Here is a 144179-nt window from a genome sequence, read left to right as displayed (position 1 = left end):
GCAATGTGAGAGAATGAGGTGCAATTAACAGGCGTTTTTTTTTTTTTTTAAGTAAAGTCAATTAATTGAATGCAGTGACATTTTCAATTATAGATTAAACTCACACATCATATTTTCTAAATGTTATGACCTGTATTGTTATTAATGAAATCTGTGGGTGCAATCTTGCTATCTGGAAAGTGATTTTTTTTTAATAATCTACCATGGAGTTTATATCCTGTAGTGGTGAATACAATCCATCAAAATGGAAAGTATGCGGAGAATCTGATAGATGCAAAACTTCCCTCAACTATGGAAACGTTGATCAACCCGTGCTGCACGACCAGCTACCCTAAACAGCAGGGGATTCCCCTCATGCTTCATATGTTGTATATTAAAGTAATCATCCTTGTGGACATTATTTGGAGCTTCTGTCAGGATGTATGTGAATAATTTTTTTACATTTTATTCATAAAGCTTATAGGGCTTAGTTTTGTAGAAAAACATTTAACGGAAGCACTTTTCACCTCAATGGCAGAAAGCCCACACATATGCATACGCACTAATATCAATGCCTGGAAAAACCTCAATATGAATGTGACGCACTCTGTTTCCATAGACAAACATTCACGTTTGAACTCGTCAGCCCAGTTGATGCGCTCCATGATGGTCTCACTGTCCTATTTTACTGTACATACAACCAAAGCTCATGCATATTGCCTGCTATCAGGGTCAGGGTGTGTGTTAATACTCTACACACTGTTGATGCAAACAAGTTTTGCTGTGGTTCTGTGGCAAGCTGTTGCTTCTATTGGTTAGTCGATCAGTCTCCTTCCTCTAAATGTTTTTTTTTTTCACTCATATTCGTCCTGGCTATTTACTCATAAGAGGTTTTAGGTTGGCTAGGTTGGTGTATAATTCATTCCATTTCCGTATGGGAACATTTAAAGAATGAATGAATCATCTATTTCTCCATCAGAAGTCACAAAGTGGAAAATAAACATCTAATTCCGGTTATCGCTAGTTTGTTTACCGAACATTGATCCCACCCATCCTTTAATACTAACATCGATCCCCCTCGTCCTTTAATATGAACTAATTTGTAGATGTTTGTTCTAATTGCTAAACTCAACATCACATTTTCAGATACTAAGCCTAAGTCTCATTTTCTGCACTAACAGGTGATTTTTCTAGTATGACAATGCATCATGCTGTGAGAACTAATGAACACTAAACTTGAGAAACAGTGTGAATCAGTCTATAACTGATGGTTTCAGAATGACTGTATGATGACATACAAATAGTTTATATCCATGCATTAATGAACTGATAAGTAAAGTGATTCTGATAAGCTTTTGTTTGTGAGAACAGCAGCTGCATCACATAATCTAAGAATATATCAAATCCAAAGTTTGAATAAAAAAAAAAGTTACCTATAAAATATTACATTTCTTCATGTTGATGTGGTGAAGAATTCTGTGAATTTCTAAAATATTTATGTAAGGAGTCTTCAGTGTTAGTATTTTGTAAGCCACTAAGGGACAGACAGCTTATGCTTATTAGTGTCTTGGTAACCTGACAAGCTGCGCACTGTATTAATTAATAACTTAAATAAAGAGAGGTAAAGGAAAAAAGAAACTGGTAAAACAATGAATGACTGTAGCTACTATAACAAAGTGATAACAGGAAATGATGTTCCACATCAAGTGTAACATGATTGTTTTTAAAGTATTAATGCATTTTAAAGCATGCAAACTGCTACCACAAATACTCTTAAAAAGAGATTCACACTGATGGAAAACTCAAATAGAGAACTTCTTTTTTGTTTCGGTCGTTTTTTTTTGGTTTGACAAACAAAAGTTTACAATGACTGTTCATTTCAAGCCCTAAAATATAAACCTTTGGGATTATTTCTCTGAAATCAGCACAAATCAGATCACACAACACCACAAGTACCAAATTATATTTATAAAAAAATTTAGGAGAATTACAGATCATGTGTATAACAGTGTCTAACTCATCATTAAGGAAATACTTGAATGTTTTAATGATAAGATTTCTATGTATTATAGCAATCTTATAATAAAAAAAGCATTTAAAAAAATCGTCATTTAAAACATTACATTTAAGATACATGAAACAATAACATCATAAACAGATGAAGGATGGCATTAAAAATATTTCTTATTATTATTTATGTGTCTATCTTCTTCCCAGGATAGATCAGGTCATGCTTTTAGACCCTATTCTTACACATCAGCTTGTTCCTTCTTCTTTGAAGATTTCTTTTTCTGAATAAAAAAAAAAGAGAACATAGTGTTGATTATTACTGAGGTGTTCTCATTATTGAAGCCCAAATCAGGATAAAACATGCAAAAAAAAATGTGCATAATTGCATATTTAAAAAAAAGGCTTATTATACATAACTGTCATCATCCAAAGTGGGTTTTTTATTCTAGTGCCTAATGCGAACGCAATAAAGATCATCCACCTTTAAATTTAATTACATTCCAAATGCCTGCCTACAGTCTGCCTGATGTAAAACATGTATAGTTTGCCATTGAGTGACAGAAAATAATAGTAACTCTGTGTTTAAAATCCATGCATGTTATGATCAACATTTCACCTTGAGCAACACAAACTGCAGCACCGCACACATTCAACCATCAAACCGCTCATGCACACTTATACTGTACTTGTATAATACATTATAACTGGGTCATCACTTCTCATCACCGGCTGACCTCCAGATAAATGTCTACTTTTACTGCTAGAGTTATATAACCACGGATTTAAACACACACACACACACACACACACACACACACACACACACACACACACACACACACACACACACAAATATTTTAACACTTACTGGGATGTTTTGAAAACATGGAAAATTTAAAAGAATCACGCCGCTTCATGAGATTGTTCACTCATGTATGTCTTACCTTTTTTGGAGAGTCTTCTTCAGAGGCAGGAGTGAGCATGGCTGGCGTTTCCTCGTCTCTGTGTTTATGTTTTTTCTTCTCTGCACATCATGAAGCATACCCAGAGGTATTTAATAAAGGACAATTGTCCAATTATGAAGTCATTTGCAACAAACAAATTTTTAGTGAGTAACTTGAAAATAAGTCTTACTATGTTTCTTCTGAATGCTCGGCAGGGGATCTGGAAAATCCTCCGCTGGTGGTGTTGGTGGAACATCTTCAGCGTTTTCATCACTCTCAGTTTTCTGCTTCTCCTTATCTTTTTTCTTTTTCTTTTTCTTCCTTGGCTCTGGATTTTCATTCTCCTCCACTGCTGAAACACTTTCTTCGCATTGACCTTCAGAACTTTTTCCGAGATTATTGGCCACTTCTGAATTGTCCCATTCTGAAGTCTCTTTTTCTCCAGAGCTGTCAGTTCTCTTTCTTTTACTCTTTTTTGAAAGGTTTTCGATATGATCTGGTTTTGAAGAGCTGTTTCTTGAGCCCTCGACTTCCGTTACATCTGCAACATCCTTTTTGGATTGAGAATCAAGATGATTAGCTTCCAAACCTTTCTTGGTTTTAGACTTTTTGGATGGCGTCTCTGAACTGAGAGGTTCTAAGATGCTGGTAGCAACTTCAATTTCTATTTTCTTAGATGGCTTTTCAGTCCCAATTTCCTCAAATAAGATTTTCTTCGCTTTCTTAGATGATTTCTGAAATGTTTCATTGTTACCCTTGATCTGGCCTTCTTCAGAAGGCATGGCCATATCTCCAGGTTCTTTAGATTTCTTGGATTTCTTAGATTTAGATTTCTGAGTGGGGGTTTCAGCTGGGTCAGAAAGTGAGACACATTCCGAACTGTTTGATTCAGACAGTTCAACTGAATCTAGACCACACTGAGATTTTTGCATAGAAACCCCCAGATATGTAGAACTAGAAGTTGTTTCTAAACTTTCAGGTTTTGTAACTTTAACATCTGCCTTTGATTTTTTTTTCTTACGTAGACCATCAGTTGGTTTAGGTTCTAAGAAATCTTCTGTTTTCTCACTTTTAGCTGTTTTACTTGGAGTTTTGTTGCTATCCGATTCAGAGAGACTATGCGATTTCTTGCGTTTAATCTTAATTTTGTTAAACTCTGAAAGTGCATCACTTACATCTGTCTTAGGGATTGCAACCTGATCAGAAAGACTGGTAACCATTTTACTTTGAGGACTCGACACATTATGTTCTGCAACGATGGCTTTATTAGGAGGAGTTTTAACTTTGTCAGATTCACAAATGCTTGAAGCTGGTGGCTTTAAAGGAGTTTTAATCTTGTCAGATTTTTTGGAGGAGCTTTTAGCTTTTGATTTGTTGGGTGAAGGTTTGCCATTTTCTATTGTTTGGTCTTGTTTTTTTTTAGGTTGTGCTGGCGTTCGCTTCTTCTGAGCCTTGGCAGTAGATGTACTGACCTTTGTAATAATATCCATCTTTGCAATATCAGAATCTGGCAACAAAAAAGAAAATCTACAATAAAAAAAAAATTTAAAAAAAGAGCATATGCAAGTATACATCTGTCCATTAAAGTGATAGAATTGCTCAGTTGACTAACCAAATCTTCTGTAATATAGTGTAGGCATTACTATATTACCTCTCATCACAGACGATGAAAAATAATTAAGAAATGAAAAATAATTTTACTATCATGGTGCTGCACAAAGGATAAGCAGCAAGGAGACAGACAATATGACAATATTTATAGGCTTTGTTCTGCAGCTATTGTATTTAGCACAAAGTAAATCTACCATATAGTTGCACATAAAAAGTAATTGCTGACTGTTGTATTTTGTTCACCTCTCCTCTACTTCATCTATCAATAAAAAAGACCATCACTGCACTGCCTCGATTATTTGGTGTACATTCGAAATGAATGAAACCGTAGCAACAGTACATACATGATCCTGTTACACTTGTACTGGCCCCACACATGTCCTACTACACTACTAGTGTAATTTCTGGGCTGAGGATGGATCTAATACAGTGGTACCTTGACCTACGATTGCATTAATGTACGAGTTTTCCGAGGTACGAGCGGTCACTCGGTTGATTTTTTGCTTTGTTATGCAAGCAACGAGCTCGAGACGCTGCTGCTAGATGGTGAAGCAAACCAAGAGGCGAAGATTGTGACAAAAATTAAGATAAGCAAAGAAGAAAAAGTAAAAAAAATTAAGTTTAGGGATACATAGTGTACAGGAGTGATGGTAAAAAACGAGTTTTCCCTCCACCTCCTCTTATCGCCTCTACCACCCCCCGGCGTTTTCGTTAGCTCAAGTCGTATCATTTCCAAGTAAAAAATACACTGAATTAAACCTTATTATATCTTCACATACTCTTTCTATTGTGTTTTTAAACAAGATTTGTTATTTAGAAATGTATTTTCCTAATTTAATAACATGAAACATAAAACAGGGTGTCATTTTGAAGGCTGGAATGGAATAATGCCATTTTAAGTATTTTCAATGGGGACAACTGATTTGATGTGCGAGCAAATCGAGATATGAGCTCGTCCACGGAAGGAATTAAACTCGTAGGTCAAGGTACCACTGTACTGGTATTGCTCTCAGCTGTAGTGGTCCCTGTCCAGGTGTGCTAGCACAACGCATGGCAACAAAGGGCACTACATATTATATACTTGCCAGGTGTGCTTGATAAAATGATGACAGCATGGACCGAATCATAAAACTTAGTGCTAGTGTTGCAACCGTGTGCAACACTAGCACTATGTTACTCATGCTTCTGCATCCCATTTTTTCCCCCGGTTTGATGTCTGACGTGAACTGCTGGCTAATGATAGGTGGTTTGAATTATTGCATGAATAAGTGTTCCTTATTAAGTGTCTAGAAAGTGTACATTCAAAAGAACACAAAACTACACTACCAAGCAAACACTAAGTCTATAATATGGCTTCTTTTCTCTTTCTAACCTGATAGCTGTAAAGCCAGTCTCTTCCATTTCTCAACATCCAAACTGGAGTCTGAGTCAGAATCTTCTTCTGTTCTTGAACCTGTAGAGATTTGTTCTGTTGTTCTTGCTGCAGTTTGTGTCTAAAATGAAGTCAGAGTAAAGTTGTGCAATTCTGTATCAATGTACAAAACTGGGCATCCCATAATTATTGGTGTAGCTGACATACCTGGGATTTCACCTTCTTATCAGAGCTGGTGTGATGTGTTGCATTTGCAGCTGGTTTAGGCACTGCATAAAAAATATAAAAAAAAGGGAAAAAAAAAACAGAAATAAGGAGGGATACATTTCTTGTTATGACAGTAAAAGTACAAATAATAAAAGAAAGGTCACTGGGAAATGGGATCTTATTATGATTAATTGTCTTTTGTTGGTTTCAGTTCAGCACAATATCAAACAAACAATGATAATAAATCTTACACAGTGGTACTTTCCTACTTGATGGAAACAAAAACAAGAGATACAATACAAACAAGGAGGTGATGGTAAAATTAAAAAAGGAAAACCAAAAGTAAAAAAAAAAAAACACATCAAAAAGAAATTAAAGGTCATGCTGAGCAGATTAAAACACCACTAATAATTTCAGTTTGTATTATCTGAGCCTTCTATTTTTTCCATTTAATGAAGGTTTATTCTTACTCGCCAATGTGGTTTGCCAGGCTGAATAAACTATAAGATTACCTAATTCTGATAATAAACTTAATTACACCCAACCTACAAATTAACTTTACGGTACGTCAAATTACTAAAAACAATCCGCTGACTTGGGTTGTGCATGCAAGCACTATACAATATATGACAACATTTGGCACCAGTAGAGCAGGTTTATGGTACTTATGGTACTTTTATATATATATATATATATATATATATATATATATATATATATATATATATATATATGCAGACAATGTGCCAGAAAACCCGAAATAGACACACATACACACACACACACACAATATATAACCTGGTTTGTTGAAAGCAACATTTAATTTCTTGTCTTTAAAAAGAACTCAACATTAATTTCTTAAGACTAGCACTTTCTATGGCTTTCTGAACATCTGGAAAGCAGATTTACACACTCATTTTTTAACATGCTGGTGATTTCTTTCCTTTTGTCAGTCTTTAATGTAAATCAGATCAAAATGCTATAATTTCATTGCACTGATATTTCCTCTAATAGACATTATTTTCTACAAAAGCTTAATATATTTTAAAAGGAGATTTTATCTGAAATTTTTTTGCAGGTTCCAATAAAAAAAAATTTCTTTCTTATGAAAACAAGAATTTCCTTAAATTTGTCATTGATATGGTGCCAAAAATTGCTTTGAAAGTGCTTTAGAGCAACTCTACAATTCCAAATGCAGTCGACTTACACAGCCTATAACAAAGCAAATCATTTTAATAAAGAATATGAAATAAAATGACTTGAATCAAGTTCTCCGTTTTCATATTCCTTCTAGTAGTACCGATAAACTGATTTTTAACATCTACAGCTTTAAAACATTGTGATATTTATTAGGACAAATAAACCTATTTTAATCACATTTTTAGCACTGCTATAGTTTTCAGCAAACGCTTATGCATTTGTGTAAACATGCTAATATTTCCTTCTTTTTTTATTAAGCCTGTTAGTTTGCTGTTCCTTTTTTTTACAGCATTAGTCCACTACAACAGTAACATATGTTTTCAAATGTGATGTACTGTGGCTTTACTACATTAAAATGCTTGTTTTCAATGTTTGTATATTTAATTTATTCATACATCATTTAATTATTAAACTTAATTATATATTCTAGATGTTTATATTTTCACAAAGGAATAAAATGTCTTTTTGTTTTCCAAAAAACTGTCAAAACAATGTTGTATTTTATTTTATATTTGCTTCACCTTGCAAATGCTGCTTGCAAATACCCAGCACTCTTCAACAAGCAGCCACTATAAGCTTTAAAATGTCAAGATTAGAAATAGTTGAACTGAATATGTGGCCTTTGCATTTTTAAACTACACTTTTATACATAAATTCTTTAAATTAGTGTTTTATATAGTTATAATAAGCAAAATATGAAATGTAAAATATTTTGTGAAATCATGAAGGGATCTGAAATTGTCATCGTAGGTGCATGTCCACTGTGAGAGACATAATCTAAAAAAAAAATAAATCCAGAAATCACAATGTATGATTTTTAATCTATTTATTTGTATGATACAGCTGCAAATAAGTATTTGAACACCTAATAAAGTCAATGTTAATATTTGGTACAGTAGCCTTTGTTTGCAATTACAGAGGTCAAACGTTTCCTGTAGTTTTTCACCAGGTTTGCACACACTGCAGGAGGGATTTTGGCCCACTCCTCCACACAGATCTTCTCTAGATCAGTCAGGTTTCTGGCCTGTCGCTGAGAAACACGGAGTTTGAGCTCCCTCCAAATATTCTCTATTGGGTTTAGGTCTGGAGACGGGCTAGGCCACACCAGAACCTTGATATGCTTCTTACAGAGCCACTCCTTGGTTATCCTGGCTGTGTGCTTCGGGTCATTGTCATGTTGGAAGACCCAGCTTCGACCCATCTTCAATGCTCTAACTGAGGGAAGGAGGTTGTTCCCCAAAATCTCGCAATACATGGCCCCGGTCATCCTCTCCTTAATACAGTGCAGCCCCCTGTCCCATGTGCAGAAAAACACCCCAAAGATGATGCTACCACCCCATGCTTCACAGTAGGGATGGTGTTCTTGGATGGTACTCATCATTCTTCTTCCTCCAAACACGCTTAGTGGAATTATGACCCAAAAGTTCTATTTTGGTCTTATCTGACCACGACTTTCTCCCATGACTCCTCTGGATCATTCAAATGGTCATTGGCAAACTTAAGACGTGCCTGGACATGTGCTGGTTTAAGCAGGGGAACCTTCCGTGCCATGCATGATTTCAAACATGACGCCTTAGTGTATTACCAACAGTAACCTTGGAAACGGTGGTCCCAGCTCTTTTCAGGTCATTGATCAGCTCCTCCCGTGTAGTTCTGGGCTGATTTCTCACCTTCCTCAGGATCATTGAGACCCCACGAGGTGAGATCTTGCATGGAGCCCCAGTCCGAGGGAGATTGACATATGTTTAGCTTCTTCCATTTTCTAAGGATTGCTCCAACAGTGGACCTTTTTTCACCAAGCTGCTTGGCAATTTCCTCGTAGCCCTTTCCAGCCTTGTGGAGGTGTACAATTTTGTCTCTAGTGTCTTTGGACAGCTCTTTGGTCTTGGCCATGTTAGTAGTTGGATTCTTACTGATTGTATGGGGTGGACAGGTGTCTTTATGCAGCTAACGACCTCAAACAGGTGCATCTAATTTAGGATAATAAATGTAGTGGAGGTGGACATTTTAAAGGCAGACTAACAGCTCTTTGAGGGTCAGAATTCTATCTGATAGACAGGTGTTCAAATACTTTTTGCAGCTGTATCATACAAATAAATAGTTTAAAAATCATACATTGTGATTTCTGGATTTTTTTTTTTTTTAGAAAAAAAAAACAGTAGACATGCACCTACGATGACAATTTCAGACCCCTCCATGATTTCTAAGTGGGAGAACTTGCAAAATAGCAGAATAAGCCATTTGACATTGTTACACTGTGTTAATTTTATCTCTCTATCCATAAGCAGCATCTATATCCTGACGCAAAGATGCTGGTCTTCAGGCCTGCCTTTGTGAAGGGCTGTGTATTTCAGGAAAAAATAAGGCCGTAAAGAAAGGTGCTTCGAGCCTGTTCCTGCTTTTGAGTTCATGAACAGTTTGACAGTGCTACTGAACCTCAACCCAGGTGGAAGGGATTTGCTTTAAATATTTTATTGTTGTCCTCCAAAAATTCCAAAGACGATTTGATGATGTTTGTAGCATTACATTTTCAGGTTCCAGATGTTTCTTCTGGCTAGGTTTACATTACCAGGATGAAATGGTACAAAACTAATTGTATGCTTTATTTCTACACAGATCTTTTTACATGATTATATGGACACAAATATCCACCTTTTTCAAAGCAGGCCTGAGCCATATAGTCCTATATGGTAAATGGCCACTGTGGTCAGACTGGAATCTCTTAAATATTAGAGGCAAGAGGAGGATTAAAGAGGTTAAAGAAGAAACTACTTGATAGAATAGCCTAATGTGTTATACAGTTGAGAACAATATGCTTTATCATTATACCTGTCAAATACAGAGTGTTCCTTAATATATAGAGCTTAGTGTGGAGAACTACATAGATGAGGTGAAGATCTCTCTGTTCATCCTACAGCTGCTTTTTGTTGAACTCCATCTCTTTAGCTAGTAGCTTATGATTAAACGGTGTGTTAAATAAATCCATTTAAATGTTAATGTTTCATACCTGAACTTGTACACAAATAATTGTGTTTGTCACTCTTCCTTTTCTCACTGCAAAAGATAAAAATGTTATTCATTTCATAACATAAGCACTGCACTGGGTTTCAATACCCATTCATATTCACTGTGTCAAGACTGACTGTATTCAAACAGTCTCTTACCTCGTCCATTTCTCGAATATATCACCGAGTGACACTTTCACGGTCGTAGTTTTTACCTACAATGTTAGGAAAAAGAGACAAAGGTACCAAAATCAGTTTTATTTATTAAATCAGTTAGCATTTTTTTTAAGCAGATCAAAATGTGTTGGTTTTTCCAAACAGTTTTCCTCAAAATATTGTGTAACAAATGGAAAGAGTCATATTTGCCTATATCAACAATTAGGACAAGCTGAATATGTCACATACACAATGTACATAAACATGATACAGTGGCAGGGAAAATGGTTAGAGTGTAAGGAATACATGTAAATGTATTTTAAGTACAAAATTAAGTATAAAGGTATACTTAAGTACAAGTTTACTTTTATCATTTAAAATATAAAATACTCCCATTTACCCCTACATTTTTAAACACCTTGCATTTTCCATATTCACTTCTATCCCTAATTACAATGATGTTACAAACAAACTGATTATTTTTGGGTTTTTTTAGTAGACTTTATACTGAAACCCTAATTAGATTCCAACAGTATAAACAGGGACGTCTCCATCCACAAGTCAAGCACTTTTTTTTCCCCCATTTATTCATGCAAAAAATTAACCCAGCCATTAGGGTTGCACAAGCCAGTGCACTCTTAGTGCTGGTCCCAAGCCCAGATAAATGGGGAGAGTTGTGTTAGGAAGGCCATCCAGCGTATAACATGTGCCAAATCAATTATGCGGATCACGAATCTGAATGGGTTAAAAGAGGCAGATGTAGAGAACAGAGGGGTATGGAGAAGGATGATCCGCTGTGGCGACCCCTAATGGGAGCAGCCGAAAGAAGAAGAAGAAGAAAAAGATTCCGAATAGGCTTTATCTTTGAAGAAAAGTACTAAAATAATTTTCAGATAATTGACCTTGATGCAACTGTGACTATTTATGGATCGATTACAAATATAATATCATCATCCGATGGTTGCTTTCATCACTCCCTACAAGACCTACATACATTTAACCAATCAATGTTAAGATTTTGCACTAATGATTGACTTGGATGGGCAGCTGTACAGACAACACAAAAACACAATGCCTCAACTACTTGGTGGCAGGGCATAACACATATTTTGGTTAAACATGAACCTTTTATTTATAACACACTGCTCTGTTTTAGTGGACAGAGTGTCATCAAAGTGAAATAAACTTTTTCGAGCAGATGGGTGGCAGGTGAGCAGCAATGGGCATCATCTGGGCAGCAGTGGGCAGCAGCGCTTCAGTGGTTATAGCTCTGAATTACTCTAAACATCATGCAAAGACTAGAGTTTTGGTTTTAACAAGTATGTAAATGCACACATTCACTTAAAGCCTTGCTGATGAAATAATATACCTTTCTACTTTACTTTTGCACCTGCTCATTTATTTGCCAAAGAGTGTGCAGTATCAAGTGTACTGTAAATAAGCCAGAGCCCTAATTTTCATCTGGCCAGATGTTGGCAAGCACAATATTAAAGTTTACATTGTATTAGAACACACCATACAACTAGTCTACAACATACAAAGTACATATCATCATTACAGCAACAAAAATTAAGTCTACCTACTTAAGTGCTCTGTCTGTACTTTATAATAAATTAGTAGAACGTCAAGTTGTAATCTATGACAGTAAATAAAGTTGGAGTTAGCTTAGTTATAGCTATATGTACATAACACTAACTTAAAACACAAGTTACACCACAGGGGCCCAACCCTGACCCGGGCCCAACCCTGAACCGGACCAGGACCCAGCCCTGAACCGGACCAGAACCCAGCCCTGAACCGGACCAGGACCCAGCCCTGACTCGGGCCCAACCCGGAAGAGGACCTAGCCCTGACCCCGGCCCAACCCGGAAGAGGACCCAGCCCTGACCCGGACACAACACACCCACTCAACATCAGGACAGGGTTTATTCATTAACTGAGTAGTTAAAGTAGATGCATTAGAGCAGGGAACAACAATTTAGATTTTCAGGACGAGGTGGGCCACATGTCTAATAAACTGTAAACTACATGATGAGACCTGACAAACAGGGAGATCCGTCTGAGCGGATACACGGATACACACACACACGAGCGCGCGCGTAAATGTGTGTAAGGTCTCCTGTCGCCTGTTAAGTTTAATGCAACACTATGCCCAAGTGTGATGCACAGACGCCTGCAACATCCGAAGCAATACGAACATTAAAGCGTTTCTTACATTTACTGACATAAAGAGACACAGAACGTAAACTTGAGTGACCTGAGGATCATGTTTTTTGAGCGCGCTGGCAGCTTTCTTGTATCCATTCTCCTTTAAATGCCGATAAATCAAATTGATTAGCGCATGCTCCGAAGAGCTGTTGTCTTTTGACGTCATGTTTCCCAAAAGAACCAAACAAAAATACAAATTTCATTAACTTTGACGCATTCGCATGCTTCTGTTAGCTTTCCCCTAGCATCACCATGCTGGATTTCACCTTCGACCTAGTGACGTCATTTGTCGGCGTACGTGGAGCGCTGATCTTGCATTGTGGGAAATGTAGTTTCTTGAGTGAGAGTGTGTGTGTGTGTGTGTGTGTGTGTGTGTGTGTGTGTGTGTGTGTGAGAGAGAGAAAAAGAGAGAGAGAGTGGATCAAAAGAGAAACTAAAACCTTGATTATATGAATGAAAAGCATCACATCACGTGAATAAAGATTGAAATCTACAATAGCGATAAAAATCTGGGGGAAATGTTTTTAGATGCACACTTTAGTTAAAACACTATTCAGAATATCAAAAACATGCTTCAATGACAATAAGACAGAACAAACTGTGGGTAACATTTTCCCTTTTCCACCCATGAATTAAAATTACTGAATTTTTTCAAGCTAAAGCGAGCCCATGGTCATCATTGACTTGACCTGCCATGCCATATATGAGAAGAAGAAAATATTTATTTATTTATTTATTTTAGATTACAAAATCATAAATGAGAGGAACCACTGCAACTGTCATTTTTACTACAAAGTTTGGTATAATAGTTATAAATAGATATAAAGTTTGGTATAATGCAACATTTATAAGCAAGTTTGATTTTTGGCCCTTTATAGGAAAAGGTTTGCACTGGTTTCTTTTGGGGTTTTATGGTTTTACTGTAATAGATGCATGGTTTTATATTTAACCCATTTTTTCTAAGAATATATCCCTATTAAAGTACACTTAATTACATGTCGAGCTGACACACACACACACACACACACACACACACACACACACACATAAAAGCCACATAAAACCTCATTAGAGAGTCTAAGAAAAAAGTGTGTTCTATAGTACTGTACCACCTGTTAGTAGACTGTTCGATAGATTTATGAGTGAAGATAAACTGTAAGTAACATTTCCTTTGTTCCACACATGATTTGAAGTTGCTGAATGTTCCACCTGCTAATCTTTCTACATCTTTGTCCCCCAAGCATCAGACCCCATTCAAAATATATATCTTCCCGGTTAGTGTCCCTGGGGACAGACACCACAGCTCTGACTACAATAAAGCAAATACTAAAAAGGAATTCATATTTTATGGTCATTTTGATACATTTCTATCTTAGGCATCCGGCCCAGCCATAATACTGATTATAAATCAGTTTAATTTCTGTGTTTTTATTGTTCAGATTGCATATTTGGGTGCTCTGCAGCGTGCGCATGGCTAATATGTCCTATTTTGCAATCACTTGGATCATGTTACTTCAGCTTTCTCGCCATTCCAAGTAAAAGTGTTAAAGTTTGTTTTGTGTGTGTGTTAGGGGACAGGGAATATGTTTATGTACATTATGCAGACTTCTGTAAAATTATGTGTAATTTTAGGTTTCTGTAGGTTCTATAGCTGTTAAATATCTTTAAGCTCACAAGAGCATAAACTTCGTACAGTTGGTATTTATATAAGCTCAAATATACATTTGTGTAAAATGTTTTACAGTCACAGATGCGATATACTTGAATGGTTTTTGGTTAGATGCTGGTGTGTGTACTTGCTGGTGTGGTATGGTAATGGTGTACGTGATTGCTCTCAGCAGTGTGTGTTTCAGGTGGTTGTGTGTGGTCTTGATAGGTGGTGTTGGCCCAGTTGGGTTGTGTTTGGCATTAGTAAGTAATGGTATTGGTATAGTGTTTGAGGAGAGGTGGTAATAGGTGGTGTTTAAAGTACTGGAGTGTGTGTGTGTGTGTGTGTGTGTGTGTGTGTGTGTGTGTGTGTGTGTGTGTGTACACATATGTGTGGGGGGTTGGGGAGTGTGATGCAGTGATTGCTCAGATGGATCACCTAAGGGGTGGTGCTGTATGGCCATGGAGGTCAGAGCAGTAAAAGAGCTCTATTCAGGGTTTTGGAAAGAAAATAGGCCTTTTTCCAAACAAAACACCAGGAAATGTTCAGATGAGGCAAAACAAGTTCAGTCTCGCCTCATTAATATAGCGCAGATATAAATTCACACGTTAGGCACATAATCTCAAACTGTTTTTAATGTTTTCTTTAATTATTTTTATGCAGCTTGGTTTGTGTGTGTGTGTGTGTGTGTGTGTGTGTGTGTGTGTGTGTGTGTGTGTGTGTGCATAATTCATACCTGTCTATAAAGTTCATACCTGTCCATCTTCAGCAATATTCACTCATTTACACTTAAAGAATGATAGGATGTTTACATGCTGTTTTGCACCTTTTATACTACAGTATAATGTTTACATGCTGTCTTTGCACCTCCTTGCTGCTGTCTTTTTTGCACTACATTGCTCTGTTCTGTTTATACTTTCTCCTGGGTATAGTTTTTACATTCACCTCACACAGTACTGTATATGTAAGTATACAGTAGGTTTACTAGTCGGCGCTATACTTGGTTTTTGTCTTTTGTCTTGTCTTGTGTTGTCTGTCTGCACTCTGTCTGTCTGTACTGTTCTTTTGTTTGCACTGTTTGCACCAGGCTGCACTCGATGCACTTTATGTTGTTTTGTTGTTTAGTGTAGCACCAGGGTTCCGGAGGAACGTTGTTTCGTTTTTACTGTGTACTGTGTACCACTGTGTATAGTAAAAATGACAATAAAAGCCACTTGACTTGACTTGACTTGGATTCGCCTGGGTATTGAATCAGGCGTTTCACTGCTGCCTGGCCTGTAGTGTTTGCACTGAGTATGCCTGAATAGATCATGTTACACTGGTAAATGTGTTTTTGTTTCCCCATGGATTAAACGCTGAGGCTCAATGCTCAAAACTTTACTGCTCTAAATGTCATAACAGCCAAAATCACCTTTTGATTGCACACTTTCTGCACAGCCACCCATATATACACATACACGAACCAGATTCCAAAAAAGTTGGGACACTGTACAAATTGTGAATAAAAACAGAATGCCAATATTTTATTCAGAATACAACATAGATGACATATCAAATGTTTAAACTGAGAAAATGTATAGTTTTAAGGGAAAAATAAGTTGATTTTAAATTTAATGGCATCAACACGTCTCAAAAAAGTTGGGACAAGGCCATGTTTACCACTGTGTGGCATCCCCTCTTCTTTTTATTACCGTCTGCAAACATCTGGGGACTGAGGAGACAAGTTGCTGAAGTTTAGGAATAGGAATGTTGTCCCATTTTTGTCTAATACAGGCTTCTAGTTGCTCAACTGTCTTAGGTCTTCTTTGTCGCATCTTCCTCTTCATGATGCACCAAATGTTTTCTATGGGTGAAAGATCTGGACTGCAGGCTGGCCATTTCAGTACCCGAATCCTTCTTCTAGTCAAGTCAAGTCAAGTCAAGTTTATTTGTATAGCGCTTTTCACAACAGACATTGTCTCAAAGCAGCTTTACACAAATCAACAGTGATGGTGAATGGTGTGCATTTGTCCCTGATGAGCAAGCCGTGGCGACTGTGGCAAGGAAAAACTCCCTTAGATGTTATGAGGAAGAAACCTTGAGAGGAACCAGACTCAAAAGGGGAACCCATCCTCATCTGGGTGACATCAAGAGTTTGATCATAAATCTTTCAACAATACAGAACACTGGAGAGTGAGAACTAACATGATTACTGGAGTATAAGATTATAAGTAATGTTCTTTCTGCAGTCTTAAACAGTCTATATGGTTAGTAGCTCCGAGTTTTATAAGCTCAGCATTTGTGATCACCACAGATCCAGCATCAGCTTCTCCATGCCAGAGCCTTTAAACACTCCAGGAGGTCCAATGTCAAAACTCCACACATGTAGCGGGATCCAAATGGCACTGGTACGTCTCTAGATGGTTCAGGATGTTTGTGAGTTCGGCATCTACTTCTTTAAAGGTCCGTAATCATCACGAGGTGGGAGGTGACTGGAGCTGGAGCAACCTCAGGATGCCTCGGGATGGGGAGAGAAAGAGAAGCAGTGGAGAGGAATTAGCGTAGCTGCTGTTCATGATATTAACAGCACAAGTTGATAATGTGCATGTGATCAGATGTTCTGGAGCACAAGGTTATGATGTGATGTGTGTTATGTGTAGGCTTTGCTAAAAGATACGTTTTAATCTACACTTAAATTGGGTGAGTGTGTCTGAGCCCCGAACACCGTCAGGAAGACTATTCCAGAGTTTAGGAGCTAAATGTGAAAATGCTCTACCACCTTTAGTGGACTTTGCTATTCTAGGAACTACTAGAAGCCCAGAGTTTTGAGATCTCAGGGGCGTGGCGGATTGTAGCGTGTTAAAAGACTGGATAGATACACGGAGCCAAACCATTTAGTGCTTTATAAGTGAGAAGTAATAGTTTGTAGTCTATTCAAACTTAACAGGAAGCCAATGTAGGGACGATAAGATCGGGGTTATGTGATCATATTTTTTTGACCTTGTAAGAACTCTGGCTGCTGCATTCTGGACTAACTGAAGCTTGTTTATTAATGAAGCAGGACATCCACCTAGTAACGCATTACAGTAGTCTATTCTGGAGGTCATAAACGCATGGACGAGCTTCTCTGCATCGGATATAGACAACATATTTCTTAGCTTAGAAATATTTCTAAGGTGAAAGAAGGCTGTTTTGTAACCTGATTGATGTGATTTTTGAAAGACAAGTCGCTGTCTAAAATAACACCCAGGTCTTTTACCGTTGAACTAGTGGTTACAGAACATCCGTCTAAATGCAGGTTGAGATGCTGGAGCGTCTGTATACCAGTTTTTGGGCCGATGAGCAAAATCTCAGTCTTATCAGAATTTAAAAGTAGAAAGTTATGGGTCATCCAATCTCTTAGTTCCTTAACACACTCAGTCATCCGGGTTAATTGAGCTGTATCGCCTGGTTTAGATGAAATATATAGCTGAGTATCATCAGCATAACAATGGAAGCTAATTCCATGCCTTCTAATAATATTTCCTAACGGAAGCATGTATATTGTGAAGAGCAGGGGTCCTAGAACTGAACCTTGCGGCACGCCATAATTTACTTGCATTAGCCTGGATAGCTCTCCATTCAAATCTACGCAGCTATGATGTTGTAATTGATGCAGTATGTGGTCTGGCATTGTCATGTTGGAAAATGCAATGTCTTCCCTGAAAGAGACGACATCTGGATGGGAGCTTATGTTGTTCTAGAACTTGGATATACCTTTCAGCATTGATGTTGCCTTTCTAGATGTATAAGCTGCCCATGCCACACGCACTCATGCAACCCCATACCATCGGAAATGCAGGTTTCTGAACTGAGTGCTGATAACAACTTGGGTTGTCCTTATCCTCTTTAGTCCGGATGACATGGCGTCCCAGTTTTCCAAAAAGAACTTCAAATTTTGATTCATCTGACCACAGAACAGTTTTCCACTTTGCCACAGTCCATTTTAAATGAGCCTTGGCCCAGAGAAAACTCTGCTTCTGGATCATGTTTAGATATGGCTTCTTTTTTTTACCTATAGAGTTTTAGCCGGCAACGGCTAAATGCTTTCTGGAAGTATTCCTGAGCCCATGTTGTGATTTCCATTACAGTAGCATTCCTGTATGTGATGCAGTGCCGTCTAAGGGCCTGAAGATCATTGGTATCCAGTATGGTTTTCCAGCCTTGACCCTTATGCACAGAGATTGTTTCAGATTCCCTGAATCTTTGGATGTTATTATGCACTGTAGATGATGACAACTTTAAACTCTTTGCAATTTTTTTCTGAGAAACTCCTTTCTGATATTGCTCCACTATTTTTCGACCAGAGGATTGGTGGTCCTCTGCCCATCTTGACTTCTGAGAGACATTGTCACTCTGAGAGGTTTTTTTTATACCCAGTCATGTTGCCAACTGTCCTCCTGCTGTTCCTTATATGTACATTTAACTTTTCCGGCCTCTTATTGCTACCTGTCCTAACTTTTTTGGAATATGTAGCTCTCATGAAATCCAAAATGAGCCAATATTTGGCATGACATTTAAAAAATTTTTTTTTGTTTATTTGTTTGTTTTTATGAAGCTTTCTTTATCTACAGACATATAGATACATCCTTCATAAAAATAAGCAATAAGAACATAAACTGCTTTGTGACGGTAAGGGTCACAGTGGATGCCAGGAACACTGGGCATGAGGTGGGAATACAGTCTGTATGCCAGTTTATCACAGGGCACTATGTGCAAACACCTGGGGACAACTTAGAGTTGCCAATCCACCTACCAGCATGATTTTGGGAGGTCAGGGAACTTGTTAAACCAAAAAAAAAAAACATTATGAACACAGGAAGAAATCCATACTGAAAGTAACCTGAGCTCAGGGTTAAACCAGTCAACCCTGGAGCTGTACCACTGTACCACTGTGCCAGCCCTGTCAAAATGAACACGATAATAACGCGTTAACGCGAATTTATTTTAACTGCAATAATTTTATTAGTGAGCGATTATTGCAGCTTTCATTTCTGTTTGATAATTTTTATTAAACATAAATAAATAAATATAAAAGAGCTGAAATTAAACCTTCAACTCAACACATTTATTTACAATGTCCTTTCTTTACTCAGACATAAAAATAAACCTCCAGCAAAAAAAAAAAAAAAAATGATTTGTAATCACTAAACATCTTTTTAATGATGTTTTAATGAGTCTCAAATCAAGCACTAAATTTCACCATGATGCACACATCTGGCAATTAAACCATTTGGTGAAAACATAGCAAAAGTTCTGTTTGGTGTCCTGATGATTTAAGTAATTCAAAAACTATAATTACTTTAAAAGATTTACAAAAAATATTTAGTCTTCATGCTCTATGTTCAGTACTGTTTCACTAATAATAAACATACATTTACATAAAGCATCCATTTTTGTTCATGCACATGTTGATTGGACTCTGGATCAGAAGGTCATACATTCAAATCCCAACACCACCAAGCTGCTACTGTTGGGCCCCTGAGAAAGGCCCTTATTCCTCAACTGCTCAGTTGTAAGTCGCTCTGGATACGCGCGTCTGTTAAATGCAGTAAAAAAATAAAATAAAATATTAAAAACTTGAAAAGTATTAATTTAAGATTTAAGATCATATGAAAATTTGGTTGCAAATAATCACCAGTTAATTAATGACCACATGGCAGAGGCAACCTATCCACCCAAACTGTCCCTCTCCTCTCTCATGTCTATTTATTTGCTCCCCTAAACAGACCCCATGCTTCAACCCTGTTTTCTTTTGCTCAACTGCTGCCTTCACTGGTTCCACTTCCTGTGGTTACCTAGCAAAACCTACTTTCACTCTGGTCTTTGATGTGTCATGTGCTAAAATGGCGCACACATACAGCAAAACACATTGCAAATGAATGTATAAATAAGGATGCGTATACACATAGAGACACATTTAGACTGAGGGAATGTAGGTCATAAAATCAAGGAGGTAAAATATTTTTTCTCTCTTTTTTTTCTAAATAAAAAATCTTTCATACTCCTGCTTTCATCTACTGATGCTCACAGAGAGTGCAAATTGTCCATTCTGTGAAATATAACCCTTTCTCTAAACACTGTTGCTGATTAGACATATAAGATGGAAACATTTTAATAATTTGAGACAGAGTGAGAGGTGTGGCAGTTTATACGCTGTGCTGGCGTTGATAAAAGAATGTACATTAGTAGAAGCATGCAGTGAGCAGTGAGTAACATAGTTCGGCTTTTGCCAAGTCCAACATCTGCCCCACACTATGCTTCCAACTTTACAGGCCCCTCGTCTAATTATCTCTTTTCATGTGCCCTCTGTTTCTGTAACTGTAGGCACTGCTAACTCAGGAAATTGGATTTAAGACACAAAAGACCATGTGTTATGCAACTGTGGTAATGAGCCATTGCATTGAAATGAGTTACTTCAACAAGTTTTATGTACCCAACCTGTAAATGATGACATTTGCCTAATCCTTTTTTATACCACATTTCTAAGAATGAAACACAATATTACCCATGCTAGAGGGTTTTATTTAATAATTATAAGCATCTGCATTGGCAATTATCCCTTGATGGCCACATGATACAGTGATACAGTGTATTGAATTATACTGAATGCTTTTTAATTCTAACTGCTATTCATTACAAAAGTTGATCTCATAAAAAAGTGCATGCATATATATATATATATATATATATATATATATATATATATATATATATATATATATATATATATATATATATACACAGAAACACCACACCCATAAACGGCTGCTTTGAAAGAATTTATAAACCGTGAATTTCCTTGATTACAAACCAAACTGGAATTTTCTCAAAACCCATGCAAGTCTCCAAGCAAATAAATGGTTTCCTTATATAAGAGAAATGTCTCGGGTTCTTTACATTTTGTTAAAGCATTTTAGGATGAAGGTTAGCTCTGTGCTACATTTTCACTCTCACCTATTAAAAATTGGCAGAGGCTCTAATGCCTCCAGGGAAAAGGCACTCCACCAAAAGGTAATCACTCTTATTGAAGACATGTGAGTGTAATCTGAATTGATTTACTTTGTACCATGTTTCAACTTCAGTTTATGTAAGATAGAGCTTTATTGATTAGTTTTGTAAGTCTTAAGTCTTAAAAAACAATAACATTTTACATTATTTACTGTAATTAAATAATCATATTGTGATTTGTTAGAATGTCTTTTCAATAATCAAGCTATATTCAGATTTAAATTAATACACTAACCAGTCATTTAAAAGATGTATTACTAGTGCACATCTCAGATGTAATGCTTTAAGCTTATAGTTCTGCATTCTTTACTTGTGAAGACTAGGTGTTCTAAGTGTTCACACTTAGATAGTGTGAGAGAAAGAATGTAACACAGAAATTCAAAACAACCAAAAATAAATGACTATCACAACCGTTTTTGTGAAAGGCCTATTATGGCAACATTTGCCTCCTTAAATTCTGCAAAATACATATTTAAATTACTTAATTTAGATACACATAATAAAGCTATCTTAAGTATGGTTAGTTTTTGTGTGAAATTATAACACATTTTGTGGATTCAGGTCTCATTAGTAAACATGCTGTTCTGGGCTCTGGGTTATAGTTGTTGACTCATGATTTTTTTCAAGCCCATCTTAACCTGTTTTCATGACCGTCTTAACCTGCAGAAACAGTGACTAAAAAGGAACATGGAATTAATGTGCTAATGCCTTATGTGTCTCATAATCAAGTTGACTGAGCACATTTCTGGTCATTTAGGTCTGGACTGTTTAGAGACAAGGACTCACACATATACACAAACTATTACACACATATACACAATGTATTATGTTTAATCTCTGACACACAATGAGTTGTATCCCTTTTTCTGTTAATGTAATGATAGTTTATAATTTGTCATGCATTCCTGAAGGTTGCTGAATTATTCATGAAATACTGTTTATGCTTCCAAAAAGCCATGTGGCCATTTACTGGCCTCTTCCAGTCATGCACCTTAATAGAACATGCTTTTATTAAGTCTGGCAGCTTCATTTATATACACAATTATTCATTCAATGTGAACTGCTATCCAGAGTGAAACAGAATCCATTACAAGCATAGTGCTGGTAAATGAGCTGTACAGTAATACATGACTTAACCATAAATATTTCCTTCTTTGTCAGTCACTTTGTATATCAAATGTGTCTTTTAGGTCAAGTCATGCTTAAATGTCCTTTAGGGACAGCTGCACTTGATATGTAGGTTTGATACATTACAGCACACTTTTACGCTCTTTTGCACTTGAGATCTTATCTGGCAAATTTGTGATGGAACCTGTGTGCATTTCAAGATAGTGTGACTACTTGCACTGGACTTTTCAGTTCTTACTTCACTCACATACAATACAAACAGTCACAAGCCAAGAAAGAGGACTCTTGTGTGCCAGAACACGGCATCTGTTGAGGCTCAGTGAGGGCCCATGCCCCTCCAAACCCCGAAGGCCCAAAACACAAGCTTTTAGGATAAGGCCTCCTGTTTGTGTTTATTGAATCATGAAGAGCGTTTTGTGATGAACTCCATAAGTTCTGACTGCTGTTTTCAATTTAAAGCTGTCACAAAGACCTCATAGAGAAGCTGTATGCACTCCTACGTCGTTTATGTTTATGAGAAATCTTGAAACAAGAGTTTAATTTGGCTCCATAGGCTGTAAAACAAGCTAAATAGCTAACGCATTTGCAACCAAAAGAATGAAACATAAATGAAGGTTGAATTTCTTCCGAACCCCAGACTTATTTGCAGAATCTCTGAAACATTATAAGCTGCAAAACCACTGGTGTGGCCTCACACCTGCAGAATTCTAACATGTTTTATTCATTCAATCTTCAGTAGTCACTAATCCAAGCACAAAATTGCCAGTTTACCAAGAATGAGATATCACTCTGTTACAGGACACCATGTACACCCAAACTTTCACACTTAGCTCCCACAGAGAAATAGAGGGAATGTTTTAAATCTCCACAGACAGTAACATATACATCTCGTACATCCATTCATGTTCTCTGTATGTCTGCATGAAATTCCTCCCATCTTTTAAAAACATGCTAGAAGTTGGATTGGTGAAGATAAATTGCCCCCAAGGTGTGAATAATTTAGTTAGTGGCAATTGTTTTGTTTTTGCCAGATACTGTAAATATTTGTGTCCAAATTATAAAAATAAAAAAGAGATTCTGGACCTTATAAAGACTTCTAAACAACTTGACACCTTTGGTGGTAAACTACCCTAATTTTATGTAAGCAAAAGTATCAGGTTGTCTAACACTTAATATTGGGTTGCGTAACCTTCCTCTTTTGGATATGAAATACTGTTCAATTGGGTTAAAGTAATTTGTTTGGGTCATGTTTTTTTGCATTATGAAGCTGTATGTTTTGGATCATGGGCAGAGCTTTGCTTTCTCCACACATTGCTGTTTCCTTTAGTTTGATAAAGGTTGATCTTTAATCTTGATTACAGAACTTTTGTGACTTATCTTTGTGATTTTTGTGAATTTTATTCTGAAATGACAATTCTCACCACTGTTGATGACTGGTTTACATCTTAGTATGGCCCAGAAGCGGACTGGTTGTCTGGCAGACAGGGAATTTTCCCACATGCTTTTTAGGCCGATACGTCTCATACTGTTTTTGTCTGATCAGCCCATAAAACTCTTATCAGCCTATTATTTTTCTGTTGAATTAATTGATAGTACTGGATCTTTTTGGCGGTGTATTGTATTTGTTAAAAATGTCATCGCAGGTTTTTTTTTTTAGACAGACCGGTCCATGAGCCAATTAATCAGCAGCCAATTGTTCTTTTGTAAATCGACATTGGGCTGACCCAATCACATCTTTAAACAATTCTCCTTTTGAGCTCTGTGCGAGTGTGCAGCGTCAGTGTGCGTCTGTCAAAATAGTCAGAGGGCACAAGGGAGGAAAAAAGTAACAGGCCCTCCACACAGATACTGCAAAATGTGTCAAAATAACAAACATTTATTTTTAAATAACATTTAACAGATTTAAAATAATATTTATAATAACATACATACATTTATCATCTCTCTCACACACACACACACACACACACACACACACACACACACACACACACACACACAGGCACACAGGCACACACAAGATTGATTTCATAACTAGTTTTAGGATTAATCAGTGTGGATTGTAGCTTTATTGTATTAAAAAATTACACTTTTTAGAGGTTTTTAATGTGCCAACTCACACTCTTTCCTACATATTATTATATGGCTTTACTGCTTTTATGGAATAGGAATTGTTACACATATACAAGGGTGTGCAAAGATGGGTAGTATTTTTTGATTATATGTAGTGGGCAGCTCTGGGCCAAAATGCCAGAGACGATATTTTTGTTCCAGATCAACCCTGGTAGTGCCTCTATATTTCTGCTCTCAAATTCTTCTTCAAACGATGGACTGATACATTCACCCCTATTGATACTGTCTTCAGCTGCTGTTGTTTTTCTTAGAAAACTTGTCAAACTTGGACGAATTTCTTTTTTTTTTTTTCAGGAACAAACCAAATTGTTGTCTTGCCCAATACTTGTGCATTGGTCAACATTGCCTCTTTTATCAGCTTCAAAATTGCTTGCTTTTCTCTGAAGGCCAGCTCTTTGAGATTTTCTTTTGGTGTATCCCTTTTAACAACAAACACAGTCATAGACAAAGACCCATTTTTTAACCAAGAGTATTTTAAGCTACTAATTTTGTTTTAGTTAAGAGACACAAGAAACACCTGTCACTCCCATATTCCTGTTTGTTAGACGGTAGTTGCCATATTCTAAGTTGCTTCACACATCATGGTGTACTGTAAATATCAGGAAATTAAAGTTGAAATTCTCGTATTCATCGTTTGGTCTCCAACTCGATTGTCTTCATTGTTGCAAAAGCAAACACAGCTTTGCCATTCCAATACTTCAGGAGGGGATTGAGGTATGCAGTCAATGCTCTAATGTCATTATGTGCTCATTTTGCAAATGCACTCTTTTTTCCAACCCCTTAGTTCACTCTTGCCTTGCCTCATCTACCCCTTGTCTGAAAACCCCACTGGAGAGAATAAGTGCCAGCTGGCGGTACCTGTTGGAAATCGATTTCATTTCAAACTGGTTTTACCCAGAAAATGTTAGCAGTCCAGCTGAGCTTATTATACCTATGTACTGTATGTAAGTCTGCCGGGCGGAGTTAAAGCGACCACTGAACCACTGGAAAGGAGACGCGAGAGGTTTTTAAGGACTTAAGGATCCTGGTGGACGAGTCATGCGCACGCAAGCCTTTCTGCTCCAGATGTGAAGTTGAAGCGTATACCTCAATTCGTGTGAGAGATGGAAATCGCAATGGCAGCTTGTTTTTAACCTTGCCTTTGTTACCCAGGCTGTGATGAACGAGTGAATGGTCTCTCGAGCTTGTGCACTTCGAGGCTGACAGCGCGCACTGCAGAGGTGCCATGGCGGGGGCGGCCCTGGCGGGGCTCTCCATGATGCTCGGTGCTGGTTTCCTCGCTTGGGACTGGTCGAACCAGAACCAGGTGGAAAATGATCCCGGGGCACCGAACCCCCGCAGACCACCGCACATCATTTTCATCATGACAGACGACCTGGGTTTCAACGATATCGGCTACCACAACCCTGACATGCGCACACCCACGCTGGATAAACTGGCGGCGGATGGAGTGAAACTGGAGAATTACTACGTGCAGCCGATCTGCACACCGTCTCGTAGCCAGTTCCTCACCGGCAGGTAAAGCTAACGATGAAGATCTGGAGATTATCTACAGCAGAATGCAAAAGTTTGCACACCCTTGGGAAAAATTATATATCTGATCAAGACAAAGAATCAGCATTTGGTGTGTTGGGTTTTTCACATATACTAAACATTTTTTTTTTAAATGCTTTGTCTTCTTTTTCTTGGGTTTTTCTTGTGAATCAATTTAGCATTTTCCCTATGGGGTATGCAAACTTCTGCATTCTGCAACCCAAACTGCTACGTCACCTCTCACCTGCTTGTATAAAAAGGGTAGCAAACACACCATACCTTCCATTTTTGCTGAAGTGGAAAATTTTTTTGTATCGTATTTGTAATTTGTGTCTTTCATTTGGAAACGTGGATATAATGTACTGGTAAAAAAAAAGATTTAAGATGTTGGCTGAACCAAATACCTTTCACTTGAAAGGAAATCCATAAAGGTACACTATAGCATATTTACATTAAAGGTCCAAATACCTGTGAGGATACCAGTGACCAGGAACACAGTTCAGCACGCTTGAGAGTGTAGGCGTTATCAAGTGTATTTTGTTTGCCACCTGCACAGGTTGTCATGGCAAATAGGGCTTCAGACTTTTTTGTGTCCTTATAATGATTTAATTAAAAGGCATCAGTAGCAGCCCAAGTCAAAACAGCCAGATGTGTGGTTTAGTCATGAAGGCATTTCACAAAACTTCTAAACTAATGTAGTCTTTTGTCATTACTTCTAGAAATGTTCAAATGTCCAAGATTAAAGAAAACTCCGAAATTCTGTTGAATAGTGTGAATATGATTATTCTGATGATCCTGAAGATTTTTACAAAACGAATCAAAGCCAAAGTCAAGAATGCATATTGTTCAATTAGCACATACAGTGTTCAATCACCACATCGGGATTTTCTTGGCTATTATATCATAATTGCACTGAGCGCCATGGTGTCTTGCCAGGTAGAGGGGTCCTTGGTTCCTGAGCTCAGGTTACTGCCTGTGTCATTCCTGCATTCATGTGGGTTTTGTTTGGGTTCTGTGAGATCATTTCACCATCCAAAAAACATGCTGGGGCATATTAGCTTTGCAAAATTGGCAGATAGATGATCCAGAGTTCCCAGGATAAGCGACAGGTCCTCTGCCACCCAGACCTGGATAACGCAGCTACTCAAGATGATTGAATTAGTAATTGCCCTGATAGATTCATGCATAACCTGACAACTATCCCTAGTATTGTTGAACATCTACAGTGTTTATAGAAGTCCTGATGGAGACAAGACACACAATAAAGCACAAGTTGTACCAGTTGGTGTTATGATTTGTAAATAATTTGATTGATCAATTAGACAATGAAGATGGTCAGACATTTCCCCAACGATTCTCAATACAATTTATATAAGGCTTTTAACAATGGACAGGATTTTGGAAATCGAAACTTGATGACCATGGATGGCAGGCGAAAGTTTGCATAGCTAAATCTACTCCTACATACTCAAATTCAACTCACTTTCAAAACATCTCATTCTTTCTCTCATCAGGTATCAGATCCACACAGGTCTTCAGCATTCAATCATCAGGTCACGACAACCCAACTGTCTGCCTTTTGACATGGTCACCCTGCCACAACGTCTTCAGGAAGCTGGCTACTCCACACACATGGTGGGAAAATGGCATCTGGGCTTCTACAAGCGTGACTGTCTTCCCACTCGTCGGGGCTTTCACACCTACTTTGGCTCACTGACAGGCAGTGTGGACTACTACACGTACGACTCCTGTGATGGTCCAGGGAGGTGTGGCTTTGATCTCCATGAAGGCGAAACTGTGGCATGGGGATATCGGGGAAAATACTCAACACATCTATACACACGCAGAGTGCGTAAGATTTTGGCATCGCACGATCCATTAGGAAAGCCTCTGTTTATTTTCTTGTCCTTCCAAGCTGTTCATACTCCCTTACAGTGTCCTAAGGAGTATATCTATCCCTATCGTGGAATGGGAAATGTTCATCGGCGCAAATATGCAGCCATGGTTTCTTCCGTGGACGAGGCAGTACACAATGTGACATATGCGCTCCGGAAATATGGGTATTACCGCAACAGTGTGATTATTTTTTCTACAGATAATGGGGGCCAGCCTTTATTTGGAGGAAGTAACTGGCCACTTAGGGGCCGGAAAGGGACATATTGGGAAGGTGGCTTACGTGCTGTGGGATTTGTCCACAGCCCACTTCTCCGGCGGCGGAGGAAAGTCAGTAAGGCACTGGTTCACATCACTGATTGGTACCCAACACTTATGCACCTGGCAGGGGGGAATGTATCCCAGATGCATGGGCTAGATGGGTATGACATGTGGGAAACAATCAGCGAGGGAAAGGAATCCCCACGCTTTGAAATCCTCCACAACATTGACCCACTGTATGTGACTTCACGCCATGGCTCACTCCGGGCCGGGTACGGAATCTGGAATACTGCTGTACAGGCAGCAGTACGAATGGGAGACTGGAAGCTGCTGACAGGAGAGCCGGGTTATGGAGACTGGACACCACCACAGGTGCTAGGAAACTTCCCGGGAGGGTGGTGGGATCTTGAGCGTCATGCCGAAGCCCGCAAATCACTATGGCTGTTCAACATCACAGCAGATCCATACGAGCGCTACGACATGACTGAACAGAGGCCTGATGTGGTAAAGCAGCTGCTGGCCAGGATAGCGTTTTATAATCGCACAGCTGTGCCAGTGCGCTACCCTGCTGAGGATCCAAGGGCAGATCCGAGTCTGAATGGAGGGGCGTGGAGGCCTTGGGCTGGGGACAAGGAAGCTGACAGCTGGCACCAGGTTTATCACAGAAGGAGGAATGACAAGAATAAGAAGTTGGACAAAATGAGGTCATTTTTCAAGAAACTGAACACAAAGATTATGTCCAATCGGATATGAAAGTTATACATGTAAAGAATGTGATTTCCTTTATATCCTTCTGAAAATTTTTTGGAATCTTTGGTATCATTATTACATTCTCTACCTCTCAATTTTATTTTCTCTAGTAAGGTATTTGTAAGGCCCTACACTCTTAGAAAACGTTTCTTCTGCTGTCCATTTACAGAACCCTAAATGTTCTGTGTGGAAACCTACAACAATGCTTCCCTTTTAAAAATGGTTTGAGGCATGGCCTGTTTAGGATAAGAATTATCCTTTAAACTCTTAAAAGACTCAGAGGAACCTTTTTTCTAAGCCTGTAATGCATTCCCAGTACAACTTAAAAATGACTGAGGAATTATTAATATTAATGTAATGAATGAAGTAAGGCATTTGTTGTGGTTTACTCAAGACAATCACTCAATACTCCTGGATGCCTTTTAAAACGTAGCACTGTGGATAAAAAAAAAAACACTTTGCTTGGACCAGCTGCTTTTCAGTTGTTGATTAATTTCTTGAAATGTTTACTCTTATCAGAATGATCAAATACGATCAACCATACATCATAGTATTTGCCATAGTATGTGTTGTGAGTATTCTGCATGCATTGTTGAGAGATATTTGTAATAATAAAAAAACGTCGCCTGTGCTTTCACAGACAATTTAGTGTTATGTGCATGTGGACTGAAGTAATTCATCTCCACAGAGAGACTGCCTTCTAGTGGTCATATGGTGTTATGAACAAACGTGGGTCTGTGAGAACTGTAAGAAAATGTTCCTTTTTTTATATTTTAAAAAGTGATGTTTTATGCAAGTCCATACCTGAAAAAAAAGAAATAAAACAAATACAAACTAAAGAAGTTTTAAAAGATAAGTAAAGAAAGCTTGGAAAATTGTTTTTCTTACTACTTTTTTTTTTTCTCATTTCTACTTATTGGTAGTTATAGTTATATATATAATTTATTTGTTGATTTATATACTTTATATAATCTCTGTATTTATTTATTTTCTATTTCATTCATTAATCTTAATTTTAAAGTAATTTTATTTTAATTCAATTTAACTTATTAATTATTTTCTGTATTTTTTTTTTGTTTGTTTTCCTTTATTTTGTATACTTTTGTTCATATGCGCACAGCAGCATGCAACAGATGAGACGTTGATGAGGCGTTTATTTAACGTGCGTGCCCTCCAGTGGACTTTGGTGGTACTGACGCTGGTCTTTAATTAAGGCTTTTATCTAACAGTTGAAAATATTAGTAGCTAAAATGTGTTCAGTTTTTCTCCAAAATATGTGACTTGGTATTTGATTCTGATATATTTATTGTCCAATTTAGACGATCTGTAATTGTTTCAAATGATATTTAAGTCAAGCCTTTGTTTGATATTGAGTTGATCCATAATCAGTGTGAGGTCTTTAAGAAGTTATAGTAGTTATGGAGAGCATGTATGTAGTTATGTTTGTATGTAGTTAAGTTATGTAGTTATTTTAGAGTGTCGTAGTCAGGACCCAGTTTCACATCTTAACTGGTAGAGAGTGGGGGTGCACTGAGATCATCTATGTATTACGGCACTTTTGGGAACTCTTCAGTGTGATAATCAGGTTAGGGAGATTTTGACCTATTTCAATGTATTTTTCACTTTAAATGTTTTGTCAAAAGACAGCACATAATCAAGAGCTTAAATGTTTTGATATCAAACCCTCAGTGTAATTGATTAATACAGCAGTTTTCATCTACAGAATATAAATAATCAGTGTTAATACTTATTCACTGTCACTTATTCACTAATATTTGACAATTAACAAATGAATACGTTAGAACACTGTGTATATCACCAAATAAAATAACCCATTATACATAATTAAAAAAATTTTTTATTGATTCATGTATTGGAGTAAATCATCCATTTAGCATATCTAATCCTACACACTGTCAGTAAATACATGCATGCATTATTTTCTTTTACAAGAGAAGCTAAATAAAAGCTTTGAGCTCACGAGGCATTTACAAAGCATAATGTTTTAAGATTAAACTCTGAAGCAAATCTTAGGAACAGTATAATAAAAAAAAAGCAGCAAGGTGTAATCACAACTATGCAAATCCTGGTTCCCCATACAGTATGCTTACATGTGATACCATTAAAAAAATACTAAATAGCTCTCTATGCATTGAATATAGGAAAGAAATACAATACAGCCATATTTGACCTTGTGGCCTGAAGGAGAACAAATAGGAAATAAAGTAGTTTTCATGTTGCCTCACTAAGTCACTGGAATGGAATGGAGACAAATGACTTAAGGTTTAACTGCATAACATGTAGCATAAAGCTGCTGAATAATTATGGCTAAAAAAATAAGGCTGTTATAACCAATATAAGGAGAATAAACAACAACAATAACAACAATACTCAATTGTAATAAACTGGACAGATGAATGTTTGCTCTGATGCAGTAAGAGACACCGTGTTTCTCTTTAGGTTTGGTTCAGAAACTTGACTTTGAGCATGCGCATAGACAGGAGTGATGATAATAATAATCATAATCATAATCATAACCATAATAATAAAATCACGTGATCAGATTGAGAGTTCATGAAGGTGAGTTTGGCTCTCAGCCCGCTATGCACGTGCAGCCCACGGCGATGCTCTCCACCACGGTGCGGTAACGTGGCACGCACTTCTTCTTCTTCTTGCTGGGACACTGCAGCCGCCGCACCGGGATCTTGGCGTAGATGAGCACGCTGGTCATTGAACGGTCCTCCTGCATGGTGAACGGGTTTATGCACCCCGCGCATGCGCACTTGGCCTCCGGGATGTCGACGGGCCTGCGGTTCTCGTCATGGTTGATCCTGTTGCAGTAGAGGGCAGGGTGGGGTGTACAAATAACCACACTTATTACATTGTTCACTGATGCTGATACAGTGTAATACAGGATGTGGGATAGTTTGACACTGCCGAATAAAAAATAAACTACATTTACATATCCTATGCTGCATCACTTTTCATGTACCCGGATTTTACATTTCCCAACCACTAGGGGGCGCTAAATATGTTCGGGGGGTCGCCTATAGGGCGCTCTTGAGTTCTTTAATTAGTTTATATTAGATTTTAAGTGAAATTGTTAGATTTGTTTGATATTTATAAAATAATGAATTAAAATGTGCAGTGTTATTTGTTCATCAGGTTTAGGAAATAAGTGGAAGCTGTTTGGGAATTTTCCTTTATGAATTACAACTGACTGTAACATTAAATAAAATGTGTCTGCTAGTGTTTTCTTATTATTTTTTTTTTCCGTTGTTAAGATAGGGGTCTCCTAAAAAAAAAAAAAAAAGGTTGTGAACCATTGCTACACCACAACCTAAAAAAAAAAGGGGGGGGGGGGGGGTTAAGTGAAGTACCTTTCATTGTCGGTAGCTGATACACCTTTATCCTTTTTTTTCTTTTGTATGCATCTTGCACGTGGGGTCGTAAATGTAATGTACACAAAAGGTACATCATTGAACATTTAAAGTCAGGTTTTAAAGCCACGCTACACGTGCAACTTTTCTATGTAAAAATATAAACTAAATGTACACACTAGAAAAAAAAAGAAAAAAAGAAAGTAAAAAAATTTAGTCAAAGTTTAAAGTATCATGGAATCCAAAACAGGGCAAAAGAGTTGTAGCATCACAGATAGATAGATAGATAGATAGATAGATAGATAGATAGATAGATAGATAGATAGATAGATAGATAGATAGATAGATAGATAGATAGATCAAATAGGTCAAATCGTTTCACGCATCTGTACATTTTACTAAAAAGAGTTCAAGACAGAAATATCTCTATTCCCAAATATCCCTGTGTTGCAGTGTGAAACGTTTGATCCTGGAATGCAAAGGGGAAAAAAGAAACTGGAAAGAAAAGACGCAGATGCTCCACTCACCTGTAAGACCACGGGGAGAGGCTTCGGCTGTTGGACATCCACAGGTGGCGGTCCACCACGCACTTGCTTTTGGACAGAGCCGGATTGTTCCTCACCTGAGACACCATGTCATCTATAGCCTTGTCGAAGTCCATCTCGCGTTCTCCGGCTCCGGCTGTGTGGTCTCCGGTGAGTATGGGGTCGATGGGAATCTGGAAAGACGTGGAATTGCTGCGCTGCGGCTGCGTGTCCTGCCCACCCTCCACTTTGCGCCTCCGCGCTTTGCCTTCTTTGCGCGCCAACGCGACGATCAAAATATCCGTCAGCATCAGCACCATCAACAGCTGTTTGTGTGGGAGAGACAGAGGATCACATCCAGTTAGATCGTGTTATAGGTTTTTTTTTTTCTTCACATGAGTAGAAAATAATCCATATCAGAGATGTTCAAAGATTGAAGCGACTCACCTCGTTCCAAAATCGACTCATGGTTTCCTCTCAGGTTGCTGCGATCACATTTGACGCACGTGTTCAACCTTGTATTAAACACCTTTTGGCGCAATCAGCATGCGTGTCACTACATACCAGTTGTTGTTTTTGTCACAGATGAGGACACACCTGTCCAGGGCAGCTGAAGGTGGAGCCAAAGGAGTGTCATTGCGGTCAGTTGCGTGTACACAACACTACTGCTGTAAAAATGAGGAAATGAACACAATACAGAACAAGACAGATGTTTAAACAGATTTTAGACTATATGATCTTTATGCCTAAATTGATCAATATGCTGCTCCACTAACTACAAGCTGACAATTGTGGGACGAATATCAACACTGCATGAAAACACACTACTAGCAATATTCCCACTACAGTACAATAAAATAATCATTAGCCTAAATATGCTCTGAACTGTACGTGTTCATACAAGTTGGCAAGATGTTTACTTATTGCCAAGTTTTTGGACTAAATATATCAAACCAAGGCCATTATTTACAGTCTAAGTGGGCAAGATATGTTGAATCATCACTACTTTGTGCCTTATTGTGCTCTTCTTGTCTGCTTTGCCCCTTTTTTACTCAAATACGCCTTTTATTTCTTTTTCAGGAAGTTCTTAAGCCCTGTTGCCACAAAGCAAACAAACAGTACTTTGAAGGTCTATAGATGCACTCTGGGAACTCTCTCTCATAGAACATTGCCTGCCGCTATGGACATGAGCCATCCATGGTTTTGTCTTTGATCTTCTTTTATTGGCATGTGCTTCTTTTCAATAGATCCTATTCAGATGACCAAAGAAAGAACACCTGTTTTTGAGGCAGGTTAGGGCAATTCATTAGTGAAGCTTCCGCTTCAAAAGAGCTGAGTTTTAAGTGTGTTAAACACTCAGCTGTAAAAAAAAAAAAAAAAAAAAAAAGAAACTGACCCACACAATATATAATATAGCCTACTTACTCTTGTAAATAACAAAATGAAACAGTCTACATATGAATCATAATGTTCATAGTATTCATTACAATGGATCTGTGGTAGATCTTATGAAAAAAAAAATATATAGAATTGTACGCTGGCATTTAATGCAACACAAAGGAGCTTCAAAACATAAAAGCAGCAGCTTAAGAAGCTGCAAAAATATTTGCCCTTTGAATGAACAGGAAATAACAAGACATTCTATTCAATTTTTTAAACAGTAAACAATAAAATAATGATTTAAATCAAGTTATAAATTTCACCTTCTCTTTCACTCAGTGTGGTTTTACAATGCATTCAGCTGGGTATTGTCAAACCTACAGAATGATAATATACCACAAAAATTCTTCAACATAAATTACATTGTCAAAAATTACATTGTTAAAGTGAAAGAACTGAAATGTAATGCCTCATTACACAGAGGAAATCGAGCATGCAAACCTCTACATTCTTCTTTTTTTTTCTTTTCTTTTTTTTTTTTTTTTGCTGACTGGATCATCATATGTACATACTTTAAACATTACATATACACTGGTTTTCCAGCTTACCCTGTAATTTATGTACAACCATTTCTGTACACCATCTGCGTAGTTTTCTATATTATGCCACTCTTCTTTACAACATTTGCAAAACTCACAGGCAACTGTGTGAAGGCTCTTTACTGTAAAAAAAAAAATCCTCCACACTGTAAAATTATGAATTCACATCTTTAAGATTATAGTCTTATTACCACACTGTTTTCTAAATGTTGGTTAACATTTGTTGGTTAAACAAATGCCTACAATCTTATTTTTTTATTGGGATATTTAGTATATTTCGTGAATTTATTATAAACATTTGTGAAGACCATATAATTGTTATTTTGGTCATAATTATATTTAAAAAAAAACCCATAGAATTAAAAAAGGGTGTGCTTTCTTTCCCCCAAATCACATAGCCAATTTTAGAAGAAGAAAAAAAACGCTGTCTGTAAATTTACAGCCAAATGCATCCAATCTAATTTTTCACTCCAAAAATCACACTGACTATACAAAGGACTTTATTGTCATAAAAAAAATAAATAAAATAAAAAAAAACACGTGGAAGGTTTTAGACTTTAGAAGTCACTCACCAAACCCAGTTGAGTATACCTTTCACTTCCTGAAGTATAACTTCCACCTCCTTTGACCTCCAGAAGATAAGAATAAAGAAAAACAAAGAATGACTAAAAGAAGCAACAGTACAAGCATTAAGAAATCACAAATTAAAAATGCAGCAGTTTGGTTATCTTGGTTGGTTGCCAGCTTGATGCAATTATTGCAGGCAAGGAAAAACAACCTAATATTAAGTGTTATTTACTTTTAGATTATATATAACCAATACTTTTACTCACCTAAAAATTGGGTGGTTTGCCACCAAAGGTATTCTGTTTTAAGTTGTTTATCACATCTAGAAGTAAATGTCAGGCAAATTTTAATCAATTGTCAGTTTCAAGAAAAATAAAGAGGGGACTGCATATATATATATATATATATATATATATATATATATATATATATATATATATATATATATATAGTATAACTAATAGTTAAAATTTTTTACTTTGTTTCTGTATTTAAAATTTCTGTGATTAACCCCAGTGAAAAATAGTCCTTTTAGTTCAGTAGGGCAAGTTTTTAACTACAAGTATTTTTGTCATCAAAGACAAAGTCACAATAGTCTGTACACCTTTTTTTTGCATGTACAAACATGGAACCCACCTGGAAAACCAATAGGTTTATTTATTTCTCATAAAACAAAAGAATCAGTTTCTAATCTATTCTTCATTGAGTTTGAACATTATGTTTGAGGTTTGTTCTGTCTGTGGTTTGAGAGCAAAGTGTCTTTTGACAGGTTTTTCAAAAACATTAGGAAGAGACATCTTATATCTTCTCACCACCTGAATCTCTTTTTTTATTGACTTAGAACTAAGTACACACATCCGTTCCCTTCACGTGTTCAATTGTTTTAAGTGTCTCATATTTCTACAATAATAGTAGAAGTGGATTCCTAAATTTAGATTTATGAAAGGCAACATTATTTCATTCACCGGTCTGATTTGTGAAAGGCAACCTTTTTGTATTTCACATGATTTATGAGGGCAGGCAAAAGAAAAGGATGCACTTAGAAGAAGAAAAACTTTAAAAATTCATCAAAAGCTGTATTGTCTGCTCAAGTAAATGTAAATTTTAAGACCGGAATACTTTTTACTACTGAAATAGCTATCACATTAGCCTCGATTTAGTCAATAATAACCCCTCTATGCTGTATTTTTAAGAGCAATTTCTTGCACATCTTGCATCTTGTATATTTCGTGTATTACAAAATATACACCAGCTTAGTATATTTTCTCTTTAAATGTTTATCCTTGGAGAAAGTGTCTTTATCTAATGCTATATAATAATAATAATATTATATCTAGTATTATGATTTTGATAGGTAATGTCATTTCATTATTATTTTTTTCTTTATTGTCCAGGTTGTATTTCTGATTCTGCTATATACGAAACTGTGTTCTAGTTGGATTTACTGAAATACCTAAATGAAAAAAAAAAAAATTTTTTTACAGTAACATTCTAAAAGAAGCCATGAGTAGATTGTGCCCATGAAGCAATGCTTATGGTCAGCAACAACTGTCAAATAGGCTGTGCCATTCCAGCATGACCGAAGTGGAGTTGACAAAAGACAGGTTGGGTCCATGAAATCATGCTGTTTTATTTATTTATTTATTTATTTATTTATTTATTTATTTATTTATTTTAATCCAAATTATGACTCTTTCCTCCATGTGTTTTAGCAGTTCGTAAAGAATCATCAGACCAGGTGATATTTTCCAACTGTTCAGCCCATCTGTCACCACAATCACTGATATCAGTATTTGTCTTTATTTTGGACCGTGTCTATATAGCTTTATGGACTGTACTGCAGCTGCATGATTATCTGATTAGATATTTTTAAATGAATAGTTTACAGGTGTCAGGATTTAATTAAAATACATTAAATCACATAAAATTACATAATCTGTAATATAATGCTTCAAATGATGTTTTACTTAACACAATTATAAAATTTTAAAACAATTTTAATATTTAATATAAATTAATTCCATTAATATTAAATCCACACTAGTCCTATTCACAGCCACCACGAAGGAGCGCGCACTTTCAAATCCCGTTAGTTCTCGCGAGATTTGCGGTACGACTAATTCGGGCGGAAGTAGTTTTGCAGCCTCTTTTCCGGCGGCCATAGCGGAATACTCGGTAGGGTAAGCGATGTTGGCAAATCTCTATAAGTTAAATCTTCGTCCATCCGCGATACTCTAGTGTAAATAAGGTCCTAATCCCCATTCGGTAATATACAAGGTTATAAATATCCGGATGACGGTGATATTTGTGAATAAAGTCACTACAAACCCCCAGTTTATACACCGAAAGGCCGAGCTAGCATACTGCTATCTAGCGTTCACACACCGCTCTGTGTGTTCAAGAAATGTCTGGACTCTGTGATTTTTAAGAGAACACAGTGGTTATATTTATAGTGTGAAGGTTAGAGGGGGGAAATAAACTTTAATAATTTGTTTTGCTTTGCTTTTGTGGCGCTTCGTTCAGCTGGCGACTTCACGTTTTCATGGTCTGGCAGTTGAATGTGCTTGTATGGGAAGGTAGTCAGGGGGTCTCTGGTACAGTAAGACACTTTGATTTTGTCGGTGCTGCCGCCATTCCTGTGTTTATTTCAGATTTAAGAGCTGTGGCTATTGAGAGTCTGTTTAATGTACCAACTCAAGTGGTTATAAAGTTTGTATGTGCTTCAGTGTGTGTGGTGTTACCTTTCAAACCCTGGTCCATAAATACCTGTTACAGTTTGATCACTGGTTAGTGTGTAATATGTATGTTATACTGTATGTTATCAAACAGCCTCTTTTTTTTTTTTTTTTGCTCCTGTTGTACTCCCTGTTTGGTGGCTGACTTGTCATCTTTTTCTCCTGTCCACAGCCATCATGAAGATCAATCCGTTCGTGACCTCCTCCCGGCGTAAGAACCGCAAGAGGCACTTCAATGCCCCGTCGCACATTCGCAGGAAGATAATGTCCTCTCCTCTGTCCAAAGAGCTCCGCCAGAAATACAACGTAAGGTCCATGCCCATCCGGAAGGACGATGAGGTCCAGGTAAGGCCATCAACATGATCAGAATGTCACTGTCTAAAGTTTTGTCTATTGAATAATATATGTATGTTTGCACACACATCTTTCTTGTTGGCATTTAATTTAGAGTTTATTGAGCTAGTTGAAATAAAAAAAAAGTAAAGTGCGTTATAACTACATTTCAGTTGTTTGTATGCAAATAGTTGTAAGCATTAGGTGTTATAGATTGTCTTATTTTTTGACAGTCCAAATACCAAGGTTTTGGTTAATTCTCGATTATCACTAGTTTCTGTTTCTCTGATTGCTGTAAGCAACTGAAATTGTGTAGATTTTGTTCTGACCATCTTGTGCAACAAACTCCAGCCTACAGTCTAAAATCAGGTTAAAGTCAGGTCCATCACCCAGGCCATTAAATGCACGTCACATGCCGAACTTCTTTTAGTGATTTTCTGTCTAACCTAATGTTTTTGATATAGTACAGTGTCGGGCAGCACTTGTGTAACTGATGTATTAAACATTGATATGGACACTGAATGTTACTGTTTGTACGATGTAAGTGTTGTTCTCATGCAAAGCAAAGGTTTTATATTTTTGGCTATTGAGTTTTTCATTCATCTAAAAACTTGTGGTCTGCATCTATTTGGCACAACATGGTAATGTACAAACAAATACAATGTGCTGAAGTGGGTATTGTCTAACAGACAGATGTGTATGTTTAACCTACCTGGGTTTTTTTTTATTTTGTTTTTAAATGAACAGGTGGTCCGGGGACACTACAAAGGCCAGCAGATTGGCAAAGTTGTCCAGGTGTACAGAAAGAAATACGTCATCTACATTGAACGTGTGCAGCGCGAGAAGGCCAACGGAACCACTGTCCACGTGGGCATCCACCCAAGCAAAGTAGGGGACCCAAGCATTCTCATTCACCGTAGAGTTTTATCTTTATAGACCTAAAGGATGTTTGCACTTCACTCTTTTATGCACATTGAATGTTATATTTGATATGTGGATAGTTTTTGTGCACATAAATGTATTCCAGAAGTATATATAATCTCTCTGGCATTCAACAGTGTTAACACATTTCAGTCCAAGTCCTGGTTATTAAACAAAACTGCCTTTTATTGTCTCTGCACTTGTACTCTGGAAGTAACAGAACAGATCATGTTTTAAGATCAAATTTAGGAAAATGTGATGCTGTGGAAAGGCGGCAGTTATTTTGCGTAGATGCGGTACAACAGAACAGGACAAGTTGATGTTATGAGTTAATTTTCATATTGCGTGTGTTGGAACAATCAGATTATTTTTTTTATATAAACAGAGACTCATTTAACTACAAACTTTGTTATTAAAAGATACAACCAAAATACAATGTGCACAAAGCAGCTTGGAGTAAAAGATGCCTTGACCATGTCTATGTAGTCCAGTAGGTAATGTAAATACCAGTAGGTATTTTTGCTTTAGGTAAGGAGGCCAGGTGAGCTCTTGACACCGCATCAGACTAATTTATTTATTTATTTTTTTATTTTAGTGTTTGTGTAATAGTAAATGAATTTTTTTGTGATCTGGAAGTGTTTTGTGAGAATACAGATTTATTCTGAATCCCAACCTTTAATGTCAGATACTGATTTTTAAGAACTGGTAGGTTGGAGGTCAAGACAGTTTAAAAATCGTTCGAAAAGCCCAGGACCACTAAACTGACACTGCTGGGTGGATGAGCAAAGCCTTTTAAATGCAAAATTATGTAAATGTGATAATTTTGGACAAAAGCATCTGCCAAATGCCATAAATGTAACTCCAAGCTGACTCATTGTTTTAAATTGTACAATTGAATCAAAATTGTTACAAAAATGCTTTACAGAAAAGTTGGATTAAAATCTATTTGAAGATTGCCCTTTCCTTATCCAAAGTGACTTACGTTTCTCATATATACAACTAAGTAGTTGCAGAGAGAAGGGCCTTGCTCAAGGGCTTAGCAGTGGCAGTTTGGCTGTGCTGGGATTTGAAATAGCAACCTTCTGATCAGATGTCCAATGGCAAATACTGAGAACACATTAATTCTGTTACACGATTGTTAAATATCTAATGCAGCAATTTGTGTACCTCTCTGCTTAATTCATTTTACTTTTGGAATTTTCAATTTTTTGGAAAATTTTAAAGGTATTATAATTGCAACCTGTTGCAAGTTTTCAACAAAAGAGAGGATGGGCTGCATGTGTGTGCTTAAAATGCACAATGTTCAGTGCTTTATAACGTGCTTATTTCTGATGTGTGGTGAATAATATGGGGTTGATAAATTGTATGATTGTCTAGCAACTTAACTAAAACTATGAAGTGAAGCTCTAGATATTATGTTGTATATAGAATTATATAATAAAGTACAACCAAAGCTGTTAGTCACACATGTTAGCTGTTTTCATGTACTACAGCAGTTAATTTACAGACAGCAGAGTTGCATTTATTTTTAATTCTAAAGGTTGTGGGAAACATTTACCTGTTGAATTGCTGTCAATCCTGTAGTGTTCTATAGAAACCTTGTTTCCCCTATTACAATGGGGTGTACACTGTCATGCATTATAATATGCCTGAATATATGTACTTTTGTATGTATATGTACTGGATTTACTAATTTGGTTAAACATTTATCTCTAATCTTGGATTGATTGCTTGTTTCTTTATTTAGTGAAAGTCTCAATTTTATTTATTTTTTGATCAGGTTGTGATTACCCGGCTAAAGCTCGACAAGGATCGCAAGAAGATCCTGGAGCGCAAAGCCAAGTCACGGCAAGAAGGCAAGGAGAAGGGCAAATACAAGGAGGAGACCATTGAGAAAATGCAAGAGTGAACATTACCTTTTTGCTAACAATAAAATTCTGAGGGAAAAAAATGATTACATTGTGTTGGGTCTTTTGTTATTTTTTTGTTTTTGTTTTTTGGTGGGTGGTCCATATTCACTCTAATGGGCCACTCAAGCGTTAAGTGGTTTCAGTAGTCATATTTTAATTCAGTTACCAGTGGAAGCTGAAGTGCACAAACCATGTAGTTGAGTTAAAGTAGAGATGCACTCAGTAAAATTTTACTCAAGTAAAAGTGTGCTCCCTTTAAACTTTCACTTGAAAGTACAAATGTATTTGCCTTAAACAAATTTGAGTATTCAAAGTATACTATGATTTATTGTGGCTATAATGTTTCATTCAAATGTTATCATTTTTGTCTAGAGACTCTTGTGTAATCAACTCTCTTAATCTGAAAAGACTATTATCCTTAAAACACCAAACTATAATTAGTATGATATTAAACAGTTAAGAGTTTTCATTGTTTATTACTTAAGATGTTCTGTTTGCTGTTAAACTGATCCTGAACTGTATGTTTGTGATAAGTAAATATCATTAAGCGCCATTTAAATGTTCTGAACATGCTCTACCCTATTTGGTGGTTCGCTCCGTGCTTGACAGGTTACGTTTTTAATCCACTTATAAAAAGGAATGACTGATTTTGCAAAATGTATTTGAGTAAAAAGTGAGGTTTTTGACTGAAATGTAGTGAAGAAAAGTTCTCAAATGGAAATACTTTAAAGTACAGATGCACGAAAAAGCTATTTAAGTACAGTGACTAATTACATGTACTTTGTTACCGTCCACCACTGTCAATTGCAGAAAACCTAAAAAAACCATAAATGGCTCACTAACATACTAGGAGAGTCGACTCCTTGCTAACAACACATCATTCAGAGTCGAATGTTCGGAACGACACATCACTCAGAGTCGAATCAAAATGACGCATCACTCAAAAAGCTAACTCCATAAAATGACATCTCTTAAAGAGTCGACTCCACAAAATGACACATCTCTTAAAGAGTCGACTCCTCAAAACGCCACATCACTCAGAGTCGACTTCCCGGAACGAATCGTCATTCAAGAGTTGACACCTATGAGTGACGTTTTTCCCCAAAGAGTCGAATAGTCGGAAGAACACAACATAAAGAGCCGACTCCTAAGAATGACACATCCCTCAAAAAGCCGACCCCTCCTCTAACAACTTATCACTAGTGGAAAACATAAATGTAGGATATAGTTTTTTTTGGTTACTTATGTTGAGGTAACCATAAAACAGTGCGATTAAATATAAAGTGGATTTTTAAAAAGAGCCGTGCAGTTAATGCAGTGTGAAACTAGCTCCGCCTACCACAGTCACGTGATCGTCAGTCCTTCAGCGCTGGAGTGAAGCTTGTAGAAGTTGGTGAAATCTTCTCCAGCTTCTTACTTGCATTAAAACTACTGTATTATAGCTGTGTTTTAAAAGGAGACGTCGCTGGAAATGAGTTTCGTAATCTCAATCAGCGTAATGACGGTGTTTTGGGGAATTATTGGAGGAGTTCTGCCGTTTTTTATTCCTAAAGGACCGAATCGGGGGTGAGAACTGGCCTGGAACAAGAACAGGAAGTTATACATAAGTGACTATTTTATTTAACATGTGTCACGTATGTCGAATTATAGGCACTTAATAATATCTGAACGTGTATAAAATATTTGACACTTTGTTTACTCGCTTAACTTGAACTCTTAACAGTAAAGTTAGCTCTAGGATGTGTCAGTCACGTGACGCTTTTTACTCATTCCGCCTGCTTGGGTCATAATTAAGAGGGATAGCAAATCAATAATGTGTAATTATGGCAGGAAATTCGGTTTGTGCTCATTATAATAAACTAATCCTTTTACATTATTAATGCATGCTGAGGGCCAATGTTAAAAGAAAAGTGGAAATTGACTGTAGGGAAAGATTAATCATCAAGTTTACTTCCTTATAAAGCACCAGTCATGCACCAGGAGTCACGTGACAGTCAAATGACCTGAGAAGTCAGCTTCAGTATAATTTTCTAGTAAAGTAATCTATTTCTTACATATATGCTGGTTTAATGACATTTCCATTTTTTTGCACCACAGGGTTATTGTGGTCATGCTGGTGCTAACTGCAGTGTGCTGCTACCTCTTGTGAGTATCAATAATACTAACAACAGTGAGTCTTCAGTAAGATCTGTGTGGGATGTGAACATCAAGGGAAAATAATTCTGTGATAACTACATAATTTTCACCACTTTCACTTTTCACTTTAGGAAACGTTGCTGTTTTTTTTAACATTATTATTCCAGTCCTTATACTTTAGGTTCATGCTTGGCTTAAAGTCAGACATAGCCTTTGGGTAATGTCCTTTCCATTAGTATTGATTACACAGAAAAACAAAGGCAGGTCAATACCGCTTTTTACAGAGAACTGACTCTTCACCACCAAAGGATGATGATGATGATGATGATAAGAACTGCACAAATCATCAAGCACATCATTGAAATAATCTGCAACAAACAAGGAAATATTTCCGATGATATAAAACGTATTGTTAATACCAATAATTATTTTGAATAGCAGTTTTTTTTTAAGTGGACGTGATAATTTATGATCGGACACGTTTTAAAATAATAATAATTTAAAAAATGCCATTTGACATTTTTGAGTAGAAATAAAGACTCACCAGCTACCAATAGTACATTTTAATAGGGATTTAAGGTTTAAAGTATCATCAGTGAAATCTTATATAGTTAGTGTGTGGTGTCACTTTGCCTGAGCTTAGATGCTTAGAAATGCGTTAAGCGATCAGTGTAATGCGTTGAGACAAACAATTTAGAGCTTCTGTTTTTCTAATAAATAATACTTAGTTAGCTGAAGAGAAATGTATATAATTATAGTAACCACTCTGGAGCAATACATACACTCATACACCCCGGTTTCTCATCAGTGGGTTTTTTCCAGATTAACACAATTCATCAGCAGACACGTTTACACGCACTTCTCGGAGGTGTGTGCTTTGTGCGAGTCTAATAGCACACAGGATGCTTGCAATATTAACTGATGTATTTGTTGGAATCTTATGCTTGCTCATTGTTTAGCTGGCTGATTGCTATTCTGGCCCAGCTGAACCCGCTGCTTGGGCCGATGCTCAAGAATGACACCATATGGTACCTCTATAATCACTGGGGATAATTTTTCATTCCAGTGCCCATCAGGTAAGCATGCAATCTCATCGCTTACTTTAGGCTAATAATAATACCCGGTTTGAAATGGCAGTTAATCATGTCCTCGTATATCTCTCTGCAGATGTGTGTGTGGCCAAAGGCTGACTTCACTTTCTCATGAAGGGAAGAGGGAGACCATATGGTACCTGTGTATGAACATGATGTATAGATTTGCTTGGTCGTCTTTTGAAAAAGATAACGAACTAACTGAGCATTATGTGTATTTTTTGTATTTCTGTCTATATGCTTGTATTTGGTGTATTTTTACGCTGACTCTGTTAATCAATTCTCTTGTCCTTTTGTATTAATGTCATTAACAACATGCAATAAAGATGTCTGGATGATGTCTATTTATTTATTTTCCATCAGAGCTCATTTAAAATGTCATTTGTAGTATAAATGTTTTAAAAGTCAAGCAAAAATTACAGTAAGCAGATCTATAAAATAAATCCATATCGTCAACTCGAGATTTTTAGACGACCAGAACTTTTAAACTCACTCTAGAGACGGGGCGAAATGTTAAAGAAATCGCATTCGAATCTTGAGATTACAGTTTATAGGTTTGATAAACATATAATAGGTGTGTTAGAAGTCTTTTAAAATCTTCATTTCAATTTTGCCTTGATTCTTAATTTGTAAAATTCTGCAGTTGAAAAGATTCCCTACAAAATTTATCCAATTGGTTGCTTCCAAAGTAACTGCTAAAAAAAATGTAAAAGAAATGGGTTGTGATGTTGCACTGTCTTGGAACATTTGTGACAAAATCTATCATTATATTGATATATATATTCATCATCATGCCCAGACCTTTATAATACTGTATTTCTACAACTTTGTCCTTAGTCACAGAAGTCTTCCTCTAAATACAGTATATTGTAAGGAGGTCTCCGAAAGCTGCTCATTATAAAGTGTCTTTAGGGATTCTGGGCCGGGACTGTGTACATTCACACTCTTCTTTATGCATCTGTCCACTCGAGGGGCTGCCGCCTGGTGTCGGCTCTTTGGCTTGGCACACGGGGCAGCAGGCTGTAAGGCTTTTCTGCCTGCAAGAAGTACAGGATAGGACAAGCTGGTAGCAGAAATCAGTAGAGCAGAGCTGATACTGGTCCCATGGAATCCCACAGTACCTACAATCTGTTGAAAAAAGTAGATTTGAACAGGCAGTAACAGTAGAACTAAAACAGCTGTGATTGTGGGTATTACAATTTTCTTGCGTGTAAAGACGAGACAGTTTACACACATTTATACAGTACCTGAGATGATATCATCGTTGAAGGAGATTGCATAACGCTCATCAAAAACAAAAAGTTTGCCCCTGTAGAAACCATTAGGAAACTGCTCCAGATACTTGTGAATGCCGCCCTTCAGCTGGTACACCTCTTTACACACGTTCTGCACAATCAGACCTCAATGACTAACTGACAATGAGAACTTATACGGATTTAATACTGCATAATTGAATCGAAACTCACTTTTGAACGGAGATATGCTGACCCTCGTTCGCACCGTATCCCCCCAGTGCAGTACATCAGCACCTTCTTATTGCGGAACAGGTCCAGGTTCTTGTCCACGTAGTCAGGGAAGTAGCTGAATTTGCGGATATCTGGCGCCAAACAATTTTTAAACTGGCCCTAAAAAATATTTCATGTTTAACTCATGACTTTTCTGACACCATTCAACATTTTTTCTCATAGTGATGGAAATGAATTAAGTAAAAAGGCTTACTATTTTACTCTCATAAAAGTTTCTACAGTCCAGCAGAATTGTATCGCTGTTCAATGAAACGTCTTTGAGCAGAGATTGCACCTTCTTGTGGAATTCCTCCGGCTCCAAATGTGTTCCTATTTCAAACACGCCACCACTGAGCATCAGCTTTTACACAGTATAAGGTGCCTTGTGTAAGTAATTGCTTCTTTAAAATCTTCCACATATGGTAATGTTAGATATTCAAAATATAGATATTCAAATACAGTATGTTGCCAAAGGTTTGCGGACACCTGGTTGTGAGTATGATATGTGCTTTTAGAGCATCGCTTTCCACATTTAGACCCAATTTGCTCTTATAATTCTGTCCAATCTTCTGGGAAGATGTTCCACTAGATTTTGGAGTGTGCTTGTGGACATTTGTGTTCATCAGTCACAAGGGTGTTAGTAAAGGCAGGTACTGATGTAGGGAGAGAAGGCCTGCAGTGCAATCAGTGTTCCAGTTTATACCAAAGGTGTTCAGTAGGGATGAGATCAGAGCTTTATAGCAGGCCATTTAAGATCTTCCACTCCAAACCATGTAAACCAGATCTTTATTAAACTTGCTTTGTGCACAGGGGCCTTGCCATGCTGGAACAGGTTTGGGTTTCCAAGTTCAAGTGAACGCCAAATTGTAATGTACAGCATCCCAAAGATGTCCTATATGATTGTGTGCCTCCAGCATTATGGTAACAGTTTGGAGAAGAACCACATATGGCAGGAAAGTTCAGGTGTCCTAGTACTTTGGTCCATATAGTAAATAAGTATTATAAATAAATTCTATTTAATTTCAAGTTGTAAAACTACAAAATGTGGAAATGGGGTGTAAACCTATGCAAGTCACCATACATAAGGTTATTTACCAAAAATAATATTTATTTACCTGCTAATCTGTAGGAGATTATATCTGGATCCACACCCATTGGGACGATTTCTTTGTACACTCCAACCTTAAGTTCGGGAAAGCACTTCCCACCCCCTTCACTAGTCTGAAGAGAAATAGATGTTAAAAAAAATCTGTTTAAAAATACAACCAGGCATTTTGTATAAGAATGCATTCTGATGCAGAAGTAAATTTAACTTGTTTACCTTAAAATCTTTCATTTGCATTACTTGGAAAATGGGATGTGCCAGCATTGCCTTGATGTAAAGACTTGTGGCTGTTTTGGTTCCAGCGACTGTTCCGTTGATGCCCTCTGTGGCCAAACGGACCTGCACAAAAACAAAATGCAGCGCAGTGAATCACATGCCACCACAACATCTGAAATGAGAAAAGCACCCTGTTTACCTTGCCGGTGAGGTGAAGCTTTGAACACAGCTCGTTCTGCCAGTCACAAATAAACCTAGGCTCTTTTATCTGACAATAGCAGTAATATAAGATGACTTCACCTGGACCTCTGCAAGCAATCACACAAACGCCTGATAAGCACGTTTCATATGCAGACTGTAATGACCAAGGCCTGCAGAAGATAACCTACTTGGTAAGCATGTCCTCAGAAAGATGGCTTATGTCAGGCATCCAAGCGTCTTTTGACTGGCAGTCATTCCGATCATCATGTACAGAGCCGTCTGCGTTGGTTTGCTTCAGCATTTCAGCCAGAGCTGCACCGCTGAGCTCGTCAATCTCATTCGCATGGACATTGGACACGTGTTTGTGGATGGACGAAGGGTCTGAGAATGCCTCTCCACAGCAGTGCCAAAGTGTCAAGGTGTCTACTGTAGGTGTTTGGATCCTTTTAGATGCCACAAATGTTGCAAAGGTCTACAAGATAAGGACAATTTTCCATGACATAATTATTCACATTATTATCAAGAGTACCTCAAGTCAATATCAGAGTTTATTTAAACGATGCCCCATGTATTCAAGACATAGATTTGGTTGGACTGTTTGTGGTGAGGCTCAGGATCGAGAGGCAGTGGTAACTTTTAACATGATCCTACCAAAAGCAGGCTTCACTGTGAAAACTGTCTTCTCCTGGTGATAAACAATGTTGATTTTCCAGACAACTTTGTGCAACGTTGGTTTGGTATATTTTGACCGGAGAACCAAATTTTTCTGAATGTTTTCTGATTTATCAATTTGGAGCCGACCCCAAACAGGATTTTATATGATTTGTCAGTGTTCTGGGCTACAGTGGGACATTCACACAACACGCTGCATCCGCAAAGCCACCAGTGTTGTGGCTGATCACAAACACACACACACACACACACACACACACACACACACACACACACACATTCATCACTCTTCTGCTATCTGGGAAACAAAACTGAAGCATTCGGGCCCTCACATCCAGACAGTTGTGTAACAGTTTCTTTCTGCAAGCCATTCAATTACACAGTACAAAGAGACTGGACTGACACACCCACAAACACATTACTCCTTCAACTCATTAATGCTTTGTACAGAATTAGTGTTTTGGACAAATTGCTACTAAAACATTCAGTGTTTATATGTACAGTATTTATTATTATTATTATTATTATTATTATTATTATTATATGGACATTTCATTTGCACAACACAATTCTTCTATAGCGGTCAGTGCTGCAGCGTCGCTGTGTCTCACTGTCTCATATTGTATTTTTGCACACTTGCACTTTATGACTTTGGTCCTGGGGGACTCAGTGTGTACTCTATAGTATATGGATGAAAAGACAACACAAGCCTACTTTACTTGACTACTTGACCTGAGATGTCCCGTGAACCGCTTCTTACATCTTTCCAGCTGATTTAAAGTTACTCGACCTCTTGGTTGCTTCACTGTCCTCCTTTTTTGGTCCACTAGATGGAGTTTTGGTTTAGTTGGATAATTATTTTTTTTATTAATTAATTTAACAGCTCAACAGGATGGTCGAAGTTTTTTTATTATTATTATTATTAATGACCTGAATGAAACTCTTCCAGAACATTTTTCCCAGGCTCCTTGGTCTTTATAATTTATATTGTTTATAAATGTCCATAACACTCTGGAGCCCACCAGAAGATGTAAATACTTATGAGATCACAATCTTCACGCGTTTTATCTTTTTTATTTATAAATCAATCATAATATTTCTGTGTTATGTAGCACTAAAAAGGAAACATTGTTACTGTGCCCTGTACTGTATATGGTTGGAATGACAACAAAAGTCTACTTTACTTTAATAAAAAATACTACAAAATGTACAACAAATCATTAAAGATCACTTCCACCTTTCACACTAAATAATGGCGCCCCTGATGATCATAATTCACACACACACCATACTACGTACCTTCTTCTTTATATAAGAGTAGCATTTCCGAGTGGTGCAAAACTCAGACTTGGCTTGTTTCTCGTGTTTACCGATCGCAGGATTAAGATTCTCCACGTCCAACTGAATAAGAACACTGTCTCTCAGATCATCACCGTCCATCCTGATGTGAGTCAACTCAACCCAATGCGTCCACAGGAGTTAAAATCCCACCCAAAGCTTCCTCACACGCTTATTAACTCACTATAAAACACAACACTGTTCTACAGATAAAAGTGAACCCATCCGAACTTGTTTACTCGTGAACACGTGTCACGGGCGATAGTGTCTATTTAAAAAAATGCTCCATGCAGCACGAGATGTTCTCCATGAAAGGAAGGAGGGCTAATCCCAAATATCTTAATGCAACATGCATAAGTGCACTTCCTATAGTATGTTTGTATACGGTTTACACTTGCACTCAAAATTCGTTGGGTTGCTATTTGCGATTCAGCCAGAATAATTCCGGTTCCGGTTAGAAGCCACTTTTACCCCGGATGTGTTCCTCCGCAGGCCTGCCCCCCCTTTTATTCCCACAGCTTTGGCTAGCTTTAGCGGTAGCTGTGTGTCTCACTGAGGCGGCGTGCTTTGCAAACTTCGCTACGTTAAGTGTTCAGTCTGAATAAGCCCTTGGGTGAAGTTTAGGTCCGGGTTGAAAAGCGCTACATTCTGCAGCGAAAATGTCCAGGCGAAGACACAGCGACGAAAATGATGGTGAGTTCCCTTTCAGATCAGCTAACTAGCTAACGGTATGTGCAGGAAAGAACAATTTCCCATCCGTATTCCAGCACGACCCACCTCCTGTCATTTCATTGGTGGAATTATTCGCACGCAGTCCGCTGATTGGATGAGAAGACCGCGTGCGAGCTGTCAGTCAAAAAAACGGACCGCGGTGTTTGTCGGAATACGGGTGCGCTTGGGAAAAACCAGCGGCAATGCAATTCTGCTAGTAGCTGCTTGTGCGTGTGTAGTGCGGGAATGGAAAATTGTTTAGCTCGAAACTAGTGTGCGTTATTTAAAGGGTTAATTTGGATAATTGGTTAAACGGGGTTTATAAGGTCATATTGTTTCTTTTAACTTTCCCCAAGAGCGAAGCAGCAAAGCAGTGCTTCCAGCCATAACCATGTATTATATTATTAATGAAGTCACTAAAGGATGCAGTGAACAAATCAGTTTCAGATCATTACAGAACATTTCAGATCATTTATTTTAGTTTTATTTGTAAAGCTATTATTATTATTATTATTATTATTATTATTATTATTATTATTATTTTATTATTGCCTATAAGTTTGTTCCATATAAGTTTATCTCTGAGTGATCCAGTGGTGACTGTAAGGTGGAGATGAAATGAGAGGAACCAGATCCAAAAGGAAACCCGTCCTCATCCGGGTCACATCGAATGTCCATTCATTATAGTGTTGAGATGATGAGGTGTACTGTTCATTGAACTGCTCGTTTTTAGGTCCATTCACTTACATATGCTGAACTGTTCCTCCTAACTGTAGTCACAAGCGATTGTATCAGACTGTTTGTATTAATTACAGTCCAAATCCATTCTCATGGTTCTTGAGATGCTCAGTTATTTCATAGATCTTTACACTGTAAGGCTGAAGGTTTCTCCACATCTATATCTAAATTCATTGCCACATATGAGCCATACTCAGTCCTGTTAAAGGAAATGATCCCCAGCTGACTTATGGAGGAACTTGTTTTTCATTCTGGGCAGTTTATCTATTAATGACCATCCAGACCACAGCCCCCATCGCAACATTGTATTCTGGTCATGAAACTATCGTTTGACCATGCATAAAAAGTAAAGAAAGAAAAACCAGCTTGTAGGCATGTGCATGACTCATGCTAGAGGGTAGTAAATACAAAATAAATACATGCATATATTACACTAGCCACATTTACATGTACATGCTTTTCATTCCGATTAAAATATTTGTGTTTGTCACTGTAGCTGCTACTCTTATTATTATCATCATTGCTACATTCTGATTACTTGATGTAATAGTGTATTTAATTACATTAGCAGTTCATTTCCCACAAATGAACTGCTTTCCCACAAATAAATGCCTTTTTTAACCTCCTACTAATTAATACTCCCTACATATTTTTTATTGGACCACACGACCCGACTGTCTTCCATAGAGTATTTGGAGGTGACTGAAACGGCAGCAGGATCTTTAACCAAAACCCAGAACACGTTAAGTGGCCTGGCACCTTTTTATCCATGCAGTAGGCACAAATCAATTTGACTACAAAATGAACAGCTCTAGAAGTAGTCAGAGTTTAGTTCAGTTGTTTGCTGCTTCTCCCAAAAACAAAATAAAAATGCTTGCTATCCTGTGTCTAAAATTGCCCCAGTATATGTTTATAGTTTGGGCTACTGTCCTGGATTCTTATTTTAAACTGTATTTTCTTCACTTTTCTCAAACTGATTTTTCTTTCTTTCCCTTCATCAGGAGGGCAGCCTCACAAAAGGAGGAGGACGACGTCCGAGCCGATTGAAATTGAGGATCGACTGGAATCACTGATATGCAGAGTTGGAGAAAAAGTAATATAGCAGGAATTTTGTTTCACATTTTTAGTACGGATTTGGTCTGAGTGGATGAACATGAGTTAAATTAGTCCCCACAATCCTTTTCATTAACCTGCACCTTACAGTGTGTCCTTATTTTCAGCATTGTTTAAGTTTGATTGTGTGGTGACATTATGTATATATGATAAAAAAATAAACAGATCTTTACTGCGTGTTACAAATCTGTAGCTTTATAGATGTAACCGTCTTGAAATCGCAGGTGGAACATTCTTTCTTCTTGGCATGCAATTTTTCTGTTACTCAGTCAAGCGCATATGTAAGAGTTTTATAGCAAACAGTAGGCATATGTGGGAAATGAACTGCTGTTTGTGTGTTTTGGTTAAATATATACACACATTTTCCTTAATTACTGCTCTTAACATAATTGGGAATGGCAAATTTGCTTGATCTGGCTTTGAATGATTTTATTTTATTTTATTTTTTTATTTTTATTTTAGTGCAGCAATTTTTCACGTGAATACAACAAAAGACTGGGGAATAATACACTTTAAACTATAGCTGTACTTTTAACCTAAATTTATAAATACTGTATATATCTGCTATTTTACAGCATTATAAAAAAAGTGTATATTCAAATTGGCTCCTTACCCCATTGTTTATCATTTTGTATAATAAAGTCAGGTTTATTTTCTCTTTAACAGTTGCTGTAGAATTCATCAGGGACTAAAAAACTAATGAATAACCTCTCTGCACTGACTGTTTTATTTATTATCTTCCAGAGTACTTCATCATTGGAGAGTAATTTAGAAGGTCTTGCAGGAGTCCTGGAAGCAGATCTTCCTAATTACAAAAACAAAATCCTGCGTATCTTATGCGCCGTGTAAGTAGATCATGTAAACAATGTTTCACTACTTTTAACATGTCTTTAAAATGTCAAACATAGTGTGCTAATTAAATGTGTTTTTGCAGAGCACGTCTCTTACCAGAGAAGTTAACCGTCTACACAACACTGGTGGGGCTGTTAAATGCAAGGAACTACAACTTCGGAGGTGAATTTGTAGAAGCCATGATCAGGCAGCTGAAGGAGACCCTGAAATCAAATCTTTATTCTGAAGCTGTTTACCTGGTAGGAAGGATTTCCCCGAGTAAGACTGGTTTAGTTGCTTGAATTATGTCTAATCTTAATTTCTGCCCCATAGGTCCGTTTTTTGAGTGACTTGGTGAACTGCCATGTCATTGCAGCACCGTCTATGGTTGCCATGTTTGAGAACTTTGTCAGTGTCACACAGGAGGAGGACATACCACAGGTACAGGTTTTAGATATGCACTATATGGGTGGGGGGTATTTGTATGTGTGTTTTTATCATTTTATCATCCTATTCCACATTTATTCCTTACTTGCTGTTATAATATCCTCCACTCTTCTGGGAAGAGTGGTAACAGAGATTTGTGATCATTCAGCCACAGTGGTGTTCGTAAAGTCAGGTATTGATGTAGGGAGAGGCGGCCTGGAGTGCGGACAGCGTTCCAGTTCATACCAAATGTGTTCATTAGGGTTGAGGTCAGAACTCTACAGCAGGTCACTCAAGATCTTCGTCTCCAATCCATGTCCCAATCGTCATGAAGCTCACTTTGTGCACAGGGAAATTGTCACGCAGGAACAGAGTTGGGTCTCCTAGTTTAAGTAAAGGGAAAATTTAATGCTACAGCGAACACAGTTGCGTTTCTTTAACTTTGTGGTAGCAATTTGGGGACAAACTACATATGGCTGAAAAAGTCTGGTGCTTTTGTCCATATCATGTATATTGAAGACTTCTCAGTACAATCATGAGAAATCTCCAGTATTACTTTTCTGAATGATGGTCAGTGTAATAAACCAGAGTTAATATTTTGCAGGTACGCTCGGACTGGTATGTGTACACAGTTCTGTCCTGCATGCCCTGGGTCGGGAAAGAGCTCTATGAGAAGAAAGATGTGGAAATGGATCACCTCCTGAATCAGATCGATAACTATCTGAAGTACGCCATTATTTTTTTTACATTTCTTAAAATGTTTTTAAAAGTCTATTTTCACACTGAAAACGTATAAAATGTCTGTCTGATGAAGTGAATTTCATAACTTGGTTCAGCTTTGATGCATTTTTAAAATAGAAATTTCTCTGCAAGTTAACAGTAGTTCTGGATTAAACAGAAAACTGATAAAAGCAGATAAAATGAAACTAAGGGAATTAACTTATGTGGCAGCTTTGTTTGTTTGTTTGTTTGTTTGTTTATCTGTGTATTATTAATTCCTCCTGTGTGTTTTCAGGAGGCGGCAGAAGACCCATGTAGCCATGCTGCAGGTGTGGACAGCAGAGAAACCCCATCCACAGGAAGAGGTGAACCTCTAATATACTAGCATGGAATAGAATGCCATTTAGGCAGCATTTACTGAGGAGATATTCATTCATAAACAAACTAAACACTGCAGATAATGTATTTGTAGTAAACTTTATTATAGCAATGCAGTCAAATACACCAAGTCTGTAAAAGCGTGGGAACTTTTTTTTGATTTGATTTTGTTCACCACACTGAGAGATTAGTACTGATTAGCTCTAATATGATTAAATGTTATTAATAATATCACTGTTTTTAAATATATGATCAATCATAATTTTACGAGTATAGGTTGGATTAGTCTTATGTTATAAATACAAGCAATACTGACGCAATACTGACAAATCTTATACAATACAGATTTTTTATACCTACATGTAGTAATAAAGGCACATTTTTTTTCACTTTTTTCAAAGAAAAAAAAAAGATAAAGATTATAGATTTTGTAATCCCGAGTGTTTTTTTTGTTTTTTTCCCTTCCCCTCTCCCCATTTTTACACAGATAAATCCTACAGAAATGTTTTTGTATGTTGTTAATAAAGTTAATATATTAAATAATGGCAGTTTTAGGATTAGGAACGTAATGAATGCTGTCTGGTATTATCTGCTAAAACGAATGTTTAACATTCCACTACTGTATGTAGCAACTAGATTAGCCAGTAACTTTTTAGACTACGGCAAAGCATCATATTCCCACTGTACTTAGAAATTGCAGTAGATATTAAACTCACAACCAAATATCCTGGTATTGTTGTATTGGGAGTTTCTCTTGTGTTAACCACAATCTGCTTGATTGAAATGACTAAGTGTACTGTAGAGGATACTTTTGCATAGAAACTTTTTTTTTTTTTTTTTCCCCTAATTTCTCTTGTCTTTTTCTGTCTCTTTGTAGTACCTGGACTGCCTGTGGGCTCAGGTGCAGAAGCTAAAGAAGGATCGCTGGCAGGAGCGTCACATCCTGAGGCCATACATTGCCTTTGACAGTGTGCTGTGTGAAGCTCTGCAGCACAACCTGCCCCCTTTCACTCCTCCTGCTCACTCCGATGATGCGGTTTACCCCATGCCCCATGTCGTCTTCCGCATGTTCGACTACACCGATGCTCCTGAGGTACACGTCTTATTCGGCTAACGTTAGAAATATCAGCAGCGATTGCACGCTTCGTATGTGTTGCAGGGCCTTTCATCTTTTTCCACCTACTCATGCATAAAGAACGGAAGCTGTAAATATTTAATGTTTATTTAAAGTTCTACACACATCTGATTTTTCTTTACACCTTCTGTTTGCTTTGATTGTTTTGCATTTCCTGCTTGTGTGTGATGAGCCTGTGTATAAATTATTCTCAATGTAAGGGTGTTTTTCAAAGAATTGCTCTCACTGAGGCCTATTCTAGTGAAGGCTTTTATTACTGCAAACTGGCATCCTTTTTTGAATTCCTGCTCAAAATAAGCACCTAAAGTAATTACCGTTATGTGAAACGCAGTGTTAATTTAACTCTGTTTCATATGTTGTCTGATTCATGCCATGTTATGTTCTTAGGGCCCTGTCATGCCTGGCAGTCACTCTGTGGAGAGATTTGTAATTGAAGAGAATCTGCACTGCATCATCAAATCTCATTGGAGAGAAAGGAAAACCTGGTGAGCCCTAAAAAGCTCTAATTGCACCTTAAATCATTCATGTTGGCATTATTCATGTTACAGGGTTTTGTTTAATTCTATACTGATATTAGAGTAGTTTTTATTGTTTCTTTTTTGACTTGCTTGTTTCAGTGCTGCACAGTTGCTCAGCTATCCTGGCAAAAGCAAGATTCCTCTAAACTATCATATTGTTGAGGTAACTGCACTACACTGTCCATCACTAGAACATACAGAATAACACGATGGAGCTCTGTTATAGTATACACTACTTTTTATACTTTATATACAGTTTATACTGGTATTTTTTCATAATTTATTTTATATACATATATGGCATATAACAATGCATGGCTGTGATTTTGTGCTAAATCACACTGTTAATGACATGCCCTCCCCTAGGTGATCTTTGGTGAGCTCTTACAGCTGCCCGCTCCCCCTCACATTGATGTCATGTACACGGCATTACTGATTGAGCTCTGCAAGCTGCAGCCTGGGTCATTACCTCAAGTTGTATCCTTTTCTATTGCTTGAATGCATGCTGGGTTTTGTAGTTCAAGGCTTTCTTAGGACTATTTAGTGCAGAGTGCTGTTAGGGGTTCGTATAGGTATTCCATGTTTCTCGAAGTAGCTTTTGACGCCTAGAAACATTCTTGTGAGAAATATGTAGCTGATATGACATTTATTGAAATGTACCACTTTTTATAAAAATGAAAAAGAAAGGGAAAGTGGAACTTGGTCAATACAGTTATATTTTTTTACTGTATAATGCAGTCTGTTTTCAAATATATAGAATTGCAATGTAACCTTAACTTGCTTTAAGCTGGCACAAGCCACAGAGATGATGTACATGAGAATGGACACAATGAACACAACATGTGTAGACCGGTGAGTGTGTGAGCCTGAATAATGCATTTCATACTATTAATTAAAATAAATACTTGTGCATGGTATTTTATTTTCTTCTGTGTATATTGTGTTTCTAAATACAAAGCAGGTCTAGATTTATTAAAAAAGGTTATAAGGCAATATTATTATGTATGAACCTGTGGTGCTAGTTTCCTTATAGTTTTTTAAAACATACAGTAAAGAAATGCCTGTCTTGATTTGATTTGAACTTTATTCCTTTGTTTTAGATTTGTCAATTGGTTCTCTCATCATCTGAGCAATTTTCAGTTCAGATGGAGCTGGGACGACTGGTGAGATGTGTTTGACATCTACATACATTATTCATCTTGTAACTAACAACCGTTTTCACACACTTTCTGGTCCATATTCATTAGTGTTCTTTGATTGTAACTCATGGTACTGATGCAGGGGTTTCAGCATTAACTCATGGAGTGTGTGCGAGAGCTGTGATAAGCTCTGCAATAAATAAAGTCCATGGCACTTGTGTTGGTGCAGTGCTGTCTTTTCTGTCCCCTGTTGCACTTGCTATTCTCACTGATGTCTCTCTCTAGAGCAGCATGAACATAAAGGTGTTAAAATAAAAAATGTTCTACATACATTTTGAGATGTGTAAATCATCTTGGTCTAATCAATGCTGTATCTATTGATCTTATTTCTCCTAGGTCTGACTGTTTAACAGTGGATCTTGATAAACCCAAGCCCAAATTTGTCAAAGAAGTTTTGGAAAAATGCATGAGGTGGGTTTTTTTTTCTTGCCATTCGGGATTGTTTATTTCAGTCAATTTTTTTTTTAAATGTTGCCTAACTTTGCCTTCAATTTTTTGAATTGCAGGCTGTCATATCACCAGCGGATCGTGGACCTTGTGCCCCCTAGTTTCTCCCCTTTAATCCCAGCTGACCCACTGTTTCATTATAAATATGGTGATGAGAGCAGCAGTAAGTACCACTTCCTGAAACACTTAAACAAACTGGCTGTTTACTTCCAAATGAAGAAGAGGGACAGATTTACCTCCTTGAGGGTGCCTTGTTTTTCTTAAGGATATGTGTTTTGGCCTTTTAGGTGACTATTAAAGTGTACTGTACTGTGTAACATGTCCTGCTCTGTTTTCTTTATTTTCTGTAGGTTCCTTACCTGGATTTGTTATGGCAACAACTGTAGGAAATGCCATAAAAAACCGTGCCACAAATGATGAGATCCTGGCTGTCCTGAAAGAGGTACCTAATCCCAACCAGGATGAAGATGACGGTATGGTATCTTCTTTCATTTATCATTTTAGTGATCTAATTTCCATATCAATTATTACCTCTTATACCACTAACTTAGAAATTTCAGATGCCTGTGTAAATTTAAATGTGTACAAAGACTTGAAGCTATCTGCTCCCTTAACTTTTATATTTTTTCTTCTTCAGATGAAGGTGAAGGATTCAACCCACTGAAGATAGATGTGTTCCTGCAGACACTCCTTCATCTGGCTGCGAAGTCATTCAGTCACTCATTCAGTGCCCTTGCAAAGTGAGAGCTGTTTTAAACCTTTAGCCTGTAGTGTGTTCTTTATGCAGGGTCTTAAAAAGTCTAACATCGAAGTTTTGGGCCTTAGAAGGTCTTTAATTTTATAGAGATCTTAATTTTCACACTACCTCTAATGCTCATAGGAATGCTTCCTTTAGCACTTTAGAATTTTTTTATTTTTATTTTTTGCTGCTGTTAATACAGCTAATTACATTTAACTTTTTCTAGCTATGACACAGTGCAAATTTAGGGATACTTGTCTTGAAAGAAATGAATGTGAGCTCGGTTAAGGCCTTAAATTTGACTTTGTAAAGCCTGCTGAAACACTTTTATAGAAAAAAAATATATAATTTGATAAAGTAGCAAGTTTAAAATAATGGCATATTGATTGGGAGAGTTGCTTTACTTTCTCACTTCCTTATTTTCTTGTTTTGCCTCTTCTAAGGTTCCATGAAGTGCTGAAGACTTTAACAGAGAACGATGAAGGGAAGCTGCACATTCTTAGAGTGGTGTATGAGGCATGGAAGAATCACCCCCAGGTCAGAAACCTGCTTGTTAAGCCTTCTGAATACACTGGAAATAAGCACGTCATCAGTGTATGTGGACGTGAAGACTTGTGTAGATCTGGTTTCAAGTTCAGTGATTGGATCGGAACACTGCTTTTGGCATCATTTACTTTGTTTTCTTTCACCATGATTTAAGAATTTGCTGTTTCAATGTTTCCTGGAAGACTAATTTGTGGATGAATCTTAGTCTTGGAATTGTAGAAAATGATAATTAACTACACTATACATGAATATTACTCATTTTAATGAGCTGTTCTGAAAACCATGCAAACCTGAATTAGTACCAAACTGTACTTTTTGTCAGTTTATGCATTAATGTTCATAATTGACGACATGTCCATCTGTCTTCAGATGATCTCAGTGCTGGTGGATAAGATGATACGTACTCAAATAGTCGACTGTGCTGCTGTGGCCAACTGGATCTTCTCTCCTGACATGGCTCATGATTTCACAAGGTAGGTTTACATATTCCTGTGCTATTTTTCCCCCTTTCTCTATGGATTCTTATGTTTCTGTTTGTATCGCTTGGGTCAGGCTGTATGTGTGGGAGATTCTTCACTCAACCATTAGGAAAATGAACAAACATGTCCAGAAGATCCAGAAAGAGCTGGAGGAGGCGAAGGACAAGCTGGAAAAACAGCAGAACAAGAAGGTATTGGAAAGTCATATATCTGATATGGACAGCAGATCATAGACTTATTAGTGATCATTTGTAATCATGTTCCCACAAACAAGTTGGTATAAAAATAAATAAAAATACAAAATGCTAGACAAATATAACAAACTACACGTGTGTGTGTTTTCTGATGCTTTAATTCTTTAAGAAATGCTGTGAGAAAATAATCTGCATCTAATCTCTATATAAATTGGTCCAAATATTTATTTCTGTACTGTTGCTAATCACTCACCAGCCATTTTGCCTCTTTCCTTAACCATGCTCTTTCATGCAATTATCTATTTAACTAGTTGTTTTAGCAGCAGTATGGCATGTTAAATCATGTAAATACAGGTCAAGAGCTTCAGTAAATGTTCACATTAAGAACCAGAATGCGTTCTCTGTGGCTGTGTGGGTTTGGTTTTGCTGCTAGAATATTAAAGAAACTTTTGACCTCCTGAATATTTCATGCAAACAGTTTCTAGAGTTTACATATAATAGTGTGGAAAAAACCAAAAGCATCTAGCAGTTCTGTGATTGGAAATGGTAGTCAAAAATCGCTGGGTCCAACTGATTTGAACTGATATAAAGTCTGCAATCACTCTGAGGAAAACATTTCAGTACACTGATGTTGAACCTTGAGGTGAACATAAACATTAATTGATAACTGCAGGAGTGAGCAGGATTTCAGGTGTTCCTATTAAAGTGGATGGTAAGTGGGTACAGGTTTCTATGCAAAATGCTTAAGGTACCAAAAAGAAGCAGACATGCAGCCATTGGTGGCAGGTCAAGAGTAAGTTAATTCTGTGGAAAAACAATAGTAATAACTCGGGTTGAATAGCACCTGGACAATGCACTCGTGTGTTTTAAGTACCAATGCTGTGTAACGTATCTTCACTAAGGGTTTGTGCACTGTGGAGAGCATTGGTGATAAATTGGTGAAGGTACAGTGTTTAAAGCAAGTGGAAATTATTTTCTGTTTTTTAGCAGAAAGACAGTGGTGATGAAGAGGACATGGAGAAGAACAGTGAGGATGAAGATGGTCAGCTGGAGGAGCAAATCGAAAGACTGCAGGAGAAAGTGGAGTCGGCGCAGAGCGAACAGAAGAACCTTTTCCTCGTCATCTTCCAGGTAAGACCCCAGACCGGGCGCAGGCAGCTTTATTACTGGTCTTAGACACACTGAAGACATGCGTTAGCTCCAGGTTAGCCTGCATGTGGCCTCACAAAATATTCACATTGAGAAATGTAGTGCTGTAGAGAATTCTCAAAGCAGCAGACTTTCCTGAATTGGAACCCTTTTTTTTTTTTTTTTTATAAATATATGTACAGTTTTAATCACAAATTGTTCAAACAAAACGGCTGTAACGTCAAAATAAAAAATTCAATAGTTCATATTAAAAATCTAGTTACTCCCAAATGTGTGAAATGGAGAAAATTGTTTACTCCAAAGCTGTGGTGTTACAATATTTGGACATGCCTTCTCATAAGAAAAAAATAAAAATTATATATATATATATATATATATATATATATATATATATATATATATATATATATATATATATATATATATATATATATAATTTTTTTTATTTTTTCCCTTCTAGTTTTATATGGATTTAAACTACTTTTTTTTTTAGTTAAAAGGAGCACAAAAATGGCAGTGATGGTCAGTGTAGTCTGGCACATTGTATGTATTTATAGATATGTCTGTTGCGTTGTCTCGTGCTAGCAGTGTTCTCTGCAGGACACCATGCACTCTGCTAAAATTTGGTGACAAGTGATGATCTGAGGCAATAAAAGAGTGTTGACACATTTCTGCTGGCGTCTCATTAATACCAGTATACAGACGTGAAGTGTTTTGCTCTGGGGTTTAACCCAGCTAGATTTTAATTCCTACCGTTCTTCTTCTCTCCCAGCGTTTCATCATGATGCTGACAGAGCACTTGGTGCGGTGCGAAACAGGCAGTGTGGACTTCAACACCTGCTGGTACAAGAACTGCATCGAACGACTGCAACAAATCTTCCTCATGGTACTTTTCATTGAACATATGCCTTGTCATTATATCATATATTTTGCAGAGAACTTGAACCTGCACTTGTAAGTGCTTTAACTAGTAGTGTTGTTCTTTAACACTAACCGAGATCTCTGGTGATTTGAGCTATTAGACAGAAGATAAAACTAGGGATGCACCAAATATTCGGCCACCGAAAATGACCCAAAAGTGCATTTTCGGCCGAAAGACTTTGATCGCTGAAACAGTTTGGTGTGATGACGCAAACAGAAACCGCTGCCTGCACGTGCTTTTCTAAAACATGTCTGCGGTGTTGGACGTATTTCAGTATATCTGAGAAAGATCCACGGATAGCGATTTGAAAAACATGTAATGCCGAAATTTCAGGATGGGGTGCGTCTGCAAAGACTTTCTCCACGTCGGGTTTAATTTATCAGCTGAAATCCAAACATTCCGATCGCTATGCTGAATATAAGAGAAACGCGGCACAGAAAAGCAAAACCCCTCTGAGCATGCGCACTCCGTCTGTGGTGGACATTTTTGAAAAGGCAGGAAGTTTCCCAGTGATATTGTTGTATCTTTAAGCAGTTGCTCTTGTTCTAAATGCACTTTGGTTTTATGCAAAAACATATTTAATTTTACAACTTTTCAGCAGGCCAGAGGGCCTGTACATTATTATTTAATGTACACATGAGTGCATTTAAGTTAGAATTTTTATTTATTTTATCCTGTGCATTGTTGCAATGTGCTATAAATAAATATTTTCATAATTTGTAATTGTTTTATTCTTTAAAATTTTAATATTAATTTATGCAATTTAAATGCCTTGATTTTAGTAAGTTTAGTACACGGTCATGGCCATAAATGCAATGGTGGTAATAATTGGCATAATTTCTTTGTGTTTCGGTTTTAGGCCTTGTTTTCCTTTTTTTCGGTTTCGCCCAAGAATTTTCATTTCGGTGCATCCCTAAATAAAACGTATAGGTGTGATAGACAAAGTGACCTAAACATCTGTAACCATTCGCTTTTGACTACATAATGATTTCTTTGTGTCTTTGCAGCATCATGTGACCATCCAGCAGTACATGGGCACGCTGGAGAACCTGCTCTTCACCGCTGAGCTGGATCACCACATCCTTGCTGTGTACCAGCAGTTCTGTGCCCTACAGCTTTGATCATGGCACCAAACCCATTGCGCAGAACGCTAAACCGAGCCCACAACCACCCCGTTGCAACCGCTTAATATTGACTTGTGTTTAGTGTGGCTTATTAGCTACATTCAAACAAGTATTTTGAGTTTTAAGATGGGAATCATTTAGTTTATTCTAAAGTAGTGATAATGGCTCATAATGTTTGTGTAGAGCAATTGCTTTGTTTTTTGTTTTTTTCTTTTTTTAAATCCTAATATTTTTCAGTTTTTACACCTGGATCATAGCTCTGAATTAGCCTGGAACGAGTCTTTTTAAAGCCTGAGGTTAAGTGGGCAGAAGGGTTTTTAGTTTGATTGTGGCCAGACCGAGGGGAAAAAACCTCCAATTTTATATTTAATGTCATTTTGATCTGGATGTGATTAAAATGAGTGAGTCTGTGCCTGCATTGTCTAAGAGCTTCTCTCACTGTAATGCGGTCATTTTCAACTGTAAAGAAATACAATGAAACATCTTCCCTTTTGTTTTTTTTCTTTGTTTAAAAAAACCGTCTGCCTCTTTAATTCAAAGCTCTCAGGTTATTATGGAACGTGAAGCACATGGCAAAAATGACACGGACAAATGTTTAATATTAGTCACATCTCGCCAGTATTAAAGCATAGTGTTCTTTTGTTGGACATTTTAAAATTGTTAAGAAGGCAGAATAGATAGCTGCATTAAATATTGTTAAATATAGAATTATCACTGCAACAATACTTTGCACATTTAAAGTGTTCATGAAATAAATGTGTACTGAGGGAATCCATGGAACGTGTTTAAATCTAAAGCGAAATGTACATGTAAAAATCTATACACTAAAAGGTTCATTCTTAGAGGTTTAGAGTGATTATATCCCACCATCCTGCAGTTAGAACACTGCATATTTTAAGGTCCACAGCATTCATCAGCATTTGTGTGATCAAATGCATCAGAATTCCTGACATTATAGATTTTTTTAACCAGTTCTTCACAATGTGTATCAAACTGTCTATAGCAGTGCTCTTTAACAGGGGTCATTTGTTCATCAGTGTTCTTTGAGAGGTCTAATCACCAGGCTTTATTAATCTGTCTGCAGTTAAAGTTTAAACTACCAAATGCCAAAAAACACAAAAACACCCCCCAAACTACTCAATAGACGACATAGTGGTTATTTTACATTCATTCTTGTCCCATGAACTTTTACATACATGTGCAGTCCCAAATTTTTATATATATATATATATATAAAAATGTTGTAACCTGATTTTTAAAATGTAACAAAAAACAGTATAATGTTAGAGTGCAAACTTGCAAATGCCTTATTTAGTACCAGGATAGCGAACTGTAACTGAACGACGGTGAATTAAATCATACATCCTGTTAAAAACCATATAGAAATTACAAATATCTGACTGTAAAAATTGCCTGAGTTGACTGGGGTAAAAGTTTTAGTAACAGTGCACAGGAACTCATCAGTGGTTTCTGTTGCTGGCTTTTCATATATTCTGCTAGATGCTTTGGTGAGAGTTTATGTCCAGTCATACATCTGTGCTGTTATTCCTCGGTGTCTGTGGAGTGGTTTTCGGCTGCGTCAGCTTCTTTATCGAGTCGCCGGTACTGGGTATGGAAGAAGATGACGAAGGAGCAGGAAGCTAAGCAACACAATCCAGCCATCACCAGCACGGACACTGTAGTGTAGGAGAGAATTCTTTAAATGAATTCACCATTATTACTATTACTATAAAGGCAAACTGGGGCAAATAATAGAAGTTTTCAAAGTGGTGTTTTTCTTCTCTCTCGCCTATTACAGCTCTTTCTACAGGGAGGGGGAAGTGAAAATGATGCAGGAACTGTCTCAAAAAGCTTAGAACTCAATACCATGTTATTTGTATTATGATTTTAACAACAGACAAGCAGCTTTAGAGAAAAAAGGATTTTTAATTTAAAAAGGAACACATCCGCATCCTAAAAGTTTTAACTGTTCATTGAAGAAAAGTTTTGTGCAGTCCTGAACATCCGCAGCCAACAGCCAAGGTTTTTATGAGGTACCGTTTAAAGACATCTAGCTGATCATTAGGCTGTCCATATGATATTTAGATAATGAGAACTTCAGCCAGATGTAAGGCGTCAGGATGAATCAGGCAGGTCTGGACATTACCTGACAACTAGCACTAGAACTAGTGTAAAAATGCCTCCTTGTAATACAATGCTAATGAAGGCCTGTTTTTACCTTTCCATATGCTGATGAGTGCAAATGAGGTAAATCTGAGTGTCAATGGTGTGTCTGACCTGACACCACCTCTGTTACTCTCACATGCAAAGAAAGTCATTTTGGCCCAATTGTGGTTAAAGGTTTCAGTTTCAGTCCAGTTGCTGAACTACTTATAGCGCTGATCTGAGTAGCTACAAAACCTTTAACACTCAGACTTGTAAATGAGTCTGTGGTTTGTTGTGGTTGTAGTGGAATAGCGATTGATAATTATTTACCAATAACTCAGAAGTATATTCATGCTGAGTGATGCCTCGTTTCAATGCAGATTTGAGCCAAATGTTTTACCAAAAGCTATTTTATAGTTGAATCAAAGTAATACATTATATATATCGTTTTTGCTTTCTGAAAATGGAAAAAAAGGGCATTATGAAAATGGCTCTCCAAGTGAGCCGAGTAAGGCGTGGCTTGCTGGAGACTATGTGGAAGAACTACTCACTAGACAGTGGCGGCCTTTCAGGGCCAGCAAGGCCTTCACTGCTGGTCTAAGCTCTATCAGAATCACTGACTTGCATATGAATATTTTTTTGAATTAAAATATTCCCAGTGGTCTATTCTCTTCATTTCAGTGTTTGTCCTGTGTGAGATTTGCTGCAAACTGCAAAAGCTCAAAGAGAGATGAGCAATTAGAAGTTCAACAAGTGCACATACTTGTGGCCGTACAGTATATGCTTGTAAATGGGTGACTAGTTTACAGAAGGGCTGAAGTCCTGCAAAGTGTGTCTGCTATTACATATGCGCTAAAGCTGGTCATTAACTAGTGCGTTGAATTAGAAGATTTAAAAGTGAAGAAAAAAGAACAACTTGCAACTAGCGAGCACTGAAGCTCTCTCAGATGACGTATAATTGTGCACCACTCACCCATCCAGTTCAGATTGGCATCCTCACCAGCAGCACAAACAGACAGTGTTGAGTCTGTCAGTTTCTCTGTAAGAGCTGGTAAGAGCGCAGTGTAGACAATGGACTGGATCTGCCTAATAAAGAAATAGTCATTTTCAAAAAAGTACTTATCAACACCTTTCTATATTTAATCTAGTACATGGTATAAGATCATTTATACCCTGAAATAAACACGAGACCCGCTGATGTCGCCTCTCCAACTGGGTAAGAGCACTCGACTGACAGCTCCATGGCAACTGGATAGGTGGCAAATCCGAACAAGCCAAAAAGAGCACAAACTACACCAATCACAACTTTCTGCTCTGCCAATTGGGAAACCTGGAAGAATTTAGAGAAACACATGCAAGAAGTTTAGCCTGATAGATAAAATCATATTTACACACATGGTGTAGATCAGTGGTCCTCAGAGCAATCCTTCAGCTCCACATATGTTGTTGTATGAGTTGTAGACCATCTGTAGGCCCCTGAGGACTGGTTTGAGAACCATTCCTATTTAACAATATGATTCTTTTGGACTCCAATCATGCCCACAATATGATCCCTGTGTACTTGAAATATCACCGATCTGATGGTTGTTCTCACCACTGCAAATGCGGTGCAGGCCAAAGACGTTAGGCACATGCTGATTTTGATGGATTCTGTAAACATCTTTGTTTTGTCCACAAAAAAACCGATGGAAGCAGCTCCAAACACCCCGGATACGATGAAGAGAGCACCACACAACCCTGCAAAGTCCTGCCACAGAGAAAACAATTTTTTTAACTGTATATGTATTTTTTTTTATCACGACTACTAACCTGATAGAAAATTAATACTAGTTTAACCCAAAATGATTATATAATCTGTATTTTGTAATGAAATGCAGCACAAATGGTGTGCTTTTTTGGCTCGCATTCCAAATACCTCTAAAAGCTGTAAAACTGGATGTTCACTGCAGATCAAAGTACACTTGCCACTGTCAAACTGGTCCTTATTTACATAAACACAAACTCATTTGGCTTGGGGTCTTCTTCTGTTTTGTATTGAAAATTGATTTGTTCCACTGTAATCTATAAAAACATTCACTTTTTATCAACCCATAGAAAGTGATGCACAAAGTGATGCATCTCACAAGGGATCAAAGAAAACAATATTTTGAGCAAAAAAAAATAGATTTTATTTAATCCAAATTATCTTTATTGTTAAGAAATTACATTATAAATGTATTATTAAATATATTTACACTTGCCCTTGGGAAAACTATTATAAAAAGACCAAATAAATAATTTTCAATGTATGCATATATTATATAGTGTGAATTGTTTCAGCATTTAGATGTGTCTGAAATTCTGACTCCACACGCCAAAGCAATATATGAAGAGGCTTCTTGTGGACATGCCTACGAATAAATAGGTAGTATATGTTTTCGACTTACATTTGAGTAACCTTTGACACAGAGAATCTGCTCGAGCAGTGTGGAGAAACAAGTGAAGATGCCGATGCCTGAGCCGAAACACACCAGCAGGATCAGGTAGGCTTTATTTGTCACAAGCTGCAGGAAAACAGAGCAATTTCCGAAATTACAGTGGCTTTTTGAAGTCAGCTACAAAATATTTGCTGCAATGTGACTGTCATGTGTTTAGTGTGATTTACTGTAATTGACAACAAATTCTTTTTTTAATAACCTTTTTTTTTTCATAATGTTTTTATATTACCAATGGCAATGAATGTGGAGTTGGTGTTTTAGATTGTCATTTCAACCTGATTGGCTACACTGTTGGCACATGCTCAGTTTTTTAAAAGTAGCCAATAGAAAAAAGAATAGTGGAACAAAAAAACAACTTTCTGGAAGTTTCTTTCTTGAAGTCTGTATGTATGAGTCTGTGTCCAATTTTATTTTTTAACCATTTCTGCATGAAAGACTTGTGTAGAATTTGTGTATGTTCTTGAGTAGTTGCATGTGAAGGTACCAGTTTAATGCCTTGTAGGAAAGGTTCAGAGCTGGACGTGTCTGCACTGGCAGAAGGTGGTGTTGGGGGAATGCTCTTCTGGATGCCCACTGTTGCTAGGAAACAGACGATGACGGCAGGTATAGCATATATAAGGAGCTGTAACAGTGAATGAGTGTTAGTGTAAAGAATACAAGATAGAAATATTGGTATAATATTTAAATAAAGTACTTAGTATTTTTAAAATCTTTGCATATTATGCATTATTGTTAAATATATAATAAATATATATAATAATATGTCTTCCAATTTATATCTTACCAGGATGAAAAGACTATTGGTTCTACTGAGGATCATTGGAGAGAGGATATTAACAAAAAGCAGCCCAAGGGGATTTGCTAGAAGAAGAAAAAATAGTGTTAGATACATGACTATCTTTACTAAACATTAAAACTATTGACAGGGGCACTCACACATGGATGCAATCATATTAGCCGTAGCACGTTGGTGCTCAGGGAACCACAGAGCTGCCAGTTTGGTAGGGGTGAAGACTACCAGTGGCTGGGCCAGAGAGCACAGGGTCTGTCCCGTCATCACCACAGGGAACATGGTATAATCCGGCAGATAGCTTAGCACACCTACTACCTTCATTACACTGCCAGCCATGTTCAGCCATGAGCCCAGGATCATCTGTAATAACAAGCAGACCCACATTTTTGGCCCATACTGAAGCAATAGTTTTTCATCACAATTAAATCATTTATATTGTTGAGAAGTAAATGTGGTCTATTGTACAACTGCGACATCACAGATCTAACTTTTAGTTTTATGCCACAGCACGGTTGAATCCCCGATTCTGATAAACCAGAGCAGAAATCAAAGCATCTCAATATACACAGAATGTTTATGAGCATTGCAAAAATAACGTATAAGTATTACAATAAAACTTTGTGACGGAGAAAAAAGAAGCCAGTGAAGCAGCTATTATTTATAGCTGTTATAAATGAAAACGGGAACTAACTTGTTCCTCAACATCAAATGCAACATTAAAGAAGTCATTCCTATGATGTGCTGTTTTAAATAAATCAATAAATTAAGCAATATTTGACAAATTGCAGCAGAAATAAACACTTTAGGGGTGTGGTGTTAAACTACAGGGTGGTAAAGCAGTGGTTAGAACTTTGGAATTTGTCCAAAGTCATGAGTTCAAATACCGGCACCACCAAGCTGCCACTGCTAGACCCTTAACCCCTCGAATGCTCCAGTGTAAATCACTCTGCATAAAGGGTGTCTGCCAAATGCTAATAATAAAGTTCACAGTTCCTCTTTTGGGTGGCTGGACAATATTTTATCAACTGACTCCTTAAAGGGTTATTGTGTTTTTAATAGCTTTAGTGTTTTAAAAGCAGACATTGTACTTGAAACAATATCTGAAAATGACATCTTTTGAGATCCCCAGAGGGACAAACCAGATCACTTCCTCACTACACATCCATCTTTCCTTAAGGATTCCTTGTGAATATATATATAATCACTTTTTTAAGGACAAACACGGCCCATTGTGTACAACAGTACAAAAAACTAAAAAAGAAAAACAATAATAATTCGCAATATCATGCATTTATATACAGACTGAAACGACGGTGGTTCTACATGTTGGAGAAAAATCTGAAAGCTTAGTGCAGGATTTGTCAGTGTAGAAATTATACTGTTTACAGACTCTAATAGCTTACCCATACATCTGTACATGAGATTACGTAACACAGCAGAGCAGGTTGGTACACCAACGATGGCAAACATTTGACTTACACTTCTCCATCGTGGCACCTTAAGCAACAATCCCATTCAATCATTATATGCTACCTTAAGTTTCTGCATGCTGCTTCTTCTGTAACGCTGCCATAAATGGGCAGTATACATAGGTGTACAGTATGCTCTATACTGTACAGTCTTCACAGATATTGAAGACATACTAAATTTTCTAACCAACATATTTGCTTGTGCCGCATCACATGACATTGTCTAAAGACAAGTCATCAGTTATCATCAGACAAGTCATCAGTTATATAATGTACTAAGTATTTAAACTTTAGGGACAATACCGGAGAGAGAAAAGTCTAAAGGGTTAGGGTTAGGGATAATGTTAAAATTTGAGCCATAATGACAACATACACTTAATAGCTGTTGAAGTCCTGCACTTTATGGGCAAAAAAATCACCAAATCATCCGCAAACCTCAAATGGTTGATAATAATTTAACTGACCAAACAACCTGTTCCACAACTATTTAAGAGCTTTAATGAGCCATCCATATAAATATTAAAAAGAACTGGAGACAAAATACTTCCCTGTTTAACTGCATTACCTACATTAAAAGGAGCAAACACATGATTACCCCATTTTACATACATTAACTGATGAGCGTAACAAAAAGCCGGAATTCTCACTAAAAATTTAGGAACCCACCTGATGTGTAGCTTATCAAATCATTTTTCATGATTCACACAATCAAAGGCTTTAGATCAATCAATAAATCTAATAGAAATTGTGGAATTTTTCCTAATATACAAATCTAAACTGCGAAACTGCATTTCGTTGCTGTGTACCTGTACAATGCAATGACAATAAAGTTGTATCTATCTATCTATCTATCTATCTATCTATCTATCTATCTATCTATCTATCTATCTATCTATCTATCTATCTATCTATCTATCTATCTAAAATCTCCTTTAAAGCGAAAATACACGTATCCATATTATGTTTAGATTTAAAACCAAACTGATTATCAGAAGTCAAAAGAAACTGTTCCAACTTGTTTATTAAAATTCTCAAAAACTTTGTATACAATACTGGCCAAGGCCATAGGCCGATAATTTTCCATACTAATAATTTTCCAGCTTTATCTTTAATAATAGGCACTAACATAACAGGTAAGATAGAATCAGGTAAAATGCCATGAACTAAAAACCCAGTAAAACAAATAGCAAGCAGAGGACAGAGTTTTCTGCTTGCAAACTTTAAATGCGCAGCAGATATTTTTTTTATCCATACCACATGCCTTCTTATCTTTTAACCTCATGATTGCATCACAAATCTCTCGTGATAAAAAACAAACACATCATCATTATTTTTAATATGACCCACTAAATGGGTGACTTTTAACACAATTAAAGAGCTCATAGTAATGTATTTTTCCACAGCTGAGTAATGTTCTCTGCTCCGCATACCTCATTAATATTTGTTGTCAATGATGTTTTACAATTATACAAATTTTTATTTCTTTCCAAAAATTGTTATTAGTAGATAGTCCTCATTGTGCTTTAATTCCTTTTTATATGATGAAGGACATATTTAAAGTTATAATTTTCTCGTTTCTTATATTCTTATAAAAGACCATATTTTTGTCTACTTGACTTTATAAGCCCCTTTAGCCTCAGCATATAGCTCTTCAACATAATCCTTCTAACCTGGCCTAGCTCCAAACCCTCTGGTCTTGTACAAGAGTCTGCTTGAGGCAAGAAGGCATTACACAATGTTATCATACAAGGAACATAACTCGAAACCATATTGCAGATTCTTACACTTAATATCATAGCATGCAGATCCATCTTTAGGGAAATCAATATTACTGATCAACGTGTCTGTTTCTGCACAAGATACTCCAAGATTCTCCTCAGTCACATGAATAATATCCTGAATAATAACATGGAACTTTCAAATGTGTTTTTTTCCCTCTTTTTGACTAAGTTTGAAAAAATAATAATAATAATAAAGACATGCATGGATGTAGTTGTGCTTACGGATGGCTGTAGTCCCAGTTTATCCAGCATCCATATGGTGATGAAGCTCAGAGGAATAGCCACCACCATGTAGACCAGAGAGAGCCAGTTGACCAGTTCCAGTGTAACATGCAGATTCTCCGCTGTCTGATCTGCTATTGGGGCAAAAGTCAGCCATTGCTGCAAAAAAATGTGATTCTTCATTTTAGACCGAAATTAAATGCATGTGTAAGTAAACAGCTATGTTTAATGAAGTCCACAGTACTATGTGCTATTGTGACAATAAATATGTGCACCCCATTGTCTAAAAAGTCTAATTTAGCAAACTTTGTGTATTAAATTAAACTTATATAATCAATGCTCATAGACACAGTAGTGTGAGACAAACGATCCAACAATAGGCTTAATGAAGAAAACAGTAAACACAATGTGAAACTGAAAAATGCACTGGTTTCACACTCATGATCTGATCCTGATGACTGGTCAGCATTGCGCATGAGGGCTTTAGTAGCCATCCGTAGTTCTCCATTTGCTAAACATTTTGATGTCCTTTTCCCACCAATTTATCAATCATCATTCAGAAAACCAGAAATATAAAAATCATATGATTATAACATATATACAGAGAAAACTTACAAAATCTTAAAATATGCACTTTTTATAAACAAGTTTATGCTCAGGACTTAACCTAGCTTCAGTGGAAAACTTTAACCTGGATACTGTAGGTTTCTATCAGAGAACTGCTGCTGTAATCATAAATAATTATAAGTCCTTTGCTAATCCGAGGGAAGGGGAGTTGTCCTTTTGTCTGAAGTCATCTCACAATAGTAGCACTTTCCAAACAGTTAACAAACATAACATTTATCTAGAATTCAGCCATTGCTGCAGTTTATTTAATGTGTTTGACTGAAAATCCAATGGGGTCAGTTTGCAGGTTCAAACCGTGGTTGCTGGGTATAGACATGAATTACAAAACTTATCTGATGGACACTCTGTGCATGTAGTTACTCTGGAAACTCAATAAATCTTTACTAGTAAACTCAGTACAACAGATTTGTTTAATCTGTTAACCCAGGTTTCCAGTAGGTTTTAGTCTAAATTATTCAAATAATTGTAATCTTCACTCGGCACTCATGAAGGTTGTATGAGGTTATTCAGGATTCAACTCTCCTTTTCTTTCGAATTAATGCTGCTGGAATGAGCTTTAAGTGTAAATCACTAACCACTGATGATTTACTTGATAAACACAGCGGAAGTGAACTGTGAGTGACAAATGAAACATAAAACCGGTGGCTCTGTAAAGTTGTTCAGAGCATTTTGTCTCAATCCTCTTAGAGGGAAAAGTCACCGCAGATCAATATGACGATTTCTAACTCGACAACTTTATCGTGTGATGAAATGATTCTATGGACTTCAACTACAAAGAGGCTGAGTGAATTGTTTGAGGAGTATGAAGATGATGTAAATCATAGCATTGGCAGGTATCAGATATACCCGATGGGGGATTTTACTCTGGTTTGGCAGACAGCACTCTCTATCACCAAAATACCAAATGAAGAAATATCTATTGTAAGTACAGCCTCATCCTGTACGATTCCAAAGATGTGTAGAATCTTTGCCAAGACACACAGACATTACTTACTGACCAGACACCTTACTGAGACCCTTTTATATTCATTTTAATCTGTCTTTACCTTGCCATTTAATCTTTAACTTTAACATTTTTTATATTATTTACAGAGAAACTCAGGCATGTTTTCAGAACATGGTTTTAACAACAAATTATTTAACAGGAAACAACATGAATGGAACAAATAGATCAAGAAATGTATACATTATAGGATAGCCACTCTGTGATTTCTTTAAATATTTACGCCCTGTAGATAAACTTGCAAACAGCTTTTTACAGAAATAAGCTTTTTTTTTTGTTTTGTTTATTTGTTTAATGTTGATGTTTTGAAACAGTTATTGTGTAGGGAATTTATTGGTGAAATGAAACCTGTTTTATTTTTACATCAAGCATCCGAATCATTATCTTGATTTCACCTTCGCGTACAAGAAGACTACCTAATAAAAATGTTCCTGTTTCTAGCTTTTCCCCAAACACCACTAAAAAAGCAAAAACAAACATGCAACCATGGCAGAGGAGAGTGTCGGGAGTGTTAAACTGTTGCTTATAAATTGGTGGTAAAACCGTTAAAGCCTTAATATTTTAACATTCTGGGTTTGGATGAGTTTTATTGTTTGTTTGTTTGTTTGCTTGTTTGTATTGCCCAGATGTGTAGAATGGTAATATAGTGCTTTCTAATACACACTTTGTTTTATATCTCACGTCAAGCAAGTTGAACGTTTGGAGTCTAGATAAAGGAGTCTTATTGAACAGGATTAAGTGAGAACTGAAGATAAAGCAGGAAGACAAATGATGATAATGGGGAATAACATTGCTATTATAACGTTAGTACAGTGGTGTTTGTTTAGGGGCGGAGCCACAAGTCTGGATGACCTGATTGCAACCACACCTGGTGCATTCAAAACCTTATACTTATATCATCTAATCACTAAAACAGGTAAACTCAAAAATAAATACAAACTCTGTTACAGCACTTGTATGAGATTTCCCTGTTATGTTTCAATATTAGACCATTTCTCTTGTATACCAATGCTTTAAAGGTAAAACAGGAGTTACCGCAGTTCCTAGTCACTTACCACTGAATTAGAGCAGTTAAGCAAGCAAAGGACCAGTAACATGAACCATCTTCTCTTGTACACTCTGAAGTGCGGCGCTGGGCTCCTCTGTGGGGAATCATATTCAACTCGCACTTCCGAGGAATCACTGGCGAGTCCTCCATCCTCCATAGAGAAGCTTTACGTGGGAAGCGCTGGGACTGAATTACAGCCAGGCACTGGAATGAACATTTCAAGCGGAAGACTTGTTAAAAGTCTTCAACTAAACCTACCAACCGTGTCATATATATGTAGCAAAAGGTAAACTTCACCCCAAGTTCAGCAGGTCGCTCATTTACAAGTGCCGGCTAAAGTCCCAAGGAAGTAAAAGGAAAAGGAAAAAGCCAATACAATACCGAAGGCAGGCATTTATGACCACGCCCTCTCCCTCGTGACTGATGATGTCATTGCGCCGGGCTGATGTTGGCACGTGCTCGTATGGGCCATGCATGATTTTAACTTGTTTTATGTTACTGCAAAAAAAGTTTGCATGGTACTGAATATGCATCCTGCAACAAAACAACACATAACCTCAATGTAAAAGTTGCTTCATAAAAAGCAAAAAGGTTTATTTTGTCATGAATTGTATGATATCTAACAGGTTGAATATACACAGTGAATTAGTAGGAGTAAGACAGAGTGTATGTGTGTGAATGTGAGGGAGTGCAGTGGAGTGGTGTGGTTGCAGGGAGAAGAGGTGGAGGAGTTCAGGTACCTAGGGTCAACAGTGTAAAGTAATGAAGAGTGTGTTAGAGAAGTGAAGAAAAGAGTGCAGGCAGGGTGGAGTGGGTGGAGAAAAGTGGCAGGAGTGATTTGTGATAGAAGAGTATCTGTAAGAGTGAAAGGGAAAGTTTATAGGACTGTAGTAAGACCTGCAATGTTGTATGGATTAGAGACAGTGGCATTGAGTAAAAGACAGGAGGTGGAGCTGGAGGTAGCAGAGCTGAAGATGTTGAGGTTTTCGTTAGGAGTGACGAGTATGGACAGGATTAGAAACGAGTTTATTAGAGGGACAGCGCATGTAGGACCTTTTGGAGACAAGGTGAGGGAGGTGTGATTGAGATGGTTTGGACATGTGCAGGGGAGGGACATGGGGTATATCGGTAGAAGAATGCTGAGGATGGAGACGCCAGGAAGGAGGAAAAAAGGAAGGTCAAGGAGGAGGTTTACGGATGTTGTGAGGGAAGACATGCAGCTAGTCGGGTTGAAAGAGGCAGATGTAGAGGACAGGGGGGTATGTAGACGAATGATTCGCTGTGTCGACCCCTAATGGGAAAAGCCGAAAGAAGAAGAAGAAGATCATGAGGATTAGGCAAAAACTGGCCATGCAATCTGGAGGTAGACTATAGAAAAAAGTCCATCAAAGATTCTAGCTTTAACCCTTAAAAGGTCAAACAGGAGAATTATTTTAAAGGAAAAATCTAGAAATGGATGAATAGTACAAGTTAGTTTTTACTGTCTTTCCAACCAGTTGCAAGAAAAATTCTCCGAAAATTGTCACGTGCAAAACTGTGCATATTATATTACTATTATACATATTATATAAATTCATTATTCATTTAATTACAAATATAATGAAAATGTAACTCACCGTAATAATGCAGAATAAGTGCATTAATTAATTAATGCACAGAAAAAAAATGCGACTGAAACAAGTGACCTGAAACAAAACCCTGCAGACCGTGAAAGTCAATAAATGGAAATAAAATACAAATGAGAAAGTTTTTATTCTTTTTGTGTGGAACAAAACCACAGTCTGGTCCAGAAAGTTAGGGCCTCTTGATATAAAGTACAGTACACAGTGAAACAAAATAGTGTTCCCCCAGCACCAAAAACAACAAGGGGCTCGAGAAAACAACATAAATAAACAAAATGTAGTACAGAACACAAAGCTACACAAAACTATCTGGAAAATGACAAAGTGCATGTGTGCAGTAATTAGTCAAATAACAATATAAGACAGTGAGAGAGTAGACATAAGACAGTACAGCATATTTGTTTTAATGCAACTGAAACATCCACATAAATTCTGTACATATGCAAACATTGTTTTAAAATTAACAAGTTTGTGCATTTGTGTGTGTGTGTGTGTGTGTGTGTGTGTGTGTGTGTGTGTGTGCGCGCAGTTTCTTCTTTGTATTGTACAAGAGGGTTGGAAGTTTGTAGTCAGTTAAAAGGTTACAAGGCCAAAAGGTAGGAAGTATAAGACTTTAACCATGCATCATATTTATGACATATTTACAAGTCGCAATATATACTTTTGTTTTTGTTTTGCACCACAATTAATATCCCATCAAGCAATATAAGACCAATTTAACACGTGTTGCATGTGATAATGAAAACACATGTAAATGATCATGAAAATAATGTAATGTCCAACATGTCTCAGAGATGTCAAGAATCATTTTCATTTTCATATAATTAGTGCCTGGCTTGTGCAATGGTCTGTTGAAAGAAATCAATGACCTACTGATAGCATATTTAAGGTTATTTATGAGTAATAGTGTGTGTATTTATTTAGAAAAAAATAAAATAAAATTATTGTGATGTCTGCCTGTATGTATCATTCTGTTTCCAACCATGTTCATCCAAAGAAACATACCTTTTACTCAGTCTCTTTCCCTAAAAGAAGACAAATGTAACTTTCAAAAATGAATGAGATGAAATATACACGCTGACACGGGACTCCCGACCTCCCCCATTCACGCTGCAGCTCAGCGCATGCGCATCAGCCCCCCCTCCTGGTTTCGGCCTGTTTCGGAACCGCTCGGGCATTTTCGCCTCTTTGTTTTACTGATAGTGGATTTAACTCGGATTCAACCCAACATCCAAACGGAGCGCTCTCTTCATAAACAGGTTAGTTTGTTCAACTTGGATAAAAATACACAGGCCAGTGCATAGACATGTCCTTTGTCAGGTTTTAGGTCCCGATCGAGGAGTTTTTGCAAATTATTCTCCGTTTCTTGTCCGCTTGATGGCAGCTATGCATGCTATACGTGTTGTTATAGGCTATGTGTGCGCCTATGTGGTCGTGCTGTGGATGGCGACGCCGGGCCCTGCACTTCCATACCGGGCTCGGCTTTTTCTTTACAGGGATGTTAAAGTGTTCATTTGTGGTGTCAGGGCACCGCGTTCATTGTGTCGTTGTGTGGATTCAGTGTGCACGGGTTGTCTTTTTGCGTGAGGTGTGTGTGGCTTGCTGGGGGAAACCAGTCCTTTTTCCCTTTAGCCTGGAATGTTCTTGAGGGGAGAAAAAAAAAGCAATCGGTTAAGCAAAATCCACCACTTTCATGGTTTTTTTTAAAAGTTGGATTTTTGACCCGCATGAGATGTGCTTAGACCACAAATAAAGTTGGGAGGAAACAAAGTTGCAGCCCAAAACATGCCGATTGTGTTTCAGCAGCTTGTGCTAATATGTTGGAGGCTCCAAATCCACTGGAGACAACAAGTCGGGCTTCCTCCCTCATCCAGGCGCCGGTGTAGCGATATATCGAACCGACATCATACCGTCTAAAGCATGGCCATGTTCAATTACAGTCTTAAAGTTTGTCTGAAAGCCTGCATGTCTCCATGCTGCTGTCTCAGAGGTTATTCATGCTGTGTGTGTGTGTGTGTGTGTGTGTGTGAGATTGAGAGACTTGATTTCCTGATCTCAGCTTGAAGAAGCAGAAGAAAAAATAAAACAATTTTGGCAAACACTCAACTCATTTTGACTTGTTTGAGCCTGATCGTGAATCATGTGTCAATGTATAATTTGGAATTGATCCACTACCTACTGTTACAGGTACAGTTTAATGAACTCAGGGTTCTTCTGGTGAGCCTGTTGAATTCTACAGCGATTCGATGTTTCTTGTACAACACGGATCGATTCGGGTCGTGGGATGTGTAATGGCTGAAGACCAAATTAAAACCTAATTTTCACCCCAATCCTTACTCATTTTTATACCACTCTTATCTTATATATGATTACACAATGTAAACTGTATCCTTCACAATTTTTTGAGAACATCATCATGTCTATAAAGGTTAAAGAAAATGTATTCATAGGCTGCACCTTTTAAAGGTTCTTTGGGTTCTCAAGGGTTCTTTGATTCTGGCTTAGAACCCTTTTGGATAAACTCTTGAATTAAATCAACAAACGGTACAGGGTTCATTATAGAACCCTTTTTTCTTTCGATTCTGAAGAGTCTGAACAGATGTGCAAGCTCACACATTGTTGGATCCAAAAGATCATTGTTGAAATGTAAACGTGCATCAGGTTTATTATTCTGCATTATTGTTTTAAGTTGCAGTTCTGTTCAGACAGTCAGGAGGAGTTTATCACACCACCTTGGTGCTGGTACTGAGAAGAGAAGAGTGTTCAGGCTCGTCTTAAGGTTTTTAATGGCTAAGGCAAGTTGTCCATTTGGTTCAAGAGCTTAAATGTTTGAGGTACATTTCAGGTTTGGAAAACCTCACACATCAGGGTTTTTTTTATCTAATGTGTGCAGTTACAGGAAACCATTGGAGAACATGACCATGGGTGGTGTGTGTGGCATCATGAGGTTATAAGGTTAATAGTTTTGGCCTTAAAAAAAGCTTTTCCTAAAATCAACCCCTCTCTAAGATGCAACTGAAATATTTGTGATGGGTTTAGTGATTCTGGTGCAAATTGGTTGGTTGATACCGAGCCACTTTTCTCATGAACCATTTTTCAGTGGCCTCCACCAGCATATTGAAGACAAATCCAACAAAGAACTAGTGGAGACTGCAAATGTTTGAGTCAGAGTTTAAGAAGGCAGTGCAGCTTGCAAACTCAGCTTGTCTAGTTAGCTGCATACCAGATGATGGGTGTGATGGCATTTAACAGTGGTATCAGCGTGAAAACTGAAGCTTTGAAATTTGATCTCTTTGAGCCAAGTATTCAGATGAAGAGGTAACGGAGCCGGAAAGATTAAAGTGCTGCCGCATCACTCTCTTTAGGTAGGGATGAACCGAGGACCAATGTTGTACCTGAAATATCTCCGAATGTCAGAATTTGGAAGTATGTCATTTCCGTCTGGAGGTCTCCATATTTGTCTTTTGCTTGCAGTGAATGAGTCAGATAACTGTGGATGTAGACCTTCTAAAAGCTGTATAGGGAGTGCTAGAGATTTAACAATTGAATAGAGAGAGCATGCTGACGTATTGTTGATCTATGAGCAGCCATGTTGATTTGATGTTACTTTGCTGAACTTGATGTTGAGGAGACCACGCACAGGAATTCTAAGATGAGAGGGTGTTTCCTTTATTTTTTTAAATCTCGCTGCCAACACTCTGAGCAGACCGTTAAATGGCACTGTGGGTAATTTAGAAATCTGTTAACTAAAGTGAAAACAAATCACTATGTTGATGAAAGAAGTTTCAACAAAAAGGAAGCTCTTTTTTTTCTCCTCTTAACATGTGATCGTCAAAAGGGTCCAAGATTTACTTCATCCCTTTTGACGATCACATGTTAATTATTAAAGACTAATATGCAATTTGTTCAATTTTTTAAATTGCAAAACAAACAGTGCATTTCAGTAATCCGATCTGAGAATCTTGAGTGTGATTGTAAATGAATATAAGGATTAGATTCAAGATTTAATATCGGTACGTTATTGACTTAGATACACTGGTTAAATGAATAACTCCGACTGCTGTTATTTCGCTCCGTTGTGAGGATCTAAAGGCATGTGCTGGAAGAGCAACCAGGCAGGAGAGGCGGTGGTATTCATGTCCTCTTGCTTAAGGCTACACTTTTCTGGACACATGGGACCCTTTGCATTAAATCCTCCAGCGGCAACTGGTCGGAAATCTGAAAATGCTGAAATGTGACTAGTGACAGCTTTCCTCACAAATCCACATTTCTGTCTATTTAACACAGAAGCTTGAGATGCAGCCTGCCGCAATTGTTCTGGTTATTACTCAATCCGCTGCTGTGACTTGCTCACGTAGGAGTGTATGAGTAAATCAGAAATCCATAGATTTTTTAAAAAAGGAGCGTTATTAGCCTGTAAGAGCTAACAGCAAGCCAGGCGGCCAGATAGCAGCGTGGACAGGTTAGATATTTTTTTTCTGCTTTTTGTGTGTTGCGTTATGTTGTGTTGTGCACTGGTTGGTGAAGGTCGATGCACGTCTCATTATTTAAGGAAAAAAAAGTTGTGGTTGTGAAGAGGCGGCCTCGGTGGTGCCTCGTGTTTTGTTGCCACTTCTGGCTCGCTGGCAGCAGTTAAAAGGTTTTCGGTTGAAACAAAGCCGGCTGCGAATTCTGCTCTTTCGCCATTTGTCAGGAAAAGCGAGTTCTAAAACGGGTAAAGCCTGTGGTCAGGCGTTAGGTGATGGAGGTCGCCGATATGGATTCCTGTTGATATATATGGCTCATGTTGGGTACTTATTATTTTTTCTATGCAAGGTCATACAGGTGTTTGTTGAGACACACAACTAAAGACCTTGACAACCAAATATCTGGACACTTTTTCATCCTCTGTTTTGGTTTCAGATCCGTTAACAGTAATGTTATGTATAGTTATAGGTGCATGACAACACATAGCGCTTTATATAACTATTTTCATTAACTCAGCAAAAATAAACAGAATATTCGGCCACCTCATGTCTGAACTGCCAGTTACACAAAATGTTTAGAACTGGTATTATATAAAAGCAGTCACGCTGTTCTTATATGCGAAATAAACAGCAAGATGTGACCATGAACACAATATTGGTTCATATTGTATTGAATTGAACTCTTGAATCTGATTGGTCAGAAAATATTGATAAATTTTCTGTTCTGCTCTGACAGAAGTGAAGGCTGTAACTCCTATCACTGGTGTCTAATGTGCTCGTTCTAATGCTGCATCTGTGGTGATCATTTGCGAGTTGTAATGATGTCATTTCCCATCTTGGGAGGTTTGATGTGAGAAATGGATAGAAATAAAAACTTGAACGCTTTTGTGAAAGTATGTATTTTGTTTGCTCTGTCAGATCATGTAATGCTCATATAAAGCTACTTTAGGCCGGAGTGATTACTGTGGCAACTCCAAATAACCATATTGTTAGTGATTATCTTGTCTTTATGACTGATATAATCAGTGTATAACCAGACATAACCAGTACTGTGTCTATTTTATTCTATTATTGTTTTATATACTGTGTCTAAACAACTAATGCTGTAAACCTGGTTAAAAGCGCTGCCGTGTCGATGTGACATCACTCTGTAAACTCAGGAGAAATTGCTTGATGAGATTTCCAGTGCTTTTTATTGGTTACAGGCGATAAACTACCAATTTCTCTATGAACAATTCATGCGTTCGTTATCATTCAGAGAAGTCGTCTCCACTTTTCAGCGCTTTGTTACAGTAAAGCCGATCAGTACAGCTGATGTGCAGTTTATCCGAACGACGCTGCAGTTTCCCTCTTATTTACTTCGAGAAAATAAAGGAGATGCTTTACTTCTAGATTGATCTAGAAAAACGCCTAGTTATTATTGGAACATTGTACTCTAAAAGTAATTAAAAACTTCCGAATGTGCCATCATCAGAAAATTAGTAACTTCTGAAAACGCTAAACGTCTCCCGCCAGTTCATCGTTGATTATTTTCCTACGACAGCACTTCCTGTTGCTATTTGTGTTTCTTGTTCCATGTCAGATTTGTTTAAGACGGTTGAGTGGATCTAGTGCCAGCTATATTGAGTGGTAAATCAGACCGAGGCTGTCGAAAGTGTTAAAGGGTTATTTCAAACGCTCAAAAATGTACTAATATTTCATTACTTCAGAACACCAAGGTGTAAAGTGTTCATGAGTGCTATCTAGCAGCAAGCCGAAGATGCGGTGTGTGTCGCGCTCGCGCCCAGGGCCTCTTCCTCTCCCTCTGTGGTTTGCGTGGGTGTTGGGAAGCCTTGTGTTTTGTAAGCATGAATGTTTTGAATGAACGCCTTGATCAAGCCGTTTGTTTGTTTTTTTTGGTGTGTCAGAAGCAGGGTCGCTTTCAGAGCTCTGTGTCAGTTTGTTTATCTCCTGAATGCACACTGTGAGCTACTGTGTACAGCCGCTAAACGATGTGATAAGCTATTGCCGCTAACAGAGTCACGCTTTTTTTATTGATCTCTTTCAACGTGTCAGAACGTGACATGCCCACAATCCACCAGCTTGCTCATGAGCTCCCTCTGGGAATACGCCCATGTTTTTTCTTTTTATTTCCCCACTACCTAAATGTAGGTGGGGATATTTCTACTATCCTGAGTCACAGGAGCCTGCATGCGGCAATTTACACTTTGCTGTTGCTGAACAGCAGGGACAGAGTTGTGGTTAAAGGGTGTGTGTGTGTGTGTGTGTGTGTTTTATCACATTTAACATTAGTTTCTTTGCTAAGGTTAGGCAATATTACAAAAAGCATTGGGACCAATATCTGTGGGATTTTTTATTTATTTTTATTCAGACACACTACTGAGCAGGCAGCATTTGTGCTCACGAAGAACATCTGTCCAATTCAGAAGTCACTTTCAAGTCCTTCATGGAACTCTTTTAAGAGATAAACGGGATTTTACTGAAGCCAGTGATTCAGGACTAATGAAGTAAAAATGGTTGTAAATATAACAGTTTAGGGATAAAACATGACCAAGGGTGCAATTGATTGTTTAGTTCCTTTTATATCGAAGGAACTGGTTTTGTGCCTTTGTGTAAAAAATGAATGACCGTCTGCTCCACTGAGATCCTCATACGCAATATCTAAAGTGGTTGAAAGCGTGTCTGAATTATTTCGATAGGACAACCGTAACCAACAGATGAAGGGATTTTATTTATTTTTCTGAACTGATCCAAACAGGGTCAGGGTCACAGCAAGGTCAGCAATCTTGTGATTTTCTTCAAGAGGATCTTCCTTGTTTGTATGTATTAGTGGTATTTTAGACAGACTGGTAAACAAGAAAAGAAGGTGTCCCTGTTTGTTGATGGCATTGATGTCAAGTTTCGTGTGATTTTATTTACTGCAGAATTACACTTTTTTTTTTTTTTTATCCATGTAGAGGTACATTCAGCGTAATGAAATGTCTGTGGGACAAATCACTTTTTGTTCTCGCTTACACTATAGCTGTTCTAATTAGTCGTTCCTTCACCAACCTCTCGAATTTCCTTGAAGTTAATGAGGGATTAATGCAGCCTGTCAGAAACTGCAAGTCCTCAGTCTTGAAGACTTTCCTGCGAGGGAAAATGTAAAAGAACACCTAAAGAACTGCCAAAAACTGTCGTCTCAACAATGTAATTATCGTAGACTGCTGCACGAGTCCTTATGAAGTAGTCATTACTATTGTTACAATAATGTATGCGAACAAGCCAGAACTGCACTATATAAACAAATGTTTGGGTCATCTGACTTTTCCAGCCATTAGCGATCCTTTCCAAAGGAAAAGTTACCACAGAGTTGGAGGCACACAATTGTATAGGAGGTCTTTGCATGCAGTGGCATTACAATTTCCTTTCACACAAAGTAGGAGAACCAAACCTGTTTCAACATGAGACTACACCTCTATACAAAGCCAGCTCCATGAAGATATGGTTTATATGGGTTGGAGTAGAAGACTGGAACACTGACTGTACCTCAGGCCTCCTCACTCCTACATCACTACCTCATGTTACTAAAACCCATGTGGTTAAATGAGCACAAAGCTCCAAAAGTAGAATCCAAAATCTACATCTGCCAAGAAGAGTGAAGATTATTATGACAGCATATGAGGACTAAAAGTAAAATGGATGTTTAAAAGAATCTTGTGTCAGGTATTAGTCAGGTATCCACAAATTATTTTCCATATTTATTGTTACAAATGATTTCTTTTTATATTGGTGCCTAGCTGCCACTCTTGGGCCCTTGAGCAAGGCCCTTAACCCTCTGTGCTCCAGGGGCTCCGAATCATGACCGAGCCTGCCCTCTGACCCCAGCTTCTGAGCAAGCTGGGATATTCGAAGAACGAATTTCACCATGCTGTAATGTATATTTGACCAAAAGAGCAGGTTTCCCATGTTGTTGGGTTTTTTCCCCCCAGAAGAAGGAATGTGATTATACAGTCATAGTTTGTGTGTGGGTTTTTTTTTTTGTTTTTTTGTTTTTATTAATTTTTTTAATCTGAGGTGAAAACTAGGAAGTGGTTCTGCATAAAGACATGTTATTTGCTGTAATCAATAATGTGATACTGCACACTGAAGGCTGGGTTGAAAGGTTCAAAAATTACTGTGATTAATTCTTTGAAGTCTTCGGAAAAATTCTGATTGCAATCTGCTGATTGACTTGAACAATCACGTGCGAACTAATAAACAAAGAAAGCGACATGGGCATGAGAGAGAACGCAAGATGCTTGTGTTTCCGCTCATACACAAAAAAGAAAGAGCTTCACGGTGTGGGCTCAGAACTCTCTTACGTCAATGTGTTCAAATTTATTTTTGATTGTATCTGTTACCTTCAGAGCGGCGTGTGTAATTGTATATAAGAAAGTTCATCCTTGTTTCTCTTTGTGCTTTATTTCAGAGCCTAGAGATAATTAGTTACATTTTCTTATGGGGTTTTTTTCTGTTAATATCTTGACTATGCAGATACGGAGCTGGAAGCAGTTTAGTATAACGCTGTGTTTTTTCCTAAATGGTTTCATAGCTTCTTATTGAGACTTAATATCAACAGGAGATTGAGATGTTGATGAGATTTGTTGTTGGTGTAATTTAACAGCAAATGATTCGAACGATATTTAGTTTATTTCACACAGAGTTTATATAAGCTGATGTTTAACCTTTTAAAATATATATATATATATATATATATATATATATATATATATATATATATATATATATATATATATATATATATATATATTTATTTTTTTTTAAATAATAGGTGTTAGTTATGTTTTCTTCTTCCTCTCATGACCTTCAGTAAATTTAGTTGATGCAACTTCCTGTTTCAACACATGACCTGTTTCAACACATGAACAGATATTTCATAGGGAAATTAAACTAAAATGTACAGTTTTTATGTGGTGTAATTGATATTCTATGGAAAAAGATGTTTGCAGTACAAGCAATTAATATTGAAATTTTTTTTTAAGATAAAGTGTATGTATGGGCTTCGTCACATGAGCGCTATAGGTGCGTTATAGTATGTAAGTTTGAATGTTTTATAAGGTTGTTCATCTGAAACACGCATCCTAAACGATACTTTATGTTGAGAAACGTGTTTTATTGCTCCGTACTACATAAATTGTAATTATATCAACAGGGCAGCAAATGTCACCTCAGGAATCACTTTTCTAATCTAATAGTGTATCGTAAGTCGTTATATCACAGGAAGTCTCTGCTGTGTAGGTTGGAGTGATCACTGGAATCTGGGACACTTTTTCTTTTAATGATCCAGTGCCTTTTTTTTCTTTTCCTTTTTTTCTTTTCTTTTTGCGATAATGCTTTTTCAAAGTGTGTCAGCATTTCTCAGTAGCAACCCGAACCTGTGTGTGTGTGTGTGTGTGTGTGTAACATTACCTGGCAAAGTAGGAGTGTTTTTTCTGGAGGCAACTACAGTGAGACATGGCTTATAAAACACCACCCAGGAAGTATAATTGAAATAAAACTAATTTGATGTTAAAAGGGGGGATGTGGCTGCAGACCTCGAGGCCTCGTCTGAGCTAATTCTTTAGTCTTTTTACAAAAATAGAATTTTCAGTGCTGAGTATCATTGAGCATTGAAGCACAATTACCCAAGCTTTTTCCACGACTGTATTTCAATAAGCACAGTATGTTTGAACCTTAGCAGGGCACAAAGAAAGCGAATCGGATGCAATTTAGGATTCGGCTCAAGCTGAAGATGGCAGAATGCACATAAATTATGAGTATGAAATATAAAATTGGTTAGAATTGACTGCATTGACATGAGTAAATAATAAAAAATGAATCATTATAACTACTTTGTCCCTTGGGTGAGGGAAGACTTTTTGGTAGACTGTCACTAATTGGGATGAAGCCTCCATTTTCTTTTTTTCAGGATAAACATGTTTTGAAATTGAATACACTAAATACATAACCCAGAAGCACTGTTGAACATTTTGTTTAGATTTGTTTAGATTGTGTGCTGCTAATGAAGAACTTCTCGTGTTCAAGTTCATGTTTGATGTACTGTAGTGTAACAGTCTTAACTAATGAGCTTGAGGGCAGTCAATATGAACACAATTCTGTCAGTGTGATCAATTAAAATGAGGACAAGGTGCTTTAAAAAATGGAAAGGAAGAGAGCACCCACAGTGCTCAGTGCTCACAGAACTGAAGTGCTCTCAGTCACAGCACTTTCTCTGCATGCTCACTTCACCATGCTTCATTCACAAGTAGCTTTTTTTCATTTTCACAAGCACATGTACAAGTAAATAAGCGTAGTATTTGATACATTTCTGATACCAGTATTGCTATCATGGCATCCTCACAGCTAATATGGGCTAATTTCTCCCAGAGTTGTTACTGAAGATGAAGCTGTGGTGACTGAGTGTAAATAAATAGACTATTATGAGCTTGAACTGTATGTTCTGGTTTCCTGTAAATGTTTACGAAGCGCAGTGCTTATGTGTGGTACTGTTTGTTAGTGGAAATAGCTGACATGTTCTAATTATGATGTTCACTGTTAACTATTTGCGGTCAAGGTGCGTTTGAGGGATAATGACTGTAGTGAAGTGTAGAAAAGCGAGAGCCCGAACCCATCCCGTTCACACCACTGTGAGTAAACAAAAAGCCATTGTTTTCAGTGAGTGCGTTAGCGCCTTGTGCTATGCTGATATAATCACCACCAGGGCGAGTAATCACTTGTAGGTCCACTTGCATTTCTTGCTGTTTTGCCCTTTGTGCTCTCAGCTCAGCAGTATGATGCCTGAAGACTGCTACCAATTTGTCAGAGTTTCTCGACTGTGAAGCTCCGGGGGTGCAGTCTGTGAAATCTGAGTGCTGTGAGGAAATCTTAGATGATGAAAGTTTACTCCCTCTTTCCAATGCTTTCTTTTCCCCTTTACTAGTGTTTTTAATTTGCCATTTTATTGCTGTGATCTATAGATTCCTGGATCATCATGTGTTTTATTATCTACTAAATAATACACTTAGTAACTGTTAAAATAGCCAGAAACAAAATGAGTGTCTGTGACATTAAGTCTTTTCTAAAGGTAATGTAATCATGTTTGATTTGTATAGTTTGATTTTATTTTTTTTCTTCACAAAACAGCTGTAGATAAATCTGGATATAGATTTGGTTCTTATCTACTGTACACAGCGTATTATATACTATATGTATATTGCAATCATAGAACCAGCAACAAGGATTGCACAGCAAACTTCAAGCTATTTATTTATTTATTTATTTATTTATTAAAAACCTGCTGACTACAAACTAAGCAAGTGTTAGAAAAATATCAACATGTCACAGATTTGAGAACACAGAGGCACACGGTCCTGAGACTCACCCCATGGCACGATTGCTCAGTTTTGGCCTGAATAAATTGTTTATCCACATGTTGTTATATGCACTCGTGTAGTGATTGAGTCATTATCTCAGGCTTAAACATGCTGAAGTGGTCAGGCAGAACGACTCGTTTCTTTATCTCGATTACAGGTCGACCGATATGGGTTTTTCTTTGGCCGATGCCAATATTTAGAAATGTTGCAGTTTTTTCCCCCCTTCATCTCGTAAAATCTAATAATTAATAACACGTGATACAGAAAATGTATTAAATGAAACATTTATTAAACAACACAAGACTCTACAGTCAGTGCATTTGTTGTTGGCATGGTCCCCATGCCAACTTTGTTCTAAACTACAGCTGGTTGAAGGCTCATTAACAATACAGGTCCACAAAGTTACCTTCATTCTCTCTCCAAATATTTTTCTCAAATCAAATCATATTTTATTTGTCACATACACATGCATACAGAGTACGACATGCAGTGAAATTCTTTATAAAATACATAAGGCTTGATTAAGAACGAATGAGTAGGATTTAAAGTGCGGTACACAACAAGCCGACGGTCGGGGAATGTCGGAGGAGTTGAGTGTCAGTCGGCTTTGGGGTTTTTTTTCGCACCGTTGGCTCTGGTCGGACCATGTCAGCTGTTTTTTGCAATTTAGCAAAAATGATTGAAAAATTTAGAAGGATAATCCGGACAATATTCAAAAGTAATTGCAAATCCTGCATTACCGTTTGCGTTTTAGCAAACGCACAGTGGCTGCCGAATTTCTAATGGAAACCATTTCCAAGTAGATTTGCAACTGTATTTCCCGTGTCTTACGAGTTATTATATTTATTAGTTATTATATTTAAATGCCAATATTAATTTTCCACGTTTGCGTTTTCACTTTCTTTGCGTTACTTATGCAGCCTGCCAAAACACAAATGGATTCGCAATCCCTTTCGCCTTTCCAAAGCCTTGCATGGTGTGCATTTTGTATTTCCGATGCCTTGCACTGAAAGATGTAAATCAAGTTTCAGGGACGATGTTATTGTGCGTGTTTGTATTGGGAAGTGACGTCACTCCCAGTCGTAATCTGTATAAGCATGTATAATGTATAAGCAATTGACCCTTTGCAAAAAGCTTGATTGACAGGTGTTCTTGTCATGGTGGCATGGCTTGTCGGGCATAGCAACAGTAACTAAGGAGGGCAGGTTTGCGAAGGGTCAATTGCTTATACGTTAATGAAACCGTATTAACCTTATTTCTTGTAGATTATGAATTTTCATCAACTTGCTGCACGAGCATCATAACAAACAAAAATAAACCAAAACATTTAGCAGAATCATCTATTGCTGGCATTTCCCCTGTTGGCCGTCGACGGAGAGTGACATTACTTGCCAATACCAACACGCTCAAAAATATAGTCTCACCCCTGAAACTTGATTGGCAGCTTTCCATGCAAGGCGTCATAAATTTAAATGGTGCAAGGCTTTGGAAATTCAAATGCAAAAGAAATTGCGATTCCCTTTGAGTTTTGGCAGGCGACGCACGTGACGCAGAGAAAGAGAAAACGCAAATGTGGTAATAATTATTGCTATTTACATATGACATGGTCATAACTCTTAAGAAACGTAAAATACAGTTGCAAATGGACTTTGCGTTTCCATTGAAATTTGTCGCTAATGCATAATGTTTGGATTATGTCACATTTTATGTGCGGAAAACGCAATTGCTGATACAATTTGCAATTTCTTTTAAATACTGTTTGTAATATCCTTCCATAGAAAAAAGCTACACGAATCTGTTAGTAAGCAGGCAGGTGTAAACGCTGCCTGCTTTATATATATTTACAGTTGGTTTCCCGGTTCGTATGGCGAATACAGACTACTGCCACCTGCTGGTATGAGAGAGTTGTGTTTTCTCACGCAAGCACAAAATGTACACCTACGGGGCCGTGCGTCAGATGCGCCTGCCTAATAATCGGCCTAATTTGCAGCACGATCCCCTGATACCGATTTCATTTAGAAATGTCAGAAATCATCCCGATGAATCCCCCGGTCAATCAATCGATCGACCTTTAACTTTAGAAACTAAACCGTAATGACATATCTGTGGTTCTTCACCAAACGGATGCCACACGTTCAAGGCACACAATTGTATAGGATGTATTTGGATGTTTGTAGAATTAAATTCTTCCTCCACCTGAACTAGGAGACCCAAACTCCTTTTTCCAGCATGACAATGCCCCTCTGCATAAAGTGAGCTCTATGAAGACATGCTTTAAATGGTTTGGAGTGGAAGATCTTATCTTTTATAGACCACTCAGCTCAACCCTATTGAACACCTTTGGGATGAATTGGAACGCTGACTGCACCCCAGGCCTCCTCACTCTACATCCATACCTGATTTACTAGTCAAGTCAAGTGAAGTTTATTTGTATAGCGCTTTTCACAACAGACATTGTCTCAAAGCAGCTTAACAGAAATCAACAGTCAAGGTGAATGGTGTGCATTTATCCCTGATGAGCAGCTGTGGCGACTGTGGCAAGGAAAAACTCCCTTAGATGTTATGAGAAAGAAACCTTAAGAGGAACCAGACTCAAAAGGGGAACCCACCCTCATTTGGGTGACATCAGGAGTTTGATCATAAATCTTTCAACAATACAGAACACTGGAGAGTGAGAACTAACATGAGTACTGGAGTATAAGATTATAAGTAAATGTTCTTTCTACAGTCTTTGGTATAAAAGTAGGAGCTACTGAGCTCAACATTTGTGATCATCACAGATCCAGCATCAGCTTCTCCATGCCAGAGCCTTTAACTAATGCTAATTACTAATGCTCCTGCGTCTGGCTCTTCACATCCACAATCCAAAATTTAGTGGAAAATCTCCCAATAAAGTAACAACAAATGGGGATTAAATGGGAAAGTTGAAAAAAAAGTTGAAATTCGTTTATTTGATATCAAGTAATTCATTTTTTTTTATCATCATACAATAGTTATATCCCCACAGTAAAAGTGCAAGTTTCAAAATGGTAATTTCTTGTTAATGTGCAACTGATAAATTGGCAGAGTTTGAACCTGAACCAGTGGCCATCTTATTGACTATTAAGATTCCCCTGCTGTTTCAATGTTCTTGATGCTCAGATAATTATGAGGGATTGAACTGTTCAGCACAGAAAATGTTTGGCCAAAAATGGAAAAAAAAAAAACAACCACCACCCAATATTACCCTTTGTTTTTGACCAAAAACTTATATTACACAATAGTACGAACAGATTGTGATGATTTGAATAGTGTTTTAGAAACACAGGTTTAAAAAAAGAACATTGTTGCCTTTGTGTTTTTGCCCTCCTGCTGCGCTCTCACCCAGTCTGTGTAACCTGCTTCATTTTCACCGAGAGTCTTCATGTATACTAAACTGTACCTTGCGTACGCTTGTGGTTTGTGCTGCGTCCCATTAACATTTGATGCTACTCACTTTGAAACTAACCATCAGTGAAAACGAATGCCTGAAGGGGTTTTGCTGGGCTTGTGTGTTTTGCGATGCTTTGCTACATTATAATTGCAAACGCTTTGCATTATGGTTTTTGAACGACATTATTTAATGCATTATTTATCGTGGCGCGAATCCCAGCTTTTACACAAGAACAAAGTAATTCAATAAATAATAAAGTATGTACGCCTGAATCATCATCGGTGGTGGTTATACAATCAGTGAGTAAAATAGTCAGTAGGGATGCACAGAATATTCGGCCACCGGAAATTTTCGGACGAAAATGGCCCAAAAGTGCATTTTCGGTTTTCGGCCAAAAGACTTTGATCACCGAAAAAACACGGCCGAAACAGTGTGTTGTGATGACGCAAACAGAAACCGCGTCCTGCACGTGCTTTTCTAAAACAACATGTCTGCGGTGTTGGACGTATTTCAGTATATCTGAGAAAGATCCACGGATAGCGATTTGAAAAACATGTAATGCCGAAATTTCAAGATGGGGTGCGTCTGAAAAGACTTTCTCCACGTCGGGTTTAATTTATCAGCTGAAATCCAAACATCCCGATCGCTATGTTGAATATCAGAGGAATGCGGCACAGAAAAGCAAAACCCCTCTGAGCATGCGCACTCCGTCTGTGGTGGACATTTTTGAAAAGGCAGGAAGTTTCCCAGTGATAGTGTTTATTGTATCTTTAAGCAGTTGCACTTGTTCTGAATGCACTTTGGTTTTATGAAAGAACATATTTAATTTTAGAACCTTTCAGCAGGCCAGAGGGCCTGTACATTATTATTTAATGTACACATGAGTGCATTTAAGTTAAACATTTAAGTTAGAATTTTAATTTATTTTATCCTGTGCATTGTTGCAATGTGCTATAAATAAATATTTTCATATTTGTAATTGATTTATTCTTTAAAACTTTAATATTAATTTATGCAATTTAAATGCCTTGATTTTAGTAAGTTTAGTACACGGTCATGGCCATAAATGCAATGGTGGTAATAATTGGCATAATTTCTTTCTGTGTTTCGGTTTTCGGTTTCGGCCAAGAATTTTCATTTCGGTGCATCCCTAATAGTCAGTTTATCATATTTTTAGGATTTGTTTTCAATTTACATTATTTTTGTATATTTTTTTAGTCTTCGATTGACCCGTACTGTTGGTGCATGTTAAAAGTTTATATAAAATAATAACATGCACCAACAGCACAAAAAATATATGTATATATACGTGTATATATATGTATATATATTTTCTCTCTGTATCTATCTATATCTATATCTATCTATATCTATCTATATATATATATATATATATATAAAAATCATTCTGACACAGTGAGATGTTTGTTTGGTTCTGCTGTGTTTGACCCATGTAAGAGTGTTTATCTAAAAAACATTAGCTGCTCTTTTGGGGTCGTCAACACGTTACACGTGAACCCTCGGTGTGTCAAAAGTCAAACCGGTTTGTCTCTGTCAGGCCAGCTGAACCCAGAGAACGCATTCATGGTTAGAAGTGCGTGTGTGCGCGTGCCAGTGTCCGCTTGTCCAACAGCGCTGCTGGACAACACTAACTCCTTTGTGAGATTCAGTTTGTGAGAGTCTGTTTGCAAGGCGCTAAGCGCTGGTTAAGAGAGCGTGGCCATGCTTACCCCCTGCGCCGATCGTCATAACCTCTGGAACACGAGACCGGGTTCATGCGAGGTCAACCACAGTGTGTTCCTTCAGAAAGTGCACATGCATGCCTGCTATTTCTGTCAACATGATATGCTTGTGCGCTTCCCTGTCAGTGTGTTTAGGGTTTTAGCCTCAACGAGAGCCTGTTTGCGCAAGTATCTGAACTCTTCGGTACTTAGAGATCCAATTAAGACTGGACTGAAGTTGTGTGTTGCATATGAGAGATTTGATTTGAGTGGATATAATGTTGATTCATCATTTGTTTCTGATATTTCTTTCCAGGTTGGTCGGAAGTTTCTGTGAAGTAGATGTAGCTAAATGTGAAAAGGTACAGCGGTCTGTCGGAACTCGCGGGGGTTTCGCCCGAAGACGCTTTTTTCCCGTAAAGCCGGAAATTTTTGACGCACCCCCGCAGCCTCTATGGTATCTTAGTGAATTAATCTAGATATTATCCCACTTTAATACAATAATGTTTTAAAAATTATATGTGTTAAAACATGGTTTAAAATGCTATTCCTAACGTTCCTGAACATTCGGTCACCGCTGCGGATTCCCGCAAATTTTAAGATAATCCGCAACTTGCTGTTAGTTAGGTTCCAAACGAGAACCTGCAAATTTTCTGAACCGCGAATTATCGGGGGTAGAATGTATATATAAATGTGTGAGATGTGGGTAAATGTGTAAATGTCCACAGAAAGATAGAGTTGCCATGAGATTTTAAAACTTGGGATGAAACCACACAATGAATATATTACGTGTTCCAAACAGATACAATTGTGTATGCTATTATGTTATAATTTTATTTTTAAAGCGCTTGTTTTTTGGGTTTATGGTCAGTGAACTGTGCTACTTGCCGGACTGTTTAATGCTTGAACTTTATGCTGAGCTCCCAAACAAAGGCACACTACAAATAAGCTTTGAGTTAAAGGGCTGCTTTTTTTTTTTCTAGTATTCAAATTTCAGCAAATGAAACACAAAATCACACAGATCTATAACAAAGTGTTAACTCGCTTTGTATTTCATTATGATTACATTCAAACATTTCTCTGATTTTATGGAACGTAACAAACCTCAATTCCAAATTAGATTTCTGACACGAGTAGTCAGTTTCAAAAGAAAAAGCTCACATCATATATTCGAGTGGTGAATAATTACATTTTGTTAATAAGGATCATAAACTATAGGCAAGACAAATGATATGGGCTACGAAAAGTGCAATTAAAAGCAAATTATTGGGGAAATTATTTTCTTATCTTACCATTGTGGGTATATATATATATATATATATATATATATATATATATATATATATATATATATATATATATATAAGTGGCACCAACATTTTTCTACTCAAAATCAAAAACAGCTGAGAAGAGCTTTTACTACAGAATCCTTGAATAAAGTGGATAATCATATTTCTATGCCCGACTGAAACATTCACGAATGACCCTTGTCCCCTGTTTTACATTTCACATTTGAATAGTTAACTGATTTGGAAAAGATTTTAATGGTTATCTTGCTCCTCAGTCTGGCCAGAAATCTCCACATGACATCTGCTTGAGACTGATTAGAAACTTGATGGATGTAACTGAAGTTGATGAACTAGAAAAGCTCAGGAGAGGAATAAAGTAAAATTTTTGTTTTATTATTATATATTTTTTTTTATATAATAAATTATAATTTTTTTTTTTTTTTAGCAGCCCTGCATGGTTAAATCTGGCTCAGACTCTGATAGCGGCACGGTGTTGAGTTGGAGTAGATCTGTCAGCGTAGCTGAGGAATGAGCATGTCGATGGAGAGGATTTAAGATTATATAGCATTATGATCTTACAAAAGGCTGATTTATAGTGTCCTCCACACACACACATGCCATTAAATTCAGCAAGATTCTCATTGTTATGCAATGCTTTGTAAGGACAATTGCATATGTCTGTTTAAGAGTTGACAAATGTGTCTCCATGACTGATATCCCTGACCATGTTTGGGAAAACTGGGTCATATACTAATTGTTCTTGTGAATAAGTACATGCCTCAGTGATTATGTGGACAGACAGAACAGGAGCTGGTCAGGACTTCTACACTCTACACTGTGGTATTCACTTAAAATATCGTATTGTATCTGCATTCATCCATAAAACCACAGGGAACATTTGCAAGCCACTTTACCACCACATTATAAGCTTTTTGTTTGATATTGTGTATTCCTCTGGGTGATTAGGCAGCTCTCTTTAGTGCTCATATCCTCACTGTAGTTAAAGCCTATGGACCTATTTTGGGTTAATTGAGGCTGAACAGGGATGAAGTTAATTCTGTAACTTCTTGTATATACAGGGTATACCATGAATTAACTCAATGTATGCAAAGCAGAAGAGTTTCCATTCAAATACTTCAGATGTGCACAAATGCACTGTTAAACAGTTGCAAAATGAGTGAACTCGAGAGCTGAATATCCGTGTTAAGAAAATTTTATTTTCGAGGTGGCACTGAACCAAACCACAAAAAACGGCTTTTTTATGTTTCATGATGACTGTAGTTGCTTATGTGAATGACTGCCACATTATTTTTGCAGAAAAATAGACCTGCCAGTCACATGCATATTTTTGAGAAATTTAGAACTGCTGCTTCTGGTGCCGTTGGAAAGGATTAAATATCTCGATTGTTTGACCAAATTTAAATTTAGTATATGAATAATAAAGTTAGATTCATTTTTGACAGTTAAATATCACTCATTTAAAAGAAAATAAATAAATAAATAAATAAATATATACATTTATAGTGTTATTTCTACACTATATGGGCAAAAGTATTGTGACACCTGACTTGTGGTTCTTCACCATAACACCCCAGGTCTTCTGACTTTCCATCAGTATATAATTAACACTCTTGTGGCTCAATAAGCACAACTACACAAATTCTGTACAAACACATGCTAAAATCTAGTGAAACATCTTCCCAGAAGAGTGGGAGCAGCAATCGGGATGTTCAGAAAGCATGTACAAATCTTATGGCCAGGTGTCTATGAACGTTTGTCCATTTAGTCTATCAAAAATAGCGCATTTTTGGATGTTTTTTTTTTGTGTGAATTTCAGATCAATTGTACAGTTATTAAAGGTGTTCTCAAAGCCTTGCACTGCTGCGATCTGAACAGCTAAAAGAGGAAACTCTTTTCTCATCTGACTCTATAGCTCTCCATTACTTCAGGAGTAAATTGTGCCGCAGTAGTCTAACAACTCCTCTGGTCTATCCTTTTTTTTGTAACAGTTGTTAGAGGAGAAAGTCCTCCGGATGTACCGCATCCGTTTAGTAACACGTCCTTGGTCACATTGCGCTCATCATCTATGTAACCTAAGGGAAGTCATTTCACAGGCCAGTAAGCAGATGGAAACACTAATGGTGACTGGTTTCTTTTCTCTGCCTCGACTCTCAGATGAGCTGCTGAAAGCTAAACAGCAAGTTCTGTGTCTCTGTGTGTCTGTGTGTGTGTGTGTGTGTGTGTGTGTGTGTGTGTGTGTGTGTGTGTGTGTGTGTGTGAGTCTGTGTGGGGTGGGGGGGGTTGTATCTTGTGTATTTTCAGCAATGCCACAATGTGTGTGTTGTCACATGGCCCAGTGGCTGCCAAATCCTTTGGGAAAAAAACCATGGAGTTCTTCTCTTTATACCTGCATTTACTGACATTTCGATTTCTATTATTGTCTGTTGTGCGTATGACCTCGGAAAATATGCCTAAAGGTATCATGGTCTTATTTGTCTTATTGATTTTAGTTGTGGATAAAAAAAAATTTTGTGCAGAAATGATCACTAGAATGAGCAAAGATTTCTTCCCTAGTATTTTTTTCAGAATTTAACACAACAGGATGCTGTTATAGGAAAATAATTATTCAATAACGACTCATTCTAGAGTGTTATGTTCTACTTCAGGCATAGCAGTTGGCAAACATTGACCATTTCTTATTAATTAAGGAATAACATCTGCTTTCTTTTTTGTTGTTGTTACATTTAATGTTGTTCCTACTGTCACTTGTATTATAATTGTTATAAACAATTCCAACATCATCCTCTTTTTTTATTTATTTTTATTTTATTTTTATTTCTTTTTCCGTCTTAAAGTTAGGCTACGTTTCCACTCATCTGGATAAATTAGAAAAAGGAGCTTTCGTCTGAAAATGCGCTGCGGTCACGTTTTCGTTTTTAGTCGTTCCCAAAAGTTGCTCATCCACACAGAAACATCTGAAAACGCAAGGACAGAAAATGCGTCATCGTTTTCAAAATCCTCAGTTTTCACAGGCCACATCGCACTGCAGAATTGGCTTTTTAAAAATTGTCTCCTTTAGAGAGCTTTTCAAAAAACTGTTTAAAAAAACGAACTCGGTGTCGATTGAAGGCCAAAACGGAGTGTGGAATAGGGATGTGTGGTATACTTGTATCTTTTATATTTCAAACGGTACAATAGCAAAGATTTTGTTCTTTTTTTTCGGCTTCTCCCATTAGGGGACGCCACAGCGGATCATCCATCTCCATACCCCCCTGTCCTCTACATCTGCCTCTTTTACACCAACTACCTGCATGTCTTCCCTCACCACATCCATAAACCTCCTCCTTGGCCTTCCTATTTTCCTCCTACATGGTGGCTCCATCCTCAGCATTCTCCTACCAATATAACTCATGTCCCTCCTCTGCACATGTCCAAACCATCTCAATCTCGCCTCCCTCACCTTGTCACCAAAACATCCTACATGCGCTGTCCCTCTAATAAACTCGTTTCTAATCCTGTCCATTTTCGTCACTCCCAATGAAAACCTCTTCAGCTCTGCTACCTCCAGCTCCACCTCCTGTCTTTTATTCAATGCCACAATCATTAAATCCACAAACGCACAAAGCAACTCCTTCTGTCCTTCTCTATACTTCTTCATCAACATTCTCAAAACAAATAATGTGTCTGTGGTGCTCTTCCTCGACATGAAACCATACTGCTGCACACAGATGGTCACCTCTTCTCTCAGCCTGGCTTCCACTACTCTTTCCCATAACTTCATGGTGTGACTGATCAACTTTATTACCCTGTAGTTGCTGCAGGTCTGCACATCTCCCTTATGCTTAAATATCGGTACCAGCACACTCCTTCTCCATTCCTCCGGCATCTTCTCACCTTCCAAAATCCTGTTAAAAAAATCTGGTTAAAAACTCCACTGCCATCTCACCTAAACATCTTCACGCTTCTACAGGTATGTCATCTGGTCCAACCGACTTTCCACACTTCATCCTCTTAATCGCTGCTTTCACTTCATCCTTACTAATCCTATCTACATCCTGCTTCACATCTCCACACCATCCAACCTTCTCTCTCTCTGATTTTCCTCGTTCATCAGCTGCTCAAAATACTCCCTCCATCTTCTCAACACACTCTCCTCTCTAGTCCACACATTTTCCTCTCCATCCTTTATTGCTCTAACTTGCAGCACATCCTTCCCAGCTCGGTCCCTCTGCCTGGCCAATCGGTACAAATCCTTTTCTCCTTCCTTAGTGTCCAACTTCTCATACAGCTCCTCATATGCCTTTTTCTTGGCTTTCGCCACATCCCTCTTTACCTGCTACCGCATCTCCTTGTACTCCTGTCTACTATTCTGTCGATCCCAATTCTGTTTCACCAACCTCTTTCTTCTTATGCTTTCCTGCACTTTCTCATTCCACCATCATCTCCTACAAAGAACATAGTCCACCTGTGTGCACCTAAGTGTTTACCACTGCCATTTCCATCCTTTTAGCAAAATCTATCACCATCTGCCCTTCCACATTCCTCTCCTTAAGTCCATACCTACCCATCACCTCCTCATCACCTCTGTTCCCTTCACCTACATGCCCATTAAAGTCTGCCCCAATCACCAATTGTTCTTTCCTAGGTACATCATCTACCACTTCATCTAACTCACTCCAGAATCTTTCCTTCTCCTCCATCTCACACCCCACTTGTGGAGCATAAACACTGATGACATTTATCATCACCCCTTCAACTTCCAGCTTAACGTTCATCACCCTATCAGAAACTCTCTTCACCTTCACTACATTCTTACTGCACTTTTCCATCAGAATCACCCCTTCACCATTTCTCTTCCCATCCACACCATAATAGAACAGTTTAAACACCTCCAATGTTCCTGGCCTTACTCCCTTTCCACTTGGTCTCCTGAACACACAACATATCTACCTTTCTCCTCTCCATCATATCAGCTACCTCTCTCCCTTTACCAGTCATAGTACCAACATTTAAAGTATCAACCCGAACCTCCACTCTCCTACACTCCTCCTTTCCCTGCTGTCTCTAAAAAACGTCTTCCTCCTCTCCTTCTCCTCCTTCGGCCAACAGTAGCCCAATTTCCACCGGTACCCTGTTGGCTAACGATACCTGTGGCGGTCGTTGGTAACCCGGGCCTCGACCGATCCGGTATGAAATTTTTATTCATGATCCGCATAATTGATTTGGCACATGTTTTACCCTGGATGCCCTTCCTAATGCAACCCTCCCCATTTACCCAGGCTTGGAACCAGCACTAAGAGTGCACTGGCTTGTGCAACCCTAATGGCTGGGTTTTCAGGGCAGCCGTTGACAGATATATGATGCCCATTGTTCTACACCGTTGGCTTCAGCGTGACGGCTTCAGCCTTTTATTTTAAACTTATTCTGCATGAGGAATCGTAGACGGAACTCTTCGGCAAGAAGGAGAACTCCGATTGGCTATTCAGATTAGCAAATGAGCACGAGTAAAACTACAAAACAGAACATGCTTGTTGTCATTCTTGCTTTTGTCTTTGCAACTCAGCAGACATGATTGAAAATGCTACATGAATCCATTAGTAATGATTGCTGAAGGTGGAAACACTGCTTGCTTTATATATTCACCGTTTGAGCTCTTCCTGTTTCCTAGTTCCGAATACACACTACTGCCACCTGCTGGTATGAGTGTTGTTTTTTCCAGAACAAACGCAGAATGCTGCAACTAACGATTCTTTTGGTAACCGATTAATCAGACGATTATTCTTTTTTTTTTTAATTAAATTAATTAAATTAATTAATTAATTATTTTTTTCAGTTTACTCAGATAAAATTATTTATTTTGTTTATTATAACTATATAAAACTCCAATTCATGGTATTTATGTATAAAGTTGTACCTAAAAATTCAAATGCATTTCGAGTTTAACTTTGAATCTTTAATTTAGATATTTTAAAGTTTATATTGGCTGCTTGTTGAGGAGTACATGGGGGATTTCTCCTTTGAACAAATTCACCAATGCTGACTTGTTTCTTTCTGTTAAAATAATTGCTAGGTATGCAAGATAAAGCAACTTGTGTAAATTAACATTTGCATTGTATTTTGCAGATGGCAAACTGACAACCGTGCTTTAAAAAATCTATATAAAATATATAAAATATAATAGAACATTGTTTTGAAATGTAAAAAAAACAATGCACAGATATTTTTTTTAATTTGTGAAGATATAAGCATCTAGAATATATAATCAATTACATTTTGTATAATAATCAAATTATATTTGCATTCATTAAATATGCAAACATTAAAAACAAGCATTTGATCGTAGTAAAGCCGCAGTAAAATATTGTTTGTAAAACAGAAGTTACTGTTGTAGTAAACAAATGCTATAAAAAGAGAATGGAACGGAAAAACGCAGCAAGGTAACTTAGTAAAAAAAAAAAAAAAAAAATATGCATTGGTGTACCAGAGCATAATCTTTGCTGAAAACCAAAACGGTGACTTAAAATGTGATTGTTTACTGCTGCTGTTATTTGCTGCTTTTAGATTTAGTGTTTGTTCGCACCGTTTAAATTGAATCCATCACTATGTCGCGAGCCGATTGCGCAACCTGGTGCTCGCGAGTCACAAAAGAACAGATCCAGTGCGACTGTGCTGAAGTTACAAACCGTTTACACAATAACACTTCATTAAACTACACCATTTTCACATTAAGAGGATTCTACAGTTTTTGCTTAACGTGCTGATGTTTCACTTTCACCCGTGACACCACTGTGTTTTCTTTTCATGTGCTTGTGCATCACTGTGGTCTTCCATCCCACACATCTCCGCTTTGCATAACTTCTGTTATGTTTTCTTTGCGTTTTATATAAAATGCTCCCATGACTGGGAACGCACACTTTACCTGCTGCACTTGACCCTGTACTGTCCGTTATTTTCCCAAGCACCTGTTTTATCTTGCCGACACACAAACCTTTAAGCTGAGCAGCCCAACTATGACAAATTTCATTATCGATTTTATTAATTAGTTGTTGCAGCCCTACTTTGGTGTTTCAGGCGCACCTGCCTAATAATCCGCACCTAATTTGCAGCACAATTGGCCGATGCTGATTCATTAATTAAAAAATGCCAAAAATCGGCTCGATTAATCGTCCGGCGGATGGATCCGTCGACCTCTAATGATTAATGTTAACAAAAATTGCATTGATGTAAACCTGTCATTTGCATTCCAGCACTACAGTGAACCTTAAAAACGTGACACAGATGAACATGTCTCAAGCACTCGAACACGTGTTGAATGAATGATTACGTAGAAAGTACTTTTTTGTGACAGCATTTTGCAGTTAACAGTGCATAATACAAATAATCAAATCCTTTTATTAGACTCGTTTCCAAACAAAATGATTGAAAACTTCCTGACCAATCAGATTCAAGAATTCAGCAACACTGTGTTATTATAGTTGGTGTATCGTAATGACGTTAAAAATGTCAGAACTGTCATAGTATAGAAAAAAAACAAAGGCTTTTCCTTCTTTTCCTTGGTTCTTGCGCATGTTAAACTAAATGTATATATTCTACACCTTTTATACAATTTATTAGTTCCCCTTGCATTTTATTCCAAAAACCTTCCTTTATGCAGGTGATTGATTTGTTTTATTGTGTTTGTTTCCTCTGTAGGTGTGTGAGCATTGGTTCATGATGCACAGCTAATGCTGGCCTGGCTGCCTTTCTGTCTGCAGTAGATTCATGGCAGCATTAGGGGTAAGCATGCAACACACACAACACAATATACCATGCGTGTATGTATACACACACATTGTGTGAGTGTATTTATTTTTGTTTTTTTATCTACCGGTGCAAAAGAATCACCTCAGGTTAACCTCAGAGTGTCAGTTATAACTAATTTCATGACTGAGATGGAAATTTGTTCTTACCCTGGTTCACTGGCTTCTCGAGAATGTCTAAATAACACTATTTTGTATAAGCAAAGCATGCAGGAGGTGTCATTGAGGTGGAAAAGAAAATGTGAAAATATGGCTCATTAGTAAATCCAATTCCAGGATTCTCTATTTCTTGGCAGAGTGAAAGGAAGAGTCATAGTCACATAGTGGAAGTGTTTTTGTGGTGCGTTAACTGTAGATCTTTTTTTCCTTTTTTTTTTTTTTTTTTTTAAGGAGAAAACTAAATATCAATACAACTTTTACTAATACAAATTTCCCTGGCTGTTTTAAGAACACCTATTTCCCTGCCCATTCACTCAGTTATTAATTCAGCTAATCCTGTAGAGCTACTGATACAAACGATTCAGTTCAAATTGACATCATTCCTCAGAATAGGAAGATAAATGTGATCTCACTGACCTTGACCTTGGCATGGTTGTTTGTGCCAGATGTTACATTTTTGCCTTGTCATTTTATATATATATATATATTTTTTTTTTTCTTCATTAACTGATGCCAGCTACATTCATGCAGCTTATAATGAGTTAGATTAATAAAGTTTATGATTTTCAGACATTAATAGAATAGAAATGATGAGAGATGTTTTTTTTTAATAATTAAAAAAAAACAATTTTATATATATATATATAAAGTATGAAAGTATATTGAAGAAAAATAGAAATCTAAAATTTATTTTATTTATTTTGTGTAGATTGAAATGCAGTAGAAATCACTTCTGTTGTAAACGACAGAGTAGATCATTATGGCACACAGTAAACATGTAAACAGCATTTTATTTTTTTTATTTTTATTTATTTATTTATTTATTTATTTAACGCAGTTTATATTATTATTAACATTTGTGATTAACATTTGAACAGGGTCCTTTTAAAACAATTTTAAATAAAATGGTTATATATATATATATATAATTGTATATTGAAAGTATATTGAAGAAAAATAGAAATCTAAAATTTATTTTATTTATTTTGTGTAGATTGAAATGCAGTAGAAATCACTTCTGTTGTAAACGACAGAGTAGATCATTATGGCACACAGTAAACATGTAAACAGCATTTTATTTATTTATTTATTTTTTAATTTAACGCAGTTTATATTATTATTAACATTTGTGATTAACATTTGAACAGGGTCCTTTTTAAAAACAATTTTAAATAAAATGGTTATATATATATATATATATATATATATATATATATATATATATATATCATATTTTATAACATTTTATCAATATATAATTGCATATATTTATTATATTGATTACATTGATTAATCAATTAAATTGGCACAAAAATAAATGAAAAAATATTTTTAATTAAATAGTTTTCAATTGTTAGATCCCATTTGGTAATACAGATACAGAACAAATGTCTTTATTCCTTCCATCCTTCATTAGCGGTTAACGCTAGCTACTACAGACACTATGGACTAACTCTAGTTTCTATTTTATACCCCTGGCATTGTTTTGTATGTTTCCATGTTTAATAATAATAATAATAATAATAATAATAATAATAATAATAAAAATAAATGGAGACTAAACCACAGACTTGTGGTCCGCCACTTAATACGTTCCTGAGGGAACTCGGATTTTAACTGTGTTCCGCATGTAAGAAGGATTGTGTGCACTACTCCCCTATGAGAGACTGAGAATTGCTCTTTTTTTTTTTTATTTGTAAATAACAAAAACCTGTTTGTTCTTTAGAACCCCGAGATGCTCACAAGGAAGATCAAACTGTGGGACATAAATGCCCACATTACATGTCGCCTTTGTGAGGGGTACCTGATCGATGCCACTACCGTCACTGAATGCTTACACACCTGTGAGTACACACACACACACACACACACACACACACACACACACACACACACACATTTATGTTATCCTTTGCTCATGTTTCCATACAGCACCACATGCATTAGCATGTCACTAACGTTTCAGGGTCAGCTCTGAGAACAACATACTGTGCAAAGTACATATGGTTGGTGTTTGTATAAAATGCTCAGTAAGTGTATGAGTTAAGTGCGCCTATTTAACTGGAGCGTAGTCTGTTCAGGCTCAGTTTAATTAGCACACACATTTCACTCAGTATTTTCGAAGCGATTGTCTGAATCGACAGAGATCGTTTTATAACGGTGATGAACAGTAGAGGGAGCCCTTGTGCCACTCATGAGTGTAACGGTTCCAGGCTCTATTGGACTGACTTTCACTGTGGGAGGAAAAGAACAGAACTGTAATATGTCACGTCTCATTTTCTCCTTTTTTATTTTCAAAGCTCCACAGCGGAATCAGTTGATGCCCCATGTAACGCTGCTTATTGTTCTGTCGTCCTTGATTTCCTTTACATGCAGGATATTAGTATGGATTTCAAATGATCTAACAATATATTGTGTGTGTGTGTGTGTGTGTGTGTGTGTGTGTGTGTGTACAGTCTGCAGGAGCTGCTTAGTGAAATATCTGGAAGAGAACAACACATGCCCCACGTGTAGGATTGTCATTCACCAGAGCCACCCACTGCAGTATATCGGGTGAGTGTGTACTGCAGCAAGCAGATGCAATCAGCATGCGCACACACACACACACACACACACACACACATGCGGACAAAACATGCAGATGACTGACAGAGTACATCCTATCACAGCACAATAAGGGGTCATGTTCTCAGCTGTGTTATGCTCCTAGGTCTTTTCACTTTAGTGATGTGTATAAAAAGCTAAGAGTGGGCGTAGTCCATCTGGCCTCATCTTTGCCCTTTCTCTCTGTCTGACTCTCCATGTCTCCTTGCTTGTACTTTTTAGACATGATGATGAAAACTCCTGCAGCAATATGACTATAAGCACTGCAGTGAGAACACGTTGTGTATTTTTAGAGCCAACATTGCTAAATGTTTGCGTGGGCAGTAAAAGTCATGATTTACGGGTCCTTTAGTGAGAATTCTGACCGAGCAATGATGCTCATTTTGTGGTACAGTTTGATATTTTTATTGCATATGCAGTTTAGTGTTACTGTTGATGCGTTCCTGTGGATCATAATGGTTGTACATTGTTACAGGCACTTGCACAGCTGTTTTTATTGTGCTGTTGGATTCTGTGTTCAATTCGAATAGTAATTTCCTTTAATAGCTTGTAGCGTTTCTGGTTTATTTTGTACCCTTTTTTTGGCCACGAGCGACAGCGCCTTGAGGTACACACACTCATATGTTCAGACAGTGTGACTAAAACATAATTTACAAATAACCAATCAAAAGGCTGTTTTGGAGGCTCACGTTCCTTACATCAGGCAATGGCTCACACGTTGCCATAGACATGCTCGAATAGCGAAACTCTCCGGGGTAGTTCAGGGTAAATACACCCCATCCCCGTTTTGAACAGCAAGTTAAAAGCCATAATAAAAAAAATAATGCTGGTTTGTCTTGATTTTAGGTTTGTTTGATTTCAAGCTACAAAAGTGTCCTGATTAGGGTTACCATAAATTATTATGTTTTTTTTTGAGGGTATAGATTTTTAAGAGTGTTATTACAACTATTTATGCCTATAATAAAGCGCTTTAATATCAGTAATCAGGTAATTAGTAATAAAGAATGATCCCCAGCATGCCGTATTTTGCAGCGTATTAAATATTAAAGACATTAAATATTCACTATGCTGTCCAGATGCCCTGCAGGTAAAAGGTTGTGGCCCGATAGGAGTTTGACAGTGCGTAAAAATAAAAAGGCGGTGATATTTTGAGGCCGGGAAACAATGCTGCGCTCCCCAGTGAGTGAAGTGTCCTTTTTGCCGATACATAATTCATTTGAATTTACTGTGCGTGTTATCCATCTGTGCTGTTTGAGCAGTGACAAACAAATCTGTGTGTTTATACTGGCCATGTCTTTTTGAAACGAACAAACATATTTATATATCCACAGTCTGTGGATCTCTTTAAATGCCAGACCCCTTCTTGTCCCTAGATTTCTCTGTGCATGCTGTAGGGCACGGCAGTGCTCACTAATTGGGCTTATTCTTCCCCCCAGTGTGCTGCAGTAGCCAGGCCTGACCCAATGTACACGTACAAACATGCACAGACATGCACAGTACTAACTGTAGGGCTTGTTACAGCCCAGCAGGGGGCCACCAAGGCACATTGAGCACTTAGATGTGATCTGTCCTTGGTATGAGTCTGCATTTTGTGTACTTGTAGTATACCACACTATGGTACAAAACGGAGACTAAATCGAGGGGATGCCTCAACATGCCTCAACATGCCTCAACATGCCCAGTATATCTGCAGTTAAAGCTGTGTGAAAAGGATACAAGAACTCCTTAAAAAATAAAAGTGTATGTAAGTGTGCAAACAATGACATTGTTGCATAAAACAGATAGAATCCTCACTAAAAATAAAGGGCACATGAGTCACTACTGCCCACAAGAAGCAGTTAGCAAAGCTGGCGGTAAAAGAAACATGATTCAATCACACTGCAGTCATAATGTTGCAAATTCCTTCGTGATGTCTGATCTGAGATGAGATGCACACCAATGTGTGGTTTATCTTGTACAAACTAAAACCCCCTAGTAGCTTTAGAGCTCACAGTGCTGATGGACAGTCAGATTTCTGGGAATGTCAGAGACACACACACACACACACACACACACACACACACACACACACACACACACACACACATATATATGGCATATATATCAGGTAGGTATATATACACACCAGGTTGTTCTGGCTGTTCTTGCAGCAGGCCTGAGGGACTCTGAACCCTAAGGCATTATGACATAGTAACTGGGTCTCAGTGGAAAGCTCCAGGTTCCATTATCACAGGCTCAGTACTTGTGTCTCTCGAGAACAAACAGAGACTGGTACAATCTAAAAAGCTGTTTTGTCATAACAGATAATGCTATTTTACTGAAATGTTTAAGATGAAATTTATTAGTAATCAGACTGAGTTTTAAACGCTACACAGAAATCCCTAAATACACAATCATTAATCTAACACCTTAAATTAGCCACTAAACAGGAACAAAGTGTCTCAGTAGTCCTGGTCTAAAAGTGTTTCCATAAATGGAAAAAATTTCAAACACTGTAAGTCACATTTAAATATACGAAGTGGGAGCTTAGCAGATTTAATACACAAATCAATACACACTGATATCCCATGCCAGCCAATTATCCCACTTTATCTAATTCATTTATGCTTAAATGATTAAGGAGGCCAGTTGTTGGTCATGTTTAAATTATGATGAATAGTGCTGCTGTAAAAGTTGACTGATAATTTTTAGTTGACTAAAAATGTGTGAATCACATTTCCTCTTCTCTCTCCCTGTAAGCCATGACCGAACAATGCAAGACATTGTCTATAAGCTGGTGCCGGGACTTCAAGAAGGTTGGTGGTTATTTATTTATTTATTTATTTATTTATTTTGTTCCATCATAATGGACACACAGTAAGTGTCGCAGTTAGAGCACCAAAACGCTCGTTTAGTCAATCTCTACGTATTCCTGTGTGCAGCGGAGTTAAAAAAGCAGAGAGATTTCTATCAGAAACTAGGCATGGAGGTACCCGGGGACATCAAAGGAGAGCTGTGCAACATGAAGGCCCACCTGGACTCGCAGCGCAACGGTACGGTCCACCCACACACACACTCCCTGTTAGCTGGTACGAAACAAAAGTCACAGGAGAGCTTTAGTGCAAATCATTAGCATTATCGTCTACTGTCCACGGCATCTGCTGTTTCATCACTTTCCACCTACGCCCTGTTTTGTTATGTCACACAGCGCAATTACAGAGCGGCTTTTTTAATGCACAGTAACTGCGCTATAGTAGGTGCTAATGGCTTTGTGGATGGCTACCCAGAGGCCTGCCAAGCCTGCAGCCTTAATCGTTGGCCTAATGCGCAAGCCCGACTTTGGTAATTAAGGCTCAAATGGAAGCAGAATTGGTCTCTCATTCCTGGCTGTCACAGCGCGTTTGGCGGACTTACATCTCACAAGAAAGTGTTCATTTAATCTCTGCACTGCGCCATCAGCTTGTGCTCCTGCTCGCTCTTAGACCTAGAAAGAAAAGACAGACAGAGAAGAGATAGTAGGGGGGAAAAGAGTAGCTCTTGCTTTGCTTCCTCAAAGCTACATGCTGTGGAAAGAAAGTGAAATGGCAGCTCAATTGATTGGATGCTCTAATGATGGCGTACATTTTGCATCATACATAGTAGATACATATATTTATAGTAGATTGATGTTTATTTTATGTACACAAATGTGTACATAAAATGCATGCATTGCGTCACTGTTTCAGACTGTACATTATAACACAAGAATTAGAATGAATCTAGAATGGTGTGTGTGTGTGTGTGTGTGTGTGTGTGTGTGTGTGTGTGTGTGTGTGTGTGTGTGTGTAAATATATGTAACACAACACAAATATCCATTCTTACAAGCATACAGTACATACCTCTACATACCTGCAAATCACAGCTAGAGGCATAGCTGGAAAATCCACACTGATGCACCACTTTATTCCATAATTAGGTGAAAGAAGCACTGCCCAGTTGCTGTCATCTTTTATTACCCAGAGATGCTCCTGTCCTAGTTCGAGCTCCAGATTTGTCTTTGGAAGGGGACTTTCTGTTCCCCCTTCATCTCTTCTCACTGCTTATTAAAGAAGCAATAACAGAAGTTCTGCGAGCAAGATTAGTCTGTCTTTTACGCAGCCCCTCTGTCCAGAGCAAAAACGGGGACAGAATAATCCTCAATCCACCCCTCTCACCAGCAGCAAGTCAGATTTATCAAGAAGAACCTCTTTTTGCAGCTGCACAGGAGAATAAGAATAAGCGAGAGGATATTCAGAGTTTCTTCAGAAAGTAATTTCTCCTGCTTTTGGTGCCAAACTTTATTTGAAGGGTACCCACTAAGGGCCCTTAACACATACGCATTACATCATCTGTTTGCTTTTTCTATATAGCTAACTTAGAGCATACTTCAGCAAGCAACCAGGAAGTGTACTTGCTCACCACATCACATCAACTGCTAATTCTTGAGCTCACAGGCACCTGTGATTGGTTAGTGTCGCTCTGATTAACAGGGGAGAAAGAGCATGCCATCAATTCCATTAAAAGAACGTAGACAATTTTGGTCTCCTGACAGATGGTTATGGCATCCTCAGAACTCACAGTCTCCCTGTGAAAGCAATACTTTCTTTTCCACCTGGGAGACATGTAGAAAAATCTGTCAGTTATTTATTGAATTTTAATTTGTAAATGTGTTTCTGCTGAAAACACATTTTTTACACTATATTACAAAAATATATTCGAAGGAACAGGATGTGCTTTATAACAGTTTTCAAAAATGATCCTTTTGTGCATCAGTGTGTGTTTTTACAAAATATTCAATTTCATATAACTTTTTATTTTTGGTCTCAGACAGTTGATTTTCTGTCTGATTGATGTGAGAGACATTTCTTTCCAGCCTGTTTACTTGTTGTTTGTTGAACGAGCTGCAAATGGACTTGTTTTTATTAATTAGGCGGGACTGCATTTTGTATGCATTAATAATCGAGATTGGGAATACGTTTGACACGCTTGCATTATGGGGTGGTGGAGGAGTGCTGATTACAATTCGAGTGTATTAAATGAAGAAACTATGAGATTGGAGTCAGAGTTGAGTCTACCACACTGGCTTAGTGTAAAGCAGGAAAGCAGACAATGAATAATGAATGCACAAATATGTTGGAATGAATTGTAAAGGGTTCAGAACATTTATCAAAAGCTTCTGTAGGCAACGGGAATGCACAGGCACAAAGGCCCCAAACAAGCACCTGCATATAGATATCAGTAAATAACTTGCATTTGCTCTGGGCTGGAACAAGCTCTCCTTATAAACAATATAAAAATATGTCTAATCCCTCTACACTTCAGCCAAATGTGTACCAGAAAGTGAAAGAAGGTGGTGTTAAAATCTGTTTCTATTTGACTTGTCTAAGTGATGAATCCCACACCACAGGTTTCAGCTCATGCACTCCCTTCATAGAAAATCGGATGAAAAAAAAAAAAGGTTCTTCCGAATGGTTCTTTTATTCCCTTGCTGTACTTATGGCTTGTGCAGATCCATTAATGGCTGAGTGAACAGAAAGACTCAAAAGAAAGCCAGTGCACAATTTAATTTACTGAAAAAAAAACCCTTCTCTTTGGCAGATATAAAAAATGAATGTGCATGCCCATTAGGGTTTAACTTCAATAATTAATTATATCTGCTTTCTTCCTAAAACCAGGCGAAGTCAAATCTGAGGATGCGGCAAAGGAGGGAGACGAGAAACCAGAAGAGGATAATGATTACCATCGAAGTGATGAACAGGTAAGGGCATGTCCGTTGTTGTCGTCGTTTGTTCTATTTGCAAGTAAGCTACAGTGTAAGTACCCGTGCTGAATTCGGGTTATGTTTATTGCTGCTTTAACAAGAATAACACACAGATCTAGACATAGTGTGGTGTTCACTGTTTGGCAAATCACAAGTGTCACCTCACTGTAGTGAGCCATAGGTCACGTGTTATAACCCTGCACTTTTAATGTGCTTGTTACTTCATATATCAGTTCCGTGCAATTTAAAATCGTGTTGGTCACTTTCTCAACTTCTGTATAGTACAACATGCAGTTAACAATTCATAAAAATCAAATACACATTTTGTCTACATAATGAAATTTGACTTTAAAAATATTATGGTGAATTATTATTAACAGAGATTAGTGACGAGAGTTTTTTCCCCCTGGTTTCCTTTAAAAATGCAAGACTTGAGCCCTATGATGGAGTGGGTGCCTATTCAAGGTATTGAGTATTCCTACCTTGGACTTAATTATTATGGGATGTGCTCCAGATTCACCATGATCCTGACTAGGATAAAGCGGTTACTGGAAAGGAATGATTGAATACTCTTTAGAGCAGGGGTGTCAAACTCAATTGCACAGGGGGCCAAAACTCAAATCACACTTTAGGTCTCGGGCCGAACAGGAAAAACATGTACTGAACACACTAAAACTAAATGTTATTTAAATTTTTTATACATAAATATGAATAAAAACAGACAGGAATATTATTCCAGAATAAATCAACTTAAACTTTAAATAACTTAAAATACATCCTGTCAAAATTATACAAGTTAGAAATATGAACATGCTGCAAAAAAAAAAAATGAATACAAATTGTGCTTTTAAATAAAGCGTTAAAATAACAACAAATCAAAACAGATTTCTTTGCTCTTATGCCATTCTATAAAACATTTAACTTCAACTTTAAATAACTTTTCTCTCCATAAAAATATCTCCTGTCATTATTACACAAATATTCAAACTATAAAATTCAGCAAAAGTTAATTTTGCTCTGGTGGAAAAACATCTGCTGAAATGTCAGATTCTTCTTTAACTCTTCTACTTTCTGAATCTTCTGTTCTGCATTCAGGTTTTTAAAGCTTATCCTGATGTTTTGTCTCGTAGTGCCGTTTTAGATTAAATTCCTTAATTACAGTCACATTAACTCCACAAATAAGACACACGGGTTTACCGGCAGTGTCAGTAAACATATTCTCAGTATCCCATCGGTTTTGAAAGGCTCTGTTTTCAGAATCCACTTTTCTCTTCGCCATTGTGAGGGGCTTCACAATAACTGTACAATGGGGTTGTATACATCAACAGAAGCTTGAATTGATTGACACTGGAATGTTCCCAGGTAGGCTAGCGTTCGACAAGGCAGCTGAAGCGCTGCATTATGGGATCTGTAGTTTGTGTGTTATCAGCGCTTCATATCACCAGGACATTAATAACAATAATAATAGATCTACTATATAGAATGATCTCGTGGGCCGGATATAATTGTACGTCGTGCCTTGAGTTTGACACGTATGCTTTAGAGCAATGAAAAGTGCTTCGAGTGTCTGTAACTAAGAATTCCTTTTCTAACAGACCATTCAGTAAAGCAGCCTTCAGTAGTGCCTGAGGACATTGAGTATTTTCAAATGAGTATCTCACCTGCTTGGCTGTTTTGTGTCTTTTCGCATAAATGCATGCACGGCGTAAATCTTGTTGGTGTTCAGGGTTAACACGGCTCTAGCATTGCATGGGATATGATGTAACACCACAATCACAAAGTCCACCTTTTATATAATTGGAAGTGGACACGGGTACTATACTTACCCAGTGTATTATTCCCCCCCCCCCACTCTCTCTCGCTCTTGCTTTTCTTTCTTTTTCTCTTTATCTTACAGTAAATAGCACAAGGCTCTCTTCATAAAACATTCCTATGAGACAGACTGAGTTATTCTCTAGCAAACCTAGGGAATTTCATGTCACAGCAGGCCTTTCCAAAACTCATTCCCCCCCCTGCAGGTCAATGAGGTATTACTGTTGTCATCACTTCTGTTGCACTTGTATCATAGCGCAACACTATAAAAGACAAAAGAAACTATGCTTTCCATTACTGTTTTACAGCTTTATCGAACTGGACTTGTGCTGTGGCGCTTGTGCACTTCACTGATGCTATCAGGAGGCTGGTTGGTATTCCGCCCCATCCCCTTTTCAGCTTTTCACACTGCTTAATAATGCAGGAAGTGGAGATTGAGACTGTAGGTCTCATTTTCAGACTCTTTATTGTCCCTCCAAGGGAGTCATCTAAGATGGCTTTACACTTCTTGTGTATAGAATACAGAGCAGGATTTCTGTTTGGACTTGTGCTTACTTGAGCTCTTTCTGTTTTTTTCTCTGGATGGATGTCCATGGATACTGCAAACCTTTTCTGGAGTGCAGTGCAAAATAAAGTGCTGTTTTAACAAAAATAGTTGTCAGGAGCAGCTTGTGTGTGTGTGGTGTGTAGGTGAGTGCAGGCACCTGATCATTCTGTACTGTATAGATTCAAACCTGGATATATATGTGTGTGTGTGTGTGTGTGTGTGTGTGTGTGTGTGTGTGTGTGTGTGTGTGTGTGTGTGTGTGTGTTTTAGACAGCGCAGTTGCTGAGTTTAGTTTTTGCGTGGAGTTTGCTCAATTCTAGTGCATCGTGAGACTCGGCCAAAGCGAGAGAGCAAAAGCATTTGGGGGAAGGAGAAAAAGCACATTAGGATTTTTTTTTGGATTGAGGATTAGTTTGTGTGTGCGTGCGTGACATTTGGGTCAAATTGGCAGCTCAAGGTCGCCGAGCAGGTGGAAGTGTTGCAACCAAAGAAAATGGTATAGAAAAAAACCTAATGAGGCATGACTTGAGTTTGAATGGGTTTTTGCAGGTTGTCTCCATTCACAACCTTTGATTAAAAAAAAATATATATATTCTTTACATTCTCCATGAAAAAAATATGTATTCTAATGCTAGTACAGAAAATTGCAGAATTAAATACTATCATGCTAAAACCCTGGTTAAGAACACATGCATAGAAACGGCATTTTTGGTCAATGGTTGAATTCCATTGTTGAAATAAACACACAAAGAGTCTAGCTCGCTGAAAATGATCAAGCAAGCAATGAGTGAGACCAGAAACGGTTTATTATATACATACATCTGCTGCATTTGTTCACAAACTAACTAGAGAGCAGTATAGCGGCAAATGTTCTGTTTCATACAAGTATGTTTTCTTGCCTCAAATACTACTGAAGCTTTTAGTAATTTGAAAGGATGTAGGAATGTACTGTGGAACATGTGCATTTGCAGCTACGTATTGGCTATATTTATTTTATGTTGTTTACTCATATGAATACATATTAGCCAGCTACAATCTGGTGTTACTCATTGATTCAATATGGCTAACATTAGCTAGCAAACAGTGAATTAATTGTATTTATCTAAAACAGTTTCCCAAAAATGTTTGTTTGGATAATATAATTTTGTTTGGTTAGAGGTTACTATTTATTCCAGGTGTTGTAAAACGAAGTGTTATGGAACAATGTAATGGCCCCATGTCTGCATGGTTTTCCTCCTGGTTCTCTGGTTTCCTCATAGTTCCCAAAATCCACACATGTAGGTAAAAAAAAGGCTAAAATTCCCTTTGTGAATGTGGGTGAATGGATTAGCAGCCCATTCAATGTATATTTCTCCTAAAACCCAGTTTTAACCGTACAGGCCCTGAATCACTCAGACCAGAATAAAGCAATTCCTGAAGATGAAAGAATTGATACTCTTGAGAACATACTACAGCGATTTTTGTTTTTCTTATATCTTTATAACAATAATAGTGTAATGAATAATGCTAATATTCCGAATGACAAATCGACACTTTCCAAATGTATTTCTCCTGTAATTAGCAATTTCCTTTATTTTCCTGTAAGCGCTGAGACAACAGAGAGGTAGCAGTCGAATCGTGTTCTATCACTATGCAGTTAATAAATGCCTGTTAAAGGAACGGCTTCTGGAACCCGAACGCTAAAGCTCGTCTTTAAACTGTGTATTTCTCTGTAAACAACAGTGCACAAGTTGGATGCACAAGTTGATACTTTGGGCTATGATGATTAGAAAACCTAAGGCACCACTGAAGCTTTTTTTTTTTCTTTCTTTCTAACTGCAGTTAGACGTGTGCATCTCGTCTCGCTTGCTATCATGTGGAGGTGTAATTGGCTTGAGCTCGCACTACATTAGTCATTTGTGTCACTATTTGGGTCGATTATAACTGGCCCGCCTATGTGGTAATGACCCAGTAATGATACACACATGCGCTCATATACACAGAGTCATATTTCAGTTTGTGTCACACTAATGGCTCCGGTCCCTGCTGCTTGACTCGGGCCTGTTGGTTTTAGCACTTTCACTTTCTTTCTTTTTTTTTTTTTGGCTGGCTGTTGCATTCGTCCATGCAGGGATTCACCAGGGATTACAGCACCACTCTCACACTGTTTGCCCTTCAGATGGAGATGTGTTTAACATCCATAAACACAGTCAGGACTGTGTGTGTGTTTGTGTCCATGGGGCTTCTTAGATACAGGAGCTCCATTCTTCTTCATTAGCATTGCTTGTTGGAAAAACAGAGCTCAAATTGTGCTGGGCCATCTCTCTCTCTCTCTCTCTCTCTCTCTCTCTCTCTCTCTCTCTCTTCCACCCCCCACCCCACGCACACACACACACACACACACACACACACACAGAATCTGCTGCTTGATTCAGAATAATGTATGAGCTACCAAGACATCCAGTCCTTTCTGTAGTTTTGTTTAAGAAGTTGTTCAAATGGTAAAGAAATGTTTCTGTGCTTATTTGCATGATCTGAAATCTCATTTGTTGTAGGAACACACTGGCTACTAGGAATATTACATGACCTTTTTACCCGGGTATCTGTCTGCCGCCCATCTTTTAAAAACTCGAGTTAATGGTGCTTGTGCATTGGCACCCCATATTTCCTCTAGTTGAGCTTGTGTGTGTGTGTGTGTGTGTGTGTGTGTGTGTGTGTGTGTGCGCGCGCGCACACTTCTTTTTCTGGGTTTATTCCTGCCTCACTCACTGTTAGGGTTCCCAGGATAGGCTCCATATCCACTGAAACCTCGAACTGGATAAATTGATGAATGACTAATAGTCTGCATTGTTCTCTTGTAATAAGCCGCCTCTCTCTCTTGTTTTGTCTCTCTCAGGTGAGCATCTGTCTGGAGTGTAACAGCAGTAAACTCCGTGGACTCAAGCGGAAGTGGATTCGCTGCTCGGCTCAGGCTACCGTTCTTCATCTCAAAAAATTCATCGCCAAAAAGCTCAACTTGACATCTTTCAATGAGGTCAGTTTTCTCTTTATCTTTGTAATGCAGTGATCAGCTGCCTTCCTTGAATTGCTATGTTCTTAACTGGTGTGAGGAAATATTTTGTTTATATTCAACAGACCTCTAAGGTCCTACAGGAATCTGTGAAAGGGGGGTGTCCCAGTGATGATTCAGTTTCGAATGTACTGCAGCAAAAGTTTTTCTTCCTGAATTAGCAACAACCTGCTTTGCAGAAGAATTTTATTCAACTTGGTTTCTTTAAGGTGCTAGAGAATTGTGCAGGTTAGTTTCACTGCCACAGTACCAGTGAATGTTGCATCTCGTGGGATTTGTCTCCTCTCTGTGTCACTCCCTCTTATTGAGTCAGGGTGCAGACTCACACTGCCACGCTTCCTCTTCAAGCTTCTCCCTCTGTATTTTCAGCGCCACAGCAGTTCTTGTAATATCGTTTGCTTTCCATCAAGCATTGCGCCGCCTGTCATGAGCTTTGCAGTATGATTTTAGCGGCCAGCTTTGGAACACGGCTAATCATTATCTCTCTTCACCCGTTTTTCCATCACTGAGAAAAAAAAATAGGTCTGTGGGTGGGCTTCTGCCACACGGCTTCGTCTGTGCCTCGCATGCCACAATATAGCTGTCAGACGTCTTTTATTCTCTACTGAGCATGTAGTCACTGGTGCTGGCAATCATAATGAACGCCAAAAATAGTACAAGCTGGTGCTACAATTTTTCCAGTCACACAAAGGACCAAAGAAAGTTAATGAAACAATAGTGAATAAAGTCTGCTGAGCTTTCCATCCTTTTTAGGATGGCTGGGATGTTTGATATTTTCAGCTGAGTGAAACGATAGCTTGATAGTTATGTCTACCCCGATAATGGTGAAAAACAGGGCATTGTTCTGGTGACTGATTCCACCAGCAGGGGGAGCTGTGGTTATATTGCACCTTGATGTTTTCCTGGCCTGGGTCATACACTTTCATACCTTTTTAATGCGCTCTCTCTCTCTCTCTCTCTCTCTCTCTCTCTCTCTCTCTCTCTCACTGGATGGCCATGGTTGTTCTGTGGTTACACTGGAATAAAAATTGATGCGTTTTATTTCCACTGTATTCCCATGATGTCGCATTAATACACCATGTGCAAGTTTTTGTTTTCACACCAGACTCCGGTACTACAGAGGGGATTCCCTACAGAACAGGCTTTTTCACTCAATCTGTTTCCTCAAATCCTTTTACAATACTTGTGTATTTCTGATTACACACATGTGGTCCCACATTTATTTTTTGTTGTTTTTGCTCGTGTGCTGACAGCAGATGATGATGAGCCTGTGATTTTCCTTTTTTCATTCTGAAACTTGCTTATCCTTCTTTTGATATCCAGCATTATTGCAGCAGTAATACAGACATTTTTCAGAGTGGCTTGCTTTTCAGGTTATATTTGTAGCTTGGATAATCTGATCCGACATGAGGCTCGTTTGTAGTCGGCTGCATTCAGAGCTCTTGTCAGGCTGTGCTTTGCTTACTGGGCAGCTTTCGTGTGTGTTTTGCAGCTGGACATTTTATGCAATGAAGAAATCCTAGGCAAGGACCATACGCTCAAATTTGTGGTGGTGACAAGATGGAGATTCAAGGTAAATATTTTCAATCCATTGAAAGGTCGAAGTGAGCGCATGTAATCATTCATTATGTGTAGGATCGTTAGTGGGTTATCATCATTTGCACTTTTTTACTTATTAAATTCTCCACTACGTTCGGTCAGAAAGATTGAATGATACATTCTTATAACAGCATCTCTAAAAGTAATGCTGGCTGTAATTTATCTCACAGGTTTAATGCTCTTATTCTAATATCTTGTTGTTTCTATAGTAACAGATAATTATAACAGTTTGGCACTATAAATGATCTAAACCCCCACCCAATAATAAACAATTGAAAAGATGTGGTGTACTGTAGAAAGACTAATGTAATATCAATGAATATAGTGACTCATTCCATTTATTGTTAAATTTATTACACATTTATTATAAGGAATAAATGTGAGGTAGGTTTTTCACCATGGGAGGGTCTTTAGGGCAGATGACTTTGCACTTTCAGGTTTCTCAGTAAAACGCTGATTTTTTTTAATAATAACTTCAAGAAAGAGAAAGTGTGCCCCATGAGGGAATGCTTTTTTTTTTATAGCACCTACAATGCAAGTGATAAAAGGAACAAAATGGTTACTTGGATGTTCCACAACACAAAATTTAACTACTAGAGATCTGATCAGGACCAGTATCAATCCCACACCAGCAAAGCATTGGGGACTGGATATGAGAGAAAAATATTGTATTAAATCCTGTATCAAGTAGTTTAAAATAGGATTGGATTTTTTTTCTACTGCAAATATTTACATATTAAAAAACTTTTACTATTTCTTACTATGTTTTTTTTTAGGATGGATTGTTATATTTATACTTTGTTACATATACTTCATATATTCATAGCAGGAAAAGGCATAAAACATAAAAAAAAATGTATAAAAATAAGCTGTTTGTCAGCAGTGGCAAAGATTACTGTGGTATAAGATGCACTTAACTATAGGCTGCATTGATTCTGGGAAACAGTGCAGTTTTGTTTGTTTTTCTATGATAGGACATATGATGTTTCTATGGGATGAGCTTTTGGGTTTATTCAGTCAGCTGTATAGTTGTCGTTAAGATGACGTTTCATATCATGAACAATCTTCTTATTCAGTATAACGTATACATTCATCCTGCAATCCACTGCCATAAGCACTAAACACACTGTAAACCCGCAAATGTCCCTCTTTCCCATGTGCCCTTTCATACACTGTAGCTGTAATTAGAGGTATAACCTTTAAAGAGCAGTGTCAGAAAAGAAGCTGAAGAATGCCACACGCTGCCCCTGTTGACCTTCCACTCACTTCAATCATACTCCTGTGTGTGTGTGTGTGTTTTGTTCCCCCTAGAAATCACCCCTCCTCCTGCATTACAGACCCAAGATGGATTTGCTGTAGTTGGGCAGGACGGTTGTTTTGGCCCAGGACTGAGCAGCGCACTATTTATGCAGAGACTATCAACGCCACATAAACACCAAACACCACACACACAAAACACGTCAGTCCCGACACGAGCCAGCAAACAACCAATACCAACTCACTTAATGCTACTCTGGTGATTCAGCCAAGCCAAACAGCTGCAGGCGTTCCATCTACACATCATCCGCTATGTCCTCGATATGTGAAAAAAAAAAAAGGAGAAAAAAAGCAAAACAAGAGAAAGCATATATTTATACTTTTGTACAGAAGAGAGACACGGACCCAAGACGCTACCGGTGCTCTGTTTACACACCAACAAAAAACAAATGGGGTGAAGTTTTTATATCGCGACCACGGCTCACACCTCAGACCGGGTAAAGAGCCACTGCGCAGTGTGGGTGCACTCCTGAGTGGGGGTCTCATCTCACACTGCTCACTGCGGAGAAACGTCTTCACTGCCCACTCACTTGTTCAGGTCTCATCAGTGTCAGGAGCACAGAAAATACAAATATACGACGAAAAGACATTGTTCCTAATACCTTTGAGTTGTGAATCGTCTCAGAGCATTTTGTTTTTTTTTCTTTTCTTTTTCTTTATTGCGTCACCGAACGTGGAATTGTGAATAGACAAAATTTTGTGTAGTTATTTATGTTCAATTTACAAGTATTGTACATAGAAATTGTTACAATGCAAGAGAGATAAAAAGCTGATAGATGAAATGTAAGAATGAGTGTGTGTATGAGTGCGAGACAGAGATTGACTGATAGACTGTTCTGAAACGTTGCTTTTAAAGGAATGATTAGAGGAAACCAAATTTACACCAGTTTTCCACCTAAACACAGATGAGATGCAGTGCTTTGTGTAAGTGTTCACCTCCACCTGAATACATTTCCTCATTTTATTTCATTTTAACGATCTGGAGATCATTAGAGTTGTGTGTCTGTAACCTGCACAAGATAACTCATAAGACTGAAGTGGGAGAAAAATTTACATGAATACGAATACACCAGTTTCTGGAAGTCCCCAAAAAAATCTTGAACAAACCTAAACACTCTGCATCATCAATGAGATATCAAAACAGTAGAAGTGTAGCAATCAGGGTTTGGTTATGAAAAAAATGCATTGTATTTTGTATGTATGTGTGCAAACTCTATCAATTTTTCCTTTAAGGTTAATATTATGGTTTGTTTTGTATAAATTCATGACGTTTAATCCCATTCAAGTTCCAGGTTGTAATGCCGCGAAATGTGGAAATGGTCAAGAGAGAGGTAAATCCTTATGCAAGGCAATGCATGTTGAGATATTTTGCTATGATGCCAAACATCCTAGTTTTTATGATTATATTTGAGGTGGAAAATTGGTGTAATAGTTTTTCTTCCCCCTCAAACATTCTTTTAAAAAAATAATGGTCAGATGTGTGAATATAGAGGGACATTAAAAGAATATTTGCATAGTGAGATTCCTTATCAGAATGTGTCCTTTATCAGAAGGACGTCACCGTATCTCGCTGAACACGCAAACTTGTTTTCCCCCTTGCGAAATTAAGGGGGTGTTTAGTGTCTATGCGTGATAATGGCAGTGATATAAATTGGAAAGCGGTTTCGAAATGACAAAGTGCTTTTAAACCATTCTCCCAAGTTATTCATTAGCCATCGCAGAGTTATTAATGTCGTCTAATGATGGATCGTTAACTTAAGGCATATTAGTCATGCAAAATATCACACACACATGTGCACACACACACTTCAAATGAACAAACTGCCTGCATTCAAAACAATAGAAACAGTGGCTTGTATATGGAAACAAGCAGGTACTGTTTTAAGTGTGTTCAATACACTATGCGATACATTTCGTTAAGGGTTTGTGTCTGGACATGGACATGATGTAGCCTCTTAGCATCTGTCCCTGAGGTAACCCAACTACCCAGCCCCCCCAACCCCTTGCCTCATACCACACCCAGTTTTAGAACCATATATGCAATACATAGGCTTTATTATATGTTTAGCAGAAGCGATAAGCATTTAGGTTTCCACAGAAGCTTTAGTAGCCCACTCTTCTACAGAAAGAATGTAATCCATATGAGTATCCATCTGTAGAGTTCACCTCTTGTGTTCTGCCACTTTTAGTGCCAAAGGCTCAAAAACACCGTTCAGGCTTCATGTTTATGGCAAGCTGTGTGGAAGGCAAAACAGAGAGATCATGGAAAAAATGTGAAAAAAAAAGTATATTTAATAATCAGAAAAATTGTTGTTCGTCACCCATTTATTTTTCTTCTCAAATTAACAAATCTTTTTATTTTTACAATCCGGAGCCCTCTTTTACGATGCATTGATTCATAATGTTTCAGACTTTGCTATAGAAGTTGTTATAAGCGAGGTCTAAAGGGCTTTATCAGTACTATCAGTACCATTTCCTCTCTTTCAGCTTACTCAGTGAAGAAATAATAACAATCAAGTTTTGATATCGAGATTTGATATCTCATTTTTATTTAAAAAAAAAATCTCCTTTTTGGAATAATAATAATAATATTAATAATAATAAAAAAAAATTAGGTAGACAGGGAATGAGGTGGTAAAAATGACGTCTTCTAGCTGCTCATTCTGTGTGTCTACTTTCACACGGGTAAAATGCCAAAACCAGCTTGACCAAAATCTCATTTATTTGCTTCTCAAATTTACTACACATCCTGTTTTTGTGTTAATAGACTACAGTCTCACATCAAATCTCCTGCCTGTAATGTTTTTCCTTTCACTCTGGATGTGCTTACTTTTATTCATGTCTTTATATGTAATGAAGAAATGTTATGCTTTACACTTTCAAAAGCACAGGATTCTGCTTATTTGTATCTCATCCTTATTGGTTTTTGTTTGTTTGTTTGTTTTTTTAATAATATATATATTTTAGGTATTAATTCTGTTGATTGCCCCACGAGCAGTCCACTTCTTATTACAGCTGTCTCCTTTCTTTTTCTTTTTTTTTTTCTAATGAATTGTATTAATTACAGGATAAAATAATGATACAGGCCAGGATTTCACCGTGAACAGTCCAAAATGGAACAAGCACATGTGTTTTTAATTTCATGTACTCATTTTCTGTTCGAGTACTCTTCAGGATTAATGGGCTAGTGGTCTAGGTGTGTTTCCTTTTACGTCTCAGTTTCTTTGTGCTGAACGCTGGTGGTGCTGTCTTTTCTTTTGAGCTGATAAATGGTGCTAATGTTTTTATACACTTTGTTAAAAAAAATGTATGCTCGCTTTGGTGTGGATGAGCATACATTTGGATGGGTGGATGGGGGAGTCAGTCTCGTTTTTTTTGTGTCTGGTGCTCCTGAATTTTGTACAAGCTCATTTCTTCAGGCTGTGTGTGTGGGGGGGACAAAAAAACATTTATTTTGTTAGTAAAAGCAGAAAAATCATGACTGCACCATCCCCTTCCATGCTCCTAAGAAAAACTGTCTCTGGTAAAGCTTCATTACTTCTAAGCTTTTCCTAAATGCAGCTCCACCTGCTTCTTTTAGACTCTGTTGGGCCGAAGTGCAGAAACATGTACCTGTTAAGACAGAGACAAGATGGCTTTTGTTTTTTTCCACCTTAATTTTATCTGAAAGTGAAAATCTCACACCTGCAGAAAGGGTTGCTATTCAGGCCTGCATAGAGACATCAGTGCTACACTTGACAGACAGGCTTTAAGAAGATTATGTGAGTGCTCCTCGAATGCCCGGCACTCTGAAGGCTCTGTTTAGAGACCTGGGCAGTGCCAAGATGCCTCTTTATCTCTCTGTGCTGTAGTGTGTGGTCTTTTGTTTAGACACATTGGGGATCCTACTGGATCTGTTTTGGTCACGTTTTAGTCAGATATATGTACTGTTCTTTTCTTTTTTTTTTTAAGAAAAACTCAGCTGTTTATATTTGGTTTTTGTTCACATACCCGTGAATGTCCCCCCTTTACTGATCATGAATCCTTCGACCCATGTATGCATTTTACAACAATTTAACACGATAAGGGCGGGATGGATAATTCTGCACATAGAGGCATTGTAAAGTTCTTCACCAGCAAGCCTCTTACCAGGACTGCATCCTGAACATATTGCCATGGTTACTCCAATTGAAAGGTGCTAACGATTGGTCAGAGATCACCGGTTGCCAGGTGTTTTGTTTGCATGCTTGGCTACCCCCATCAGTCTTAACTAGGCACCAAACCTACTAAACCTGGCACTCTTTACAAAAAAAGTGTTCTCTTCTGTTTAATTGCATTAATGACGAATAATTTTCAGGACCAAACTTGACAGTGGCACCTTCCTATGAGCCATAAATGCTGTCCAAACTTTTTTTTGTTTGTTTAAATCATATTTATTTATACTGTAAAAAAATGGACTCTCTGCAGTAACCTGCTTTTTGATACATCTGGTGTCCTTTTGTGCATTTTATTATTTGAGTTTTTGTTTGTGCTTTTTTTTTTTTTTTTTTAAACACATACAGGGCTTAAAAACTGAACATCATATAAAAACTGTCCTTTCAGTCTTTCTGCATGTAGTCTTACGCCTATAATTCCATTGAAATGATGTGTGTGTGTGTGTTATTGCTCTTTGTCTACAACACTCCTGTTGTAATCTGATCAGGTTCGACAGCGAGAGTGTCTCATCTTCTGCTCGGATGCGTTGTGTTTATGAGGAGGAAAAATGTGCAATATACATCTCTCAGATGGTTTCCTGGTTTCAGCTCTAGAAACTCCATTTTCTTCATTTCTTTGGTTTCTGTCAGGTGCTCAGGTCACTAAACGATTCCTTTCAGTCCTCATCTCACACATTCTACGGGTGCCTGTGAGGCTTAGATCACACTAATGTTTCATTCTCATCGACATTGCTTGTTCTTTTGGGGGTTAAACTTTGGCACTTAATGTGGTGCCATGTTTTTGTTTTTTTTCGTGTGTGTGTGTGTGTGTTCATTAACTGTATTATGATTATTTATTGCACATGTAATAAGGATGGTTTCCATGGCTACACTTAAAGGAGTCTGAGTTTAAAACTAGGCTGGAGTTTCTTACAATTTTATGGACGCTTTTGTTGAAAAATTTAAAAGTGTGTATTTCATGAATAAATGCCTTAAAAGAACCAAATTTCAGTTCAGCTTTATTGATTCTTCATGGTGTGTTGGTGCATCATGGTGTCTTCATTTCTCACTAAAGACATGAAATGTGTGTAAGCTTGTATAACGTGTTTCTTAAACTGAATATTCAGAGGCCACTACTGTGTTCGTTGTTCATATGTAACACTCATTTGGTCCGTAGGGTTACTTTGCTTGGCAACTGGGAAATATTCTCACTGCACATGAGCTAACTAATAGCTAGCATTGAGCAAACTCATAAGTCTTTTATACAGACTAACACAGTAGGCAAAAAACAACCTGGGGCAATATTAATATTTCTCTCTGTTGTGTTGGCGTATTATTTAGAAAGACTCCACATGACTTACCTTCTCTGTAGTTGCACTAAACATTTGCCACATGTGGAACTCCAACTTGTTTACTTGGCTCTAACAGAGAGTTTCATCTTCGTAAATAGTGAATAGCAGAAGAGTGGAATATTTAAAAGCAATCTGTTTATAAACACGGTGAACACACAACCCTGTTTAAATGTAGCAGAAGATCTTTATTTGAATTTAAATTAACATCAGAGATAGATAGATAGATAGATAGATAGATAGATAGATAGATAGATAGATAGATAGATAGATAGATAGATAGGTAAGTTGAATATGGAATATTGGTAAGTCTTCAGTTAGAATATTATTCATAAATCTGCTAAAATGCATTACATAACATCATCGGGTAGTGATTTGGGTGAGAAGGCTTGGGGTGCAGTCAATAATGCTGTTGATCCCAAAGGTGTTCAGTGTGGTAGACATCAGGGGTTTTGGTTCTTCAATACCTGGTCATACAGGATTTGTGTCTCTTCATTTTAGCAAAGGGAAACCCTAAAGCTACAGCACACAAATACATTCTATACAATTGTCTGCTTTCAAAATTTTGCCAATAGATTACATTTTTTTAATTGTAGTGTCAGTTTAGAATAGAGATTACAGAAATTCATGTATAAATTTAAATTGATAGATTTATTTAGAATTAGAAAATTGGGGCAGAGGAGCCCTTGTTGGAAATCAAATTGTGTATCTCATTTAAATCGTAATTAAATCTTTATATATACAGACTATAATACAGAATACAGTTTATACAGTTGATACAACCTGTTAGCTCTTATGTAACACTGCTAGTTGTATGGTATAGTATATTTTATATTCCTTACACCAATACATGTTCAAACAAATTTCTATACTAGCAAACTGCTGGCACATTTACAGGTACAGCTGCATGTGTGAACGCAGTTACAGTCTATAGCTGCAGGCCTACACACACAATATGAATGAGCTGTTGAGGGGTTTACCTAAGTGGAAATGAATTTGTGTAATCTTGAGGGAGGTAATGAGCCTAGCATGCTCTTTTTTTTTTCTTCCTTTCATTTAATTTTTTGACCATGCCACAATAGCTTGGGTCTAATGAAGCAATGAGAACAAATAGTGCACTTCATTCCTGCTGTGTTATTTGGGTGCTGGGCCAAATGGCAATGCCTTTTGTAGATCTAAACAAACATTGTGACCTCGTTAGAAAGAGTGAATGTCACCACAGTGTTGCTATGATAAACACATAAGCCGAGATATAAATGCCACTGAAACATGCAACAATTATGTATAGATGGCGTTTATGGCTGTTTGGTGCCTCATACTCTGACGTTGAAGAACATTTCAGAGCACAAGATTGCTGTTTTTGTTTATTGCTTGAAAGACATTTTTTTGTTTCACCGCCATACCGCCCACATATCTATGATTCTTTATTGTCCTTTGTTGCCGTGATGCAACACTGAGTTGTTTGAAATGGTGTTTCTGTGGTACCATTAATTTCTATGGTACACTGCTCTCAATATGAGAAAACAAACTAATTCTATTCAAGTCAAAATAACAAATATAGTGTGACTAGTCCACTGGGAAACATTAAGCATAAGCTAGCTAAAGCCAACTAATAAGTCTTATTCAGCAATACAAAGGCAATGTTGTCAGTGGAAGCACAGCAGAATATCAATATTTTTTCATAGATTGTTGGTCTGTTGATAAATTATTGTATTGTATATTGTATGTGAGTGTACAATTTTATTATAATTAAAGCCGTATGTTGTATTTTAAGAAGTAAGGGACACAGTTTCATATTTACCAAAAAATCTAGCTTATAGCTCCCCACTGAACTCTTGGGAAAACATTTGAAGGTTTTTCTTCTTTTATGGATAGGTTTTTAAAGATACTTTGGTGCTTTAAAGGTATGGTCAATAATTCCTTTGACCCTTTAAAGTTTCAACCAAAAGCACATCTAAAGAAATCTTAAAAGTCTAAAAGAAGTTTTAATATTTGTCTTAGGATGTACAGAATCTCACAAAGGTAAGTACAGCCCTTACATTTCAGCAACCATTTTAGTAGATCTTCTCAAGCAACAGTACTATAGATATATTTTAGAGTAGTCAATGTGCAGCCTGTATAGTAGTACAGATTTACTTTCCTCTGAAAATAACTCAACATACAGCCATTATTGTCAAAATAACTGCCAACTAAAGTGTGTACACCATAAGTGAAGATGTCACAACTGTTGCTGTGATCCTCTTCCACTCCTCCGTAATGATATCATGAAGCTGCAGGATGTTACATATGGTGCATCTCCACCTTCCGCTTGAGGATGCTCCACCAGTGCTCAATAGAGTTCAGGTCTGGAGACATACTTGGCGGTCTGTTTGGTGTCGTTATCATGTTGGAAACCTGGGGCCCACTTTCAGAAAATAGGACATCATGTTCTGCTTCAGAATGTCACAGTACATGTTGGAATCCATGTTTTCCCCAATGAACTGCAGCTCTTCATTACCAGCAGCATTAATGCAGCCCCAGACCATGATGCTACCACCAAAATGCTTGACTGTAGGCAAGACACAATTTTCTTGGTACTCCTCCACTGGGTGTCACCACACATGCTGGACACCAACTGAGCCAAACACCTTTATCTTAGTCTCATCAGACCACATGACATGGTTCCAGTAATTCATGCTCTTGGACAGTTTGACTACAGCAAACTGTTTGCAGACTTTCTTGTGAGTCAACTCCAGAAGAGGCTTTCTTCTGGGACAACGGCCAGCAAACCGACTTGTTGCAGTGTGCGACGTATGGTCTGAGCACTGACAAGTGGACCTTCTTCAACTTTTAAAGCAATGCTGGCAGCACTCATGCGTCTGTTTTTTGAAGCCAGCTTCTTCACCTGACGCACAACACGAGGACTCAACCTCTTTAATTGACCCTTGCGACGTCTGTTCTGAGTGGAACCTGTCTTGGAAAACCTCTATATGACCCTGGCCACTGTACTGTAACTCAGTTTCAGGGTGTTAGCGATCTTCTTATAACCTCGGCCATCTTTGTGGAGAGCAACAATTCTTATTCTTAAATCCTCAGAGAATCATTGCCATGTTGAACTTCCAGTGGTCAGTATGAGAGAACTGCAAAGCACCACATTTTAACTGCTTTAATACAAGATACACAAATTTGTATGGTCCTGTCAAACAGACAAAAACATGAACATGATGAACAGGACATGTGGCTTTGCACGGTTAAGCGATGCACAGCTGTTATTACTAAGGGTGTACTTACTTTTTTGCCAGCTATTTTGACAATCATTATTTTTAGAGGACAGTAAATACTGCAATACAAGCTGCACAAGTTTTATTTCTATAGTATTGTCCCTTGAGAAGATATACTAAAATGGTTGCTGAAATGTGAGGGGTGTACTCACACTTTGTGAGAGAATGTATGGCTCATGATTGTTTTGCGTTTATTGATTTTTGTTTGTGTGTTTTTAAAGGCTTACTTAATGCATCTAAACCAGTAGAATCACTTAATGTGTTTCCAGGAATCTCATTGCTTATTTCAAAACCAAACCTCTAGTGGTTAATTGGTTCTGTAGTTTCTATGTTATTTTGTGGGAATGTGATTTTGAGAACACCAAACATTTTTTTTTCCACTGAAAATGCGTTCACTTGTAATTGTCCTGAATAGATAAAAATAAGACAACAAAGTACGTAAAGGACAACAAAGTACAATTCATGAAGCCTCATGAATTTTAACATGCTTGAACATGATACATATTATTTTTAAACATGTTTTGAGATGTTATTAATAATGATAATACAAATAATGTATCTTCTTCTACTTATGGTATTTCCCATTTAGTGCATGAAATCAGTGTTTGTAACACTTGCCCCCAACCCATGTTAAGTTGCAGCCTGCTTAGTTCTTCCTACTTCCAGCTGTCAACTCCTCTAAACCCTGTGTGTTTGGATTTCTTTATCCCTCAGTGACTTGCAAGGCACTGGATAAACACCTCTGCCAAATAAATAAATGTAAGTGTAAAATGAACAGTATTTGGCAGTTGAACCTTCACAAACATACAGTACATGCCTAGTTTGATGTTTTTCCACAGCATCTCTCTGATGTGTTCTAGGCCAGGCTACTGCATTTCCTTCGGGGAAGATCTGTAGCTTTCGCTTGGGCTGAGAAAGTCAGTTCTAGAGATCAAAAGTTTCATCACTGCAGGAGCAGCAAAGCATGACTGCAGTGTCCAACAGAATGAGAGTTCAGACACTAGCTCATGTCTCATAGCACACAGTATGCTGGGTGTAAGTCCTGCAGGGGTGTTTTCTTGAAGGTTTTCAGTGTATAATAGCCCCAAAAAAATATCTTGACTGATGTTGCATCATTTGTTCAGTGTCTGCCTTCCACATATTACAAGTATAACTAAAGTTTAACGAATGAGTCTATCATAGAATTGATAAAACAGTATTGATTTAGTCATTATTGTGCAAGAATGATCAAATAATCCAAGGTCAGAATAACACAAAACTATTATTTAATATATCAGTGCTTAAATAATATTATTAGGTATATCTGAGTACAAGTGTCATTTTACTAATTGCTAGTTGTAATTTGTCAGTTTTTAGCCGTTACTGAGACTAGTTGACACCTGAAATCTGATGTACTTCTCATGCAGAAATCCTCTCTAAACACCACCCAAAGAGGCTTTATTCTTTGTCATTTCTTTTGTTCGTGAAGGAAATCTGAAGCATTTAGGACTAACTGCTGTAATTTTGTGAATGATGTTCAAATGAACATAATGCAACAACTCCACTGAATTGCACTGTCTTTATTATTGTTGTAATTTCATCCGCCCAAAGTGTAACGATAAAATAGTGTGTGATTGCATGAGTAATTATAAGATATAAGCCACAGGCTATCACATGCATACAGACAAGTAGGAGATTTCTAAATGCATTTTCTGGAGCTTCGGGCTAGCCATTAACCACAGCTCATGCTTTATATGTTTGCTATAAGCCACCTGCTCAATGACCATAAACCTTTCCTCGCTGTCATGAAGCTGTTTAGTAATAAATGCCTTGTGCCCTGCTGTCAGACTTAGCATGCTAGACATGGCTTCTTCTTCAGATGATGATGAGTGACTGCAAGCCACACAGGAAGCAATTGGTATGCTAATGCTTGCGCTGCAGCTAATGCTAGTTTCACAGCTATGTATAAATCAGTGAGCGGAATATCATTTGGTTCGAGGCAGAAGCTTTGAGGTTTTTGTTACAAGTAGTGACATTACTAGTTTCACTATATTTTACTAGCATGGCAGTAGCTTAGTTATTTTTTAAATAATGTAGCTTTTTCAGTACCAAACTCTTTTCTTCACCAAAGTAGTGAAATTACAAAAGCTAAGTGTTAGCAGTGTTGCAACTGATTAACCAATAAGCAACCAAGTTAAATGGTTCTATTTATTATAGACTTTGTGTAGGAAAACCACAGCTTGGACAGCTCTATCTGGTGCAACAGCAACAGAAGGTTTTTTTTCGTTGTAAATTTGTTGAATTACTTCAGTTCTGAGTTCGTTTAAAATTCACCTGGAATGGTTTTCCAACAATCTTGAAGGATCTTCCAAAGGTGTTGGGTACTTGTTGGCTGCTTTTTCTTTACTCCCCTGTCCAACTCATCCCAAACCATCTCAACTGGATTTAGATCAGGTGATTGTCCAGGCCGAGCCATCTGTTGCAGCACTACATCACTCTCCTCCTTAGACAAATATCTCTTAAGTAACCTAGAGGTGTGTTTGGAGTCATTTTCTTGTTGGGGAAAAAAATGATGGTCCCATTAAGTGCAAACTAGATGGGCTGGCATGTTGCTGAAAAATGCTGTGGTAGCTGTGCTGATTAAGTGTGCTCTAAATTTTGATTAAGTCACAAACAGTGTCACTAGCAAAGCACCCCCACAACATCACACCTCCTCCTTCACAGTTGGAACTACATATTCAGGAACTGTCTGTAGCTTCGATAACAGCCAAGCTGTTATCGAAGCTACATGTGGCTACTTTGGATCTAAAATTTGTTTTCTAAAAAAACTACCTAATTCCAAACGAGTATTAATGTACAATATTGAAAATAATAAAAATAAAGAAAAAACAAAAAAAGGAGAACTTTTGACTGCCACTATAAACACTATACTGGAGATGCAACCACACCTGTATGCAAATCTGTGCAAAGACACATTATTTTAAATTACATTGTGCAGTTCACACTATTTAACGGCACATGATGAGGTGGGGGAGGGATTTCTGTAGCAATCTCTGCCAGGTGGAGTTTTGTAGATGTTTGGCATTTTCTATGAATAGCACATGAGTAAATGTGTCCTGAGATTTCTTCTCTACTCTCTTGTGAAGAATTCATGAGGACACTGCTTTTAGATTTCTTTCTTTGTTCCTCCAAACCACACACACTTAGAGCACTAATGGATTTCCAATGCAATCTACACCTCTGCAGTCCTCTGGTTATGTGTGAGGTTAGTCATTTTGGAGCATGTATGCTTGATGTGTCCTTCAGAAATGCTGAGGGTCAAATAAATGCATGCTTTTTACTACATCCTAGTACATTCCACTCCATTCCATTCAATTCAACTTTATCCATATATCAGCTAACAATAAAGTGCCAAATGCAATGTGCAAATTATAGTAATAAAATTAGAGTTAACATAAAAGTAATAGAATATAGCAAAATCATAAAAGTAAATAGTAGGAACTAAAACAGTAGAAAATAAAATTAAGAACTAAAACACTACAAATTGATATAAACATTAAGAAGCAGAAGACTAAGCACACCAGAATATATGATACTCTAGAAAATGAGTAAGGGAATGTTTTGGATTTTTTTTTTTCAAGATTGGGTACCCGTTTCTGATTTGCCATATCAAGATTTCTAATCACTGATTCTGATTTGTTTAGAATTTTAATTTATTTCGTTAACAAAAACAGTAAAGGCTATATAAGCTAGACATTTTGGATTTTGAAACATTTTATTAGCAAAGCATTTACAAAAAAAAAAAAAACATCTGGAATTGGCAGGCTTTCATTTACCACCATTGGCATTCAGGGACAGGCATTAAGCTTGGTTTAAGTCCTACCTGTCTGAGCTTTACCATTTTGTAGAATTAAATGGAGAGCTTTCTAGGTTAATGCTAGTAAATTATGGAGTGCCGCAAGGTCCTGTTCTAGGACCCCTGCTTTTTACAATATACATGCTTCCCTTGGGAAATATTAATAAAAGGCATAGGATTAGCTTCCAATGTTATGCTAATGATACCCAGCTATATATCTCATCGAAACCAGACGATACAGCTCAACTGGCTCGGATAACTGAGTGTGTTAAAGAATTAAAAGATTGGATAAATTCTGATAAGACAGAGATTTTTCTCATCAGCCCAAAAACTAGTACACAGAAGTTCCAGCATTTCAACCTGCATTTAGAAGGATGTACTGTAACTACTAGTTCAACAGTAAAAGACCTGGGAGTTATTTTAGACAGCAACTTGTCATGAAAAATCATAGCAACCATGTTAAAAAACAGGCTTTTCCACCTTAGAAATATTGCTAAGCTAAGTAACATGTTGTCTATATCTGATGCAGAGAAGCACGTCCATGTGTTCATGACCTCCAGACTGGACTATTGTAATGCATTACTAGGTGGTTATCCTACATCATTAATAAACAAGCTACAGTTTGTCCAGAATGCAGCAGCCAGAGTTCTCACAATGTCGAGAAAATATGATCATATAACCCCAATCTTATCATTTCTACACTGGCTACCTGTTAAGTTTTTGAATTGACTACAAACTACTGCTACTTACTTACAAAACCCTAAATGGTTTAGCTTCCATGTATCTATTCAGTCATCTAACACGCTACAATCCTTCACACTCCCTGAGATCTCAAAACTCTTGACTTCTAGTAGTTCTTAGACTAGCAAAGTCCACTAAAGGCAGTAGAGCATTCTCACATTCAGCTCCTAAACTTTGAAATAGTCTTCCTGACAGTGTTCGGGACTCAGACACACTCGCCCAGTTTAAGAGCAGATTAAAATCTTATGTGTAGGCTTTGCTAAAAAGATAACACACATCACATATCATAACCTTGCGCTCCATTACATCTGATCAAATGCACATTATCAACTTGTGCTGTTAATATCATGAACAGCAGCTACGCTAATTCCTCTCCACTGCTTCTCTTTCTCTACCCATCCCGAGGCATCCTGAGGTTGCTGCAGCTCCAGTCACGTCCCACCTCATTAAGATTATGGATCTTTAAAGAAGTACATGCCTACCGGCAAACATCCCAAACCATCTAGAGACGTACCAGCGCCAATTGGATCCCACTTCATTTGGAGTTTGGACACTGGACCTCCTTGAGTGTTTAAAGGCTCTGGCATGGAGAAGCTGGTGTTGGAGCTATGATGATCTCAAATGTTGAGCTATTTTATGAGTTGCTCAGTAGCTCCTGGTTCCATAACCACAAATGACTGTAAAAGACTGTAGAAAGGACATTACTTACAATCTTACATTCCAGTGCTCATGTTAGTTCTCACTCTCTAGTGTTCTGTATTGTTTAAAGATTGATGGGTTCCCCTTTTGAGTCTCAAGGTTTCTTCCTCATAACAGCTAAGGGAGTTTTTTCCTTGCCACAGTCGCCATGGCTGCTCATCAGGAGTAAATTCTTCTTAACTCTTAAAATTCTGTAAAGCTGCTTAGAGACAATGTTTGTTGTGAAAAGCGCTATAGAAATAAACTTGACTTGACCACCAACTAATTAAATGTCTTATTAAACCATTCATCATTCTTTCTCAACTTAAAAAAAAACAAACAACAGAGATGAAAAGAAATTAGCAACCAAGCAGCAATTTTTTAGTGCTGTATATTTACATTTACTAGACACACTTATCAAGAGTACCCCATAAAACTGATTTGTGTAATTCTCCTGCTAGTCCAGATAGGCCATGGTCAAAAAGTACAACTGGCTGAAGATCGTATAAATAATTAAGTGTAGTAAATGAAGTAAAACAATTTTGCTGAAATGTTTTTAGTTTGTATTTAAAAATATGATGAGACTGTTTGGACACCCACATAGACAATACAATATAACAATCTTGATTTCCTTATGTCTTGAAGTGAAAAGCATGAAGCTGAATTGTACATGAGACACAATTCAGACCAGTTAGTGGGTAACTGCAGTATGTCTAAATATGATAAGGTCTGAACAAGCAGCTGTGGTGAGTTTATTTAAGAGAAATTGTCAAAATCATGTGCTGGTGTACAAAGGAAAAATTGCATCATATAGCGAGAACAATCTCGAATAATCCAACACCAAGGTTTTGCACCTTTTCAGAAGGAGGAAAATAAAGCAGCTTAGTGTTCCTGGCATTCAGCCATGACAAGATGTCTGCCAGAAGTGCACAGATACACATAGTAACCTGGAGTTAGCTTGGATGTGGGCCGATACCACCTCAATCAGATATTCTTGGAACAGCTGCTTTAGTTCACATGTGAGTTCAGTGAACTCACTCACATAAACCGAGGTTAAAAAAAAAGGAGCCAGGGTTTGACTACATGCTGCATGGGTGAAAGAACAATTATGAATTAAAAAAAAAAGAGGACAGAGCACTGAACCTTGAGGGACACTAGAATAAAGTTTGCATGGAGAAAATCCCATCCTGTAAACATTTGCTAAGCCAGTGATTCCAATGCTGATAAGAAAGAAAAAAAAGGATATTATAGTTTGCTATACGGAAGACTGCAAATATCCACAAAAAGGACTAATGGCAGTTTGCCTGATCAAGAAGCATGAAGCTTCTCAATAGCTACCACACCAAAAGTGTCCAGTGCTTGGCTTGAAGCCAGACTAGTTGGGGTGCTGGATAAAGCACTAGGTGAGAAACACAGACAACTATATTTCTTTAATATTCGGATATACTGTGCCCACACACACAGAAAACCAGATGGTGAATCATATCGGGAGAGTTTATGCCAACACTTTTAAATCAGTTTACACTCTTGCATGCCCCATGACGTGTTTTCCAGCAGAACCACTCTCCAGCAAAATAATAGTTGAATGGTACAGTGGCGGTGATAGTCTGACCTTTAATGCAAAATACTGGGCCAAGAAAGGTGTGTGGAGATTTCTCGTGTCCTTGAAGTTGTTGTTTTTTTAGGATGGTTCTTCTGCACCACTTACCCCCACACATGCTTACGAAACTTTGATGGACTTGTAATGGAATCTAGATGAATTAGAATATGTGGTTATGTCACTGGTTACAATACCTGTTCTGAATCTCTATTATTTTATATCTTGTCAAGGGACAATATTATACAATAGAAATTAAACTAGGCTATTTTTTAGAGGAGTCACTGTGCAGCTTGTATAGCAGTATAGATTTACTGTCCTGTGAAAATAACTTAACATACAGCCGTTATTGTCAAAATACCTGGCAACAAAAGTGAGTACACCCTAAATGATAATAGAGCCACATGTCTTCTTTATCATATTCATGTTTTTATCTGTTTGACAGGACCACACAAATATGTGCATCTTGTATTAGAGCAGTTTGGTGCTTTGAGTTAAATTCTCTCGTACTGACCACTGGATGTTCAACATGGTATATCATGGCAAAGAACTCTCTGAGGATTTAAGAATTAGAATTGTTGCTCTCCACAAAGATGGCCTAGACTATAAGAAGATTGGTAAGACCCTGAAACTGAGTTACAGTGCAGTGCCCAGGGATTTTCGAAACGGTTTCCACTAGGAAGAGACCTTGCTAGGGTCAATTAAAGAAAAGGAGTCTTTGTGCTGTGTGTCAGGTACAGAATCTGGCTTTAAAAAACAGATGGATGAGTGTTGCCAAAATTGCTTTAAGGTTGCAGAAGCGGAAAGTCCGCTTGTCACTGCTCAGACCATATGACGCACACTGCAACAAGTCAGTTTGCTGGCCGTCGCCCCAGAAGGAAGTCTCTTCTGAAGCTGGCTCACAAAAAAGCCCACGAACAGTTTGTTGAAGTCAACCTGTCCAAGAACATGAATTACTGAAACCATGTCCTGTGGTCTGAATGAAGAAGAACTTGTTTGGCTCAGATGGTGTCCAGCATGTGTGGTGACGCGCTGGTGAGGAGTACAAAGAAAATTGTGTCTTGCCTGCATTCAAGCATTGTGGTGGTAGGATCATGGTCCGCGGCTGCATGAGTGCTGCTGGTACTGGGGAGCTGCGGTTCATTAAGGGAAACATGGATTCCAACATGTACTGTGACATTCTGAAGCAGAACATGATGCCCTTCCTTTCAAAAACTGGACCAAATGTCAGTTTTCCAACATAATAATGAACTCAAACACACCGCCAAGATGACAACTGCCTTGCAGAGGAAGCTGAAGGTAAAGGTGATGGCGTAGCCAAGTATGTCTCCAGACCTGAACCTTATTGAGCACCTGTGGGGCATCCTCAAGCAGAAGGTGGAGCTGCACCATGTGTCATACATCCAGCAGCTCTGTGATGTCATTATGGAGGAGTGGAAGAGGATCCCAGCAACAATCTGTGCGGCTCTGGTGAATTGCATGTCGAGGAGGATTAAAGCAGTGCTAGATAACAATTATGCTCACACAAAATATTGACACTTTGGACAGTTTTGACATGTTCAGTTAGGGTGTACTCACATTTGTTACCAGTTATTTGGACAATAATAGCTGTATGTTGAGTTATTTTTAAAGAACAGTAAATCTGTACTGCTGAACAAGCTGCACATTGACTACAATAAAGTATATCCAAGTTTAATTTCTATAGTATTGTCCCTTAAGAAGATCTACAAAAATGTGAGATTGTACTCACTTATATATATATATATATAAGCACACACAGAGTACTGAAAAAAGACATCAGGATTGTTTGCCATCGTCAATGTTTGCTGCAATTGATTGTTTTGTCTTAACGACTCTGTATTGATTAGTGTGTCTGTGACCCCGATTCTTTGACCTGTACATTTTGTCTGTGTTTTAAAGCAGTTAATCCCATTAGAGCATCTCAACACTTTACTCTTTTTCTATTTTTCTCAATCACCTTAAAAGCCTCTTGCTCGCTTTACCGTTCCTGAAACCTTAAAAGACAAAGTCACTCTGAGGCAATTTATCTGACATTCCGTTCCTCAACTATTGGTTATGCCTATGGCCTGAAGAATAAATTCCCACAAGGCTTCACCTTCCCATTTGTTTGTGTGACTGAGAACATATCATTTTTATCTTCTCTCTTGGGAAATCTTGCGGTTTTGCTATTGGACAGCTTTTCAAAAGTGCATCTAAGAGCTGAATGTCAAAAAGCTGATAGAAGTCAGTGTATAAACTTCAAGAATTTGTGGTTCTTTGTAGTTGGATGAGCAAACACAAAAATAAAATATATATGTCTTTAGACTTTCCCTTTCTTCATTGAATCTCCTATTTGTGATAATTGAACCAGGTTTCAGACAAGCCACAGGCCTAGGCAATAATTAGAAATGTAAGGCAGGCTAAATGACAGGCCAAACAGCCTTAACTAGACAAAGCTAAATCAATAAATGTTAATTAGGCTTTAGTCAAACATTAATCAAAACAGATATCAGTGGCTTGGACTCAAAAAGACACAATGCAAGTCTTAAGCAAGACATTGCAAAAGTAACACATGAGATAATTAACAGGGAGTAATGTGAATGCAAGGAGGTAAGTGTTGTTGGTAATCAGTAATAATATTTGAATCAGGGAGAGGTCCTTAACAGGATCAGTATTGTACAAAACAAATTCCAAAAATGCTGAGACATTTTATTTTATTTTTTTATTTTAATAAAATGAAAACTAAAAGACTTTTAAATCATACTGTCTGCTACAGGTCTCAAAAAAGTTGACACAGGGGCATGTTTACCATGGTGTAGCATCTTATCTTCTTTTCAAAACAGTTTGAAGACGTCTGGGCATTAAGTTTATGAGTTTTTTGGAGCTTTGATGTTGGAATTTGGTTCTATTCTTGCCTGATATAGGTTTTCAGCTGCTGAAGAGTTTGTGATTGTCTTTTTTGTTTAATGATGCACCAAATGTTTTCTATGGGTGAAAGATCTGGACTGCAGGCAGGCCAATTCAGCACCTGGACTCTTCTACTAAGACACCATGCTGTTGTAAAAGCTGCAGTATGTGTTTTTCTACTGTCCTGCTGAAATACACAAGACTTTCCCTGAAATAGACTTCATCTGGAGGGGAGCTTATGTTGCTCTAAAACCATTATATACCTTACAGCATTTATAGTGCCATTCCAAAACATTCAAGCTGCCCATATTGTATGCACATATGCACCCCCATACCATCAGAGATGCTGGTTTTTTAACCGTACGCTGATGATACGCTGAAAGGTCTCCCTCCTCTATAGCCCGTAGGACATGATTTCCAACAAGAATGGCAAATTTGGACTTGTCTGACCATAGAACACTTTTCCGCTTTGAAACAGAGCCTCAGCCCACAGGACACCTACAATTTGAGACCTACAGCAGGCATCAAATTTGAAATGAGCTCATTTTGTGCATAAGAGTGTACAATTTCTTAGTTTAAACATTTGTTATGTTCTCTATTTTCTATTGAATAAAACATTGGCCCATGTGATTTGAAAGTCTTTTAGTTTTAATTTTTACTCAAATTTAAAAAACGTCCCAACATTTTCAGAATTTGGGTTTTAGTTTGCATCTTTGGGCATGACCACCACAGTTATGCCTTGAGACAGTTTCACAATTTAGAGCAAAGCAGTAAAACTACAGAGACTGAAAATAGACACAATCATACAACTAACTGCTTTCTTTGCATTCAAATATCTTGAAATCTTTATAACTTCTGCACCTCCTTTCTAATATTAAGCCTTTCCTAGGGACCAAAGAATATTAAAAACTGAACAGAACACACCCTGATTACTTTAGGCCTTCCAACAAACCTTTGCCAGACAATATAAGCCAAAAAAAAGGCTGTTGTGCTTTACAAAACTAAGAAAAATCACATTGCAATGCCGTCTTTCCCCACCAGCCGAATTACTGACATAAAAATATTTTTATTCATATTTATATGTCATATTTAGAGCAAACTGAAGGCAGAAGAAAGATTACATTTCAAAGGACTACTGTCATAATCAGGACAACACCTATCATGGTTTGAAAATTAAATAGTAAAATCCAATTACAGAGTTTAAAAACCGTGTTTATCAAATATATAAGTGGAATATAGTTCTTTTGAGTAAAGAAAGATCTTCCTTGGAGCAGCTTAGAAATAAGGTAATAAGTAGCTGCATGCGCAATACAATGCAAAGGAAAGTTTCTGTGTAAACATCCCCAGGGTTTTCTTTTCCAGTGTCCTGTTTTCATAGCATTACAGTAGCAGAGCTTATTCGCCTGTGGCATATCCATTTATGATTCTGATCAGATAGCTTCTTGGAATGGAATTGAAAAGAACTAATATATTTCTGAAGGAAAACTGTATTAGAGGAAGTGTTGATAGCAAAAAGCAATAGTATTTCAAGACTCCCTTACAGTAAATACAGACTTGCTGTTATCTTGATTTTGTGGTAACAACTCTCTGAATACAGATGTGCTGACTGAATTGCCTTGCTTTATCTTTGCATGAGTGAATATATATATATATATATATATATATATATATATATATATATATATATATATATATATATATATTGATTCTGAAGGAAGAGTACAGTAAGAGTGTAGTGAAGGTGAAGAGAGTTTCTGATCGGGTGATGAACTTGAAGCTGGAAGTTGAAGGGATGATGATAAATGTCATCAGTGCTTATGCTTCACAAGTTGGCTGTGAGATGGAGGAGAAGGAAAGATTCCAGAGTGAATTAGATGAAGTGGTAGATGGTGTACCTAGGAAAGAACGATTGGTGATTGGGGCAGACTTTAATGGGCATGTTGGTGAAGGGAACAGAGGTGATGAGGAGGTGATGGGTAGGTATTGCCTTAATGAGAGGAATGTGGAAGGGCAGTTGGTGGTAGATTTTGCTAAAAGGATGGAAATGGCAGTGATGAACACTTATTTTAAGAAGAAGGAGGATCATAGGGTGACATATAAGAGTGGAGAAAGGTGCACCCAGGTGGACTATGTTCTATGCAGGAGATGCAACCTGAAGGAGATTGGAGACTGTAAGGTGTTGGCAGGGGACAGTGTAGCTAGACAGCATCGGATGGTGGTCTGTAGGATGGTTTTGGAGGCGAAGAAGAAGAGAAGGAGAGTGAGGACTGAAAGGAGAATAAGATGGTGGAAACTGAAGGAGGAAGAGTGTAGTGTGAGGTTCAGGAAGAGGTCAGACAGGGGCTCGGTGGTGGTGAAGAGGTGTTGGATGATTGGGAAACTACTGCAGGAGTGATGAGGAGGCAGCTAGAAAAGTACTTGGTGTGACATCTGAAAATAGAAAGGAAGACAAGGAGATGTGGTGGTGGAAAGAGGAAGTGCAGGAGAGCATAAGGAGAAAGAGGTTGGCAAAACAGAAGTGGGATAGACAGAGTGATGAGAAAAGTAGGCAGGAGTACAAGGAGATGCGGCAGCAGGTAAAGAGGATGTGGCAAAGCCAAGGAAAAGGCATATGAGGAGCTGTATGAGAGGTTGGACACTAAGGAAGGAGAAAAGGATTTATACCGATTGGCCAGGCAGAGGGACCGAGCTGGGAAGGATGTGCTGCAAGTTAGAGCAATAAAGGATGGAGAGGAAATGTGTTGACTAGTGAGGAGAGTGTGTTGAGAAGGTGGAGGGAGTATTTTGAGCAGCTGATGAATGAGGAAAATCAGAGAGAGAGAAGGTTGGATGATGTGGAGTTGGTGAAGCAGGATGTAGATAGGATTAGTAAGGAGGAAGTGAGAGCAGCGATTAAGAGAATGAAGAGTGGAAAGTCGGTTGGACCAGATGACATACCTGTAGAAGCATGGAGATGTTTAGGAGAGATGGCAGTGGAATTTTTAACCAGATTGTTTAACAAGATTCTGGAAGGTGGGAGGATGCCTGAGGAATGGAGAAGGCGTGTGCTGGTACCGATCTTTAAGCATAAGGAGATGTGCAGACCTGCAGTAACTACAGGGAATTAAGTTGATCAGTCACACCATGAAGTTATGGGAAAGAGTAGTGGAAGCCATGCTGAGAGAAGAGGTGACCATCTGTGAGCAACAGTATGGTTTCATGCAGAGGAAGAGCACCACAGATGCCTTATTTGCTTTGAGGATGTTGATGGAGAAGTATAGAGAAGGACGGAAGGAATTGCATTGTGTATTGTTGGATTTAGAGAAAGCGTACGACAGAGTGCCGAGAGAGGAGTTGTGGTATTGTTTGAGGAAGTCAAGTGTGTCAGAGAAGTATGTGAGGGTGGTGCAGGACATGTATGAGGACAGTGTGACAGCAGTGAAGTGTGCAGTAGGAACGACAGACTGGTTCAGGGTGAGGTTGGACTGCATCAAGGATCGGCCCTGAGCCCTTTCCTGTTTGCAGTGGTGATGGACAGGTTGACGGACGAGGTCAGACAGGAGTCTGCCTGGACTATGATGTTTGCGGATGATATTGTGATTTGTGGTGAGAGTAGTGAGCAGGTTGAGAAGAGCGTGGAGAGGTGGAGAGGGGAATGAAAGTCAGTAGGAGTAAGACAGAGTACATGTGTGTGAATGAGAGGGAGGGCAGTGGAGTGGTGCGGTTGCAGGGAGAAGAGGTGGAGAAGGTGGAGGAGTTCAGGTACCTGGGGTCAACAGTGCAAAGTAATGGAGAGTGTGTTAGAAGTAAAGAAAAGAGTGCAGGCAGGGTGGAGTGGGTGGAGAAGAGTGACAGGAGTGATTTGTGATAGTAGGGTATCTGCAAGAATGAAAGGGAAAGTTTATAGGACTTTGGTGAGACCTGCGATGTTGTATTGAGTAGAAGACAGGAGGTGGAGCTGGAGGTAGCAGAGCTGAAGATGTTAAGGTTTTCGTTAGGAGTGACGAGGATGGACAAGATTAGAAATGAGTTTATTAGAGGACAGCGCATGTAGGATGTTTTGGTGACAAGGTGAGGGAGGCGAGATTGAAATGGTTTGGACATGTGCAGAGGAGGGACATGAATTATATTGGTAGAAGAATGCTGAGGATGGAGCCACCAGGTAGGAGGAAAAGAGGAAGGCCAAGGAGGAGGTTCATGGATGTGGTGAGGAAAGACATGCAGGTAGTTGGTGTGAAAGAGGCAGATGTAGAGGACAGGGTGGTATGGAGACGGATGATCCGCTGTGGCGACCCCTAATGGGAGCAGCCGAAGAAGAAGATATATATATATATATATATATATATATATATATATATATATATATATATATATATATATATATATAAAATACACTCTCAGATCCTTCTTTTAGTTTACTGGTAGATTCAGATACTTCTCACAAACTGTTTCTTATAGATTGTGTATCTCCAAAATGGCACAATCAATGTAAGACTGATTCAAAATAATGATTTCTCCCCAAGTTTTTAAAGAATTCCTGACAGGCAACATGTCTTCATCCATTTTCTTTCCTGATTTCTAAAGTTGTATTTCTGTGAAAATGTTTTTATGTCCCATTTTTAGTTTGCACAGCATCCCAAGCAAGCAGAAAAAATAGCTCATCCACTATAGTCTCAGAAAACCTCTTATACATCTCAAGCTAAAGGCACAATAAAAAAGCGGTGATGAGCCTTTTGCACTGCTTGTGTTCTTGCTTCCTCGCTTTCATTCTCTCCCACCCTACCTCTCATCTGGATGTATGAATTTCTCTTTGATGCTCTGCAGCTGTGCTCCTCTTCAGACGGCACGAGTCAACAGAACATGAAGAGAGCGTTTGAACCACATGGCAATCTATCTGCATTGTGCCCTGCGCTGGAAGCCGACTCGCTCCGCTATTCATTTGGATAGCACGCTATGCACGAATCTGATTGATGAAGGAAGCACCTACTGTAGATGGAGCCTTTATTTTTGCAGACATTGTGCTGCTTGGATGGACAGAAGATGGATTATAATGGCGGAATGAAGCAGACTCTTAGGCATGGTGGTTAGGTGCTGACTCCACAGTACTTCCTTATTTTCATTCTGACATGGACTCTCTAAGCTATGTAGTGGGCTGCCCTTATCTCTGATTCACACAAAAGAAACAGAAAATAATAAAATAGAATAAAAATGAAGGATGTTGGACCAATGAGATTAAAAGCATCCTGCATGGAGGCTATTGTAATCCTGGCTTTATCATAAATACCTACTGTTGAGTGTAGAAAGAAAAAGAAAGAGAGAGATAGCAAGTGGGTAGAAGGGATGGGTGATGTCAGCAGGGAGCATCTGATTTAACATATTCATTATTTTAACTTGTGACAAAAGAGAATAAGGTGTCTTGCAATCACACACACACACACACACACACACACACACAGAACTGGGACCACCCTCCAACTATGTGATCCAGGATCCCCAAACAGCATCTAAATCACTGCGCTTTCCAAAAATAAGCATGATGCCCTGATTTGCATAGCATATTGGTGGTACTAGTTGCCCCAGGATCTCAGATCTCACATACACTCGTTCGATGTCACCACACAGTACACACTGCAGATGGAGGGGTGCATGAAACTATAATTATGGTATCACTGTCTCTTTAGGGAACCTGAAAATCTGGGCCACATTCTTCAGTTCATTAAAAAGAGTATGATGAAGCAACTTCATGCGTTCTTGTTAAAAAAAAAAATGCACTTTCAAAGTCCAGGCAACTGCAACTTAAGTTAGCTTTTTCCAGACTTAGAATAAATAACGGTCATATTCATATTATAATATAATGTGGTCATTGCTGGTAAGATTTGAACGATTTAAAATTAATAAGATATCCCTTTATTCGTCCCACAGTGGGGATATTTCTGATAACTAATAGATGAAAGAGAGAAACCAGACATGAATAATTAAACAGAGAAAAACTTGAACACATTTTTTTGTGTCCAAAGGCTGTTTATTTTTGTCATGTAATGAGGAAGATGGGGATGTAAATGCAGATGAAGATGATGCTTATAAAACAGGCAGATAAATTCAAATAATAATTCAATATGGCTAACAAGCATGGACCAGGCATTAGGCAAACAACATAAACTGGACAAAGCATTAACCTCAACATGAAACCAATATGAGATCAAAAACTGTGAAAACAAAACACAGAACAAAGGCTTAGTAAACAGAAGAGAACAAAGACAACTGAATGTATTACTTCACAGTGAGCTGAATGAATAAAAGTCCTGTAGCTCTGATAAGTGCGTAAATGGAAACAGATGTGACTGATCAGTACAAAAGTGACTGTGAACATACATGTGTGGGTTTGATAGTTGAAGTACAGGGTGGCCATGTTTAAAGATCATGGTGTCTAATATGAAATTATGTTTTCAAAAATGTACAGATTATTATATATTTACAAGGAATCAAACCAGACATGCT

At 37.7% G+C, this 144179-nt stretch overlaps 9 protein-coding genes across 12 annotated transcripts; 5 read left to right on the top strand and 4 right to left on the bottom strand.

Annotated features, from left to right (window-relative positions):
* Positions 1 to 1775: 1775 nt before the first annotated feature.
* tcof1 (treacle ribosome biogenesis factor 1) lies at positions 1776 to 12978 on the bottom strand. The gene is made up of 8 exons (XM_046860211.1): positions 12742 to 12978; positions 10488 to 10543; positions 10331 to 10377; positions 6124 to 6185; positions 5917 to 6037; positions 3124 to 4440; positions 2934 to 3013; positions 1776 to 2270 (listed from the first exon to the last, which is right to left on the bottom strand). Exons 1-8 carry the CDS (start codon positions 12856 to 12858, stop codon positions 2229 to 2231), a joined length of 1842 nt encoding a protein of 613 aa, XP_046716167.1. The 5' UTR covers positions 12859 to 12978; the 3' UTR covers positions 1776 to 2228.
* Positions 12979 to 25605: 12627 nt separating this feature from the next.
* Positions 25606 to 29794, top strand: arsia (arylsulfatase family, member Ia). Its single transcript, XM_046858655.1, has 2 exons — positions 25606 to 26148; positions 27678 to 29794. The coding sequence occupies exons 1-2, from the start codon at positions 25856 to 25858 to the stop codon at positions 29068 to 29070; spliced, it is 1686 nt and encodes a 561-aa protein (XP_046714611.1). The 5' UTR covers positions 25606 to 25855; the 3' UTR covers positions 29071 to 29794.
* Positions 29795 to 30907: 1113 nt separating this feature from the next.
* Positions 30908 to 33567, bottom strand: LOC124391980 (interleukin-17B-like). Its single transcript, XM_046858656.1, has 3 exons — positions 33419 to 33567; positions 32975 to 33297; positions 30908 to 31898 (listed from the first exon to the last, which is right to left on the bottom strand). Exons 1-3 carry the CDS (start codon positions 33437 to 33439, stop codon positions 31661 to 31663), a joined length of 582 nt encoding a protein of 193 aa, XP_046714612.1. The 5' UTR covers positions 33440 to 33567; the 3' UTR covers positions 30908 to 31660.
* Positions 33568 to 37585: 4018 nt separating this feature from the next.
* Positions 37586 to 41460, top strand: rpl26 (ribosomal protein L26). Of its 2 annotated transcripts, none has more exons than XM_046860199.1 (4): positions 37586 to 37692; positions 38425 to 38597; positions 39333 to 39473; positions 41287 to 41460. In XM_046860199.1, the coding sequence occupies exons 2-4, from the start codon at positions 38430 to 38432 to the stop codon at positions 41413 to 41415; spliced, it is 438 nt and encodes a 145-aa protein (XP_046716155.1). In that variant the 5' UTR covers positions 37586 to 37692; positions 38425 to 38429; the 3' UTR covers positions 41416 to 41460. The 2 variants fall into 2 exon arrangements, with proteins under 2 accessions (XP_046716155.1, XP_046716154.1); XM_046860198.1 differs by having other exon boundaries at positions 37586 to 37697.
* Positions 41461 to 42753: 1293 nt separating this feature from the next.
* Positions 42754 to 44981, top strand: atp6v0e1 (ATPase H+ transporting V0 subunit e1). The gene is made up of 4 exons (XM_046859106.1): positions 42754 to 42982; positions 43514 to 43561; positions 44512 to 44628; positions 44720 to 44981. The coding sequence occupies exons 1-3, from the start codon at positions 42888 to 42890 to the stop codon at positions 44603 to 44605; spliced, it is 237 nt and encodes a 78-aa protein (XP_046715062.1). The 5' UTR covers positions 42754 to 42887; the 3' UTR covers positions 44606 to 44628; positions 44720 to 44981.
* A 408-nt stretch (positions 44982 to 45389) lies between these two features.
* Positions 45390 to 50046, bottom strand: LOC124392288 (thiosulfate sulfurtransferase/rhodanese-like domain-containing protein 2). Its single transcript, XM_046859105.1, has 9 exons — positions 49642 to 50046; positions 47859 to 48142; positions 47669 to 47777; positions 47470 to 47592; positions 47264 to 47369; positions 46363 to 46478; positions 46110 to 46268; positions 45891 to 46029; positions 45390 to 45771 (listed from the first exon to the last, which is right to left on the bottom strand). The coding sequence occupies exons 1-9, from the start codon at positions 49780 to 49782 to the stop codon at positions 45539 to 45541; spliced, it is 1410 nt and encodes a 469-aa protein (XP_046715061.1). The 5' UTR covers positions 49783 to 50046; the 3' UTR covers positions 45390 to 45538.
* Positions 50047 to 50190: 144 nt separating this feature from the next.
* Positions 50191 to 63461, top strand: LOC124392286 (nuclear cap-binding protein subunit 1). 2 transcript variants are annotated; one of them, XM_046859102.1, is made up of 23 exons: positions 50191 to 50373; positions 52131 to 52222; positions 52987 to 53087; positions 53177 to 53333; positions 53407 to 53514; positions 54104 to 54225; positions 54515 to 54584; positions 55475 to 55690; positions 56120 to 56217; positions 56350 to 56413; positions 56617 to 56727; positions 57038 to 57102; positions 57351 to 57413; positions 57786 to 57860; positions 57956 to 58059; positions 58247 to 58369; positions 58534 to 58636; positions 59079 to 59172; positions 59551 to 59654; positions 59734 to 59851; positions 60845 to 60985; positions 61776 to 61889; positions 62933 to 63461. In XM_046859102.1, exons 1-23 carry the CDS (start codon positions 50340 to 50342, stop codon positions 63044 to 63046), a joined length of 2391 nt encoding a protein of 796 aa, XP_046715058.1. In that variant the 5' UTR covers positions 50191 to 50339; the 3' UTR covers positions 63047 to 63461. The 2 variants fall into 2 exon arrangements, with proteins under 2 accessions (XP_046715058.1, XP_046715056.1); XM_046859100.1 differs by having other exon boundaries at positions 60842 to 60985.
* Positions 63462 to 63628: 167 nt separating this feature from the next.
* Positions 63629 to 75018, bottom strand: slc49a3 (solute carrier family 49 member 3). 2 transcript variants are annotated; one of them, XM_046859104.1, is made up of 11 exons: positions 74912 to 75018; positions 74622 to 74818; positions 71937 to 72095; positions 68608 to 68824; positions 68456 to 68532; positions 68156 to 68293; positions 67621 to 67737; positions 66789 to 66941; positions 66367 to 66524; positions 66168 to 66280; positions 63629 to 64725 (listed from the first exon to the last, which is right to left on the bottom strand). In XM_046859104.1, exons 2-11 carry the CDS (start codon positions 74769 to 74771, stop codon positions 64592 to 64594), a joined length of 1416 nt encoding a protein of 471 aa, XP_046715060.1. In that variant the 5' UTR covers positions 74772 to 74818; positions 74912 to 75018; the 3' UTR covers positions 63629 to 64591. The 2 variants fall into 2 exon arrangements, with proteins under 2 accessions (XP_046715060.1, XP_046715059.1); XM_046859103.1 differs by having other exon boundaries at positions 74622 to 75004.
* A 2187-nt stretch (positions 75019 to 77205) lies between these two features.
* On the top strand, positions 77206 to 124341 carry LOC124392522 (polycomb group RING finger protein 3). Its single transcript, XM_046859636.1, has 10 exons — positions 77206 to 77495; positions 102211 to 102294; positions 104203 to 104320; positions 104933 to 105029; positions 107820 to 107875; positions 108002 to 108112; positions 110754 to 110836; positions 116074 to 116211; positions 117740 to 117820; positions 119158 to 124341. Exons 2-10 carry the CDS (start codon positions 102280 to 102282, stop codon positions 119203 to 119205), a joined length of 747 nt encoding a protein of 248 aa, XP_046715592.1. The 5' UTR covers positions 77206 to 77495; positions 102211 to 102279; the 3' UTR covers positions 119206 to 124341.
* The last annotated feature ends 19838 nt before the right edge of the window (positions 124342 to 144179 follow it).

Source organism: Silurus meridionalis, chromosome 10 (genome assembly GCF_014805685.1).
Source record: "Silurus meridionalis isolate SWU-2019-XX chromosome 10, ASM1480568v1, whole genome shotgun sequence".
Classification (NCBI taxonomy): Eukaryota; Metazoa; Chordata; class Actinopteri; order Siluriformes; family Siluridae; genus Silurus; species Silurus meridionalis.
Note: the sequence above shows the minus strand (reverse complement) of the source record. Positions and strands in the feature narration are given on the sequence as shown.

Excerpts from the sequence above, each read along its gene's own strand:
- tcof1 (XM_046860211.1), bottom strand. The coding sequence starts at position 12,858 with ATGACGTCAAAAGACAACAGCTCTTCGGAGCATGCGCTAATCAATTTG. Across the intron at positions 6,186-10,330 it reads TTATTTGTGTACAAGTTCAG|TGCCTAAACCAGCTGCAAAT; the intron begins GTATGAAACATT and ends TTTTTTATGCAG. Across the intron at positions 4,441-5,916 it reads ACTGGCTTTACAGCTATCAG|ATTCTGATATTGCAAAGATG; the intron begins GTTAGAAAGAGA and ends TTTTGTTGCCAG.
- arsia (XM_046858655.1), top strand. The coding sequence starts at position 25,856 with ATGGCGGGGGCGGCCCTGGCGGGGCTCTCCATGATGCTCGGTGCTGGT. Across the intron at positions 26,149-27,677 it reads AGCCAGTTCCTCACCGGCAG|GTATCAGATCCACACAGGTC; the intron begins GTAAAGCTAACG and ends TTCTCTCATCAG.
- LOC124391980 (XM_046858656.1), bottom strand. The coding sequence starts at position 33,439 with ATGAGTCGATTTTGGAACGAG. Across the intron at positions 33,298-33,418 it reads TGAGTCGATTTTGGAACGAG|CTGTTGATGGTGCTGATGCT; the intron begins GTGAGTCGCTTC and ends CCACACAAACAG. Across the intron at positions 31,899-32,974 it reads CTCTCCCCGTGGTCTTACAG|GATCAACCATGACGAGAACC; the intron begins GTGAGTGGAGCA and ends CTACTGCAACAG.
- rpl26 (XM_046860199.1), top strand. The coding sequence starts at position 38,430 with ATGAAGATCAATCCGTTCGTGACCTCCTCCCGGCGTAAGAACCGCAAG. Across the intron at positions 38,598-39,332 it reads GGAAGGACGATGAGGTCCAG|GTGGTCCGGGGACACTACAA; the intron begins GTAAGGCCATCA and ends TTAAATGAACAG. Across the intron at positions 39,474-41,286 it reads TGGGCATCCACCCAAGCAAA|GTTGTGATTACCCGGCTAAA; the intron begins GTAGGGGACCCA and ends TTTTTTGATCAG.
- atp6v0e1 (XM_046859106.1), top strand. The coding sequence starts at position 42,888 with ATGAGTTTCGTAATCTCAATCAGCGTAATGACGGTGTTTTGGGGAATT. Across the intron at positions 42,983-43,513 it reads CCTAAAGGACCGAATCGGGG|GGTTATTGTGGTCATGCTGG; the intron begins GTGAGAACTGGC and ends TTTGCACCACAG. Across the intron at positions 43,562-44,511 it reads GCAGTGTGCTGCTACCTCTT|CTGGCTGATTGCTATTCTGG; the intron begins GTGAGTATCAAT and ends CTCATTGTTTAG.
- LOC124392288 (XM_046859105.1), bottom strand. The coding sequence starts at position 49,782 with ATGGACGGTGATGATCTGAGAGACAGTGTTCTTATTCAGTTGGACGTG. Across the intron at positions 46,479-47,263 it reads AATCTCCTACAGATTAGCAG|GAACACATTTGGAGCCGGAG; the intron begins GTAAATAAATAT and ends TGTTTGAAATAG. Across the intron at positions 46,030-46,109 it reads CAGCATATCTCCGTTCAAAA|AACGTGTGTAAAGAGGTGTA; the intron begins GTGAGTTTCGAT and ends CTGATTGTGCAG.
- LOC124392286 (XM_046859100.1), top strand. The coding sequence starts at position 50,340 with ATGTCCAGGCGAAGACACAGCGACGAAAATGATG. Across the intron at positions 59,655-59,733 it reads ATGGCTCATGATTTCACAAG|GCTGTATGTGTGGGAGATTC; the intron begins GTAGGTTTACAT and ends CGCTTGGGTCAG. Across the intron at positions 61,890-62,932 it reads TGCAACAAATCTTCCTCATG|CATCATGTGACCATCCAGCA; the intron begins GTACTTTTCATT and ends GTGTCTTTGCAG.
- slc49a3 (XM_046859104.1), bottom strand. The coding sequence starts at position 74,771 with ATGGAGGATGGAGGACTCGCCAGTGATTCCTCGGAAGTGCGAGTTGAA. Across the intron at positions 72,096-74,621 it reads TTAACTGCTCTAATTCAGTG|CAATGGCTGACTTTTGCCCC; the intron begins GTAAGTGACTAG and ends ATTTTTTTGCAG. Across the intron at positions 64,726-66,167 it reads TGCCAATCTGAACTGGATGG|TGTCCGTGCTGGTGATGGCT; the intron begins GTGAGTGGTGCA and ends CCTACACTACAG.
- LOC124392522 (XM_046859636.1), top strand. Across the intron at positions 104,321-104,932 it reads CACTGAATGCTTACACACCT|TCTGCAGGAGCTGCTTAGTG; the intron begins GTGAGTACACAC and ends GTGTGTGTACAG. Across the intron at positions 105,030-107,819 it reads CACCCACTGCAGTATATCGG|CCATGACCGAACAATGCAAG; the intron begins GTGAGTGTGTAC and ends TCTCCCTGTAAG.